Below are 121896 nucleotides of genomic sequence, written 5' to 3' on the forward strand. Positions count from 1 at the left end.
TGTCAAGAGTCTGGATAGTATGTGCAAGCACTGGGGTCCAGCTAGGAATGAATAGCCCTTCATCATAATGCAGTGTGTGGCACTCAGGACCCACATGCAAGGGCTTTGTTTGGGGCTGGTGTGTCAGGCCTTGCTGTTGAGACACTGGCTTTGCACATAGGGTGAGTTACCTCTGCCACAGTGATGCTAATGTAGACAATCCCCTGGCTGTTCTGAAGACGGGGCTGAGGGTATTCAGCAACGGGACATGAGTTTGTCTCAGTCTCAGAGAACTAAAGAGAACCTTCCAGACCAAGGGGCCCATTTGGGTCAGCTGCCTGAGGGAGGGCCAGCACCCATCTTCTAAGTCACCAAACCCAGTGCTGTTCCCCATGACAAAACGTTTCACTTCTGCTCCCCTTGTCATCCTCAGCCTCCAAAGTAGGTGGTAAAACAGGATTGCTCCCAGCCCTTTGTTCTTCCCTGAGATTTTTTATAGTCCCGGCGCCAAATATGGTCTCTCAGCTCACATGGCTTACACGCAAACCTCTTTAGCACATTTTGGAAGAGTCCAGGGTGCGAGCTCAGTGGTGTCAGCCATAGTACGGGTTTTCACCACCTCCCACACCTAGCTCGGCCCAGCCTGGCATGGAAGGCAATTTGTAGTGGGAAACTTACTTGTGCTGGCTGCTTCTGCCACCCCATCTAATAAACCAGACCTTCCAGTTGAGCACAGACAACACTCCTTCCCATCCCAGTCCCAGGTCACAAACGCCCTCTCCACAAACTTTCACCCTCAGGTACCAATTCTCTCCCTTGGATTTTCCCAATAGAGCCTGGTTTTTCCCCTTCTGAGGACTCCCCATGGAAGCTTGGGGTTAACCCAGCTCTGCAGTCGAGTCTTCAGTTTATTCACATTTCCTGCCCCAGCCTTTCAGATCATAATCCATGTCACCCTCTAAGACAGGCTGGATTTAGGGTATTCTAAGTACAAGGCCTGCCTTCCTTTAACACCACCTTGGTCCTTCCATTTTCCCTGTCACTTCTCTTCAGCATCTCCCCATCTCAGAACCTCCAAACACAACCTGAAGGCAGTCAGTCAGGCTCAGTTGGGCACAAATATATATTCAATATATTATAAAAGTGGATAAATCACAGCCATGCATTACCTCAAAGTGGCGTCTGTTTCATCTTCACGTTCTTCTCATGTCCCCAGCCTCCCCCAGCCTGTGCCCCAGCCCGCAATACCCAGCCCTCCTCAACACCCCAGCAGGACAGAGCATCTGCCAGAGTGGTGCTGGCCAGTGTGCATGCACCCTCCTCCCTGTCTGGTTCCTCTGTGTCTTATCATTGAATTGAGGCTAGGCTGCTCTCCAAGTCACCCTGACATTCAGAGAAGGGATCCTCCCCCTGCCTCCCACAGACTTCTCCCGGGATGCCTCTCCCCACTGACTCTCGGTCTCCTCCTCCATCTCCTAAACTCCATATTGTCTCCTGCAGACTTCTCTTATCTTTGGTCACTCTTGAGCATCCTGCAAATAGACACATCATTGGGCTTTCGGGTCCCAAGCTCTCAAAAATTCCTCCCCTTGTCTTCATCCCTGCCCCACGTTAGGGAGGGCCTTTGCCCGGGCTCATTATCGGGGTCTCAGCAAGTTTCCCCTCTGGAAAGGCGGAGTCTGGATAAGGGCAGCAAAGGCTGGATTTCAATCCTGACTTGTCCCCAGAGTAGGCTCCTTACCCTCCATGACTGTAAATAGCCACTCTGCCCAAGGCATACACTTAGACTATTAGACAAGGAAGAGACCATAAGAAGGGGAGTCCCTAGGAGCTTGAGTTACACTCCCAAAGTAACACGTCAGTTAGGAGCCAACTAGAACTACAGCCTATGTGTCCTGAGTCTCAGGCATGGGCTCCTTGCACTATTCCACAAATGCTGGCGATCACTGATCTTCCCTGACATCATTAGCACACTACACTCACAGCTAAACACAGAGGTTTCTGCCTCTGTGAGATTCAAGTACATGAGGCAGCACAAGATGAGGGGTGGAATTTCCAAGATTCCCATTCATGGATTACATCTACCGTAGTGCTGATTCCAGCTTACCTGAGCTGGAGCCCTGTGAAATACTTAAGGAGTGTTTATTATAGGGAGGAGGAGAGGTAAAAAGAAAGAAAAGAGGGAAAATAGAGAAGTTGAGAGGATTAGATGTTCACTTATCTTCCTTTTTGGGTCAATTGTGATGTAAATATAAAATGTCTTTTCATTTATTTTAAACCAATTAAGTATCTGTTTGCTGTGAGGACAATAAGTTTTTAAACTCCTCTTTTTTGCTTTCTTCCTAAGTCAAAACATCCGTCTTTGTTTTGGGGCCTGGGATTTTTTTTTTCTTGTCTTTCTTTCTTTCTTTCTTTCTTTCTTTCTTTCTTTCTTTCTTTCTTTCTTTCTTTCTTTCTTTCTTTCTTTCTTTCTTTCTTTTCTTCTTTCTTTCTTTTTTATAGTTCTCAAGACAGCCACTCCAGCGCCACGGTGTCATTAACTCAGTTACAGCTTTGAATCTTCTGGCTCTTGCCCATGGTTCCCACAGCTGTCACCAGCCCATTGTCCTACCCTGCAGAGAGGTCAGCAGAAGCGACCGCTCATGGGCTGTGGCATATGAAGAGATACCAGGGAGCCATCATCCAGGTTTTCAAAATAGGCAAGAGATCTAAATGCTGAGAACTTTGACGTGGCAAAGAATCAGGAAAGAACAAGTCTCCTGCTTTCCCTGCTGCTCTGCTTGAGGCACACCCTCGTCAATGGCCTGAGAGCACCGAGGAAGCCTCAGGTGTCTTGAGAGCTGGCATCAGCCTTAGCTTCTCCTAAAATGAGCCACAGGAGCACCTACTAGGTGCCTGGTACTGTGCTGGTTGCTCTATCCACATGATCTCTCATGATTTTCCTTCTGTTTTTTCCAATGAGGAAACTAAAGCTAACAGAAAGTGATGTCACATCACCAACCAGAGATAAGTTCACACCAGGCGAACTTGTTATAGGTAAATGAAGGCTAAAAAGGCCCAGGAAGCAGGATGAGGCCATTAGGAAATGAAAGGGGGGAGGGAAAAAAGAAAAATGACTGCACTCTCCATTAGGCCAGAATTGTGGTGCTGGGGCATCAGTCTTCTGAGAAGTTAAACTTGAATCCATCTCGTGACCTGGTGCTCAGATGATATTCAAACGTCCTAGGGCCCTGCTCCTAACCTAGGCCTGGGTGAGGCATCAAGCAGCTACCCTCAAACCCCCTGTAATCTGGTTTGCTCACATGTGCACACATGGCTTGCTCCTTAGAACCAAGAATGTTTCCATCTACCTTGACCAGTGGTGCACGGCGCCTCAACTCTTTTCTTCGTACTCCTGCGGGAGGAGATAAAACTTCCCATCCGGGGGCCATTGGCTTCTAGGCTGAAGGCTTTATCCCAAATGGATTTGCATCTGGATGACCACCCAGGACAGACAGATGATATCCATATTTTCAGTTCACTCAGACCATCTGCTTACGTTGCACTAACACTGTCCTCTAGTCTGTGCTAAGGGACCATTTAAGAAAATGCTGCTTTAGGAATTAAGCTCTTTGGTGGGAATTAAGATGGATCCTTATTACAATTAACTTGATCTGATAACCCATAAAACTATGGTGGGTTTCCAAGAGAGTCCTAATTCTCTCCATGAAATGGAGACAAGAAGGAATGAGAAAAGGGAAGCCTTTTTTATCTCCTAGATACCGACTAAGTCCCTGCCTCAGCCCATCATCAGAACAGCATTGTTGCCCACGTCACTGATTTCCCTTAGCATGTATTGACTGTCATGCACCAAACTCTCTGATGAAAACGCTGAGGGAGACAGCCTTGATAAGATGAACTGTAACCCTTAGAGGGAGTTCGAAAAAACACACGTGACCCTCATTAGGCTGACATGGTGGGTTTTATTTTGCTGACTCGACTTTTACTCTCACTGGAGAGTAGAGAGTGGGAAGAGGAAGTGGACTAACATGCTTCCTGATATGGACGTTTGATTGTCATGCTGTGGGATTTAGGATGGATTCTCACTTCCAATAAATACCTCACAAAACTTGCGAGAAGATCTACATTTTCATCAATGCTTACAGTTTGAGTTTTCTTTGTGGGAATACATGCATTGAAATGCCATGTTGGCAGAGACTTCTAAGGAGGACCCAGCTACATGGATATTACACAGAAGGAGATGGATGTGGTTCCTGCCCGCAACGAACTCATGATCTGGTAGGATTGATAAGACAATTAAGGAATACCAAGGACACTGGGAGGACCTTGGTCAGGACCCAAGTTCTGTGCAAAGTCAAAGTAATTCAGAGGAGAGCATTCTGTCATTTTGACTTTGCTGATTTTATACCATAAGCACTACCTCAGTACTGATTTTTATCGCCCCATCTGGTGAAGTGGAGGGTGGACAGAATAAGGAACAGGGGGAAGATGTCTGTTTACATCTTACTAGACATAACCTGAAAATGTATGGTTGTAAAAGTAAACTAAGACAACTCACATAAATAAGTTCTATCCATTGGGATGGAGAGATTTCTAAGCACTATACCAAAACCAGCAATAATAAAGGAAAAGATGGTGACTCGACGATGGTATCGCACATAAACATGCATATACACAAATGCTCAAGTTTAAAAAAAATGAATAAATATTTGCAACAGGGATCACACACTGTCATTTGCTTTTTTTAAATTGGTTTAAGTTCACCTTAATTTCGCACTTGGATTCTTACCAAGCGCTGCCCTGCATCAATATCACAATGGTTCATTCAAATCAATAATAAAAATATATGCACCAGAGAAACTTTCATTGACCTGAGAAGACAATGGAGAAATGAAAACTAAATGCAGTGTGGGATCCCAGACTGGATCCTGGAACAGAAGAAGGGCAAGTACCCCAATAAGAAAATGGACAAAGGATAGGAACAGATAATTCAAAAGAAGAAATAGCCGATGAAATAGGAAAAAATGTTCAACCTCACTAATAATCAAAGGAAAATTATTTAAGTTATACGTATAATCTGTATTATGTGTAATACATACCACACACACACATTAGATTGGCAAAGATGGAAAAAGATCAGCGACATCCACTCTGATACCGGTATTCATTGGTAAAATTATAAAATCATCCACTTCCCTATATTTCTGCCTTGATCGCCTTATTATTGTCTATAATTCAAACTAGTTTAAGCTAGTGTCACCTGTCACTTGGACAACTACAATAGTCTTGTAACACGTCAAAACTGTTCATTCTTGCTGTTTATCAGTTCTCCACTCAGCCAAAGTTCCTTTTTAAAACACAAATATGTTCTCTAAACTCTGCTTATATCCCCCGTTGCTGTTGGAATAACAACAAGATCCTTCACAAGACCTACAAATGCATCTGTGACCTGCTACCTTCCCACATCTCCAGCTTTGCCTTGCCCTGGGCTCCCCCTCACTTTCCACACCAGCAATGCACAACTTCTGCAAGCCCCCTGTGGCCACATTTGCACAGGCTGTGGCTGAAGAGCTCTTATGGTCCCAGCGAGTCTAGTTACCTCCCACTTAGGCTTTAGGCCTTATCTGAAATGTCTCTTCCTCCACGAAGCCCTCCTTGAACTCCCCAACTACACCAAATCCTCTCAACTGTCCTTTCTAACAGGACCATGTGTCTCTACTTAGTAACACTTACACCAGACTCTACAAGGGCAAGGACCACATCTGCCATTACTCGCCATTGTATCCCAAATACCCAGCACCCAGTACATATTCGGATCTCAATGACTATTGTTGAATGAATTATAAATTTTTCTAAAGATCAGTTTGGCAACATATGTCAAGATTTTAAATATGTGTATTCTTGACCCAGGGATCTGCTTCAGGAAATTTATCTTTCCTTTATTCTATCACACACACACACACACACACACACACACACACGGATATGGGAGTGAGTCTTGAGATTTCCCACTTTTTTAAGTATGTGCATATTACTTAGATAATCAGAAACAAACGATGAAGGTATCTTCATTCTTGAGGGGAAATGTAAGTTAATAGTGTCTTCTGTAGGTTGTATCAAAGTGTCCCCAGGTTAAAGCAGTTACATCAAAGGTAGGACATTAAAATATCACCGTCATCCCAGAGACGACCTCAGAATGCTGTAGCAAAAGTCATAACAGGTAGAGATTTTCAAGTAGAGATGGGGGGTGTTGAGGGTTCAAGGATGTCTTCAGAAGAGGTATGTGAGTCTGGTTATAAAGGAGAGTTATGACTCGCACAGAAGAAGAAGGGAGAGGTGGGGAAGAGTGCATGTCAGCAAGAGGTTCAGCACAAAGAGAGGTACGAAGATAGAACTGTGCAGGGCAGCAATGTGCTCCTTTAACTAAGTATAAGAAATGTAGACAGAGGCAAGACTGCAAGACAGAAAAGGCAGGCTGGGGCCAGATCACAAAACTTTCCAAACCTGATGGGAAACAATCAGGGTTAGAGGGTAAATATGGCAGGTTCCATGCTTTATTATTTCTTCGTTTCTTTTTTTTTTTTTTTGAGATGGTAAAATATGTTATTGCTTTTAGTGCTATAGTGAATATCCTTATACATTTCTTCAGGCACAAGCTGAAATAGAATTGTAGGAGACAATTTTAAACATGGAACTGGATGTGTGGAAGGGTATGCACATTTTAAATGTTGATAAATATTCTGAAATTGCTGTTTAGAGATTGCATCAATTTAAATACCTTAAAAATGTCTCTTTTCCTATATCCTTGTCAAAAACAAGTCAAAAATACATTTTAAGGAACTTTGGATATTAGCTGAAAAAAGCAGTTTTAGTTTACATTTGCTTATTGTGGAGGGACCTAGGTATCTGTTCAACTATCTTAGTACCATTTGTATTTCTTTTTGTGAGTTATTTGTTCATGCCCTTTGCCAATTTTTCTAGTAGAGTGTTGATCTTTTTCTTATTGATTTGTAGAGGTTCTTTATATTTTAACATATTTAGCCTTTTGTCTGACATGTTTGTTACAAATATTTTTCTTTGATTATGATTTGTCTTTTGACTTTATTTATAGTGTTTCTTACCATGCAGAAATCTTTGATTTTTAGAGCTAAATTTATCCATCTTTTCTTTTATGTCTCCTGAATTTTATCATGCTTAGAAAGTTCTTCTCCACTCTAAAATCATTAGAAAAATTTTTCCATTTTTTTCCTAGAACCTTGATAATTTAATTTTCATGTTGATAGTCCATCTGGCACTTATTTTGGCTTAAAGAGTTAGGAGAATACAACTTTATTATTTTCCAGATGGCTACCCAATTGTCCCAACACCATTTATTAAATTGTAAATTTTTCCCCACTAATTTAGATATGCATCCTTTATCAATTACTAACTTTTCATAAAAGTATTGGGATCGATTTCTGATTCTATCGATTGTTCCCATTATGTACAGTTAAGCTATATTAAATACTGTCACTTTAACAATTTTAGTTTATTTTAGGATTCATTCCCCCTTTTTATTTATCCCTTTCAGAATTTTCCTGCAATATTTTATCATACTTTTTTTTTCTATAAAAACTCTCAGATCAGCTTTTCTGGTTACAGAAAAATACAACTAATAAAAGCCCTCTTGGTATTTTTATTGAAGCCTTATTAAATTTATAGACTAATTTAGGAAGAATTGGCAGCTTTATAATAATTTGTGCTCCTGGTCTTTCCATTTATGAAGAATTTTTCTGTGTGTGTCCCTCATTAGCATTTTAAAGTTTTTCTCACATAGATCTTATGAGCACTACTCTCTGTGAAGACTGTCAGGTACTTAGGTAGTTAGCAAAGGAACGAAGCTGGAGGTGAGGTGGTCAGTGAAGAGAGAACTCCCCAGGCAAGACATAATGCATAACAAAGCTACATGAAGTCAGTTGAAATCAAAACAGCATTTTTTTTTTTTACTTATTGGAAACTAGTAGCAAGGGAGAAAAAAGAATCAAAGTCTTCTCTAGGGTTTTGAGCTTAAGGAATGCGGAATTGGGGAGGTAGTGTTATCAGAAAAAGAAAGCAAGGAGAAGAACCAGATTGTAAGCAAAAGGATTATATATTTGGGGCACCTGGGTGGCTCGGTTGGTTGAGCGACTGCCTTCGGCTCGGGTCATGATCCTGGAGTCCCGGGATCGAGTCCCGCATCGGGCTCCCTGCTCGGCAGGGAGTCTGCTTCTCCCTCTGACCCTCTTCCCTCTCGTGCTCTCTCTCTCTCATTCTCCCTCTCTCTCAAATAAATAAATAAAATCTTTAAAAAAAAAAGGATTATATATTTGATTTGGGAAATACTGGTGCTCAGGTTCCAGCAAGATGTCTGGGTGACAAAGTCCATCAAAAATGGAAATAAATGTCTGAAGGTATAGACACAGACTTGGAAAGGAAACCCATAGGGTGAAAATCAAAACTCTTCTGGAGGAAGGGAGTGAGCTAGAGACTGGAGGACAGGGGCAGGACCTTGGAGACAATCTTGTGTGAGGAGAAGGAAGAAGAGCCAACAAAAGAGTCGGGAAATGAGCAGCCAGAAAATAGTGGATGAAATAGTCCGGTGGAGGGTGAGGGAGAAGAGAAGGCAATAATGGTGAATGAAAACGCATCCTCACAAGCTTGCATTAGAGACTAGTCAGCCAATGTTCACATCGTGGCCCCATAACCGAAGAGTTATATGGCTCGAGGCAAGTCAGTTAAGTTCTCCAAGCTTCAATTTCCTCATCTGTAAAATGGAGATAATAATAGTACCTAGTTCATAGGGCCACTGTACTGACTAAAAGAGATACTTCTGCAATGATTGCAGGCACTCAAAAATACTAGCTCCCTCCTTCCCTCTATATCGTGAGGTTTGTAAAGGCTAAGCAGCATTCCCAAGCACACACAGCTAGTGAGTAGCAGAATTTGTACTACACTAGAATTACTTCATTCTGGAGGAGTGTGTGGTCAACAATAAGCAATGACATCCAGGATGTTGAGAGTTTGGCATTTAGGACATTCGTTATAGGTGAGGCAGTAGGGAAAATTTTCCTCAGAATGGTGGATACAAGAGCCAGATTCCAAGACAATAAGAAGTGAGTGGCAACTGGGTACATACCCAGAGGAAATGAAAACAGGATTTCAAACAGATATATGCATTCCTATGTTTACTGAAGCATTATTCACAATAGCCAAGTATGGAAACAACCTAAATGCCCATCAGTGGATGAATGGCTAAAAAAGATGTGATGTGTATGTATATATAGACAATGGAATATTATTCAACCACAAGAAAAGAGGATATTATGCCATTTGCAACAACATGGACGGACGTTGAGCACATTATGCTAAGTGAGATAACTCAGATAGAGAAAGACACTTATGTGTGGAATATGAAAAAGTCGAACTCCTAAAAAAATAGAGTAAAATGGTAGTTACCAGGGGATAGTGGGTGGGAGGATAAATTGATGTTATTTAAGGTTATGAACTTGCAATGAATAGTAAATAAGCCATAGAGATATAATGCACAGAAAAATGAATATAGGCAATATTGTACTATAATTTCATAATGTGATAATATCGATACAATGACAATCATATTACAATATCTAACTGTATCAAAGTAACACCTTGTATACCTTAAATTTATACAATGTTATATGTCAGATACATTCAATTAAAAAAAAAAAAAGAAGTGAATGGCTTATTCCCTCCTATGGTCTCTGTTCTTGCTCTCCCATCAGCCTATTTTCTCATGTATCCTTCTGAAGTTTCTTTATGTGTATACACATATTACATGGAGCAAAATGTAGTGCACTGCACACTGTGTTCTGTGCCTGACTTTTACTAACAAGTGTCCTGGAGCTTTTTCTATCTCTGGTTATAGAGACAACCTTCCTTCTTTGGTTGCATTCGAGTGTATGGATATATTATAATGTAGTTTGCTCTTCAATGATGAACATTTGGGTTGTTTCCAATCTCTTGCTTTCATAAATAATGCTGAAACAGTTAACTGTGTACACATGTTGCTTCACACAGCAGTTCTATCTCTGGAGAAATTCCCCAAAGTAAAGTTGCTACAGGACAAAATCTTAATCAGACTTACAAAGAGAGTCAACCTATAAATACAGAAACCATAATTCTTTTGTGAGGTGTCCAGTTTAGCACAGGAACAGATAACTAAAAATCCCTACAGGAAAAATATTTCTTACTTCCTCTCTTTGTAAAAACAGGAAACAAACCCAAATACCCATGAAGAATGTGCATTTTACTTCCCATTTAATGTGCTTTGCTCCAGATGTTATAGAAATCATTGAGTTTGATGTACTCTGCTATAATTTTTATTCACAATGCTGTTCAAAATCTTTTGAGTAACATTAGGGAGGTGGCAGAGTTTTGCAGGAATTAAAATACAGAAACCTGAGTTGGTTTCTTAGAGTGACAACTATAGAGCCCTTTTGTGATGGCATAACTTCAGCAATCATGTATTCCTAAATTGAGGTATTGGGTTAGTGGTTGGCAAGCATGCAAGTTTAAATTCATATTGTTCTCCCACTCCTTTCCCAGTGATTTCTAGCACATTGACCCCAGAAACAACTGTATAACCCTCAATGTTTAACAAGAAGCCTCTTCTTCCATGAGGCTTCAAACACTAAGCTGGCTATCATGTCCAAGGCCGCTGGGAGTAGACACTTGGCACTTCAAGTGTGTGGGACAGAAGAGCCAGCAGAGACTAAAGAGCCAAGAGGTAGCCTGCTTTCCTTATTCCTGACATCAATCATTTCCTTCTAGATGATTCTGACAGTAAAAGAGCTGAATTTTTCTGGAGGAGTTCCACCTCAGGTCATGTCCTCATAAATCAGAATGAGCTGCCTTCCCACAGTCTACTCCAAGGACTGGCTCTGCAGGCTAAGCCGAAGGCCAATCCAGGCACCCCAAAAAGAATGCCCTTAACCAAGAGGGATTTGAAAAAAAAAGAAAAACAGCTAAGCTGGCAAAAGTATAAAAATACTCAAGTCATGCGCTTTGTACCATTTTCTTACCAAATTAAAAAATAATTATAACCACAAAGAAGTTAGAAAACTCAGCCCTCAAGGAAGAAAGAATAAAGAGACCGACAAAGCTGGATGTAACCAGCAGCATAGTTCTGAAGATTCAGAGCAAGTGTAGGGTTAAAGAAAGGAGCTCAAGAAACTCCAGCGAGCTGGGAAAGCTGGGAGGAAAGGCATCAAAAATCAAAGTGCAGCTGCTCTTTTTGCTGTTTAAATCATTATATATTAGCTGAAATTTTAGTTTGTTGGCCATGCTCAAAAGTGACATATGGCCAATAAAAGGTTTGGTGGAGTTTTCCATCTGCTGTTCAACTTCACCGTGGCTTGCACATGTACAGCTTGGTGTCAAGCAGGCTGCACTTCAGCATCCTCCCATGAGCCACACGCAGCCTATTCACCCGGCATGATCCTACGCCAACTTATGCCACCAACCCTGCAGAACATTTGACAAGTTGATGTGCATGTTCCCTGGAATTTGTTCTATGCTCAGATCCAACCACCTTCCAGGACCTACAGGGCAAAAAGTGTCTGAGTGGACCAGCCCTCCAGAATGTCACAGGTGTGGATGCCATAGGTTCTACAGGTAGTGTTCTCCTGAGGCGTCATCTGGACACTCTACAGAAAGCTTGGGAGAAACAACTACACTCTGGGTGCTCATTAAAATCCACTCCAAATGCAAAGGAACTGGCAAGTGCCACTGGCTCAATTTTTAGGGGCCATATTTACTGGTATTAAAATGCAGAGAGAAGAGGTTTGTTTTCCTGGCTCTGGGTTGTTTATGTCACCCACCTCAGAAATAGAATTGCCTGCAATTGAGCAAACTGGCCCTCCGCCATCAATATGCAGGGGCACCTCAGTGGCCCTCTTGCACTTGCATCTGTGTAGCTGCCTGCAATGGGGGACATATTTTTAACCCAAACTCTGGAATGGGAAGTATCTAAGATACTCAAAATCATTCTAACCCTTTTCTCATTGTTGCGCTCTTCACAGTAGAACTGGGGGGGGGGGGGGGGGGGGGGGGCGGGGTGAATAATATCCACAGTGACTTCTTTGTTTAAGTAAAAGAACAAAAGTCGTCCCCAAAGGTGACTTCACTGTAACCCAAAGGGACACCAGCAGGAGAAATGATGGTGCACACTGCTATATTTGCTTGCATTTTGCATGATGCTGTCATTCCTCCTGCCTGCTCTGCACCTGTCAGAAATATCCTGCCAGAGGCCGAGTGAGATTCAGGGCTAGACAAAGAAAGCCCTGTCGTGGACTCCTGTTTTGAATCTGTTGGCAGAGACGATGGAAGGGCAGGAGGGAGACAGGGGAGGAAAAAAAGACTTGTTGAAATACTACATAGGAACTGATGTAAAAAATGAAAAGTCCCTGAGTCTATGAGGAGGTGGCACAAATTATAACGATGAATCATTTGCACAGAAATGGGCTCTCAGCTCTGACAGACAGCGAGGATTTAGGAAGACGGATCCCTCCCGGGTTCAGCAAGAAGCTAAGGCAAGGAAGCCAGTGGTGCTTGGGGTTTGGCAGAGAGTCACAAACTCTTTCTCCAGTGTGCTGACTTGGCAAAAACTCAGTCCTCAAGGAGTCAGGCACTCTAGAGACTATAATTTTTTTTTTTAACCCATGTGTATTTGAGGGAAAATTTAATCTCTCTGCCTCTGACTCATTTACACTTAACTCATCAAAAAGTTGTTTGTTTTGTGCTATTTGATGGCCAGTAAGTTAGGGTCTAATTTAGAAACAGCCTCTGGTCCTGGAAAAAGACCCAAACCCAGATGAGAGACTCAGATCCAGCTTCTGCTTTGATTACAAAGTGGGGGAGGTTATTTCTTTGGGGAACAACACTGCAGGGAAAGGGGTCACCATGTTTACACCCCCAGTTCCCATGCTCCCAACACCCAGTGCTCACACATACACACACTCAACTAAGAAACTGGGTCTGGAGGAGGTCAATGGAACAGGGGGGCTGAATGGATCTGTTCCCTAAAATTAAATCAGATCTTGGTAAATCTGCAAACAGCAATGATTAAAATGCGTCATCCTTAACCATTAACTTACAGGCACAGAATCTGGACTCAGATTGCCTTGGGTTCAAGTCCTGCCTCTGGCCTTTTTGTTATTATATTACTTTAGGCAGCTTACTGCATCCTTATGTGCTTCCGTTTCTTCATTTGTAAAATGTGGGCCATGTTAATAGTGCCTGAGTCACAATGGTGAGACTTAAGTGCATCGATTCACGGGTGCTTAGCATAGCCTCTGCACTGGGTGAATACTTATTTAGGGGCAGTTTAAAATCAGTGAACTGTACCCCTTCTTGCCAGGTCCAGCAGACACCACCAGACACCTGTATGTGTCACCTCGGGTCCTCTCAACCTGCCCCGACTTCTGCTGCTGCGGCCATCACAGCTGGAGCAGCTGCACAGGTACGGGACGGCCGCACCCACCGCGTGCCCATGCCACGCACCCCTCACCTCCCCGAGGACCTGTCTCCTGGCTTCGGTTAAGCTCTGAAACGCAGACTCTGAGATGAGAATTTAGGGTGGATCCTAGGGACGCTGATAAGGGATAGGAAGGAAGCCATGTCAGTGGGAGGTGTTGCCACGGGTACCTGGGCTTCCGGGCCCCTGGAAGCTGCTGGGAGAATGCACAGCACGGGCTTTACAGTGGCCACACCCAAGGGATGAAGACCCCAGAGGAGTGAACACCAACTCTCAGCTCCCAGGAATGTGAACTCCCTGGTAGGTGGGCCCGATGGGCTCCTGCAACCAGAGAGCGCCTCAAGCAGCGAGCAAAATCAGGGGAGCTGAGGGATGCTGGATAACAAAGTGGCCGCATCTATGACTAACAGCCCTGGGACTCCTTCGGGACTCTACTCGGGGCCTGCACATGTGGCCAGGACGCACAGGGAGAACTAAGAACCTGTGGATAAAAACCTTTCAGGGGATGGTGGGAAAGCAAGATCAATTCTGCCTCCTTTATTCCCTTAGGGCTGACTTCCTAAGCCCCAGTCTATACATCTTCTTGGAAAATGGTCTCATGAGATGGAGCAACCCATCTCACTGAGAGGAGGCTGGTTCTACAGCCCCTCTTCACTCCACCCCTCCTCCTTCCTGCCTCACTTCCCTCAGCCCTCACTTCTGCTCCCTGGAACTAAGCTGTTCCAGTAAGCCTTGGCCTTTCAGGAAGCCAGGCTAGGACAATGGGGTTACTTTCTCTCCCCTTTTATTATTATTTTTTTCTTAGAGAGGGGGAGAAAGAGAGAGAAGAGAGAGCGTGTGCAAGCGGGGTGGGAGGGGCAGAGGGAGAGGGAGAGAGAGAATCTGAAGCAGGCTCCAAGCCTAGTGCAGAGCCCAGTGCAGGGCTTGATCCCACGACCCTGAGATCATGACCTAAGACAAAATCAAGAGTCAGATGCTTAGCTGAGTAACCCCAGCGGGGTTACTTTCTAACTAATTCCAACCTCCACCACTGTACCAACCTCACAGAAACTAGATCTTAATGAAGGTGGTGAGAGGTATAATGTGGGCTAGCAAGTCACCTGTGACCTATTAAGAAGGTTTAAGACCTTCTAAGTCATCCAGGAGAAAAGAGTACATCCCGGTCTTTGTGTGTCCCTAGGAAGGGAGATACAGTTCTTGAAGAGAATGGGCCACAAAATGCAGGTCCCCCGCTTCCCCCAGTTTAGAAAAAGTAAAATTCCTGGAGCAACTGAGGAGGTGCATTTAGGGACTTCTAGGAATGGCTGCATGGTAGCCATTCAGTTTTGTCCACCACAAGCCCACAGCTAACCAGTGGAAAGCAGGACTGCATGATAGAAAACGGTCCTCAACAAAAGTACAATAAAGAAGCAGAAGCTGCTGTTAACTTCAAGGTAACTTCAAACATTTCAAGACTCGTTTCAGTTTTTGATATTTTAAACGTATGTTGAAGGAGAAATTGAGCCCCTTCTCTAACCGGGTGCAGGAAAGAGCCGTCGGGACACATCATTTTCCCATGTCTGTGGCACTGAGGCATCGATCCCTGCGGTCCTGCTCCCTGCACACTCCCAATCCCTGCCGCCTGCACACCAGAAAACCCTCTCCGCAAAATGAGTAACACATCGCTTTGTTTCTCCGAGGATGCCTGTCACTTTTTCACTTGCCGCGGTGCACGCGAATGTCCAGGGCGGACCGTGGCCTCCGCTGCCCGCCATGAAGGGGCAGGGGCAGCCGGGAGCCCTGCGCTGTGCAGAATGCTCCTCCTGCCGGGACTCCCCACACACAGGAAGACACCGGGAACGCGAGGGAAAGGAAATTGCCATTTATCGAGTGCCCTGCGCGACTTCTGTGCAGAGCCCCTGCATAGCTCAGCTCAGGGATGCGCCAACTTTCTCCCTAAGGCCCAGGCAGCGCAAGTTTTAGGCTGCCGTTTTAGCGGCATCAAAGCGGCCACAGACGGTCAATGCACAGCAGGGCGCAGCTGTGTTCCCACATAATTTTATTTACTAACAGGGGATTTGGCCCGCTGGCTGCAATTTGCTGACCCCTGGGCCAGCTGACGTCACCTCCATAAGCACTCATGCTGGTAAGCGCTGTCCTCCCAGGGGAGTTTCTCGTCAAGGGCCATCACTCTCGAGAGAACTCACTCAGCAAATCTCAAATGTCGAAGCATGATTTAATTCACCATCCCCGCTTCTAGAAACGAGAAGTGGAGGAAGGAGAAACAACTCTCCAGAATAAATGTGAGTATCTGGAAATGAAAAAGAAAGAGGAAGAAGAAAGGAGGTGACAAGCTGAGCTGGGGGCTGGGATTGGGCGTGCGTCTAGGCTGGGAAGGAGAAGGGCAGGTTTACGACACCTTGTCACAGGGTTATATCATCCCAACTTTTCCCAGGGCAACTGGAGGCAGTATCACACCATGGTTAAAAACAGGGTGTGGAAGTCAACAGCGTTCATATAACTGCCTGGTGGTGGGAACTTAGATAAATTGTGAGTCCCGGGCATCAGGTTTCTCATCTGTCAAGCACGAATTCCGAAGAGTGAAGTGAGGATTAAATTAGATCATGTATGGAAAGGGCTTGGCCATGTGCTTGGTGTGCTGTGAGCACCTAGTAAAAGCTGGGGGTGTTCTGACCATTTTTCCCTAGACTGAGCCCAAGGAAGGAAAGACTAACAGAACAAAAATGTCAGCTCTCAGTTCACAGATGCTCTTAGTGGGTGTTCTATAGCTCCTCCCTCCTTCTAAGTAAGAAACCTATCAGTGAGTCAGCTGTCCTGTCCGGACTACTAATAACCATAAACAGCGATAGGCCATTTAGACTGAAGTTCCTTCATAAGCTAAGATCCATCAAACTTTGCCCGGACGAAGTTTCCCTTCCCTGATTTTGTCCACTTAAACGTATTATGTCTTAGCAGTTGACCACTGATACTAGAGGGAGTGCTTCTGTTGATCCAACCTAAATACTGGGGCTTGTTTTTCCAGTCATTTATTTTAAGCATGCTTTCTGGAAGGCTTACTGGGGCTTGAGTAGAAATATAAGAAAGGGTACAAATTAGATAAAATATAGCATTTAGGGGACACAAGACTAATTGCTTTTTAATTCTATTTGCATGAATTCTGGCAAGACCCTGTTCGCAAGCTCTTGAACCTAAGAGCATTTAAGATCAAGTTTCTAAGCAAAAATGTAGCCACTACCAGAAAAACAGGAAAATGAGAATTGGAAATTGAATGTTTCCTGGGCTCAAAAAGTTCATTTATTGTGCGGCCCCACTGGCCTCATTAATCCCTCCTAGCCTTTGAGGACCCATGCATGGTCTGCCCTCTCTGGGAAGCTTGAATTCACAGCTCGAGTCTATACTGGTCGCTGGCTTCTCTCACTGCCTACAGGACAAATAACAGTTGCTCTCAATCCTGGGTGCACTCTAGAATAATCTAGGGAACTTTTAAAAATACTAATGCCCAGGCCCTCCTCCAAGAAACCTGACTTAGTTAGTCTAGGTAGGATTAGACATCAGAATAGCTTTTACCTTCTTATTGAAATAAAATATTACTTACAGAAAGTGCATATGAGTGTTTAGTTGGGTCAGTTTTCACCGTGAAACATGCCCGTGTAACCAGCACACAGATCAAGACACAGAACGTTATCAATTCCCCACAGTCCCCTCATGTACCCTTCCAGAAACCACTCCTCCCAGGGTAAACACTTTCCTGACTTCTAATGGCATAAGACAAATTTTGTCTGTCTTTGAATTTGACATAAATGGAACCATATAGTATGAATTTTTTTTATGTTGAAATAAGCTTTTAAATTTTAGAACGGTTTACTTTTACAGAAGAAGTGTAGGTGGTACAGAGAGTTCCTAGACACCTGTGCCAAGGTTCCTGAGTGGTGAACATCACACGTTACAATGGCATATTGAAGTGTGATATTTTTTTATCTGGTTTCTTTCACTCTGCATTATACAAAAGAGATTTATCCACATCGATATGTGTAGCTGTCATTCTTTCCGTCTCATTGCTGAATGGTACTCTATTACGCAAATAATCCATAATTATTTATCCAAATTCCTGTTGATGCGCATTTGGAGAGCTTCTACCTTGGAGCGCTTACAAGTAGTGCTACTACTAGGAACATGCCAGTAGGCATCTGCATTTTGTAAAAAGCTCTGCAGGGATTCTAATATGCATCCAGAACTGGAAACCACTGATATGATCTAGGCCAAACGGTTTATTGCCCCTTAGATGGTTGTTCTGTCATTTCTCTTCCCTTCCTTCCTCTTGCGTGGAGTGGGGCAAGGGGCATGGAGCATGGGGTTCTCGTCCTCCTCGCGGTACACAGGATAGTGCTGGAGACAAAGTGGGTCTTTGGTAAATACCTGTTTCTTGATCAATCAACTGACCATGCTTTCATATTTCCCATCACCCTTTGTTCTAGGTTGGAGGAAACCATCTCTGTGTAGCAACACCTGGCCTGCTGATGGGGGATGAGCAAGCAGCGCAGTGCCCCCTTTACTTCATCTGGTCCACTCTAGACCTTCTCTCTGGTACTCACAAGTTGGGTCCCGGATGTGCCTCTTCAGGATACACTTAAAAGAACACATTTTGAGTACAGATTTAAGGGGAGGGAGGATGCACAATGAGCCCAGGTCATCCTGGTGGTGATTCATCAGCTTCTTCCTTTGTATATTGATTATCCCTCAATTTTCCTCATTTTTCTAAAAGGCATTTATCTTTTCTTTCCTGATTTTTTTGTAACGGCTTCTCATATATGAGGAAATTAACCATAGTTTTCCTATCATATGTGTTCCACTTCTTTTCAATGTGTTTGCCTTTGGTCTTCGTAGGTAGTGTCCCCTGGAAACCCTGTATCTAAGCCTCTCTTTTCTTTCCACGGTCACCCCCAAAGCTCTGCCCATGTGCCTGGCATCGTGAATATCCCAACCAAGTCCCAGAGTGGGACATCAGACCCTAACTTCTACTGGGAAATGTGGCTGGGACACTGCTGAGTTTAGCTATACATTAGTTTTGGGGGGCTACTGTAACAAACAACCATAAATGTGTTCTCTCATAGCTCACGAGGGTAGAAGTCCAAAATCAAGTAATTAAAACAACAACCACCACAAAATCAAGGTATTGGCAGGATGGATTCCTTCTGGAAGCTCTGTAGGAGACACTAACCTAGACATCTGTCCTACCCTTTCATAGTTGCCAGCCATCCTTGGTGTTTCTTGGCTTGTAAGCACATCACTCCAATCTCTGCCTCCCTCTTTACAGCATCTTCATCCCTGTGTGCCTGAGTCTCTGTGAGAGTTAATTTTGTGTGTCAATTTGGATGGGCCGCGTTGCCCAGATATTTGGGCAAATGTTATTCTGAATGTTTCTGTGAGGATATTTTGGGGTAAAAGTAACATTTAAATTTGCAGATTTTGAGTAAAGCACATTGCCTCGGGAATGGGTTTGAGCTTGAAGGTTGAGCCTCCTTCCATCAGTTGAAGGCCTAAATACAACAAAAGATGGACCTCCTGTCCCCCAGCCTCCTCCCAAGAGGGAATTCCACCAGCAGGAGATCTTGAACTGCAATATCAGCTCTTCTTTGAGCCTCCAGCCGGATGGCCGTCTCTAAAGATTTGGGGCTTGCCTGTCTCCATAATCCATGAGCCAATTCCTTAAAATAAATCTCTCTCTTCAGCATGTCCTCATAAAATTCCTCCTGATCATTCCGTATTACCCACCCGTATTCATCATAAAAGAAACATTTGAACATGCTGCCATTGTCCACCATCGTCACACGCCTTGCTGAGTGGGGCTGAGTCACGCCAGCACAGATCTGAAGGCACGAGTTAGCGAGGCCACAGGGCTCCAGTATTGGAAATCATCATGGCCCTTGTCACTGCTGTTGTGCCCATATTACTGCACAAGAATGTTTCTATCCTTTTGGGGATATGGCAAATTTAGCTGTAAACTGACCTGCCCAATTGGAGAAATTAACTAAGTTCTTAACTGAGGGATCTAAAAAACATAAATAATTGAGACATGATGGCGAATCCCAAAATGTTTGAGTTCCACCCCCCAGACAGATGGCAATGCAACCAGGTAGTGTCCAGAGTCAGCCAAATAGCTAGATAAGTTTCTTAGAAAGCCCAAAATATAGGAAGAAAACTGGCATTAAAATTCCTTATGCCTCTGGTGAGAGATGATGAAGGATTTTCTTTTAAGGATATTCCTGGATTCTTGGCAGTGACATTTAGGACTGCTAGCCAGCAAGCATGATGGAAACAAGCAACTCTGACTTCTCTCAAAAGCTACCCTCTACACTATGACCAGAGATGTTATTCTAGACTCTGAGCACACCCCTGTACTGATTCCAATGGCCCAGCACTGCTCCCTATTTCATACAGGGCCAAGCATCATCCAGGCTCAAGCTTCCTCTAGAGCTGGGGTCATTCCATGTTCCTCACCCACACTGACCATGCTGCTCTACTGTCCAGCACACAGACACCCAGGGCTGTCCCTCCTCCAGGCCTTGGTCACACTATTCCTTTGTGTATATTTCCAACTTTTTTCATCCTGTTGGAAAATGCAACTCTCTAGATAGATAGATGATAGATAGATAGATAGATAGATAGATAGATATCCTTTATAAATACATATATATAATATATAAATATATCCCTTTATTTCCATATTTCCACTACACTATGTTGCAATGAATCATCAGAACTAGAAACCATGGTAAACTTTTTTGGGGGGTGGGAGGGTTGGGGGTGTAAGAACAGAACAGATGTTACAAAGATACTCATAGCCTGTGGGCATGGAAGAGCTTTGGTGAAGTCTGGAAGCACGTGCTACAACAGCCTCCTACTTTCCCCTGTTCACACTGCTTAAAGTGGGGTGGCAGCTAAATCCCACCGGTGAGAAAGGCTGGAACACGTAACAATGCTTTCAGTGCTTACTCACCATTAGGGCTTAGTCACGAGCTCCCGTTATATTACCTCAGACAACCAAATGTCCTAATCAGATTCCCAGCTCCTCTGAGGGCTGCCACTAAAGCTTTGCCTCACATACAACACAACCTCATGAAGCAGCCAATTTGAGTTGTAAAATTAGATTCAAGAAATGAGTCTGTACAGCCCACAGTTCTGATTCGTACGCTACCTCTCACCCTACCCAGCTTTAACTGCCCACCGTTCTCGCCTCTCCCCGAACTTCACCAAACCCCTAACTCTCACCTTCTCCCTCACCTCACCCTTAATGGGTGAGTATCAGAGCTGTGGTAAAGAAAGAACCAGCTACAAGGAAAGAGGTGAGGAGTGCAGTGATGCCTTGTGCAGGAGTGTTATTTGATAACTTCTTTCAAGGTGAAAGTTTGTTTTACAGTCCAGTCAAAATACTATCAAACTATCTGAATCAAGATGTCATGTGACACAAGGCAAGGAAACAGTAATTGCTGTGGCTAGGGAATGGGGTTACCGAGACTTTCACTTTTCAGTATATATTATTAACACCTTTTGCATTTTGTATTATGTGCATGCATTACCTTTACCAAAATATAAGTGAGTTTTCTTTAAGATTGTGTATGTCCTTAAGAGACCCCTTGCACTCGAGTCCTAGAGAATAATGCAAGACAACTCCAGGAGGGGGCCCGTTTAATTAAAATTCCTATTAATTCCAATGTATTTGGACCATCCCTTTGGTGGAGATGTAAATTTGAAGGGTCTCTTAGAAATGTTCTTTCTAAAACTGGAATTGGAGTCTAAAATTGGCTGTGAACTTGTAAATAGCAACTGAACATAGGATATAGGTTCAACATTACTCCTCCCACAGGAAGCTGAAGAGTTATACAAATATGTGTCTGAAAAGCAAAGTCCTATTTAGGGATGCAAGCTCATGTTTCCTGATTGAATAAATATTACAACCCTCTAACTCAACATAATCTTCAGTGGTAGAGTTTACTGGCTTATTTATTTTTCAGAAACGAAACCAGCAAAATACACCATGCTGCAAATAAGTTTCATTTGCTCTCCTCCGTCAACTCCAGATGAGTTATTAAGAGTGTTACTCTTTTACAGGTTATCGATAATTTTTTTCCATCATAAAGCTATTTTAATTCATTATTGATGCTTTTTAAAAATGCCACTGTCTAGCCACCACCCTATTGATGGCAGAGGATAAAAGAGAAAACATCTGAGGAAATGTGAAACATGAATACAACCATTGCTTTTGTTTTAATATGGTTCGTTAAATTATCTCTGCTGATGCAAGTAAACACAGTGACGTCTCCATAACCAACCGAAATGCTGGGAGCGCTAACAGATTCCCTATGCATGCCCTGTTCTGCTCTCCTGAAAGCAGACGGTCCGTGTGGCGGAAGAACTACACTTTGGGGCTCTGGAGCCAGACTTCAGTGCTTCACTAGCTACTAGCTAATAACCTTGGCTAATTGTCTTAACTCTTCTGCCTAAATTTCCCCATCTATAACATAGGGATAACAGTTGTATCGCCTGCATGGGGCCGCTACATGCAGTAAATAAGATTATGCATGTCAAGAGCTTGGCAGCAAGTGAGTGCTCAATAAATATTAGCTATTATGGTTATGTGATAATAGAACGGCCAGATTCGGTGCTATTAGATCTGGAAATTTTTCTATCCGGGTACTTCTCCATTTCACCATTGTCTCCTTGGTGATCCAAAACGTGTGTGGAGAGCACACTTCCATTTGTCACCATGTTCGCCACCTTTCATGACCTCATTCTGCCTCGGGCCTTTCCCTGGTTTGGTAGTCAGCAACCTGTAGCTGAGCAACCTGGAGACACTGCCTCTCTTCTACCCCCTTGTCTCGTCTGCTCTGACATGGTTCTCAAGCACAGGCCGGCTGGTGGGGCCAGTGCGGTATCATTCCAAGGGAGAAGGGAGCTCTAAACCTCCCCTTGGTCCCCAGGCCTCCCTGATGTGTGGAGAATGCCTCAACTCACACCACTGGCTCAGCTCAGTCTTCAGTTGAAAAGAATGGAAAGGAAAAAGGAAATGGAATTAAAACTCTCCTAAGAAGAAATGGAACACAATCTTCCCCTGATCCAATCTGCCTCAAACTCAGGTTTAAGATGTGATGGGAAAATATGGCGATTTGGGTTGTCTACAGGTTATCTTAAGAACCAAATCCAGAAACATAAATTACCTTTTGCCTTCTGCCCACCCAAATCCCCTGTATCATTCAGAACTATTCTACACATATTCCATCCAGGAATAAACTCTCCCTTTTTTAAATGCCCCAATACCTTGCAAGTTGATTCTAACCCTTATTAATACCTGACTTATTTTCAGGTTGTATGTTATAGGTGTTGGTGACAATGTTCTAACTTCTCCACTGAGCTGTCAGGAAGCTGAGGTCAGGGCTGCTACCTTTATTTCTCATCCACAGCTTGTAATCCAAGTTCATTTTCATGGTGTGTCATCCTGACTGCTCCAGCCTGCACTGATAGGCCCCATTTGATGCATAAGCGGCAACTATCAGAGCTCCAAACTTACAGGGATTTTATATCCGCACAGCCTCGGAAACCATGATAGAAACCAAAGAATAATCAATGGCGTGGTTTTAAATAGTGCAACTAAAAATGGATTACCTGCTCTGACATATAGAGAAACAATTACAGCTGGTGCTGCTACAGAGGGGCAGGATGAGGCTTACTAACATGATAGAGGAAATCTCACGAAGCTATAGAAATGGGTTGTCTCTGCTCAGCTCCAAGCTGGAAGTGACTTTTCCCGCACAGAGGGGTTGCAAACCCCGTTAATAACCACAGCCCTTAAAAATTCAGCTTCTGACCCCCAAATTACTAATCCTCGCAAAGAGAATGCAGTAGTCCAATTTCATTTTAGATCTACAAACCTCAGAAATGTTTATAACCACTGGCAACATGTTGGAGGAATATTGAAAGGAAACAAGGTCTTCTAAAAAAAAATGTATCCGATGGACTCAGAGCCAGTGACATCACAGCCAGAAACAGCATTTTCTTGTCATCCACATAAGTCTACCTCAAAGCTCACGTCATTCAGAGCTGGAGGTACATGGCCTCTCAGACTTTTATTCCAGCCTCTTTCCCCTCCACTATTTGAAAGATTTACCAACAAAACCTGAACTAGGGGCAGGTCCTCATTTCTCCCAACAGCTTCCTCTGACATGTTCAAAGTCTATGTCCACAGAGTCCCTTGAACTGTGCCTGCTCCAAAGCGGAGGGTCTCTGCCCATCTTGCTGGTGCTGCAGTGACCTTTACCCTCCAGAAGCCTTGCCCCTCCCAGAGCACTGCTGGGAGCAGGGTGTGGGTCCCGCCCAACCTAGAGACCCTTCTTAATACCTGGGACTCCCCTACTCTCATCTAGTCCTCAGAGGTGTTCGCTCCACACCGCTCTTCTCCAGAATACCCAATGCCATCTCCTACGAGCTCAGGACTTTATAACACACTTGAGGGCCTTTTGCCTTCACGCAGCTTCCCCTCACTGCCCTGCAAAAGTTTTCAGGGCAAAGAAACACAACAACCTTGTCTCCCATCTGAACCAAAAAAGGAGGAGGGAAAACCTGCACTAATCAATATCCCAATCCTTTGTTCTGCCATAAACAGAGTGTCTGTAATAAAGGCACAAGCGGGTTGCAGATACCCCAGGGCAGATAAGACCTTTTCAGATAAAAGCAACAGGAGACCTGCAGAAAAGAATCTAGTTTGGACCAGAGCTAATCTAGTGCAAGGTTATCTCCAAATTCTGCAAGGAGGAGGGCAAAGAGAAACGGGCAGGATCTGCTGTGTATCTTCCTTTGCAGCTTGAAGTAATACATAAGAACAGTGAATGGCATTTCAATTCATTTTCCATAACGTGCTTACGATCTTCATAAAACCCAAGGTACAGAATCCTTTCTAAAAGTTTTAGAAACAGACACATGATTCAGGTGATGCACACTTGAACACTAGAGTCACAACAGTGGGAAAAACCAAATTCACAGCTACCGCTATGAGGACTGGTTAAACCCAGAGAATTTCCATCTGTATGTGCAGAATATGAAAATCACGGTTTTTGAAAAAGAATCCAGGTGTCTGGGTGAGACTTCTGCACAGCACAGATGACTTGAAAAATAGCAGATGCTTTTATCCAATTTATTACACTGCTCAGTTACTAAGGAAATGGAAATTCTGGAAGTTTGCCAGCAATACTTAATCTAAAGATGTGTGCTTTCCAAAAAGGAATGGAGATAAGCCTAGGTTATCTTTCTCATCACAGACATGGCCTACACAAGGCAGAAGTTTTCCAAACATAATATATGGTCCCCAGACTTTTTTTTTCTTTTCATTTTCCTGAGTTGTTGGCCAAACAGTCCAGAATGGAATAACAGAAGAATCTTAAAAAGGTGTGGTGAACAGTCAACCAGCCAGTGTGCACACACATGGGGAAATTATATTGTGCAAGTCATAGAGTTATACATGTTTATTGTTAAACAAACAAAAAAAAACCCTAGAAATTATATAGATAAGCCAATAGTAGGAGTTGAGAATTACTTATTATCCTACTACCACTATTAACATCTTTGTATATATTTTTCTGGACTTTTTTTTACATACTGATAATTAGACTATACATCTAATTTTTACAAGATTAGAGTCATTGTACATATTACTTTGTAAACTATTTTTTCATTTAGGAATAAATTTCCATAAAAACAAATGAACTTCTGTTTAATCCTTTTAACATTGACAGATCTCTCCATTTTACCATAATTATTTTATTAGAAAATGTAGGTGATCTCCAGTTTTTCAACATCATAAAAAATGCTACTCTAGATGCATCTCTGGCCATTCCCTTAGGACAAATTCTTTTAAAAAGGAGTTTGAGGCCAATGTTGTGCAGATTTCATAGGTTGTTTTGATGCACATTGCCAAATTGCCCTTCAGAAATGCTGTTCCAATTTATACTCCTACCTGCATGGTGTGGGTGGGCATCCAAAGCATTAGTCTTCATGCTGTTCAGTAAACTCACTGACAGAAGCAACTTCTCGTGTCTGTAAGAATCCACTGCCCTTATGACACATTGTCCATCACTTGTACACGAGAACACCTAAGGAAAAAAAATAATGCATAATACATAAATAATACATACATGTGCAAACAAAACAAAAATCTTCAGGAACTTCTCATTTGGCAGTAACTCTTAAATCATATTCTATTTGTAAATAACTAGTTTAATCAAGTCACCATCTGGGCATCAGGTTCTTTATCCACTAGATGTTCCCAGAACCCACAGTTCCATTCCACAGAGGGAGAGAAAAAGGCCTGAGCCCCCTGGCTGGGAAGAGAAGGCCCTAAGTCTGGCCCAGCCAGCGCCCCCTCCCCCCGCCCACCGCCCCCGGCCATCCCTTCCCCAGTTTCCTGCAGAGGTATCTCATGCCCCAGTGCTGTTTCCTGAGCCAGCCAGGCCACTTCTGAATTCTGTCTTTGGACATGTTATCCCCTCTATCTTAGAACACTGCCCTTCATTCTTTCCTTCTCTGGCAAATTCTACTTCTCCACCAAGGTCCGCCCTCAAGAGCACCTTCCATGATGCTACTTTGAACAGTCACCTTTTGTGTTTCTGACATCACCCCGTGTGCACCTCTCTTATACCACTTGTAATACTGAATGCAGTGGTCTTGTTCACATCTGTCTGTCCCACGAGACTACCTTCCTGGATAAGAATTGGGCTGTGGATATTGAAGGTGCCTAATAAGTACGTGGAAAATGTGCACATGAGCAAATGAACAAACAGGTTAGAATTCTCCTGAGCTCTTCTGTGACCCCTCCAACAACTTCAGAGATTTACTCAAATCCACATCAACTCGAAGACTGTTATTTTGCATATTTAGAGGCCAGGTTTTCCTTGGGGGCTTATCCAAGCCCAGGCTCCCACCAATAGCATGCTCTCCCCTCCTTCTCATGAACAAGCACTACCACCAGTGCTCATTCCTACCCTGGGAAAGAAGGTGATTAAACCCAGTCCACACAGACAGTGCCATGGGACCAGCCAGGGACTGTCCATTCTCCGTACTGAAGGATCAGGGAGAGAAGGGGAGGTGACAGGAATTCTAGCAGAACAAAAGTGGGCTGGGAAGTGTATATGGGGCAGTCTTTGCATTCACTTCTAGCAACCACTATAGCATGACGGGGAAAACTAGTGAGAGGAGGTTAAAAGACATAGATGTGTTTCCATTCTATCAACTTGATGCTGTAGGACTCGGGTGCAGGACACAACAGGAATTACCCTCAAGCAATGTGAACATTTTGTGGGCACCTCATCAAGTAATGCTTTATAAGTGCCGACGCTATACAACACAGTTCCCAAAGACACTCCCCCTCTTAACTACTGTTACACAGCAAAACAGATCCCAGCTGGTTTTCAAATCTGTTTTTATCAGAGACATGTTTATCTTTTTGCCATGAGACTGCAGCCTAGCCACACTGTGCTGTGGCCAAAGCAGGACCACTGCCGAGCAGCGGAGAGCAGCGAGCCCTGACTTTGGAAGATGGAAGTCCAGGAGTTGAGATCCTACTTTCAAAACTGCCCTTGGGGCCTGTGGTAGAATTAGCCCAGAACTCTGTGCTTATGAAATGACTTTCTCACTGCATGCAGGTTTCTTCCCAAATGTCACCTCCGCAGAGAGGCCCTCCCAGACCACTCTTCGAAAATTGTTCCCCTGTCACTCTCCATCCCCTTGTGTAGGTTTACATTTCTCCCTACATTTATTACTCTTGGTATTCTGTTAGATTCTGTGTTTATTGTCCTCCATTGGTAAGGAAACACCATGAAAGCAAGGTCTTTGAATCACTCATGAGAAAAGGTGCCAGCACATATTAGGAACTCAACAAATACTTGCTGCACGCATGAATGGGAATCCTGATCATCCCTATCATCAGATTATGATGAAGATTAAATGAATAAGACACAAAAAATGTTTAGCATTTGCTTAGCACGTTAGAAGCACACAATGTATGACAGTGAATAGATCTAATAATACTAATAATAAACACTCCATTCCCAGAGTCATTTTTTTAAAATTTGATACTGAAAATATAACTTTATGTAGTCTGGTTTTACATTCTTTAATGAACAGCCTTGCTTCTCCCAAGAAAGGATTTGAGGTATCTTACAAAAATATGTAAACCTTGCTTTGTCAACATAACTTACACCGTTCTGGAATATTTTTACAGTTGTTGATAAAATATCAATGCATTTCATTTTCCTATGCATCTATTTCATGGCCAACACAATCAACAATCTCATTCTTCTCAAATACAACACTTAAAATGAGACCAATGACCAAACTTCACAGAAAGAAGCTTACAGTCGTCCCCAACCAAATTGCACATGGTGGTCGGGTCTTGGCCCCACTGGTTCAGGCACCATTGCTGAGTTGTACTTGTGCTTCACTCTCTGCCCTGTGGGTTCCACATTTCCATCTGCAGAAAGCAACTCTTGTAAAATATAGTAGGTGTCTCAGCTTGTGTTCTGGAATAAACTTCCCCATAATGACAGTATTTATGTACTCTCTCAATGTATTTAGTGACTCCAATATCATGTATTGCAAAGCTCACAGCTGTAACACGTTTCCTGTTTTTCATTTTCATTTTCTTTCATGTATAGATTTTTGTGCCCAGTATTCCTCTGTGGTTAGTCCTATAGAGTTTCCCATGTCCTCTCATTTCCAGTCATTCTTCTTATTCTGCAGTGGCCTTTGTTCATATTTGTCATCTTGATCTCTGTCTTATTATTGCATTTGCATTTCTAATAAGGCTCCCAAAGTCCTTAGTCATGACTTAGTTCTTTTCGCACTTCCTCAATTATTTGATTAAGCAAGCATATGCTCAAAAAATTCATAAGATTCTTTAATTAAATTAATAAAGCCTCAGATAGGAGCTTTTGATTTAATTGATAAATGCTCACAAATGTGTTTAGTTTTTGTAAGCAATTTTGTGCTTGTTATTAAGTCCAAAATAGGTGGCATGTTTAACAACCTATGTAGAAATTCCAAGCTTAACTCAAAAACATTGGCTCAATAAATTCTGAGAAACATGTATTGTTTGTAAGTGGTTATAAGCTAAATCTTCACTATTATGGGTTATGAAATAACAGTTTCGCTTTTAACCTGATCACCAGAAGCATGCACCAGTCGAAGTTGTCAAGATAAAATTCCATCCAGCTGAAACTTGGGGAAACACACTTTAGCTTTACGTATTCAAGAAATATTCTAGAATAGAAATGAAACATGAGAAGAAATCACCAAGTTGAGGAAATCAGGAAAAGATAACCAGATAAAGCAAAGGGTAAAATTATTCCTAAGAAATCGATACCGTATTTTTCTGCTAAGTTAAGCCTGAGCAACAAATCTGGCTGTAATGGGCAAAGTAAAAAGGAATACATATTTGCTTACAAGGCTCACAAAGGGTCAGTTCACTTAGGAGAGTCACAGGTCTTCCTAGCAATGAAATCTTAGAAAATTTTCCCTTGTGGGTCCTAACGAAGGGAATACTGTGCTAAGGAGTGAATTACTTCCTCAGAAAGCCCTATATTAAATACCAACGAAAATTAGACAGGAATGTTTCCATGGGAGCAGTAAATGTCATTTACTCACAGAAAGTGGTCCATGAGGAGTCAAGACAATGGTCCTAGGGTGCAGCTCTCATTTCGGGAATAACTTCTCGAATTTTTAAGAGAATGGACATCTTTGCCCATTCAGTAAATATTTATTGAGTATTTTATGGGTCAGATACCGTGCTGGGCATGAGGGAAGAAGCAGTGACAAGACAAATGTAGCTCCTTCCTTCAGAGAATAACATACTTGTTGGAAAGATAGACCAACAACCGCAAAACATAGAGATGTGTGAAAAATGAGATAACATCTAAACGCTGAATTTTCAGCTCCTTAACATTTTCATCTCCAGTTGCTTTTCCCTCCATCGTATTACAGCTGAGCTAGTCCTACTGTCACCCACTCCTGTGTTACTGCTGCCTCACACCACCTCCAATTCTGTTTCACCAAAACCAGTCTCTAACCCGTACCTCCTCCCCTAGCTCCCACTCACTGACACGATTCTTTAACCTCACTGCTATCTCCAAACCATCAGCCACATTCCCATTATCCATCAGTCATTCCCCTCTTTCTATCTTCCTTCTGAATCATTTAGATCACATGCTCTATAATTATTATCGCCTCCTTGAAAAATTTCCTCTCCTCCTTTACACCTCTCTCTCTTCTGTCACATTTGCCTGAAATAAAGCCAAGTCTGGTGGACTCCAGTTAATCCACACCTGTATTGAAAAAATAGAATATTCCTGGAAGGAAAACACACACATGAAATATAGCTAACCAGGTTCACTCTAAATTCATGACCAGAAACCTCAATAAAACACTCAACACTCCTCTTATGTTTCCTCAGTAAATTAGCTTTTCCAGTCTCGTCATGATTAGCTTATACCTTCTAGAGTCTCTTTCCTCAAACCCTCTTTAAATATGAATTAAACATGATTTTAAAAATTTTCTGATTAAAAGACAGACACCATCAGGTAAGAATTCGTACTCTTCCTCCCCACCAAATCTGTGAGTCTGCTTCATCTCTACCTGTCTTCTCCATTTCTCTTGTTTCAGTGGAGGAAGTAAAGCTTCTCCAACAATGGCCCATCTATCTCTGGAGCTCTGGGACCCTGATCCCCAGCACCTTCTCAAGGATTCCCTTGTCTTTGCTGCACTTTCAATCTCTTGCTTGTTATTGGATCATCCCCATCAATGCATAGACATGCTAAGAATTTCCCATGGTAAAAACAAACAAACAAACCAATAAACAAAAACCCAAATCCCTTACCCAATATTCTCCTCCAGCTGCTATTCAATTTGTTTCACATACATTAACAATAAATAAGTAAATAAGATTTAAAAAATAAACCCTACTTCTTTCCTTCTCAGGGTTTATTCCCATTTTACTTACCCACAGGACTCTAATGAAACTTCTCTGTTAAGGTCACCCATGATCTCTGCGCTGCCAAATACATTGGGCTGTTTTGTATTTCACCTTAACCTCTAACCACTCCCTCCTTGAAACCCACCCGTCTTCCACTCTAGCAATAGCACAACCCTCTGGCTTTCCTCCTACCTCAGTGACCCGCTTGCTGAAATTCCTTTGCTGGCTCCTCCTCTTCTATTAGGCTGCACCTCTGAGTTCATACTCCTGTATTCAACTGCCTACTTGACACACAAGGACAATGGGCTGTAGGGTGGCAAGGGAGATGACACCCCGTCAGGAGAATTCTGGGTAACAAATGATGGTAACAATGGATATGGAGGGAAGTGTGTTGACCCAAGAGGTGTTCAGGAGAAAGAAATAGCTGGACTCAGAGACTGAGAGATGTGGTAGGGCATGGGAAGAGGAGGACAAGTAGTCAAGGATGCCAACCAGGGTGATGTCATTCACTAAGACTGGGAACTTGGAAGGAAATGGGCTGCATATAATACATCCTTCAGAAATCTTCCAGAAACCTGGTTTCTCTCAGCTTAGCCTTTAAGAAAAAGTAGACAGCAAGCAGAGGGTTAGAGGTGGATTCCCCAGCCAAAAACTGTGATATGCAGGTATTTTCCCTGAAGAACCAGATGTTCTGACCATCTCTGACCTGCCAACAGTGCAGGGACCTCATCTGCTTTATCCAGCACTCAATCCCCCAGTGCTGGCATACTACAGGTGCTTAGTGAACAGTTATTGAGTAACTGGAAAGAAAACATAGTTATTAATAAAATAAGGAGATTACCTGTACCCCTCCCCCCCAAAAAATAGAAGAAGAAAGAAAAAAAGAAAACATAGCTAGCAACTCCTTATGAGCAATGAGGAACTGAACCAGAATGGATGGATGCCTTTTTCCTTTGCCTCTCTTTCCTCATGACAAAATGGAAATATTAGTAGCAACATTCTTTTAGAGTTATTGTAAGAATTAAATACAGTAATAACTAGAAAGGCTTAGAACAGTGCATGGATCATAATAGATGCTCAATAAAAGCTATTTTTTTTATTGATTTTTTTAACAGAACCTCTACTCAGCTGTGTGGAAGTGCCAAGTGACTTAGGATTTTTATTTTTTTTTTTGAAGAAAAGCATGAGTCTTAAAGAGAGAAAGAATCCTGAGACTTGGCTAGAACTTCTGAGCTCTGCTTTAGTCTCCCAGGCACAAAAAAGACCTGGACTCGGCCAGCTGAGAGACTCTACCTGCACGGCAGCCCTTTTTCTATTTCTCTCTGACCTTGCCTCAAAGGAAGCTAAGTCTCCTAAGGGGGTGCTGAGTGAATGTTAAGTGTTGCAGTGAAGTTCCTTGTGAAGGGAATCCAAGGCTGCTGATCTTTGGGGTTCTCCCCTGTCATACCCACCCGTGACATGAGTCCACATGCAGGACAAATCGATGGCTGCACAAGTCACATTCAAAAGGTTAAGCACACAAGGCACAGAAGGAGAGGCAGCCCTCCAAAAATCAGCTTCTCAGTCCCTTTGTACCTAGGAGGAAAGTCTGAAAATCTCCAGATTAGAGGGATCCTTCAGAGCCACAAAATAAGCACATGAGCAAAAGGAGAGCAGAAAGCAAGATAGGCAATAGAGACAGCGGCTGAAATTAAAATATCTTAACTTGATTAAAGCCATCTCTGCCATCATGGCCACTGCTCCCTCCTGTCTAAATCGCCTCCCAAAGTATCTGGGAACAACAGAGTTGGCCGAGGCCAGCCCAGTTGTTCAGTGGACTGCAACCTTGTGAAAGGGATAGCACTCATCCATCAAAAGAGCCACAACCATCAGGGTTTGTTTAGTGCTCTACAGTTTACAAAGCTCTGTAATAGAGATATAATGGGGAGGGTATTTTAGAAATAGTTTCCAACTCTTTTTTTTCCCATTTCCTCTTGCCCTGTGACTGACTACCCATGCATGGAATCAATGGCATTCATGGCTTCAAGGAAAGGGTAGACGCAGCCTAGAACAAAGGAGTCATTCCTCAACTTTGAGTTTCAAATTCAACCACCTGTTTTTTCTGTCCAGAGACAACATTTTTGAAAGCCAGAATATGTTGAAGGAAAAAAAGCATTTTCTAAAATCTAAAATTCACTGTTTATACACCCAGAATAAAGTCTGGAGTTCTGAATATAGAACTCTCCCAGATTATCAGGCAGTTTAGAGCCGATCACATGTTGGTTTTTCTGAAGCTGTCACTGAGATAGAGTTGGGGTATAAGATGTTTACTGGGGCTCAGCATCTGTGAGAGGAAAAGGAGGAAGTAGGATTTGGGAGTGGAAGAAGTTGAACTTGGGGGCAGATGAATGAAGCCATAGCCAAACCAGTGAGAAGCTCTGAAATGAGCAGTACCCATCTGAGTTGTCTATGTCAGGCCAAAATGTCTGGGCTTCTATAGCCCTCCCTTATTTAGATGTGGGCTGCCCTGGGAACAGCGTGATGTCCGGTGAGGCAGCTCTCTGCAGCTCAGGCTGCCCCTCAGGTGTCTGAGGGGTAGAGGCCATCCACTGACAGCACCCCCAGTGCTGGGGCAACAATTCTCCCTCAAAGGGGATCTGGGAGACACATGTTCATGTCTCCCACAGTGATCTTCCAGTTTGGAGAAGAACTGGGAAGAGAGACCGAGAAGAGCAAACAGGGAGAAATGTGTGTCCTTGGGTTCCAGAAAAAAGTAATAGTGTTCTAGTTCTTTGAGAATATCTAGCCAAAGACAAAGAAGTATGAGTAGCCAAGCGTTCTGGAAAGCAAGGGCCTTTTTCACAGAGACTTGTGCAGACCGTGCCTTCGAGAGATTGATTTACAAAGACTGACCAGGGTCACAGTCTCAACAGCAGTCCTGGACTGCGTGGGTAGGGTGTACTAAGCTGCTCTTATTACAATGGTCAATCTTTTTGGTTCACTTCCCTACTTCTCCTCTAGCTCCCATTACGCACTGCCCCCTCCACCAACACAGCAACTCCCTTCTCTGTTTGCTAAGCAAGGACTTCAAAGCACATAATATAATCTGTACAGCCAATCCCAGCACAGAGAGAATTACAGAGCACTTACTGGCTTTCTCTCTTCAGGACCAGATTCTCTTATATTCAGTCCTTATGAGCTCTAGGGCTTTTGAGTTCCAAGCCTAAGGGGGGCAGAAGTTCTAAGACCAGCAAATTTTGAAGAATCCCTGATAAATGCCTTCGCCCTGATTATTTATAGTAAAGGAGGCATCAATCTACTCACGTAGGGTTGGCAGCCTTCAGAGAGCAGACTAAGGAAAAATGATGATGCTAACTCAGACCCTAAGGGGGTTTATTATATTAAAGTGAAGAAAATAAATCTCCACATCTCAGCATATTTTAGTCAGGGCCCCTCCACTTCTTGTCTCACTTGCCACCCCTTCAGAGCACCTCAGTGAAATAGAGCTGGAGGAGAAAATGCAAAATCAAGCTAAGGCAGGCCCTTTTCTGGATCACTCATTCAACTACCAAGGTACTGAAACACTCAAGGAAGGCTTTTATTTGGACTCGGAGAACAAAGACAAAGAAAGGCTCCCACAAATTAAGTGACAGTAACAAGTATCAAAAAGCAGGCTAAAAGCAAAATTCCAATTTTTGTAAATATAGCTAATGAAAATCCCGTATCATTTTGTTCCCAGCTGATGGCCTGCCTGATGCATTCGATTTCATTGAGAGCTAAGCACTCTGCCAAGTTCTAATAACATAAAATGTGCTCTCATGGAGTTGTAGCACAGAGGGAAAGGGGACAAATACTTATATTCTAGGTCTATAATCACACAGCCTAAAAACATGTGGTATTATCCTCCACTTACTACATTTCAGAAATACTGAAGGAGGGGAGATTTAACTGAGGTTCAGTTAATTCTAAAATTATTTCTACTCCAAAATGTTGTTTTAAATGATCTTTGAGCTGAAAAACTTGAACTCCGCTTCAGTACTCAGAGGACTGGAATATGCCCTCCCATAAAAAGGGGGGAAAATAGAAACTCTGAGAATATGGTGGAGGCCTTCTAGGAATTGAAAATGTGTTTGAATCATTTTCATGGAGCTGGACCCACACAGCAGTGAATGAGACCAAACTGTCCCGGGTTGAAAATTGAACATATTCATTCATACCCTAAACCAGTGCTCAACATTGAAAGTTGAATATGTTCAATTGAACCAGTGCTCAACCTTAAATTTTGGCTGATAAACTCACGGAGGATGAGGGTGCGGGCAAGATGGCGGGCACCTTGCGAATATGCGAACCATCAAGTAGAATGCTACTCAGCTCACAGCTGTGGCTATGGCTCAAGCTGGCAGCTCTTGTGATGGTTGGAGACAAAATAGGAAGGTTCTTGGTAGACGGAGCTAAGAGCTCCTTGTCTTGAGGATTCCCAGGCTGCGCTCCCAAGCAAGCAGCCACTCATGGGACAGCAGCAACTGAGACACTGAAGACTCCTTGGAACAATGCACTCCCACACAGCACTCCCTTCCCAGGTTGGGCTGAACACACATGGTGACACTCCATCCCTCACCTTATTAAGGATGACCTATGGGGCTTGATTCTGCATGTCTAAACTGCAAAAGGCAATGGCAAAATACATGCACTTTTCTGTATATATATGTATATATATATATAATATACATATGTAATATGTGTATATATATTATGTAATATATAATAAAAGTTTAAAAATATAAGAGTTCTATCAACAAGCTGGAGTCAGGGGCACCTGGGTGACTCACTCAGTTAAGCATCTGCCTTCAGCTCAGGTTGATCTCAGGGTCCTGGGATGGAGCCCTGCATTGGGGTCCCCACTTTGTGGGGAGCCTGCTTCTCCCTCTCCCTCTGCCTGCCACTCCCCCTGTTGGTACTCTCTCTCTCTCTCTCTCTCTGCCAAATAAATAAAACAAAAAATCTTTCAATAAAAAAAAAAAAAGCAAGCTGGAGTCAGAGCACAGGGACAGCCTTAGCCATCTGCTTCTTTCTCCTCCTCTGTCCTCACAGGAATAGGGGCAGCCTGTGAAGGCTTTCATTTAAGGGTGCAGATACTAAAAGGCAGAGGGGCTAGCAAACATTCCTAGCTTTCATTCGATGGAGGAGAATCAAAGTATCTTTTCAAATGACTGATTTCACAGGGCTTCTAAGAGTAGATTTTTCCGTATTTCTTCCAATAGGAAGTTGGAGAGCCCAATCGTGTTTGAAGCATCAGCAGGTGGAGCTGGAGAGCTAATTGAGCTGCTCTGTTAGGGGACCCTTCAGACAACACAGCAAATGGCATTTTAATGGGAAAAAGACCCTGTGCATTCTTATGGGGTCCCAGGGATGTTGTCAAGGAAAAGTCACTGTGAAATTCCTTATGTACGTCATTCATTCACACCTTCTACGATATTTATTAGATACCCACCATGTGCCTGGCACTGTGTTGAACACAGGCAATGCAATAGGAAATTAGATAGGCATGGGTTTGCCCTCATGAAACTCACCTTCTGAGGACTGGGTCAACTTAGCAAGTGAGGATGCCATGTACTTTGGCATTAGACAGACCTTTGCCTACATCCTGGCTCCGCCACTTAGGTGGGAGCTATGTAGCCTTAGATCTTAGGCAATTGGTTCAATCTATCATCTATAAAGCAAGGATAGCAATATCCATCCCGGTAGTTCTCAACCCTCCTGGCATCAGCTGGGAAATTTTTTTTAAATATCTATGCTTGATCCATGCCCAGATATTTTGGTCCAATTGGTCTGGGTAAGTGCCAAATCATCAGTAATTTTAAAAGCCACCAGATACTTCGACTGAGAAACCAGTGAGAAGTCCTCTGCTATCCTATAGGGCTGGTAGGAGAATTGCACTTCGTGATGCACAAGAAGGTCTCAAGTTTAGTAAACACAGAACTGTTAGCTGTGATCCCCAAGCATAACTGGTGACGTCTTACTCAGCAGAGGTCCAGGTATGTCAAAGAAGACTGTTAAACTGAAGTTGGTGAGTGAGCAAGGAAGAGCTGAAGGTAATTCTGATAGTTTCACATCTTAAAAGAAAGGATGACTACCAATCTATAATTTAACCACAGTTCAATAACCACCACTGTACCAATTTGAATGGGTTACTTACTTGGCTATTTGAAGAGATGGCTTGTTCTGGAGATTCTCTATTTGTTTATTTATTTTAATTTCCATTTTGATACAAACCACCACTCTGAGTCTAATAATGTTGACTACTAGCAAATGCTAATAAGAAGAATTAAGAACATATCTAGCCCAGCCCTTTCCTTTTACAAATGGGCACGAGGAAGCCGTAGGAAGTAAAGTCATCGTCCCAAGATCAAACATCCAATAGGTTCACAGTTTTGTTTTATTTGTGCAGCATGAACCTCGGTAACAGTTTAGCTGTACGCAACTTTACATAATAGATGAGATTCCTACTGGTTGCATGTAAATAGAATCTTTGTCAAGTAAACCATATGTTCAATGGACTAAAAAAAAGCTCTGGTTAAAAAAATACAACTATAGATTCCTTTGGTCAAAGATGAAAAGGTTTTTCAAGATGGAGGCAGGAGTGGCATGGTTTCTCAATCTTTCCAAATCTCCACGTAGAAACAGACAAAGCAACTAGATAGCAAAGACCCATTAACAGCATTTAACAGAAAGTTGTTTGGAGCTATCACCACCAGCCCCAAATACAAATGAATGGGGACGAAGCACCCCCATGACACCAAATATACATGGTATCAGCTTCTATTCGGGAGAAAGTACAGGCAAGGCACAGGGAATCTGACCAACCTGAGAACAGGACACCCCAAAATAACAACAAAAATCTGATGAAATACGATAGGACTATTTGCAAACAGCAGTTAAAAACCAAAAAAAGGTTTGGCTCAGTCTAACAGTGGTTGAGTACAAGCGGTCACAATAGGGTCGGATACATACAAACTATGAAAACTAATCAAGCAGAGTCCCCTTCCAGGATAGGGCTGACACATAGAGATTTGAAACTACATATTGAAACTTCTAGTCATGGAATAAAAGCTAGCCAAGGTAACAACAATAGGGAAATAAGGAAAGAGGAGGTCCCAATAAAAGTAGGCATGGAGGACAGAGCCAGTAAATTTCAGAGAGCAAGCCATGATATTTTTGAACACTACAAGAAAACAATAGAAGAGCAATCAGTGCATACTGAGAGAAGCTACATTGAACAACACCTTCTTCTTAAAGTTCAGAAAAAATTAGTTTCACATAAATATGAGAAAAAGAAAGATGTGGAGGTCAAATCCCACACAGAGTTACCATAAGAATAAAAGAGGATAAGGGAAGAATAGCCTGCTTCAGACACGGGAAGCATGCTAGGAAGACATGTCCACACAACAGATCAAACTGTAACTAGAATCTAAAAGACATGGAGAAAATCATATAAGATAAGAAGAATTAGAAAGAAAAATCTCAGAAATGAGGTGGTAGCCATCAGGAAATATTACATATAAAAGAAAAATTTTTGAAAACCTGAGTGTAAAGTTAGAAAGAACACAGGAGCAATAAACACAACAGATATCTTAAATAGAAAGGAAAAAATGAAAAATTTTAAAATAAAAAAAAATAAAAAAGATTTATGACCAAGCAACAATATTGAAGATATCCAAAGATCTCCAACATAGAAATAGTGGAAGTCCCTGAAAGAATAAATCCAAAGAAAGGGAACAGAACAAAGACTGAAAACTGTAATTCAATAAAACTTCCCTAAAATAAAGAGATTTGAAACTACACATTGAAAGAGCACATTCTATCCCTAAGAATATTGACTTAAAATGACCAACACTATGATATACTCTAGTAAAATTACTGAACTTTAAGGAAACAGGAAAAAAAATCTTCTGGGTATCTAGGAAAAAAGGGCAAGGAATGTCTAAGGAGGGGAAAATTATATAATTATCAGCTTGTCAACAGCAATGCTTTATGCCATAAGAAAACAGCGAAACAGGGTGCCTGGGTGGCTCAGTTGTTTAAGCGACTGCCTTCGGCTCAGGTCATGATCCCGGAGTCCTGGGATCGAGTCCCACATCAGGCTCCTGGCTCAGCGGGGACCCTGCTTCTCCCTCTGACCCTCTCCCCTCTCATGCTGTCTCTCTCTCTCTCTCTCTCTCTCTAAGTAAATAAATAAATAATCCTTAAAAAAAAAAAGAAAACAGCGAAACATATTTAAGATACTCAAGGGAAAAAAATGTGAGCCAGTGATTTTATATCCAGCACAGTTGACTTTCAAGTATAAAGACCATTGAGAAATCATTTAAACACAGTTCCCGTGAGCTCTTCCAAGGGATCTACTAGAAAATATGTTTCAGGCATCAAAATGTCTAGAGACACACAACCTTAGAATGGTGACACACAACCTTAGAATGGTGACTAACATTAAAAATGTTGTTACTTGTACCAAGACTAAGTGAGGGTTAAAGGGAGACATTTAATGACCATATGCTCAGGCAATGCAGATAGGCTATGGCTCTTGGAATAGAAAGAGAATGGAAAGAGCACAAGCAAAAATTTTCACTTTTCTTAGTAATTATATCAGTGGTGGTAGAATCAATATCATCATTTTGAGACTCATAGATGTAATATAGGACAAGTAAATAAGTCATTATGAAATATTAGATATTCCAGTTCTATCATCCAGGACCCTTGAATGGGAAGTACGAGTATGAACTCATGAGGTATTTTATGAAGAGATATGGCTGGGGGGGGGGGGGGGGGGGGCAGGGGGGATTACAAATAATGAACAATCCAGTAGCAATGAGCATCCATAGCAACCCAGATTCTTAGATGATATGGATGTACTTTCCACTTAAATAAATAAAGAGACATTTTGGAGAAATGACTGGTTTTATGTGTAGGATGAGCCTGGAATATCTCTTTTATATCAGGTAATAAGAAAGCTATTAAAAACTATTAAGGTCATGTCAAAGGCTCTCAGAAGTCAACCTAAAGATAAGGCTCCCACCAGCTAAAGACATGATGATTTGAAATTCAAAAAGGATAATCATGGCAATTGGAAGCCATCAAATATATTTAAATACATTGATTCATAATCATTTTTAAAATCTAGTTGGTTATTTTTGGAAGAAAATTGAGAACCAATTACCTTGAGAACTGATCAGCAGAGGGAAAGGATCAAGCACGTATCTTATCTTTTCCATATAAACTGGGTACCCCTGGGTACCCAAAGAGTAGATGATAGAAATCATCTAACTGTAAAATGTTCCAAGGAGTAAGTGAAAGAGAAATCATAGAATTAGAACGTGGCCCTTTTGTGACCTCTAAAGAAGGAATGGCTGCTAATATCACAAAAGAAAAGACAAGCAGACCTCACGCGCTTTCTGAGGAAAGGTCACACCACCCACCCACTTTGGTCTTGCCAGTGGGAAAGAACCCAGTCTGATCAAGCCTCTGCATCCAGCTGCCAATTAACAAAAACAGAGGAAACGGAGGGACATGTCAAGCTATACCGTACGACACACTCAACAAAATCAGGACTGTGGGAAACTCTACAGATTGGAAATACGTGGGTTTGAATTTTTGTGCTATTTTGTTTTTTTATAATGTTTAGTTTTATTAATTGGTTGAACTACTGCATTTTGTAGAGGAAAGACCCAGGCGACACATCCACTCAGCACAAAAGTAAGTGGCCTCTATCCCTGGCCTCCACCATTGCTGGCACCGAGGCCACAGCCTTGCGGTCCAGGGCACCGCCTTCTGTGGGGGTCGGCAGCCCAGATGCTGCTTGCTAAGACTGCTCTGCTCTGGGCTACACTTTGGTGACTCATCATCCCAACCTCACAACCACACCACACATCTGGATAGACAGTTCCTAGAAATGACAGTTTCAGAGACGTTTATAATGGCTACCAATTCCCAGCAAGACAAAAGCATGTTTGAGAATTTTTACCAACCCAGGATCATAAACATCCAGAAGCAACTTACTCCTTTCCACCAGAAAAACCCAGTTTCTAAATCTAAAACTTGGCGAGCACATCAATATTTATGCTTTTTCTGCAAAGCCAAAGAACCACAAGAGTTACAAAACTTAAAGAAAAGAAATCTTTTGGCCAAGAAGCTTTTATCTTAATCCAGAGTAACACATCGATAATAATATAGACAGATGATAAACAGGTAACATTGACCACGTGGCAGAGGCTTCTCTAAGTGGATTACATGCATTCATTTATGTCATCCTCCACACAGAGGTCAGGTGGCACTAACCTTCCCTTTCTACAGATAGTAGAACTGAGGAGCAGAGAGGTTAAATATCGTGCCCAAGGACACGGAGCTAGGAAGTAGCAGAGCTAGGACTCAAACTATGTGGTCTGTGTTATTAGGTACATGTTACTTCATTGTCCCAAGCTCTTAATGCCTTGGCAAGTGCACTAAATGCTAGGGTAGGGAAGATAGTAGTCTGTGTCTGAAACCCTTGGCTTGTTGAATTTGCATTTCAAAACCTCTGGCAGAGAGCACAGCTAATCCATGATCGAATAGCATCCGCCATATCTCCATAATAGTTCTTGAAGCTGTCCGCTTCTCTCCACCCCCATTGCTACGGCTCTGGTTCAAGCCCCTGTCATTTCTCCACTAGTTCATTGCAACAGCCTCCCAAGTTAGCTTTCTGTCTCTAGCCCTAACTGGAGAGGAGGATAAGAGACCCAAAGAAATATAAAAACGTGCCTACCTAGTCAAAGAATTCACATACACCAGCCCTAGCAATTTCCAGGAGTGAGGGCTGGAGATGGAAGCAGTTGCAAACTCAGGTCACTCCAAATCTAGAGAAAGTCAAAATCAGAGCCACTGTGAAGACCAGTAAATCAAAAGTCCTTAGAGAGCAAGCCGCCCAGACCTGCCCTCAGGGACAGGAGTCATCTGCTCTCCTCCCCACCTCCTCCAGCCTCTCTGGAGCTTGGGGCTCCTGATCAGAGAAGCTTGTCTGGCTCCTTTCACCCTCCCTCCTGCACGGGCCTTGCTGAGATGTGTCCTGGGCAGGGCAGTGAGCAGGAAGGAGACTCCTCACATGATCCAGCTTATTCCTCCCTTTCCCCCTTCCCCAAGCAGCGCTCTGCAGTAAGAGCACAGCAGAAATGCAGACCGAAGGGGGACAACGGTGGGCAAGAAGGGCTCTGCTCCTCAGCATCCTCTGGACTACCGCACGCTTGCCTCCGCCAGGCACCTCCCTGCCCCAGCGTCTCCCAAGGGCCACAGGTAGGTGGACACGGGGGTCAGCCGCCCCTGCTGCTGATGCCACGTATGGATGAAGGGACAAAGGGAGGGGAAAATTCTCACTTGACTCACTTCGGCTTATGCTTCCTCCTCTGTTAGCATTTGGAAGAATATCAAACACTTTTGATCCCTCGAATAAGTTTTCAAAGATAGTTCAGAAAGAATTCACAGACTTCATGAAGCAGGCGAGTATCCAGTTTTTTATTGTTGGAGACTTATCATGAAAAAAAAATCTTCTTTCATCTTAGAAATTCTCTCTGCAACAGTGGAGGACTCTTCGCAGGCCTGTGGGCAGCTTGGGCTCTGAAATGGGAAAATGAAATTGGAATCTTTCTCATCAGAGATATTAGGAATCTTTCTCATCAAATTGTACAGATATTAGAAATCTTTCTCATCAGAGATACCTTTCTCTTTGAGACGGAAGAGGGGTTCAGAATTCCCTTTTAGAAATAAAGAAGACAAGGAAGAGTAATTTCATGATTTTTTTTTATTCCTTCACTATCATCAGCTTATTTCATTAAAGCTCCTCTTTCAGGCCCCAAAGATTTTTTTTTTAAAGCTCTACAAAGCTCTCCATCATATTCAAAAGTGCTTTATACGTCTTCACCAGGGTTCTTAAAATTCCACCCAGTTACTGCACACTTAAGAGTTTTCTTAAGGAATCTCTTTTTTTTGTGGGCTTGGAACCAGCAGACACCAGCATACTTCAGGTTTTCACTTTCTTTTCCTTACCAGGAAATAGCACCCAATGTGTTTCGTCTCCATCACTGGAATTTCCTGAAGGGTTTTTCACGAAACAGGAGCGCTGGGATGGAGGCATTGTTCTCTACTTCCTAATCATCCTTTACATGTTCATGGCCGTGACTACTGTCTGTGATGAGTACTTCCTACCCTCCCTGGAGATCATCAGTGAATGTAAGTGGCTGGAAATCTCCCCTTTAAGCTTCCGAAATAGTGGTGCCCCATGTATGTGGCTGTCTTTAAAACAGCTCAGCAAACAATTTTGTCCATCTCAACTGGTTGCCGAGCACAGACTTCTGTGTTGTGGGGCCCTACCTTAAGGAACTGGCCTGCGTGTGGTTTTTTTTTTGGTAGTTCATGGGCAGCAGGGCATCTTTAAATTAGTACCCAGCAATTATTATTACAAAGACTATCTCCAGAAACTCTCTGGCTACGATACGGCTGGCAGTTTGTTAGTAAACTGTTCCAAGTTTTCGCATATATGCACTTGGTGTGTACTCCTAAGACAAGGCACTCCTAATGCTTGCCACTTTATACTTTAAAAAAACTTTCAGCTTTCTTCTAAAATTGTTGTAATTTCTTTAAAGGTAGATGGATGGTAAACAAATGACATTAAGGACTATTCTCTTCCCCCCACCCTTCCTTTTTCAGCCTTATTCTAGTAAGGAAGCTAACTGATGTTTATGAACCAAAAAATAAATAATAAGTCCGGCATCCTATGTAAAGTGACCTCAGGCATCAGATAATTGTAAATTCAGTTATTAAACATTAAGCTCAGTTACTGATTTCTGAAAATAAGATCGGCCAGGCCAAGCCTCTCTCTTCCAACCCCTCACCCATGTATATCACCCAAAACCCTGAGCATAGACCTTTCATTAGTATCCCAGTCCCTTAAAGTCGGGATATCAATGATGATTCATGCCCTATACAACAAAAGTGCCCGCAGAAGTTCCCAGTCTGTCTCCAGTTTGGCTAGTTCAGTTGGTTGAACATGCTCACCTCAGAGAATGTCAAAGTTAAGGGTTAGGTTTCCAACTGCATGCTCACAGGATTGCGCAGAAACAGCATCCTCTCCCCCCACCACACCCACACCCACACCCACACACACTGCTAGCATTTCTTCCCAGAGAGAGAGAGCTAGAACGTTAACTCTCCCTTTGCCATGCAGCCCCCTGGCCCCGCTGAAATGCTCCTGATTTTCTCTCCTGTTCACTGCACCATCACAGTATCCTTAAGACCTACAGCAGGACCTGGCAAGAACACAGAGGTTCTCAGCATGTATTTGTTTAAAGAAAAAAAGTCATAGAACAGGACAGTGTAAATTTGTTATAATTATTATGATTTAACTCAAGTAGGTATAAACAGTCATTTTTATATTGGCATTCCATTTTACAATGGCTTTGATTTTTTTTAATACAGATTAAATTACTTTAACGTAGTATTTTTACCTAGATTGATAAAACGCAAGAAAAAAAAAGAAGAAAAAAGTAAAATCACCTACATTTTCATCACCCAGAGATCCCCACAGCATCTGGTTTATTTCCTTTCAGGATTTTAGGTCTTGCTATAGATACAGTTTGAGGTTTTTTTTCTTCTTCCTCATATAATATTTTATTCTGCATATTTTCCCATATTATTACTCTTCAAAAACATGATTTTTAATGGTAGCATGATTTTGTAAATGATGTAAGTACCTAACACTGTGTTTTATACATAGTAAATACCCAGTTGAAATGTATCATAGTTTTTTAAAATTATTAATCTCTTTGGACTTTTTTTTATTTTTTTACTCCAAGCAATGTTGTGCCCGTACTTGTATAAAACCTTTGCAAACTTCTCTGATCATTTTTTGATAAAGATGCACTTCACAAAGGGTGTGCCAACTTAAACCTCCAGAATGTGGGATAGCTTCCATTCCAGAAAACCATGAATAATAACATAATAAATATTTTTGCTAATTTCTTTAAAATGGAACTTCATTTTATAAAATTTGTATTTATCTTATTATTTGTGAGGTTGAACATTTCATGTTTATTGAAATTTGTGGTTTTGCTTTTGTGCTTTTTTTGCCCATGTTCTGACACAAGGGGATTTGTCTTTTTCTTATTGATTCCCAAGACCTCTTTTTTCTCATATAAGGATATTAACCCTTTTCCTAATATAATTTTTATAACATATGCTTTTTCATAATTTGCTGTTTGCTTTTGTATTTTGTGTGTTTATCACATTGAAGTTTACATATTTTTAAGCGAATTTATAAATATTTTCTTCTTTGATTCTCCTTTTGGTTTTATACTTAGAAAGACATTTATCCCCAGGTCAGAAAAATTGTCATATTTTCTTTTACTTGTAGTTTCTCTTTTTTTTTTTTTTAACGTTTCTTTCTTTCTTTCACTAAGAATTTCTTTTACTAAGGATACAATGCTCTTTTTTCAGAAAGTTGATCAATTTTCACATACTAAATTCTTACATCTATGTGTATGTACATCCGCTTCTATACTCTTTACTGTTGTAATAATTATTTGTTCACCCTAGTGCCAGGACTGAACCTTTAGTTAGAAAACCTGCGTAGATCATGTTAATTATATTAAACTAAGAAATTTTATTTTATTTTTATTTATCTTATTTTTTTAAGATTTTATTTATGTTAGAAAGAGGGAGAGGGAGAGAGAGAATCCCAAGCAGACCCCATGCTGAGCTCAGAGCCTGACTCAGAGCTCGATCTCATGACCCTGAGACCATGACCTGTGCCCCTGGGGTGCCTGGGTAGTTCAGTCAGTTAAGCAAGTGACTCTTGGTTTCAGCTTAGGTCATGGTCTCAGGGTCATGAGATCGAGCCCTGCAACAGGCTCCAAGCTCTGCATGGAGTCTGTTTAAGTTTCTCTTTCCCTCTCCCTCTGCCTCTCAACCCCACCCCCTGCCTCAGGCTCACACATTCTCTCTCTCTTTCTCTAAGATAAATAAATAAATAAATCTTTAAAAACAAAACAAAACAGAAACTAGGAAATTTTAAATTCAAGGTACTTTGTCCCACCTTGAAAATTTCTCTTCCTAGAAAATAGAAAGTCAAAAAATGTTTTTCTTTTTGTTTTCACATTTCCAAACAATGACTTGACTAAAAGAATAAATTCATCAAGAATCTTGTTTATAAAAAAAATTGTCTTGGGGGTAAAAAAATCACTTTTCTAGGCCTGCAGCAGAAACTGCATTAAAATTCAGATTGCTACTTCAAAATAATCTAATCAATGATTAGATTACTATTTTATTATAAAAGATATCACTCAGGAACAGCCAGATGGAAGAGATGCATGGGGCAAGGTACGAGGAAAGGGAGCAGAGCTTCCATGCCCTCTGCAGACACATCACTCTCCCAGCTCTCCAAATCCCATCTTTTTGTTTTTTGCTTAGGGAGGCTTCATCACCTAAGCATTATTGATTACGTCATTGACCACTGGCAACTGATTCAGCCTCCAGCCCTTCTTTCCCTTTCTCTGGAGGCAAAGGGGTGGGACTAAAAGTTCCCACCCTCTAATCACATGATTTGTTCCCTTGGCAACCAGCAGCCGTCCTCAGTTGGTGTCCAAAATGTAGGTCGTTAACATAACAAAAGGCACCTTTATCACTCCTATACTTAGGCATTTCCCAGGCTTTTGGGAGCTGTGAGCCAGAAACCATGGACGAAAACCAAATATATATTTTTTATAAACCACAATATCACAGCCCACTTCCTGGTCTTCATACACATATTCCCCCTTCTGGCAAAACAGTCATGGCAGTCCGAAGATACTGGCCTATTACTAGACTCTCATTCAGTCTTTGGTAACTACCCAGTCCACTGTGCTGGTCTAGATCGCAGGCTGCAGTACCAGCAAGAGCCTGTCCCTCAGCCCGTTCTAGATCACACAGTGAAGCCCACACTAGGTGCACAACTGTTTTTACCAGAAGCAATAGAGCTGAATTCACTATTAATCCCAACTTGACAGAGGGGGTGAAGGTACACCCTAACCCACCAGGCTCTCAGGAATTGTGGCAGAAAGGTTAAAGACATGGTCAGTTTCTGGCTTAGCCATTCTCCCTGCTTTCGGCCCTTGTAGCTGCAGCCCTGGTCCTGGGACCCCCGCATCTAGCAGGGGGTGCGAAACAAAACAGAAGTTGAGGCAATGTGAGGGAGAAAGAATACCAACAGCTTCCCCTCCCGCTCTTGCCCAGATCCACCAGAAAACAGGAAGCTACCGAGTGGGGCCACCCCTTCAGGACTCCGCATGTGGAGGGTGAGCAAACACTCATGATGGCTGGTGAGCCAGCTCTCCGTGCCTTTTTCTTCCCCCATTTTCAATAACCAGTGTTTCAGTCGCCCAGTCCAATTCTCTATCAAACTTATCTCTCTGCGCATGGGCTGCAAAATGTGCTCCCTCGTCTGAAGAAATGATGGTCAGTAATCTAAATCTGTGCAGTTATCTTCTGCAGCTATTCTTTTATAGTATTTTGAGCATTTGCATCTAATACCAGGGAAACAAAGCCCAGTCCAGAGGCAGTGAATACTCCTGTCAGGACCCATTTGTAGCCCCCGAAGGCTACCAGCATCAGTCTCACTTGCTAGCTATGTTCAGGACCTTCCCACCAGGGAATCTGCCACATAGCCTTCTGCAGTCTCCGTCTCTCTTGATGGCAGGTAGAACAGCTCTTATTGGCATTTTGTGCTTCAGAGGGTGCACGAAGAATGTGTCTGGATTCAGCCCATCTTTGCACTGCTGCAGACCCCCCATCTACTCATTTCACGGACCCAGGCTGCCATCTCAAGGGAGCACACCGGGATATCTACTCATTTCAATCACCTTCCAAAGTTGGAAGGGCATTCTTCTTATAGGCTTCTACTTTAACACACCTTTCAAATTTTCATAGTGATTTCCACAGGGTTATATCTTAAATGGGCACACCTTTAGTACCCAGGTTTCTATTGCCTTTCTAATCTGACCATATGGCCAGGCCATTGGCCACTGTCCTGGAAACTACTCTTCTCCACCCACTGCCCAATTTATCCACTCTTGCACATAAGATCCTCAGTGAGGGGTCGACCCAAGGGACCCTGTCCCCCCTGTCAACCTTAAATTTGATTCATCTGCCTAACCACTGCCCCAAGTGGTTGTTGGTCCATTTCCTCATAGAAATCTCTACCTTCCAGTCTTTAAAATTTCTCCAGACAGGTAAATAGAGAGGATGTGTTTGGGGTCCTTTAATGTTGGGTGACCAATAGTGGGTCCCACACATCCACCAACCTTAGATAACGCTGCATTGAAACGTTTAACTCCATCAATTTCTGCTTTATTCATCCCATTTCCTAATAACCATAAAGATTTCCACCCTACTGGGACAAATCCCACCATTTTCCCTTGATTCCTTTGTTTTTCCCCTTTCAATATTCGTTTGTAAATGTATTTCTTGATAATCTTCTAGAAATTTTCGTTCACCTTCTTGGAAACAGTCCCTTGACTCTCCCCTTGGCCTCTTCCCATTTTCTTATTAATTAACCTAATGTTTATATTAGCATATATAAGACCCAGGAGGGGAAGGAAGCTCAGCACATTTGATAAAGATTCCCTGTTTTTCCGTTTTGCAACAATAAGGTTATATGGGGTGGTCATGAGGGCCCCCTTAACCACAGCATTTATCATGACATGGGTAATGGACGTATTCAGTGGGTGAATATCCTGATCTTCATAAAGCCAATCCCACATGGCTTACATATAAAGCATTATCAATGGCTTCATCTGGGATGTTCCATTTGTTATTTATAGGGAAAACTGGGCATATAGCCATCTGTAGTTTTTCCATAGTGAGCTAGCTGTATGACCCATTATCAACCCAAACATGCTCTTTCACTCTGCAGCATTCAAAACGAGACACAGCCTCCAAATCACCCTCACGATCGATCCCCTCAGGAAAGGTTCCTCGGGAAGCTGCTGATACCAATCCACAGAATGAAACAGTTCCTTCACACTATACCCTCTGGTTTCAATGGTTTCTTGGTTTTGCTGTTCCTCCCTATTGACAACCTTCTTGGTAACCAAAGGTCTTAGAAGTACTTTGTTACCCCTGCGTAGTTCTCCTCCTGCTGGGCGGCACTGAGGCTAGGAGTCTATGCTCAGACTCACTGAAATCTGAGACGTCAAGTTCTGATCAGGCATCCTCATTTACTTTTAGTTTAGCTTTTACAGTTAACAATAATCAAGGGGTAGAAAATTTTGCCTTTTTCTTATACTTTGCATTTCCTTATGCATCAAATGAATCAACCACAGGACTTGGATCCATCTCTAAATTCCTGGTGGTAACTTTTACCTTTAGTAACTTTTACCTTTAGTAGCTGACCACAGCACAGCTGCTGCTCCATACCATGGGTGACCACATGGCCACCCAGAAATCAAAGGTTCCTCATCCCCTGTCCTTTCACCTTTTCTTTTCCCAAATCAAATGTTTCTGTGAGCCAGGGTCATTCTAGCAAATCCCACTTCACTGACACTAAACTAAGTAGGTTCTGAGCCCAATTCCAATGTATATGCATGGGGGGTCCAGGGAAGGGGGGGGTCCCACACCAGCAAAAGCAATGCTCAGACACTAGCAGGGTGTCCGAGGAATCAATTCAGTTCTGACAGTATTTACCTGGAAATATCATCAACTTTCACAGGTTAAGAGCACAGGCCTACAAGACTGCTCTCCCACGCTCCACTTCAGATGCCTGTTGCAAGCCTGTGCTTCTGAATAATTAGCTATAGATTGAGGGTTCCAATAGACCCCTCCCTGGGTTTCAGACACCAGTCATAAGCCCAGGTTGTTACCCTTACTTCTGGCCAACTGGCTGTCTATCAGAGGTTCCCACAACCTCCTCCTTGGGTTCAATTAATTTGCTATTTGCTAGAGTGGCTCACAGAACACAGAGAAACATTTTACTTACTAAATTACTGGTTTATGGGAAAAGATATATATATATTTATATGTAAAATATATATAAATATAAATTAGTATAAATATAAATAAATATATAAATACATATATAAATATATATTTATAAAATGACATAATAGCCTGATGGAAGAGATTCATGGGGCAAGGTATGAGGACAGGGCATGGAGCTTCCACTGTCCTTGTACCTCCATGTGTTCACCAACCTAGAAGCTCTCTAGAAGGGTCCTTTTGGGTTTGATGGAGGCTTCATTACATAGGCATGATTGAATAAATCATTGATCTCTGGCAATGGATTCAACCTTCAGTCCCTCTCTCCTTCCTAGAGGTCGGGGGTGGGACTGAAAGTTCTAACCCTCTAATTACAGGGTTGGTTCTTAGGTGGGGTCCAAAAATCACCTTGTTAACATAACAAAAGATGCCTTCATCACTCTCAAAACTTAGGAAATTACAAGGGTTTAGGAAGCCTAAGTCAGTAACTGCGGTTGAAGACCAAATATATATGAGAAATATATTTTGGTCACCTGAATGACCATATATATATATTTCTTATAAATCACAATATCACATGTGTGATTGATGGATGCCCACGCTGCTGCTAAATCTTCAGCTGCTAGGAATTGACCCTGGTCTTGAGTACTGAAAATAACTGGCAACAAAATGAGATAGAAATAGTGCTGGCTCAATTCATTTTTTAAGTGCCTATAAACTAATTCTGTCATTTCTCTGTTCAAGGTCTAGCATAGTCTCATCCAAATTAGGACATCAGCAATAAAAAACAATTTCCCTGGAATTTGTTTACAGCCACAGAAACTGGCTTCAGAGAAGTCTGCAAATGCTTTACATTTCCCCATAGTTCTTTGATGAGCACTGAGTTGTAATAATTCTCCCCATTTTGTCAACTAATAAGGATTAATATAATCTTGAAAACAGATTACTGAAGCATTCCACAATGTGCTGGAGTGTTATTATTTATTTATATATTTATTATCTATTTATCATAAAACAATTATAGAAGACCAAGCATGGTTCTAAATTAAACAGAGATAGTTTCATTTAGTCTTCACAAAAACCCTACCAAGTCAGGACTATAGATCGGCTTTACTGATGAGAAAACTAAAGCTCAGATGATAACTAATTATTTAAGATTACACAGCCTGGGGGCACCTGGGTGGCTCAGTTGGTTAAGCGTCTGACTCTTGGTTTCAGGTCAGGTCATGATCTCATGGATTGTGCGACTGAGCCCCGAGTCAGGCTCCTCAATTAGTAAGGGAGGTCTGCTTGAAGGATTCTCTCCCTCTACCCTTCCTCCCCCCACCCCCATCCCCACCTCCCACTTGTGCTGTCTCTCTAAATCTTTAAAAAAAAGACTACACAGCCTGGACCCTGCAGAGCCTGCTCTCTCTAATGCCAACATCCAAGAATGTTCTCAGTTGCTGTATGATATAATTTTACACGTCTTTTTGAGGTTAACTGCCATAATATGGTTGTTTCAGAAGAACCGTTCTATTTAAACAGCCTTGAGCGGTGCTTTCCGACCAAGGGCACTGGAATTTTGACCAAAAAAAAAAAAAAAACAAAAACAAAACACAAAAAACATCAAACACCCGTTGTTACTATGGAGGAAGTATGCTACAAAATAAACAGAATCTACTGAATTGCTTAAAAAAAAATCAGTTTAGACTTTCAGCAACCTATTGGAGGTTGTAAATTAATGTTATAAATACTTGCCCACAGTACAATAATGAGACTCTGAGGCCTAAGCATTTTGTCTAGGATGTCCATGAGCTCATAATATGGTAAGCCTAAGCATTTTGTCTAGGATGTCCATGAGCTCATAGTATGGTACTATAGGACCTAATCATCATGTATGATGCAATGATGCATGTAGGGTGCATGCTGAGTCCCAGCCTGGAACACGATGGGAGAATTGGCAGGACCCTGGCCCACCCCAGCCCCATCACCCCATTACCCCCTCCTCAAGTCACAACAGTGGTTCGTTTGGTCAGCAAAAGGGTCTTCAGCAAGATGAAGACTAGAAGGGGCTCAGGGCTGGAGTCTCCATGGAGAGGATGAGCAGGAGGTGGTAGAAGGTAGAGCCTCTTGCTGATAACCCTGGCTGGGCCCTTTTTCTGTCTATAACTATCTATGTTGATCTGGCAATTTCTTCTAGAGCCACCACCACCTGAGGCTTCTTCCAGCAAGGATCTCTGCTTTCTCCTTGACCTACTCATGATCACAGAAGTCACACGGACTCTCTCCCCACCCCACCATCAATACACACCTCTGTTGGACAACCTGAGACATTTTGCTGTCATCTTAACTGTGTAGCACTCATATGAGAAAATGCTGTTTCTATACCCTCTTCCTCTAATCCTATCTTCTTTCACATCCATTTAGGTTCTATAGGAAAGGAGGCTAATGATGATTCTTTGAACATAGAGGAATGTAGTGAAATTAATTCTACATCATAGAGGGAATAAAAATCACACTCTAGTTGTCCAGAGCATTTTACCTTTGGAGATAAGACCTAGTTTCTGAATTGGGAAATAGGATGAGGATTCAGGGGAAGGGGTTAGAAGGTGTCATCAGAGGTGGAATATTATGTGACATCAAAGGAGCTAGAGGTAATGGGGTAAAGAATAAACTTAAGGGACCTCCCTCATCCCCACCAGCTGTGCTCCTCTAGACCCTAGACCCATACTTGATGGACACACTGAGGGATGTGGGTGACAGAGAAACGGAGACGGAGACAGCTCATAGAGCTCTGTGCCACGTACAGGAGGAAATATAACTACACAGCTTACACAACAACCTAGAACAGAGTAAACATTCACTAAATATTCGTTATTACATAAGAATAGACTACAAAGACTATAATCCGTTACTCAGCAAAGATGGAAGTGCAGAAGGTGAGTGATCAAAGTCAATATGAATATGTTTGGGGCAAATACCAAATCTAGGGAGCATCTGCTAGAGCCTGAACACAAAGTTTAAGGCAAATAAAAGGAAGTACTACCTTCACAAGCTAGGAAGTAAGTTTATGAAACCCACTCTTTGATCTAATAATCCATGTGACAACTCTAAATGATACCTCTTTGGAATATTCTGTTTAGAGTTCCTTTTACTTCTTTTACATTAAAATCCATACCATTTTATTCTATCTTTAGCAATCTTTTCTGGTTTAAAAAAAATCTTTAAAGTATATTTCATTAAAATATAAATTAATATTTTATATTTATATAAATTAAAAATATAATACAAACCATACTAACTGATAGCCTAAATAGGACTATTACCTCACATCTCTATAAGCAGTCCAATTTTAGAAACAACACAAGTTCAGTATAAAGCCAAAATAAATCCTTTTTATGTATCCTTTTGATAGGTAATGGGGATCTCTTCATTATTTAACCACTGTTTAGAGCAGCTTTCTTTACCTTTTTCCAAGCTAACTACATAGAAAACTGAAGAACCCTTTAAGACTGGTCACTTGATACAGCCCAAAGTCTACCATAAGCTGGTTAAGACACATTTCTTTTTAAATGTTACACTAATATACTACTCAGAAACGCTAATCCCTCCATCATGCTGATCCTTTGAGGTATGTTGTGTCTTAAGTGAAAATGATCTTAATAACGTGTTGGGGAAACATCCTTAAATATTTAATTTTCGATTAAAAGTTTATTTTTAGTCACTCTGCTTTGAACTAATGTTTGCCCATGTTCAATTTCAATGTTATGTCTCAGAAATAGACAATAAGAAAGAAAGGAAAGTTTTAATTCCAGGTAGAATTGGTTCTAAATTGGTAAAATTGAAAGGGAGTTGAATAATTCCGTGAGCATGGCATTTGGATAGCCTACAGTTTCAGGGGATTGTTTGATTCTTAGTCCTCATGAAATTTACAGAGGCAAAGCCTTCCCAAAGAACAAAGAGTCTAGGAATAATGCTTCCTCCCTGACACAAAGGCGCTCATCCCCCTCTCAAGAGCATCTATATCCTCTTTGTTTTTCTTTTCCCTCTGATCTTAGTTGTGATTCCCTTGGATAGCATCTAAACCTACCCCAGCTGTATGGATCTAAATAAGTACCCAGTCATCTGGGTATTGCCTGGGTAGTCTGCAATTGCAGAAACAGGCAATAATAATAATAATAATGATGATGATAATAAAGTCATGCATTAATCTCTTCACTTTACCTACATGGATACCTGAAAGAGAGCTTTTTAGAGTAAAAAAGAGCTAGGTGCCATCCCATCTCTACAATTACTACCTATATGACCTTGGGCAAGTTATGGAGCCAAAACTGAGGTAATTGTGAGGTGTGGAGATAAAATGTCTTGTGCATGTGTTATATGATAAGCTTAGGGCAGTTGGAAATTCACTATAATAATATAGGCATTAGGCTGGGGGTTTGTGGGAGTCCTCTTAACTGGAATGACTTTAAAAGCATTATATTGTATTATATATTACATATATATTATATAGGGTTTCAGAATTTATTCCATCTTGGCTCAGACAAAATATGAGATGAGTAACTATAAAGAACTCAAAATGTTTGTATTTATGGTTAAAAACATCACAGAATATATATATCGTGCATTGAGAAGTTAGGCATTTATTCCAATAATGCTAAAGCTTTACTCAAAAAAATACATTTGAAATTAATGTCAGAACCAGTTTGCAAATCATAAAAAACATCAGTTTGCTGTCACACTTCCTATTGGACCCAAAATAAAACAAGGCAGGATGACTACCCTCCTAGTCACGAGATTGGGTGTGAATGACCTCTGATTGGTTCCAAAACTCTATTCTATTCACAAAACATGAAAATTTGCTATCACCTTCTAAAACTGTGCCAGAGGATGCCAAATCACATATATATAGTTTATGCTTATAACTCTATTAAAATATGCATCATGAAAACAGCTGGAAATACATTAAAATGATAGCAGTGGTTAAAACACAATGGTAAACATGTAAGTGACTCTTCCCCTTCTATATTTCCACTCTATCTCCTAAATTTTCAATAATGTAGGGGGTTTTAGTAAAATAAATTTATTTAACAATAAAAAATGGTATAGAGCCTAAAAGCATAGAATCCATATCCTACATTTTGATAAAAACTGATAAAATTAGAAGATACCTCAAAGATCGTGTCATCCAATGCTCCATCGTACAGATGGCAAAACACAAGGCTTGTCTGAATGACTTGTCTGAAGTCTCATATTAGGGCAGGGCCAGAATATAGGTCTCCATTTTAGTTTAAAACTCTTCCTACTATATTATATTCCCAGAAGAGAGTTTTCAAAAACTGTTATAAGCTTTTCAACATGACATCAGAGAAGAGAATATGTTTAAGAAAAAGTCTGATGAGTTTTGGTCTAAGTCGTGGTCCCCACAGCTCATTATCATAAAGTTGCACTTTATATAAACAACATAATGATACCTAAACCTATAAAGAAAATTCACCTCGAACAGTTCTCCTATATCCTGAAGGAAATGTGATTATTCTTTTAGAGAAATAAAGAGGAAAAAAGTAATAGCTCTGGGGGGAAAAAAACCAGAACAATTTATCTTTAATAATAAACTATAGCAGAGAGAAATGCTACTCAAAGGTCAGCGAAGACAAAGTCAGTCTATTCTAAAGTTCAAAGGTATAAACCATTTTACAAAATATTCTTAGAACCTTAAGATACAACTTGTTAAAATATCTTTGAAGTTTTATACATCCATCTTTACAGAATCTTTCCTTTCATAACTCAATTAGAGCCCAGTGAATAGCAACAAGCTTTATTGTTACTGCCTTTTGATAGTGGAAGTGTTCAGAAGGGCCACTTATTTTTCTACCTTGCAACAAACAGCTCGGTAGATCACATTTTCCCTCCTGAGACTGAACTTTTCTAATGAAGCTAGCATTAAGCAAAGATTGGTCATTCACTCTTCAGCTGCACCGAATTTGGACATTTAGTTCAAAATAAAGCATTTTGTTCTTTTCAACATCATCCACATATTATCAGGCCCTGATCTGATTAGAGAATTCATGATAACCAATATCCAATATCACTCAACTGATACATCCTCTGAAATATGCTGGAAAACTTCCTAAGTACCCCTGACACCTGGTAACTATTAGTTCCCTTAGGAAAGCCTAGAATGGAGGCAGTTATATGCCCATGCCAAAAAACAGGGAAGAAAATAACTCAGTTACCCATTATGTTATAATTGGCCTGCCTGAGTGCCATTTTTACATTGGGTTTCTGCAGTAAAATAGAAATAGCATTGGATTTAGAAACAATAGACTCAGGCTGTATGCCCTAACTCCTCACACCGAAGATCCTTACTATCCATGTACCTGAGTTACTTAACTCCCTGGACCTGTGTCTTCATCTGTAAAATGGAAATACCACCACTCATACCTGAGAATAATTGAGATGATTAAATTATGTACATGAAAGTGAATTGTATACCATGAATGTAAGATAAACTTATGTCATTCCCAAAATGAAAAATGTTAATCACAGAGAACTATGCCATCACAGGGATAGATGGATGGATGGATGGATGGATGGATAGATAGATAGATAGATAGATAGATAGATAGATAGATAGATAGGTAGATGATAGATTGATAGATAGATTCTCTAACCAGCAAAAGAAATGTTATGAAATATGTTCCATAAAACATTACTTCTCTCGCTTCATTCATCACTGCAACATGTTCACCAAGCAACATGACCAAAGGCAAATAGTGAGGAATCATTCGAACTCTCCTAAGAGGATTTTTCACAACAGAGACGTAACAGGTGGCAAAATGGCTCAGCCTACAGCTGGTCTCTGAGACCAAAAAACCCCATGATAAAAAAGATGACCAGGGCCGGTATCATTGACAGGCAGTATGTGGATGCCTTTCCAAGTATTTCCCATATCTTTCAAAATAAAGGCTAAAATCCTTGCTAGGATTCACAAGTCTTACACGATCTAGCCACCTATTACCTTATCCCCTACTGCCATCCCTTCACTCTTTATTCCAGACACACCAGCCTTTTCTTCTTTCTTGAACACATAGGCTAGCCTCCACCGTGGAATCTTGGCACTCACTCCTGCCTAGAGCACTCTTACCCCAGGTACAGGCACACCTCAGATGTTGCGGGTTTGGTTCCAGACCACCACAACAGAGCGAACACCACAATAAAGTGAGTGAAATCAATATTTTGGTTTCCCAGGGCATATAAAGGTTATGTTTACATTAGATGTGCAATAGCATTATGACTAAAAAAATGTTCATACCTTCATTTTAAAATATTTTGCTAAAAAAAATGCTAACCATCATCTGAGCTTTCAGTGCATCATCTTTTTGCTGGTATAGGGTCCTGCCTCAGCGTTGATGGCTGCTGATTGGGATGGTGGTTGCTGAAGGTTGGGGTGGCTATGGCAATTTCTTAAACTAAGACAACAGTGACCTTTGCCATAATGTTGGACTCTTCTTTTCATGACCAATTTCTCTGTAGCATGAGATGCTGTTTGATAGCAGTTTACCCATACTAGAACTTCTTTCAAAATTGGAGTCCATCCTCTCAAACCCTGCTGCTTCTTTATCAACTAAGTTTATGCAATACTCTAAATCCTCTGTTTTCATTCCAACAGTTTTCACAGCATCTTCACCAGGAGTAGATTCCATCTCAAGAAACCACTTTTGTTGCTCATCCATAAGAAGCAACTCCTATCATCCTTTAGTTTCATCCTGAGATTGTAGCAATTCAATCACGTCTTCAGGCTCCACTTCTCATTCTAGTTCTCTTGCTATTCCCACCACATCTGCAGTCACTGAAGAAGTCATCAAAGTCATCCAGGAGGGTTGGAATCAACTTCTTCCATACTCCTGTTCCGTCCTGTTGGTATTTTGATCTCTTCCCATGAATCATGAATGTTCTTAATGACATCTAGAATGGCGAATCCTTTCCAGAAGGTTTTCAATTAACTTTGCTGAAATCCGTCAGAGGAATCATTATCTATGGCAGCTATAGTATTACAAAATATATTTCTTAAATAATAAGACTTGAAAGTTGAAATTATTTCCTGATCCATGGGGCTAGAGAATGGATGCTGTGTTAGCATGAAAACAACAGTCATCTCGTATATCTCCATCAGAGCCCTTGGGTGACCAGGTGCATTGCCAATGAGCAGTGAGATTTTGAAAGGAATCTTTTTTCTGAGCAGCAGGTCTTAACAGTAGGCATAAAACGTACAGTAAACCATGTTGTAAATAAATGTGCTGCCATCTAGGATTGCTAAAGCACAGGCAGAGTAGATTTAGCATCATTCTTAAGGGCCCTAGGATTTTCAGAATGGTCAATGAGCATTTTCAACTTCAAGCCACTAGCTGCATGAGCTCCTAACAAGAGAGTCAACCTGTCTTTGAAGTGTTGAGGCCAGGCTTTGACTTCTCTCTAGTTATGAAAGTCCTAGATGGCATCTTCCTCCAATAGAACACTGTTTTCTCTGCACGGAAAATCTGTTGTTTAGTGGAGCCACCTTCATTAATGACCTTAGCTAAATCTTCTGGATAACTTGCTGCAGCTTCTACATTAGCACTTGCAGCTTCACCTCGCTCTTTTAGGTCATGGAGATGGCTTCTTTCCTTAAATCACATGAACCACCTCTGTTAGTCTCAAACTTTTCTTCTGCAGCTTCCTCACCTCTCCCGGCCTTCACAGAATTAAAGAGTTAGGGCTTTGTGGATTACACTTTGGCTTAAAGGAATGTTGTGTCTGGCTCGATCTTCCATTCAGACCACTGAAATTTCCTCCATCTCAGCAATAAGGTTTTTCTCACTTCCTTACCTTCTGTGTGTTCACTCGAGTAGCACTTCTAATTTCCTTCAAGAACTTTTCCTTTGCATTTACAACTTGGCTAGCTGTTTGACATAAGAGGCCTACCTTTTGGCACATCTCTGCTTTCAACATGCCTTCCTCACTAAGCTTAATCATTTCCAGCTTTTGATTTAAAGTGAGAAATGTGCAACTCTTCCTATCACTTGAACATTTAGATGCCATGGTAGGGTTATTCATTGGCCTAATTTCAGGGAATAAGGAGGCCTGAGGAGAGGGAGAGAAACAGCAGAATAACCAGTTGGTGGAGTGGTCACAACACAGAGTATTTATCAGTTAAATTCACTGTCTTGTATAAGTGTGGTTCATGGCAACCCCAAACAATTCCAATAGTAACATCAAAAATCTAACACAACATATATTTTGCTAATCTTGTTTCTTTTCATTAAAGTTCCAGAAGAGCAGAAACATTTGTTTTTCCTGCCATATTCCTAGCACTTAAAAAAGCATCTGGCATAGTAGGTACTCAGAAAGTGTAACAAATTCAGTGAATAGACAGGTGTTCAGTTATCAATAGCTGCTTAACCAATCACCCCAAAACTAGTGGCTTAAAACAATCACATTACCTCTCACAGCTTTGAGGGTTTACTGGACTCAGCTGGTAGCTCGGCTTGAGGTCTCTCATGCAGTGATAGTAAGAAGGCTGGATTTATCTGACACTTTCCTCCCTTTCACACGTCTGGTGCCTGGGACGGGGAAATTCAAAATTCAGGGGGCTGAAATAGTAAGGGTGCATCAGTCATCTCTATTTCTGTATGGGCTCTTCATGAGGTATCTCCAGGACAGCAGTTCAATGGAAGTTGGAGTTTTATGTGGTGGCTTAGGGCCCTAAAGCAAAGGTCCCTAGAGAGAGAACCATGAGGAAGGTTTGTCACCTTTTATGTCACAGCCTCAGAAATATTCTGGCTCCGCCATATTCTGTTAGTCAAAGCAGTCACAGGAGGACACATAAACTTTTTGGGGGGTGGGAGGAGACAGGAAATGGAAAGGTTCTGGAAAATCACACGGATGCAAATATCGTAGCCATCTTTGTAAAATACAATCTGCCACACCAAGAATAAAAAAGCATGCTACTTTTTAGTGTACCAGTAAAGACTGGTTGGGGATTTCTGATGCAACCTGTCTTGGCCTCCCCAAAGCAAGGTTTCAACATGGCTTTCTCTTTTCCTTTCCATAGTAGATGCCTTAGCTCTAAAATTGAAAGAGCCAAAAGTTTCTTAAGATTCTCATCCCAGCAATCACTGAAGATAATGGATTTGCATGCTTGTAAGTCTGGGGGATATACACAATTTGAATAGTAGTATTTTCTTCTATTTCCTACTCTAGAGTAAAGTCTTAATGGTTTTATGTTTTATTTTTATTTTTTTTTTTTAAAGATTTTATTTATTTATTTGAGAGAGCGAGAATGAGAGAGAGAGAGCACATGAGAGGGGGGAGGGTCAGAGGGAGAAGCAGACTCCCTGATGAGCAGGGAGCCCGATGCGGGACTCGATCCCGGGACTCCAGGATCATGACCTGAGCCGAAGGCAGTCGCCCAACCAACTGAGCCACCCAGGCGCCCTGGTTTTATGTTTTAAATCAATAGATTTTAATTATACAATAGTAAATCTTTTTGGTTCCTCGTTAAACAATTTCCTCTCATTTGTTTTGACAAGGTTGACATTGCTAATTTGTGAGTAAGCTCCTTAATTCAGGTTCACTTACAGGTGTTAAAAACTACCAATATTCACTTTTTCCTCCTCTTTCAAATTGGATTAGGACTCCTGAAAGACTTCACTTTCTCAACTATTGAAGCACTGTTAACAGTGTCATTTTAGAGAATTTATGCTGTCACTATACACCCACAAGCCATACAGCTAGAAAGGAATCTTTTCTGGGTCCTACAAAATCCCGTATCTTGGCATTCACAATACCGAGTCACAGCATAGTTCCAATAGTCCCTGGCCTTCTCTCCCTTTCTACCGAAACATTAAGTAATGAATTCATAGAGAAAGCAAGGCATTGGATTCCTCTAATTTTTTTAACCTGCATGTTTTATTTTTCCAGTTTAAGTCACCGTCACTGCTTTTCTGTGAAGCTGTAGATTTGAATATTCAGGTATAGAGACATACCCTTTCATCTGCCACTTTAACAGAATTTCATTTGTCTTCAGCCCTTGGATTGTCTCAGGATGTTGCAGGTGCAACTTTTATGGCAGCCGGTAGTTCAGCTCCTGAGTTAGTTACTGCTTTCCTGGGTAAATATTGCTCCTTATATTTTCTGCTTACTCAATGTGACTTTCTCTTCTGTTCTTCAAGTCTAGTAACACTAACTTAGCACTTACCTTGCTCATAGGTGTATTCATCACAAAGGGAGATATTGGCATTAGCACCATCCTTGGATCTGCAATGTATAACCTGTTTGGCATCTGTGCAGCTTGTGGCTTGCTATCTAATGTGGTATGTAAGAAAACTTCATTCAACACATTTGTTTTGACAAACTATAAAAACTGTTTATAGTCTAGAACAAACAAGGCACTAGTAATGTGTTCAATCAAATTTATTAATCAGTAGAAAAACATGTATTCCATTTAAAGTTAACCCACAAATAGCTCTTGGTCAAATTTATGAAAACCTAATAGGCTTTGAAACACAATTTTTCTTAAAATTCCTGTCTCTAAGCAAAATGCAAAAGGTAACAATATTTAGCTACAAACATACAATTTTCAGTATTACGCTAAGCATGTACTCGAAGTTACAGTGAATGGAAACAGTAAATTATCATTTTACAGGTCTCAACGCTATCATGTTGGCCCCTATTCAGAGACTGTGCAGCATATGCAATTAGTGTAGCTGCAGTTCTTGGCATAATATTCGACAACCAAGTTTACTGGTAAGCTTGAAATAATCATTACTCTTATGTAAAACACAATTAGAGAGAGCATTTTATGAAATTCCAATGGTTTAGCAATGTGTCTTTTTCAGAAATGTTATTTCAGTCACTGAGTTCTCAATTACCTGCTACTTCTGCACCATTTCCCCATATGCCTCTGAGCTAACTTCCTCATCACAGCTGCTGGTAGGACTTTCCCTTCTTTGAAAGTTCTATAGTCATGTCAGTCTCCTTGTCTCACTAATCACTGGATATTACCAACCTTCCTTCACCCCACTGCCTGTTCAGAAAGTCTCCCCTTCTGTTGTCCATTAAAAACCCAACAGTTGGGTCTTTCATTTATTGGGTTGTTTACCTTGCCTTGATTAGAAGTGGTCATGGTCACAAGACTGAAGAGAAATGATGGAGGAAGTAAATTTTAAAATCTTCAGATTCTTGAATGGAGCACTGGGTGTTATATGCAAACAATGAATCACGGAACACTACATCAAAAACTAATGATGTAATGTATGGTGATTAACATAATAAAAAATAAAATAAAATCTTCAGATTCTTCTTTCTCTCTGATGTTCATTTAGCAAGAGGAATTACAGCTTTCTTCCTCTAAGGATCAACAATATTTAGGTATTAACAATTGTTTGCTTTCTTTGTAACCTCCCAGTATCTTGCTGTTGCACGAAAATGAAAGAGGGTGACTCAGTGGACAGCAAATAACTTTTCCAACTAATAAGAACCAGGTATTCACTATGCTAGGAATCATAAGGGATGGAGAGGAATGTACAATGCACAGCCACAGAGGTTGTGCACGGCACTATGCCAGAGGATACCAGAAAAATAGAAAACAATATAAATGGCACCTTTCCGGAGTACAACTTAGCAACCCTGCAAAATATCTGCTAACAAGGAACAAAATCTAGCAGGGAGAAAAATTTCTAAATGAATCTTCCTAAAATCTGGTCTATTTCCCAAAATTCACTGGCTATAAAATAAAAGGTAAATGACAGGTTCAAATTAATGATACTAGCTAATCATAACTCTTTAGGAAACCAAAGCATAGGGCAACAGTTCTCAGTGCCTAAGGTATAATTTGATTTTTAAGACTATCCTCATTTTCTTGCAAATACAAGTCATATTCAGTTACATCAAAATTAAAAAAAAAAAATCTCTGTAAACTGAAAAGTCCCAAAGTCTCATATATTCTGAATATTTTACACAAAATTCTTATACCAGATTTGAATAGACACAGTTGAAATGAACTAACAGATACTATGTTCTTTTATAATTACTATACATTTTGGGGAATGGATACTGACAATGTACTGAGATGGAAAATGCCCATCACTATTCGTTAACTTTTACTCTGAAAAATCTACAATTATTTTCAAAGCACTGTTTATGCCTACCGTTTATAAAGAATCTGTAAATGAAGACAATGAGTTTATAATTCTTAGTTTTATTTGAAATATAGAAAGGACTGTTAAGCTTTTATCAATAAATTTATAGTTAATGCTGTAACCAAGTTAGGACACATCTATAAAACCAAAATATACCTAGAAATGTTCTTTGCTTGTTCTATTGCTATGCTGGAAAATTATTAAGCAGATACTGCCCAAAAGCTATTAACCCTAAAAAAAAACTTTTGTTTTTAATTTTTTAAAACACACAAATTTCTTTTAATTTATAGGTATGAAGGAATTTTGCTGCTTTTGATATATGGATTATATGTTTTGGTGCTGTGTTTTGACATTAAAATTAACCAATATATTATAAAGAAATTCAGTCCTTGCTGCACCTGTCTTGCTGAAGCTATGGAGGAGAGAAGTGAACAACAGCCACTGATGGGGTGGGAAGATGAGGGTCAACCATTCATCCATCGGCAATCAAGAACTGACAGTGGGATATTTCATGAAGAGTCTGGCTACTCTCAGCTTCCTTTAAGTTTACACGATCTAAGCCACGTTTCTGAAGGTAAGAAGCACATCATGCCCACTATTCAGTCCATTCACTAGAAAAACTTAAGAATCTCATTGCAATTCAGCAATTACTATATACACTTATGTAAAAGATACTGGGGAGAGTCAGAAATGATGAAGAGGTAGGTGGTCCCTATCCTTAAGAAGCTTCCAATGCTGTATGGAAAAAAAGAAAATAGCTAAAATACGAAGGTTTAAATACTATAAAGAGAAAAGTGTAACTGTAGTTCCTGGTTTCTAACCACACCAGATTGTATAAAATTTGATGGCTACATAGAAAAGATTATCACAGAGAAGGGAGCATTTACACTCAGCCTTATAGAATTAATCAGATTTTAGCTGATGACCTGATTTATGACCAGTAACAGCTACAGAAGTCTATTATGTAAATGATGTAGAAGTAAGAGTAAAGTATACTCTATAAATTGATGCCAAGTAATTAATATGAGCAAAAGGCCTATTCAAGTACTAGCATACCTGGAGCACAGAATGTACACAGTAAGGAAGCAGAGAAAAGGTAGATAGAAAGAAAGAATAAGATAGGAAGAGTCTTAAATGCTAGCATACAAGTCTCTGCAGGTTTATGAAGCAGGGAAATTAGAGGATAAAAGAAATGGAGGTCTGTCAGAGGCTACTAAAACAGCTGATGTGTTTAGTAGATGCCTAGACAGAGTGAAGAAAAGTAGGAATAAAAGACAATGTAGAGGAAGCATCACCAAGACGAGGCAACAGAAGGACTATATGGGGCCAGAAAAGGGAGCAGAGAAAATTCTGAGGCTTTGTTCGTGATTGATTGAGAAAATGGGAACACCACTTACAAAACGTTGGAATTTAGGAAAAAGGGCTGGTGTGGGAAAAAAGAAAAGCTGAGTTTTAAACATGTCATCTGAAGCAATAGCAAAACATTTAGATATTTAGTAGAAACCAAATTCATCTATGGCCAGAAATAAAAATTTATGTGTTAGTTTTTTACAAAGTGGTTGTATGAAACAGATTCTAAATTTATCTAAGTACATTAGGAAGGAAAGTTATTCTTTTACTACCTAAAAAAAAAATTAAAACAAGACTTTTTCCCTTCCTACAAAAATTACAGTTTTTTTTAGCCTTTCAAGTGCAAGTGGTATATATTGCCAAGTTAAATTTTATAACAAGAAATTCAAAAGAACCACTCTAAATTTTTTCATTACACTGAGATCATATCTAAAATTTACTTAGTGGCCCATTGGCTGAGGCTTGGCAAATTTCTTTCATGAGTTATTTTACTAGCATTAGTTGTAATTTGATCCAATATATGGGTACATTCTTTTGTAAATGCCATGCAAATTTTGAATAATTTTAAAGTGAATGCTTATTTTTATCCAATGTATCACTGTCTTCCATTAATTTAATAAAACAAATGTATAAAGGAACATATTCAAGTTTTGTAAGTTACATTGTAGATTCCACGCTAGTTCCTATTTTCTTAAAGGTTCTTCCTAAGAACTGTAGTGAATTCCAAATCTGGGAAACTAATGTAAGAAAAATGAAGCAAGCCTCCAAAATTCACTTACAATGAGAATTAGAATGGAATATTCAACTTCATAAAAAGATTATGCTGTAATTATTTTATACTTCCTAAGTATGCATTATCTGACACACAGGGCAAGCTAGAGACATCATCAATACTGGGGAACAGAGACAACTATAATAGCTATAAACAGGTAGAAGCCAGGTTAATCCCATAAGCAAAAAAAAGTTCCTAAACACCATCCACATTGTAGAAAACAAAGAGAAGTCCAACTGACACTTCATAAACATTTCATCTAATATATTTAGTGAATGAGCCAAGATATTTTGATGGATTTAAGGCCCCAAATCAAGAAACGCTGAGTATCACATTTTATACTGTCTGCCCTAAAGTCTCAATTAGTTTCTTTTTGCCAGCAATATCAGTAATGAGGTATTCAAATGTTTTAAATAGCCTCTTAAAAACTGATACAGCTAATTTATTTCAATATAGCTTTCTAAATGGACATTTCCAACTTAATTGGCCATTTGAGAAAACTCAAAATCATTTATTTTTTTCCTCAACAGATCCACCAAGTGTTTTCAACATGCCTGAAGCAGACTTAAAAAGAATTTTTTGGGTACTGTCCCTTCCTATTATTACCTTACTTTTTCTAACCACACCAGATTGTAGAAGAAAGTTTTGGAAAAATTATTTTGTGATAACATTTTTCATGTCAGCACTATGGATATCTGCATTTACATATATCCTGGTTTGGATGGTCACAATAACTGGTATGTATCTTTAGTATAAAAGCACAATTTAAAAAGAAAATAATCAGTTTTATTGAAGAACAAACTGCATATATTCACTAAAAGTAGTCTAGCTACGGAGGAAATTTCTCTTTCAGCAAAGACCAAAGAGAAGTGCTACTTACAAAAAGATTAAATATTAATATACCAACAAGATCATTCAGGGTTTGTAAGTTGCATATTACATATCAACTATATTCTCAATATTATACAGCCCAGTTACAAGTCATGGGATCTTCTTATAAACGAAATCAAATACACAGGATTTCTTCCTATTGCGCTAATAATTAAATCACCATCATATGGGGTCCACAATATAATTCTTATATTGAAATCCATTCCATAATGAAAAATATAGCAAGAGGCCAACATTTTGAGAAAACATATATGCTCACTGTTTAACTGGATTGCATTTCATTTTGCTTTTTAAGATGGACATATAAACAAACTATGAAATGGGTGAAAAGGGCATAAAATAAAATTTCAATTTAGGTATCTACTACCTTCATGATTAAAATTTAAATATTACTGCTTGGCCATAATCAGTTCTAGTCCCACAGGACTCCAGAAGGAAAAACTGAATACAAACGCAGAAAAAAAAAAAAAAATCAAGAATTTCTCTCAAAAAGGTTAACCTGAATGGACACATCAGAGGTGATCAGAAGTGAGCGAACTATGGCCTGTGTGACCAAACGACCAGGTCTCCTGTTTTCGCTAATGAAGTTTTACTGAACATAATCATGCCCGTTCATGTAATTCATTTATATGTATGGATGCTTTCACACTACAGTGGCCGAGGTATGTGCAACAGAAACCATATAGCCTGCACAGCCTAAAGTAATTACTACTTGGCCCTTTACAAAAAAAGGTTGCTGATCCCTGACTTTTCACAAATTAATATATGACTTAGAATAGCATGCTAGCAAGAAAGCAGAATATTTCTTTTTTTAATGAGAAAGATGAAAAAGTCCAATTAGCTTGCATATTAAATCTCTCTAAATTTTCTCAGCCAAAATGTATTTCACAATAGAAAATCAGGAAAAGAACAAAATCAAGTAATAGATCATAGAACAGCCCCCAAGATGATAAACACTACTGGTGTTATTTATGTACACATGACCTCTGGCAAACCAGTAACAAAAATTAACAACCAATTACAATTCCAATATCAATATATAAAGCATGCAATAAACAGCTAAAGTTCTTTTAACTGATATCTTAAGAAAAAAAAAGAAGAGTCTAAAGTAAATTTTCAATCACAACATTAAAAGAGCAGTTACATGTATTTTTTTTAACTTCCCTCTGATTGTTTCCAGAATGAACATATTTCTGAAAAATGTTGAACTGATAACCAAATTTAACAGAACAGGACCATAATGTTAGGAAGACTCAAGTAGAACCCTATTTTTGTTTTCCTGTGTTTAAGGTAGATCATCAAAGTACGACTTAAAAAATGTGTACCTGTTAACACATTTACAGGTTAAAAATAGCTATAAACAATTTGCTTAATTCTGACTTTAAGAAAATAGTTTGAAAAGCAGAAAATGACCAATCTCAGCATATATTAAGCAACAGTCTTGAAGATAACAGTGAACATCTAAACCTTCTGTAAGCATACCAGGTAGGGGAATTACTCCTTAGTAGAATTCTATTAAATATCTTTAGATATCTGTCATTAAAAATTTGTGCTACCTGGGCTAACCAATTTACCAATCTTACTCAAATATTTTGCTAGGTAAAATCTAAGTACATATTGGTTGTAAAATCTAAATGTGCCTATTTTCTTTTTGTTCAGGAAGGAAATATCTGAAGTAACTGCAGAGAATGGTCATTGAATCTGTAAGATTTGCAACTTGCAGTATTTCTGTTTATTACAGGGGAAACATTAGAAATTCCAGATACAGTAATGGGCCTTACTTTATTAGCAGCAGGAACAAGTCTGCCAGACACGATTGCAAGTGTATTGGTTGCAAGAAAAGGTAAGAGCTAGGTCCCTCAAGCTGCAATGCCCATTCTTCAAGCCTGGCTGAAATACACTGAGCAAAGGTACCTTTAAAAATATTTATTTCCTCAGTTAACATAGTTTGAAGAAAAAAAAGAGTGACTCAAAAAGAAGGATTTACTTTTAATAGCAGAGTAATTTCACTAAATCTAATCCCCCAAATAATATTTATCTAAAATGTGCATCAAATTTTAATTAACCGTATTAAATTAGAATGAAAAGCAACAAGTAATCTACAGACCTTATTGAAAAATGGTTTAATAAATAAATTATTAAATAAATGTTAAGACTTTAAATACTAACCCCCCAAATTAAAAAATACAAATTCAGTAAGACTTTTGCCCTAATATAACAATTTTCCAAAACCAACAAACAAAAAAAATTTCCAGTGTTTTTTTTTTATGAAGCTTATTAATAAAATACAGTATTGGTGTGCAAATTTTAACAACATGCTTTTCTTGCAGGCAAAGGAGATATGGCTATGTCTAACATCGTGGGATCCAATGTGTTTGATATGCTGTGCCTAGGTGTTCCATGGTTTATTAAAACTGCATTTATAAATGCATCAGCTCCTATAGAAGTGAACAGCAGAGGACTAACTTACATAACCATCGCTCTCAACATTTCGATTATTTTTCTTTTTTCAGCAGTTCACTTCAATGGCTGGAAACTAGACAGAAAGCTGGGAGTAGTCTGCCTGTTATTATACTTGGGGATTGCCACATTATCAGTTCTATATGAACTTGGAATCATTGGAAATAATAAAATAAGGGGCTGTGGAGGTTAATATTAATAGTGTTATGTGGAAAATGTGAATGATGGGAAGGGAAGAGAAGGAAAACTCCATTTCTTCATTTAAGTGAAATAAAAAATACCCTGAACTTTAGAATCTAAAACTTACTTACAATAATTCTTTATCACCAAAGAAAAGTAATTTAAAACCAGCCAAAATCACATCCTAATTTATCTGAGCCCTTTCTTTTCAAGGACAATTACATATATAAAATGTAAGTTTTGAAAAAATCATCTATGTTTTACCTTACAGTAAGCTGATAAAAGCTGAGGAAACTTGAACAAATCCCACTATGTAGTACTGAAAGTAACAAGAAAATGGCTTATTTCATTAAAAACAGTATAACCATTCATTTAAACTGAATGACCGACTTGCTGTCTTTAAAAACCCAAACTTGAGATTAACAAAAATCACAGTATATTTAACACTATACTGTTAAAAGCTGGTGGGAGTTTTAAAAGTTCATTTTTACAGCTTTTGTAAGCATACAGTATTACTAAAAAAATGACTTTTTACTAGGAGATTCAGCAAAACAGATGTAAGAATGTTCCAACCGTGGTTTGAAATTATGCATTACGATCCAAGCGAACATCGATTTCTCTGCCACTGATTTTTATGCCATTCATTATTCTGCAGGCTTTTTCAGCTGATTCTGGGGAGTCAAATCTGACCGTTCCACAGCCTTTTGACTTTCCATTCTCCATTTTTATTTCGGCAAACATTACATGACCTGTAAAAGAAAAATTATAGAATTACTAGTCAGTTTAAATGAGCTTCATTTCACTGCACAGGTCTGAAATTCCTCATAGCCAATGAAATGATAAATAACTGGCTAAAAATATTAATGATTTAAAAATAACACATCATATAAACATTATTCTCATGATTTTATATTCTGACTATAATGCATTTCATATAAAGTAACAAATATATATATGTCAAAATACACAAAATAGGAATCAAACTTGCTTAGGATTTAATATTTTATCAAAATAGAAAAAAAATTTATTCCTTATGTTATATTCTTAGTTTCTGGGGCCACCTGGGTGGCTCAGCTAGTTAAGCATCTGCCTTCGGCTCAGGTCATGATCCCGGAGGTCCTGGGATCAAGCCCCGTGTCAGGCTCCCTGCTCAGGTTCCCTTCTTCTCCCTCTCCTTCTGCCCCTCCCCCAGCTTGTGAGCACACACACCCACTCTCTCTCAAATGAATAAAGACTTTAAAAAAAATTCTTAGTTTCTGAAGTGAATTTTATAGCAATATGGCAAACTAGCACAAAATGCCACCAAGTCACCATGCCCAAATAACAAACTTTTAAATTTAAACAAAATCAGTTGTCACTTTCTGCCCAGTCTCCCTAATCTCTCTTCTTTCCCTTTTATCCTCCTTCTCATTCCTTCATGACTGCAAATAATAGCAACTGTCCAGAATTTTAATTTTTACCAGGCCACAAAGGACCCCACTAATTCTGCTTATGAAGCACAGTTCCAAAGTCATTTATTTATTCAACATCACAATTTGAACTCCACTGTAAGAGTGGCACCAAATGGGTTATAGAAATAGGCATGAAAGAGATATAGATTTAAATCAATAAAAGTAAAAACAGTGATGGTAAGAACACAAAGAACCTCAGAGAAGCTTCGAAGAAGAGGAAGAAAACCAGACAACTGTTACATATACAGTTAATATTGCTGACTCTAGAGACTGGTATCTGAGTAAATCAGTATCATTTATCAAATTATAAAATGTCCATAAAAATCCACCATCCAAACTAGAACACTTTAGATAGTTAAATGGAGAGTTATTAGTAATCACACACAAATAACAGATGCAAAGGGAGACTATCCCCAGGCAAACTGGGATGTATTATCACCTGATCCACAACAGGTGAGTTGTGTGCCTAGTTACCACAATATTTCCTTTCCTTGAAAATTATCTAGTTGCCAAATCACCATGGGCTAGTTTTAGCCTAGCAACAAACTTAGAAAGCCAAACATATTTAGTTCTATAAAGGGACTAAAAAGGAAGAGATGGACAATAAAAGCAAAGGGCTTATCAAAAAAATCGCATAAGCCCTTTTCCAGGTGATAGGATCAATTTTAATCTCAATTTATGATTAGAAAAATGTGTTTACTGTTTGAATCTTGATCTGAAATCTTTCTTATCTACAACATCCTGGACTAGTTTTCTACTTTTGTTTTTTCATCCATTTCCCATCCCACCATTACTGCATTTTTTTTAAACCAACTGCTGGTCAACTGCTCACCCACTCAATAGTAATTAAATGGTCCAAGTTAATAAATGTCATAGTGAGCCAAAACCATGATCTTGTAACCCAGGCTAGGCAGCCTTTAACTGTTTCTAAAAGTTATAAAACAGACTAATCCCCAGAAAAAATATTATCATGATTAAAATAGATACAAACAATATATAACCTACAACTGTTAAAAGAAAACAAAAAACACAAATCACATTTTCTAATAAACAACATAAAATGAAACTTTAAAAAGCTTTAAAGATAGATGTAGAGCAATTTCCAGAGTCCTCTTAATATCCTGAATGCTGGGACCTGAAAAAAAGAAGTTTAATTAAAGAAGCATACCTTGGTAAATGGCAGCACTGTATAGTGATTCCAAAGGAGACTATGGAGAATTTTCAAGGGCTTTTAAGGTTAGAGGTTCTTCCTTATTCTACTTTTACCTTTTATAAAAACTTAGGGCTTTTCTTAACATGAGCATCCCGTCATAGGTTTATAAGCAATAATACTAAGGTTCATTAAGCAAGAAACCTTCAAAACTTCAAAGGAAAATATGTAATTATCTCATGCAAAATCTGTCTCAATCTTTCAAGACAAGTTTCTCTCTTTTTTTCTTCTCTTAAATTGTCTCAATTTAGGAATCAACACTCAGACTCCCAAATTCCTAGACTCACGATGATCTCATGGCATTTCAATTTGACAAGGTCTCTCAGCCAGGATGCTTCAACATGCTTACAGTTTGGACACTCAGGCTACAGAAAATGGCCTATATGTGTTTCATGGTTAGACTGTCCAAAAATCCCCACTAGGCACAGAACCAGAAAGAGTCGTATGCTTTCTAAGTTTCTTCTAAATCCCATTAAAAACAGCAATTAAGATAATTAATTTTTCTAAAGATAATTGAGGAGAAAAAAATTTAGTTTCAAAAAATTAAAATCAGACCTCCTTAGCTATTTTTACATGCTCTTGAGAACTTTCTTAAATGACTTAAATATCTACTGATCTTGTATGATTCCATGAAAAACAAAACTAGAACTGCTATTTTAACAACAGTTATAGGACAAAATAGTATGCAATGAGAAATCAGTACCACAGAATAATCAAACATATTGCTGTTACCAATATACTAGTTATAAAAATGACTTATCCTTCAGTGAAAGAGAACTTTTCACTTTATTTAATCCAGCCTATTAACATCCTGTGGTATGCTTTGAGAAATGATGATATAAAAACATATCTAAAAAGACACCAAATTAAAAGCACAAATAAATGGTTCAATAAAAATCTACTACCAAAGTGAAGCTGTAACATAGAAACAAGAGGAAAAAGCAAAATCAGATATTCTACAAGAAGTCATAATTATGATACAAGGGACAAAAAACAAAGCTTTAGTGTTTCTGAATGCTCTTTGTATATTATTTTTACTGTTACTGCATTATTTTTACTATTAAATTATTCCAGAGTTAAGGTCCACTAGTCATGCTTGAAGCAGCATGTGCTTTAGTAAAGAAAATCTACCACAAGTCTCTACTTTCTATCTGTTAACAAGCATACTGATCTAGAAAAACTCCATAATGGAAATGTGTGAAACAAAGTTGTATTTGTTTACATGGTTTATAGAAGAATAATTAAACGGGCTTTCCTTCCACTGCAGTTCTAAAATGTTATGGTCCTGCATCATACTGAGCCAGAAGGTCAAAATACAGCTAAAGTGGACAGTAAATATGGGAGCAAGTTTGAAAGACTATGTCTATTTGACCCCATTAGCACAACTTAAACTAATGTAGTGTCCAATTCTGAATGAGTCAGTTTATTTATACTCCGCTTCCTTAAAAATGCATGTCACTGAGGAATTACATAGGGTAGGATAAAAATAGATCTATTTTTACTACAGTCACTTATTTCTCATCTTGTTACATATTTGGGGATATTTGAACACATTTTCCCCTAAATTATAAAGGCTGAGGAAATGTACTGAAGGTAGTATAACCTAAAATACATTTTCTAGGGCCTTTGTATTTGCCCTATCAAAGACAGTTAGCCCCTATAGATGGTCCCAACTTACAATGGTTTGACTTACAATTTTTTTGACATCATGATTGTGCGAAAGTGATACACAGTAGAAACTGTACTTTGAATTTTGATCTTCCCCCAAGCTAGTGATATGTGATATGATACTTACGACACTGGGCAGAAGACACTGAACAACAGCTCCCAGTAAGCCAGGCAATCACAGGGATAAACAATCCATACATTTATAACCATTCTGTACCCACGTAACCCCTCTTTCACTTTCAGTATAGTATTTAATCAATTACGTGAGATACTCAATACCTTATTATAAAATAAGTTTCGTGTTAGAGGATTTTGCCCAACTGTAGTCTAATGTTAAGTGTTCTGCGCATGTTTAAGATAGGCTAAGCAAGGCTATGATGCTCAGTAGGTTAAGCACAGCCCCATCGTAAGTTGAGGAAGATGTGTATAGACATTTAATAAGCAGACGGCTTGCTGGTGAGCCACTTACAGGCAGATATTGACCAGGGAAGATGCCTGGAGTACCACTAGTCTCTTACTAAGAAGGAACCAAGCGTATATAATGAATAAGATCTGCTCAGAGTGCTTAACTCACTCATAAACACTTAACAAACTCTTACTGTATGTATCAAGGCAATGAAAAATGTTAGAAGAAAGATGACAGTTCTTGCATCAAGAGCCTCCATCTAGGAGGGAAGAAAACATGTGAGCAGATTATCACAGAGTTGGGTATAAAGTACCCTGAGAACATAGATGATAGCCATGTGATCACTTTGATCACAAGTAATCACTACCACTTTATGGTAGTAGCCAAAGGCTACTTTTGTGGGAGAATACTGAAGTTATTCACCTAATGATCTCAAAAAATTAAAAGATATATTCTAAATACTCCTAAGTTTCCATCAACTCTCAGAAACTGAATGTCCCTTTTCATCACTATATGGCACCTCTATAGCTTACCATTGTGATTATAGTTTCTGGGATACCATGCAATAGCAGAAAAGTACTGGCAGGAAATCTGTTATGTTGTTCCACTCACACTAATTCTCTCATTAAGAAAAAGGCCCTCTTTTAAAGTAATAAAACCATCTAATCTTCTACAGACTTAATGAACACAGTAAGGTTGTAGAGACAGCATCATCACAGCCAAGAATAGTTTATAAAAGGGCTAGAAGGGCCACCAGAATGTATCTAAGGAATTCCAGGCAGTGGACTCTATGCTACCAGCTAAGTTTCCTGTGTTGTGCAGGCAACAGAGTGTGCAGAATGGGTCTCGTCTATTAATTCCACATCATTTGGATGTCAGCATTTTGGGGTCATGTTGACAAGGCACTGCACTACACTACAAGCAAAGAAATAAATATACCCTTCATTAATATTTCCCACAGAAGAAAAAGTCTTTTTAAACGCAAGCAATGATGATATATTAACCTTTTAAGAATCAGGTAATAAAACAAGCCCTTTCTTTATCCACAGAAGACAATGATAGGCTCTACTCTGAATCTTGTTATTTAGTAGTAATTTGTACTGCTCTATATCAGAAGACAGCAGAGTAATTTACTTGAAGTGGAATTAGACCTGTCGTACTATCCAGGAACAAACATCTGGACAGGTAAGGTCTAAACACAGTGTTTAAAAGTTTAAAATCATTTGTTCCTCCATAATCAATATTAACATGTCTGCAGTCATTAGCATACTTACCACACTGACTGAATTTCTCTTTTAGTTTCTGCCAAGTCAAGTCAAAAGGCAGCTAGAATGAAAAAAGGTATTAGTAACAGATATACAAAGAAAAAAAAAAATTAAGTATCCTTTACATTTAGTTGCTTACATTTCTGACAAATATCTGGTTGCCTTTGGAGCCTATTCTGTCTCTTATTCCGCTTCCCATGGGACCAGATAGAAATCCTCGATCCATATCGATGCTCCTTTCCAGGATAGCTCCTATACCTGGTCCCATTCTATCAAAGCTGGAGCTCATCCGGTCCAATCCCATCCCCATTCCTCCAGTCACATTGTTCATGCCACCCATGCCACCACCTGGATTTCAAGAAGGGAAGGGGGGTTTTGGGAATTTGGGTGTTTTTGTTTTAAAAATGGAAGAAAAAGGAGAAAGAAGAGGAAAAAGAGGAGGGAGAGAATCATTTTCGAGAAAGAAAGGGAGAGAAAAATTAATTCATTTATATAATTGGATCATATATAAACATAAAACCATTTTCATATACACAATAGAACAATCTTCTAAGAAACAGAATTTAATTTGTATACATTCAGTTGGTTGAATGTTAATGGCTAACTGACTCTGCTCATTCTAGCCACTACATAAATACGTCATACATATATACTTCTATAAAATTATATTCTGATCATAAAATACATCATATAAGTTATATAAACTCTCCACCAGTTATTGGATCCATTCATGTTATAGTAGCTTTTATCATTTTTCTTTAATAATACCATGTTTAATAAATGCTAGAACAAAGATATATGAAGTGAATTCAAATTATTACAACTCCAACACGTTAACTATTGATCTCATCATACTCTCCCACATTAATATTCTTTCACCTCAGTATCTTCTGTTTTTCATGCAATTTCTCTTTCATATCAATTCAATTTTCAATAACCACAGAAAAACCGAACTTTTAATCTCAATATTATATAGAACTTAAGGAGATAACAAAAAATGGAATCATACACCTTTGGCTAGAGCCTGAGAATTTAACTCACAGCTCATACCCAATTCATTGTTATGCACTGAGTCCCCTTTAATTAACTCCAGTCCTATTCATTCTCAAAATATCCTTTTTTCTTGTACTTAATATCCCCATATATAGAAATTCTAAAATTAACATCACCTTCAAATTGACTTTCCATGCATAACAAATATAAAGGTAGGAAAACAGAAGTATAAACACTGAGGTGAAAAAGGAAAGTAGAGAAGTTAGGATTAATGGAAAATGACCAAGGCTAAAAAAATGATGAAAGGGAATGAGAAGCAAGGTACAATGGAAGTAAATATCTTTAGCTGACAGGATTTTAGAAAAGTTCAAGTAGGCTGTATTTCCTATTTGTGAGATTTCAATCAATTAAAAGTCAGTAAAGTATGGAGAGCTCATAGAGACATGGCTCAGTAAGCAACAGAGATCAAAAACTGAGCCATGTCTTAAGACTTAATATAAGGCTTCAAATGTGGTAGTGGAAACAGATGGAAGACATGGGGCAACTACTCTTGATTCTGTCACAGGAAAAGTTTAAGAGGAAAGCATCTCTTTCAACCTTAGCCCTCAACCTCAGGGGTCTCTAGAGGTATTATAACTGGGGTGATTCACCTGCATCTACCAAAAGACATAAGATGTTCACAGATGAAATAAGCCAGTCACCAAGAGCAGCTGTAGACAACAGGCAAGGGAACAAAGCTGGTGCTAAGGCAAAAGTTGCTCCTGACATGAGATCACAGAAATCCCCCGATTCCTTAGTTGGAATGGAGCTTCTTGGATTAGGTGACAGTTAACACATACTCTGGTGTTAGTTTAGAAATGTCAAAGAAGTAAAATTCAAAGTTAGTTTAGAAATTTCAAACAGTGATCAAACAGAAAAGCTAAGTATCAGAATTTCTCTAAATTATGACAAGACATATTAACACATAAGAACAAAGTATTACTACACTACAATAACTATTCTTGCAAAGTCTTTTGCAAGCACTCAAATATTACTAAATAAATTCTAGTAAAATTTAAACCTACTTATTCCAGATCCTACTGGACCCATGTTAGAAGCTCCTATTCTTCCTGCAATCATTGCACTGCCTAAACAAGGATGGAAAGATAATATACTAATTAATTTGAATAATCATATTTTAAAATCCCCAAGGTACTATGCTCTCAGATGTACAGTAACCAAAAAATATTTCTAGAAATAGGGTTCAAATATATAATATACTGAAAAAGTGAGCGAGTACATTAAAATTCCTAAAGTGTTTTTCATCAAGTAATAAATTATGTGAAACATTATTAACTTCCAATTGTTCTCAAAAAAAAGGAAACAGACTCTGAACAATACGACCTGCAAAAAGAAAAGGAGAAATATGCAGCCAGCCCTACCAAGTCTACCAAAGGAATCTCCAAAGCTTCGATTTATTCCAATATCACCACGTCCAAAATCTCTCTCCATGCTACTAGTCATCGCACCACGGTACAGCTCTGAAAAGATTATGCAACAAATTAACCCTTTTTCAAGCGCATCAGAGTACATGGTAATCCATTTAGGAAAATTTTGAAACTAAACTGAAAAGACAGCAAAAGTCACAGATACAAAAAGGTCCGTGATTTACCAACTTACCTCACAATGCCATATAATATCCCCAGTCCCATCATGCCTGTCCCTATTCCCGATGCCCATATGCCCTCCGAAGACATCTACAGGACCCATTCCTACATTTACCTACCTCCCATTCGGCCAACTCCTCCAAATCCTCCCATGCTATTCATTGCTTCCAGACCACCAAACCCAATTCCTATGGAATAAAGATTAATTCTGAGATTTGACTGTTATATAGCCGAAAGGTACATTTTGTAAATGTTAAGTCTCATCAGTAAGCTCTTCATCCACCCTACCTTGTCCAGGGCCTCCTAAACACATCAATTTCCATATCCCTTAAGTATGTACCAGGCTCAATTTCTGCTAGCAGCCTTTAGGTGTGAGCCAACAATAAACCATGATGTTTTTTTCCTTGGAATTCTCAACACAGCTTCTAATTTACTAAAAATCGTGATGGGTACATACAAAAAACAAATGCTTATACATACCTCCTCCAATTCTATTCATTCCTCCAAAACCTGGACCATCCATTCCCATACCTCAAATAAAATACACAGTATGTACGTTCAGTCAATCTTATTTTTATGACTAAAGAATGACATAACGCAATAAAACAAAAGATACCACTGGTCTAGTCATGATGGAACGCTAGAGAAGCAGCAGGGCACAGGTGGCTTGTAGTGCTATGCCACATCAGCTGTCTAAGCTGATGAGTCTTCAAAGAGGCTTCTATGAATATTTATTGAATGAGAAAACAAAAGTCACTGGTCACACTCACATTCAAGCAGAGAATATCTACGACTAGGTAATCGTTCCCTCTTCTTTTTTTTTTCAACACACCACGCAAACACAAATATCACCACAGCAGATTGAGAGATCAAGTCAGAAAGTAAGGACTCCTTACATGGCAGCTAAGGGACAGTAAAAAACTAAAAATAAAAAAGCATGTGTTTAGGAGAGTGGAGGGCCTAAGACTAAGGGACAAAGTTTCTATCTGTTTGGGTCAGAATGATTACAGTATAGCTACCCTCATAATTTACAAGTTTAGCTATAGCATCTCAGCAGAAACAGGAATCTGACAGCATTTATTAGTCCATCAATTAAGACACAGTTCTCGAAGTATGGTCTGGGGTCCAATAAGTCAAAACTATTTCATTCATCACATAATATTAGGATATCTGACTGTTTTACTCTCATTCTCTCATGAATATAAGGTGTAATTTTCCAGAAAGTACATGTTGTCTGATACTGTAACAAACTAAATGCAAAAGCAGATACAAGAGCATGGCTGTCTTGCATTAAACCAAACATTAAAGAGATGTACAAAAAAGGTAAAACAATGCCACTCTTCTCACTAATTTTTTTGTATTGGAAAATACAACTTAGTTTCTTAAAAATTTTATTTATGTTAACACGAGTTTATTACTGTTATCTTAAATAAATACGTAAGTAGTTTTAAATTTCTAAGTTTTAATTTCTAACACAGTCAACATTGACAAACGTAACTACATAAATGAAAGCACTTTGGGATCCTCAATGAAATTTAAGAGAGTAAAGGGGTTCTGAAACCAAAAAGTTTAAAAAACTAATCTTCAAAGACAAACTGTAAATTAGCCCAGGTAAAGAGCCAAACAGCTCTCTGGAAAGCTACCTTCCCAGCTATACATATAAATTTAACCTGCTTATGATAGGGTAGCATTTTAGTCAAATACAAATACTGTATATCCATAACACACAAGGCACTACATTGAAACATTTGCCTTCTGCCTTACGGACATTTTAAAATCCAAATTGCTAAAAGACTAGCTACAACACAACAGGCCTCAGAGGAACCTGACTGACCTTTGCTCACCCTCTTTCATGTTCTCTGGTCTTGAGGTTTCATTCTTTTTTCAGACTGAATGACATCCTAAATGCTCAACTATAAAGAGAGTCCTTTGGACATTATTACAAACTAGTAAATGTAAGCTTTGTAATCTAGCAAATGTACCATTTAAAAAGAAATAAGAATGTGAGAATACTCACCACTTGGACCTAAATTTCCCATTACACCACCTATGTTCAACTGGCTGGCACTAATAGGCTGTCCGCCTGGACCAAGTCCCATTCCAATGCCTCCAAGACCACCTAAAGCATAAATAAGAATATTACTAACCCATATATAATTAACTAACTGGCACTAAATAAATTTTTTAAAGCTAGATGCCTGCAGTAAAATTTCCAAAATTTTGCAAATTTGCAAATAAGAGCACTGGTTCTTGCTTTCATCAGAATGCAGCACACTGAAGTCTCACTAAAATACCATTTATTAATAAGAAGTGTTTTATGAAGCAGGCCCATCTTATATCCTAGGTTCAAGGCATACTGAAAAGGATTAATGAAATACAAAGAGGATTTTGAATATTATATACCTTATAAATGATATACATATCTGAAAATGAGAACCTTGCTCAAATTTTAGAACCACTTAAAATAGAAGAATTACTTTTAAGATGCTTTAAGTCAAACTAAAAAATCAACAACAATGACAACATAATATTGAATAAAACAAATATTACCTGGTTTTGTCCATGACATATTTATTGACATTTATATGGCACCTTAAGTGTTTTCACATCTATTTTCCATAGAGGAGGAAATTTTTGAGACCTTAAGTTACTTGTATAATGCTATTTAGCTATGTGATTAAGCTAGGACTAGAATTTAAGTTTTCTGTCTCTAAACCCAGTATTCTTTTTACTAACTCTCTTAAAATAAACTAATTAAATTTGTTGAAAATAGACTTTAAGAAGTTGATTTCATGAACTTAAAGACAACATCTGAGTGGGAACTATTTTATTCTACTAAATCTGAGTATGGCTTTAAAGTTCTTGCTAGTCAATGTAGCAATTAAGTGGTAGGGCTGAGAAAATGATATGCCATATATATTTTTTAAAAGATAAAGTACAGAAGCATGTTGTGTTAAGTTGGAAAGATTAATGTGATCTGGTAAATGAAATACCTTTTTTCAGCTCAGTTCCTAAAAATGGTCTAACTGAAAGCAATAGCACATTTGACTAACAGCAATGCTCATGTCTACACCTAAAACTCGTATTTTCATCTCTGATATCATTCGTCATTAAAAAGAACCAGGACTCCTCGAAATTAGGCCAATCCCATGTCTCTGGGACCAAAAAAAAAAAAATCTTCCCAGATCTGGAAAATCAAGTTTTACCAAAAGTAAAAGCGTCAGCAGCATAGGAAATGAGAAGGCTCCCACTTAACAAGTTACAATAATCTGAGCAAAATAAGAGAAGGGAAAAATGAGGACATTAATAATGATTAACTAGAACAACAAACGGATTCTGTCAAAGTCTATGAATTCATATTATATCTCAATAGAGAAGAATATGTAAAAACATGAATCTCAAAAGAAGAGATCTAGAAGAAGTCTCAATACAACAGAGGATATTTTTTTATCTAAATAAAAAGAAGGGTACTAATAGTGCAAAAGTAAACCAGAAGCCCCTGCAGAAAGCCAGGCAGGATCTTGAAAGATGATAAATAATAATTGATAAGGTAAATTTGGTTGAGGGAGAAAAAGACTGCCCTGTAAAGAAATAAAAGGCAATATTCAAAGACACATGAGCTGAGAATTTTCCAGAATTTACTTTAAAAAAACTGAATCCTCATATTGTGAAAGCTCAGTAAAAAGTAATTCATACCCACACTGTAGAAAACTGCATACCAAAGACAAGTATCTTAAAATCAGCTACATGAAGAACAAAGATTACCTATAAAGAAAGGACATTTCAGCTGATAGTTGACTTAATATAGCAACAATGGAAGCCAGAAGACTGGGATATTTTCAAAGTGCTGAGACAAAATAACTACCAATCTTAAACTGCAAACCAGCAAAACTATCTTTGAAGATATTTAGAGACTATCCAAAATTGAGAAAATTTACTAACAAAAGATCCTCATCACAAGAACTTTTAAAATATATCCTTCAGGGAAAACAAAATTAGTGCCAGGCTCTGTGAAAGCAGAGAAAGGTAAGATAAAAAAAAAAATGGTAAATAATAGTAATGTCAAATTTGGGGGACTAAAAAAAAGCAATACAGAACTAAGACAATGAGCAATAATAGCTCCTAATTCAGTAGAAAAGTGATCAGAACTAAAACATTCAAAGATCACTCTATTATTGAATAAAAGCATAATTACATTAACTCCAGACTTCATATCACTATATTAAAAATCCAGGATAACCACTAAATGAGAAAGCAAGATAGGAGAAAAATATTTGTAAAAAAAAAAAAAAAAACCAGAAAAATATAATACAAAATAAGGTAATGGGCATTAATGCAAATAAATCAATAAATGTGAATAAACAAAACAAAGCTGTTGTATCTACATTAATATTAGACAAAAGACTTAGTTACTAAAGATAAAATCATTTTAAAAAGATAAAATTTTGATTCATTGGGAAAATATGTCAGTTCTAAACTTGGATGTACCTACTAAGTTAGTTTCAAAATACTTAAAGTAAAAACAAGAAAAAATAAGACAAATCCAACATTCTAGTGGGAAATTTTACCATATACATCCCTCAGTAATTGACAGCACAAGCAGACACGATTATTAATAGAGACATAAGAAAATGTAAATGATTAACAAATTTAATTTAATGGACATATATAGAACACTGCACTCACCAAGCACACCTGGAATATATATTAAAATAGTGCCATATTTTAGGCCATAATGCAAAGTCCAAATTAATTCCAAGAATCACAATCATATCTTCTCTGGCCACACTGTTTAGTTAAAAATTAGTAAGAAAAAGCCCCATACAGTTAGAAACTCAACAATGTATGACTTAAGAAATCATAATAGTAATTTAATAAAAACTAAATCACAATAAATACTGCATACCAAAACCTGTGTACAATGGCTAAATTTAATAGTTATAACTACTTTTACTAGAAAAGAGAGGCTGCAAAATGAGTGAAGTAAACATTCAGCTTAAGGAATCTGGACAAAAATAAGAAACTAAACCCAAAGAAATAGAGAGAAGAAAGTATTAAAGCAAAGACCAGAAATTAAGATACAAAAATGAAATTCATGTCTTTGAAAGCACTAATTAAACTGAAAAATCTAAGCAAAACTGACCAAGAAAAAAGAGAAATTGCAAACCTTTGGAATTTATCAGAGGGAAGAACTATAGATGTAGCAGAAATTTAAAAGACTATTTTATGCCAATAAATTTGAAAATGAACAAAAATGGTAAAAATCTTAGAAAAATAGAAATAACCAATACTGATTCAAGAAGCAATAGGAAATATGAACAATCATTAGTTCAAGTCTTCCCCCAAATAATACAGGAAGGCCAGACAGTATTACAAGCAATTTCTCATGAACACTGAGAGAACAGATTATTCTAACAGAAAAAGAATAAATACTCCCCAACTTAGTACTGTTTCTAATGGCCAAAAGCTAGAATAACCTAAAAAACAAAAATATATATATAATGTGGTATTAAGCAAGTTAAAATGAAGGAACTACAGCTACATCTATCAATATAAATGCATCTCAAAAACGGTATTAAACCAAAAACAGCAAGCTGCAGAATAATATATACAATATGATGTCACTCACCCCAAATTTTATATCCAACAAAACAATTTCATGTAGTATTTATGGATGTATAAATGCGTAGACAAATGACTAAAGCCTAAGTGATAAACACTATATTCCTTAAGTTGTTTCCTCTTGGTATGGTGTATCTGGTGGTCAGGAGAGAGGGGGAGTCTCAACTTTATCTGTAAAATTTTACTTAAAGAAAACTCATCTAAAACAAATATGGCCTGTGATAACTACAGGAGTAATTTTATTTTTGTCTGTATATTTAAAATATTCTACGATTAAAAAACTTTAATAAAAACCAGAGATGGTACAGTAAAATAGGAAGAACAAGAGCTAGTATTTTTGAGTATGTACATTATACCAGAACTCTTCTAAGGGCTTTACATATATTAACTCATGCAACACTCATGCCGGACCCATGATAAAAGTGCTATTATCATCCTCATTTTGCAGATGGAGCATTGAGACAGAGATGTTAAGTACATTACACTGTGTTATAATCATTTGGAAAACAATTTGATAATACTGACCAATGAGCATACCTGAGAACCTGTATATCTACTTGAAGGAAATAAAAAACATACCAAATATTTGTATGCAAAGACATGAATTACTCTGTTGATAATTAAAGAGAAAAAGTTAAAACAAATATACCAAACATAACTGCAAAATAATTATGGAGCATCTATACGTAGACTATTAAACATCGAAATAATTATGGAGCATCTATACGATAGACTATTATACACCTAATAAAAATACTTGGAAAGAATTTTCAACATGGAATATAGCTTATTAATGTTAAACACACACAAAAAAATACAAAATTATTTATATGGTAGTACTCAACTATGTAAAAAAATACACATATAAAGAAAGGCTAGGAAAGATACACAAAAATGTTATAATGGAGTCTACTTGTGGTAAAATTAAAAGGACTCCTTTTCCCTTCATGTATATGAACTTACCAATTTTTTTTAGTATGTATGGCTAGTATAACCAGGAAGAACCACCAAAAAAAAATGGTACATACTTATCTTTTCACTCTTCCTCATCATGACAACCTACCGCCATAACTCCTAAAACTAACCCACCCTAAACTGAGGGCAATTTGCGATATACGCACAAAAATAAAGAGTTTTGCTTAGCATGTAATAAAATTGAAAAACAAGTAGTCTGCACTGTTTCTAATAATAACTTTTACTTACGTGGTAACTGTGGTGTTTTACTATCATGTGAACGGTAGTCTTCATGAGGGACAGACTTGTCATCCTAATTGCAAAAAAAGTTTATTATATGGTTAATTCATAACTGAAAGGATCTATAATGCAGAGGAGAGCAGATAAAAGATTTGAAGAGGATTGAAGTGATATATAGGAACTCACCATTTTCACATGCATAGGTCTATCAAACAAAAACTGCCCATTGAACATAGCTGTTGGTTCAGTCAAGGAAACTCAGTTAAGACTATAAAATTATACTTGAACACACATTTTGAATAATCTTAGACTACCTCCATAATTTTAACATCTTTACTATTGTACTTATTTGTATTAGTCTCTTCCATATACTCAAAGAAAAATCTTGAATTCTTTGCTTTACGTTTTACTTTATAAATAAAATATAATCTAATTCAACCACTGAAAAAAGAAAATTAACAAGGCTTCGTTTAAAGCAACTGCATTAATGTACAATGGATTACATTAACTGTCAACAGCAGATATACATACAATTAGTTGTGGTAGGAAGAGAAAGTAAAAAGAAGTTCATACCAGGCTTATACATAGCTAATTCAAGTTTTAAGAGTGACTTTAGTACTTGGACATAGTAAAGGTTTTATGTGCTGGAGACTTAAGTCTAATACACATTTCTAAGCCAGGCAACCTTAAATTCCATGATCCCCACAAAATGGTATCAAGCTTCTTCAACCTTATTAAATAATGCTAAAGTGTAAATCAGGATACAAATTGCTTGAACTGCTTCAATTGCTTGTTCAAAAGTGACTGTGCCCATTCCTCTGCTCTTGCCATCTTTGTCTTCTTTAATATCTGCCCGCTTTACAGTTCCAGCTATGCTGAACACCTCCTTTAGCTTCTTCCAACCAACTTTGAAGTCAAGCTTAACATAAAATTATATAAAGTTACATACCTAATAAACCCTTCTTCCCATTTATAAATAATACAAACAAATCTTTTCTAAACTGTCAAAACTATAAAGTATACTTCTTGTTAGACGGTACATTAAGAATATTCAAGTAAAAACATCTTCAGTTGTTTAAAATCAATTAAGCTACATCCACACTGTTCCTTCTTAATTTTTTAATTCCTGAAATAGTCTCTCAACTGCCCAATCCTGTTTTATACATTTGAAACTTGCACATCTATTTTTACTGAGAGAAATTCAGATTTTGGAAAGTATTGTTGATATCACTGACTTTCAAAAGCTTTGAACAAATGACAAACCAACTACAACGTGCACATTCACAAATATCAAATAACAAAGCTAAAGAAAGAAATCCATTTCCCAATATGAACAAAAATCACATATAATGCAAGTAAATATTTTCAAGAACTGCTTAGGTATTTATAAATTCCACAGTTCTCTTTTAAAGAATCCTACTCATATTTACACCCTAATCTTACATATATAGACTTAAATTGGGTTCGAGTTTATAATAATTACTGTTTCGCTTACTGTAGTTAAAAATAAGCAAAATGTTCTATAAACCTACAGCCCGTTCGTTCATCTAATTTAATAATCTCATGATTAGAATTAAATACTGAATGACAAAATTTTAGACTAAAGCTTAAACTTACATTAGCAACAAAAATTGTGGAACCAAGTCTACCAGCCTGCAAATTACTGATAACCTCAGGAGGAATGTTTGGATTATTGAGAATGGAAGGTGGTAAATTCATCAACCCCGATCCCATATCGGGTACATGTCCTCCTGGAAATGATCCTCCTGTTCGTTGCAATGCCCTACGAGCATTTTCTCCATCAGGATCCTATAACACACATTGAACGTTAAATACCACTAGATACATCAGTAAATCTGTATCATTAAAATAACAACTTCAAATTCTACAGTAGCTATCCCAACTGGCTCAAATTATTGGCTCTCTTGAAGAGTGAGCTTTTTTTCTTATCCAGGGAATTCAGTCCCATAAAAACCTGTGGACAGACAAAAGATTTCAGTCTCCAGGGGTGTCAATTAAATACCTCTTTCCAATCACTAAAGTCACTTAAGAACTTGAAATTAGTTTAATTTTGCCCTCATACTAGTGTACAAATATATGACCCAACACATAAATATACATAATTCAAGAGGAACAAAATACTTACTGTTGACTCTTCTTTCCGAAATGCAGTAATGGTGAATTCTCACCACTGGATGCCCAAGGCAATGCCAAATCAGACTAATTCAAAGCTTTGCAACAGTGGAACAGACTGTTATAAAACCCAGGAATATTGGGGTAAAGGGAAACTTTTATAATGTGTAAATTTCATTCCTAAACAAAATATAATTACCCACTTTCCAACCTTTTTCCTTCCTCAACAATGATTATAATCTGACAATTGATTATTACCAGAGATGAAGAAGTGGAGGAATGATAAAGGCTAAGTGTGCAAGTGAAGAATAATAAACATTGCTTTTTATTAAGTTCATTAACTTTATAACAGAAAATTCTACCTTTAAACAAAACTAAAAAAGCAAATTTAAACGTACTTCTCACTCATCTCACTAGGTGGAATGCAAAAAACAAACAAAAAAAAACACATAAACACATTGATAGACTATAATACCAAATGATAATGATAAATGTAACCATCAGTGCTATTCTGCTGGTCTCAGTCTAGGGATACTAATAAAAAGAAAGTTCGATAACCTTAAGAAATTCTCTAGGAAGGCTGGGAGGATAGAAGGTGAAAAAGTAAATGCAAGAATAAAGGTATACCAGCTTCCAAAGTATTTCTTCACCATGAAAAAATAAAAAGAAATACAGAAGTAAAGAAATAAGTGTTTTGAAAAATGCTATAAAACTTTTAAGTTAATAAATAATAAATGCTTCAGGTCTAACTAAAGCTTCAAAAACTTGTACAAATGCAAAATTTAGGATAGTGGTTACCTAGGGAAGAGGAGGAGGGATAGGAGAGGTGCTTCATAAACTATTAAGATAGGCTGATTGTCCTTAACATCTTAACATTAATAAAGCATCTTCCTATATTTGTCTTTTTATATTTGACATATATATAAATATGTGTACACACAAAAATATATACCTACACATATAAAACACATAAAACATATATAAAATACAATTTATCTAAAACAAATTAACCACTGTATAACACGATTTTTATTCCTCTTTTCCCCTTGGATGACAGCCTGCCAGTCACCAACAGCTACTGCTATTAGAGGGCCCTATAAGCTTTTAACTGCTACTAACCTCATTTAATATAATGAAAAAATTCAATTCTAATATCTGGTAAGGAATACTGGAAATATATTTTCCTTAGTATGTTCTCACTAGTAGTTTTAGCCCTGAGCTCAGCTACCCCTCTGTAAATTAGATATTCCCAGAAAAGGGACCTTTATGATATTAATCCAAAAAAGCTAACTGAATAAAGAATACCTCTTCATTTAGCTAGGCCAAACTCGGTTATTTTTCTCTCTTAAAAAAAGTTTAAAATGGAAGTATCCTACATCAATTTGGATCACATAACTCTATACTAGGGTCTCTGAAATATTACACATAATAGCACATCTATGATGTGCTAAAACTTAAAATAACAAACAACACGGGCTTGACCTTTAGCATAAAAACCACCACATAAACGGCTGGCATAGACTACAACAGTCTAAACTTTCTCTACTAATTCTCCACTTCCCAGTCAAAATATTAAAAAAGAAAAATAACGAATGAAAGAACCCCCAGACTCAAACAGAATTAGAGGAATTCAGAAGCTGACTCCAATAAAGGGATTTGGGATACTTGTATTTGTTGGTGGCATGGCCTTTAATTTTAAGCTATTATCACCTCATACTCAGGATCAAGAGACCAACAACCAGTAACATTCCCACCTTGGACACGAATAACAACAATCAATTATTATTACAGCTAATATTTATTGTGTAGTTATTTAATATTTTGAGCACTGTGCTAAGTACTTTATATAATAACATCACATAGTAGCTAACATTTATCAAATGCTTTATATATATTAACTCTGAGTCCTTATAAAACTATCAGATAGCTTCTAATATTATTCCCATTTCAGCGATAAGGAAACGAAATAGAGAGTAATTAGAGTTAGGCAATTTGTTAAGTAGTTAAAGGTAAGTAATTTGCCGAGTCACAGATTATCTGATACCAGAGCCTGAATTCTTTACCATGTTATCTCATTTAATCCTCATAAAAACCCTATTAGGTGAATCCTATCAGAGTACTATTATAATTACTGAGGTTTAGAGAATAAGTAACATGCCTAGTCACAGAGTTAGAAAGTGATAGAGGTGGGACTCAAATCATTACTATACCAAATTAAACTGTGACCCACAGTAGTGCTCTACTACCACTGACTTGCAACCTTGCTGGTGGAGACTCTTCGGGGTCCTAACATACAATCTCAATCATTTGTAATACAGACTTTAGCAAAAATATATACGTAACTGGTCTGTGATCCAACTATTCAGATAAGAGTAACAATATGAACTAAAGGTAGACATGAGAATGACTTCTGTTCAAGCTAATCATTACCAAGGTCAATTACACTTAAGTATAAATAGTTTTTTATCTATCTTCTGATCATTCTTTTTTCAACGGATTTATACTGCTACAGTTCCACACAAAGGGAATACCTCCACTTTAGAGGTTTTCAAGTTCCAATTACAAATTTCACTAACTGATTCATAAGTTTTCTTAAATTTTAATCTGGCACAGTTTCAAGGTGATTTTAATTAAAAGTGAGTATCAATCTTATTCAAAGCCATAAGGTATTTGCATTATTAAGCAACCTTTTATTATCAACTACAAGAATATCTATTATATTTCTCAAATTAAGCAACACAATCTAAAAATTGAAAATGTCTATACCAAATGAAGTCAGCACCTAAAGTTTGCCATCTTCAAATATCTGAAATTTTTTTAATCATGTACCTCTGCTTATAATAACTTACAACAAATCAAATATATAAAACTGCTTAAAGGCAAATAGGAAACCATGTACAAGCAAAACTATGATCAATTATATAAAGCTTTGATAAGCATCTATGTTAAAAAAAAAAAAAAAGCTGTAGTCAGAGAAATACACCCCCAAAGATGAAAATCAAAGAAAACATGTCCTTATATTCAAAAGTTTAAATTATTCCAAATATAAGAAATCTTACCTCTTTAATATTCAGGGGTCTTCCACTAAGATCATATTTGTTCATAGTTTCTAGTGCTTTCTTTACAAACTCTTCATCTTTGAATTCAACCACACTTAATGGGGAAAAAATTTATAGGAAATGTTTATTTACTAAGTTTTCTTTTTCCCAGTTAGAAGTTTAAATTTGACTTAAGATACTTTAAAAAAAAATTCTTACCCACAACCCTATATCCAGGTAGATTTGTCAATATATGCAAAAGAAAAAAAGTTTTAGATCAGTAGATGAAGTTAATGGCCGACTGTGATATTAAAGTCATTAAAAGCAATCAATAATACAATTACATTTTGTCTTTTACACTTCCAGAACATAATAGGCAAATGACCACAAATTTTCTGTCAATGTTTAAATCTATCTATTTAAGACAGTAAAATCTAGCATTTAACAATCTTGGAGCAAATATTTACTCCTCTAATATTTACTCTTAGAGGACTCTTCTTTAAATTAAAACTGAGTAGCGTCATTGCACAAATTCAATCAAAAGCAACTCAAGGAAATAATTGAAGGTTTCAACATACCTATTCTTATATTACTACGAATATTTCCAAAAGATGTATGATGCACAAGTTTTACGTTTATCTTTCAATTTTATTAAAATCAAAATAGGAAATAACCTCATTTTTAACTAAGTTCTCTATTAGAGAAAACTGGCTGCACACAATTTAACAGCATCCAGTTTAAGTATGTAAAAAAATCACCTATGCTAAAGAAATTCATAAAATCATTTTAAAATAATTGTCATTATTACTGTTTGAAGTGCCATTTGAATGTGATGACAAAGCTTTCCTCATGCACCCAACTGGTTTTTGCAATATAATTTAACACTTTTAAAAGCTTTCCATTGTATTCTTCAGTGTATTGCTTTCTTGTTGCTAAAAATCAAAATCTACTTATCAACCAATTCCTTCTATGTCAATTTAATCATCAATGTCATTCATACCAATTGGTCAGAGCCCTGCCTCTTATGTAGTCTTGCAGGCTACCAAATTAAGTTCTTCAATATAAGTTTCAAACATACATTCTGAATTAACACCTTTAAGCTATGGGCTTCTCACAGAACTCTTAAGGGAATATTATCAATTCAGTAACTTTTAAAATATCCTTGAAGACATCAAAACACAACAAAAAAAAATCCCGTATTAAAATCTATTGGCTAAGAAGAAGCATTACCCTAGAGCATTAGAAAAGTGAATGCCCTTTATGAAACCCATCCCTTCCAGGCAGCTAGTTTGGTTTGGATAAGTGTCAGACTTGCTAGTATAAAGCCTCAAATCTTGCATTATAAAGTAAAACAAAATGAAACTTAAGTTTCCAAAAACTGGTACAAATATTATACAAAAAAGTAAACTGCTGAGGAACTTTTAAACCTCAAGCAGATATTGCCCACAGCACTTACCCTTGATTTTCCTTCCGCATCCTTAAAGAGCTCCACGTATGTAACCTCACCAACTACATAAGACATACAAAAGGAAGATACCAAGAAACAATACATTTAAACACCAATATCTTGCTTTACTGCACACCTGTGCACAACTCTACAGAAAAGCACCTATTATTCACCAACAATCAAAACCAGACCAACATACCTCCTATCAATGGCTATGTAAATTTAACTAATTTTCTGAAATGTACATCATCCACGTTCTCTAAAAAAAGCTAACAACCATATTAACCTAATTCATACTACAGATCATATTTTGGCCAGCATGATATAGTTGGTGAACAAATGCACATATACATACAAATGGTCCCTTAGCCTATCATATTAAAAACATCAACATTAACACTTTTCAAATAACTTTGGTCGCCTACACACAACAGCTGTTTTAAGGTGACTTTCTACCTGAATGTCTTCAATCATATTTGCCATCAGTAAACTAAATTTACAAGTCATGCTTCACAGCAAGCCACACACTTTCTAAATAAAGTCAATGAATAAAACCAATCAAATAGTTGTCACCTTACAACAGATACACCAATGCAAATTTTTTTTTTATTTATTAGAAGAGATCAGCCTCAAAGCCAAGTACATAGTTTGCAGGACGGTTGAAACTCAATTTTTCAAGAGATAACAAAACTAACTTTTACAAGATCAAATATTAAAATTATTTTTCCCCAAAACCAACCATGTATATAAAATGAAGGTTTTCAGGTTATTCTAAAAACAAAACTGCAACAGCAGTAACGCAATTTTAATATAGAACTGCAGAGACAGCATCATGGCATTCATGACAATGCAAACAAAATGAACTCCACAGCCAGATTCCAGACTCCACCAAGATAATAACAAAACAGCTTTTGGAAAAAAATAATCAGACCTTATTATTCATACTTTAACACGCTAAATGTATTGCTTAACTAATGCAATAGTCCTTTAAAAATCTATAAAAACTTCAACTAGACAAAGCAATCACTTTAACAAAGTTCTTGGTGGCATGCATATGCTGGCTCACTACTATACCACTAAAATGGGAAAAAAAAACTTCATTTATCCATATGACTTTGTAATGAAATTGTGTCAAGTGAAAGAGAAGGAAAAGATTAATTCATGTCAAGAAATAAACAAAAATCAATTTTTTGAGTCTGTGTGGCTCAAGGGAATAAAAAACTTTTACTTAGGTCCCTCCCCCTTCTATATGAAGATTATCCAACAGTGGGTTTATCAGGGATGGTTACCTTTTTCTCTCATTAGATCTTTAATAGCTTGCCATTTCATGTCATATGGGATGTTGCTAATGAAAACTCTGTTTCGATTTGGACCCTTCTTTTCTCCAGTGCCTGAATTCTTGTCTTTTGAGTAAGGATGAAATCTATTGGCCTTCTTATTTCCTGAAGATTTTTCTTTTAATTCAGATTTATCTTCTTTGACTGATTCATCATTCTCCCTATGAATTAAAAACAAGAAGAAAACCTCAGTCATGTTTCTAATAATAGAAGCCTACATTACATAAATATTTTATATTTATCACTTCACAAAACTCTCCATTAAGTTACACCTTAGCAAAGCAGCTGGAGAGTCAGCTTGCTTGCTTTGAAATTACCCAGTACTATTTCAAAGCAAGGATTTGGGCATTTTACCAAACTTCTCATTTAACAATCCTCCTTTTTTTCCATATTAAATAGCTGCAGCATCCAGTCTCCCAGCTTCTCCCATCATACTACTTAATAAATATTATTAGAACCTAGCAAGAGGGGAAAACGGGTGATTTTATTCCTATAATAGATATAACTGCCTTCTTTAAAGAAGCGTTAACTTCCTGAGCTTCAATCAGAACTCTATAAAGAATTAATTTGCAAAAGGATACCCTGAAAAAAGTTCCATCTCTTTAAGGTTAATAGTTTCTTCACATAACTTTTCTCCTCCTTGCTTAAAAACATAACTAAAATACATAGTTATATTATCTATATATGCATACATTCCCGTATGACTTGTAAATTTTTTCTATTCCCAATTTTGATCGATGCAATTAATTGGTAAGGTATACTAATATTTTCATACTCAATATTTTCTGTGTATTAACTTATAAACTAGGTTAGGGTACTTCATAGAATCATACAATTTTTACTGGTAGTTATTACCTAGAAGGTGGGATGGAGTGGGAGTGGAGATGGGAAGCAGTACATAAAGGCAACACAAATCAGAATTTTATAAATCTACTTTTTAATAAGACCCTAACTAGAAAAATATTTAATTTATAAGACTGCAATCATAATGCAACTATATGATGCTACCCACCAACCATCCATAACATGTAAATATATGCTTAAAGTAAATCTTATAGATAAAAATCTGGGTACATATTGTAAAAATGTAATTTACTTTTCAAAAGTAATCTTTTTTTACAGAAGAAATAACAATAGGTTTCTTTTAAATCACTAATTACTCTAGTGAATCTAAAACTATTTAATTAAAACTTCAATTTAAAGTAATTTTCCAAGCGGTGCCCGGGTGGCTCAGCTGGTTAAGCCTCCGACTCTTGATTTCCGCTCAGGTCATGATCTCAGAGCCCTGCATCTGGCTCCGCATTGGGTGTGGGGCCCTTAGGAATCCTTCTTTCCCTCTCCCTCTGCCCCTCCCCATATGCGCTGCCCCTCCCCCCAGGCTCTCTCTCTCTCCCGCTCTCTAAAAATATAAATAAATAAATAAATAAATAAATTTTCCATAAACATATACAAATAAAAATCTCTGGGAATGACATTCAGAAATCCAAATCTTTTAAAGCTTCTGGCGTATTCTAACAACAAAACAGGCTTCATAATCCACGCTCTAATTTTCTTCTAAGCCAAGCAACTGTGGGAATCTATACACTGTAGTGCTCCACACACACTTATTGTGGTCATCTGTTCCATGATATACTGAACTTTCTAGGCACTACTTTTCTGAACAGGTTACAACACAGCCATAAACATACTATGTAAAATTCTGTAAGAACAAAAACGATCTGCTTTGCTATGAGCAGCATCTAGCATTGTGATGCACATACCATGTCACTCAATAAATATTAATTTTTGAATGCATGAACAGTCAATTAAGAACCCATCCTAATCTGAGCACAGATGGTGCTGCTGTCTGCCAGAAAAACTGCTAAAATCAAGGAAGAGACACTAAGGGCCAAACTTGCTCTGCCACCTTTTCAGACCTCGACAGGGGCACCTTTCCTGTCAAACATCTTCTCTCACCAGAAATGGCACGGCCTAGAAGCGGTCTTCACAGCTGTCCAACTCCACCAAGCACCTACCTGTCTGAATAGTGTGCCTCTTCTGAAAATGGCAGGAAGCAGCCAAAAGGTACAGAGGCATGAATACAGTAGATACAGGAACTCTTCTTTTTAACCCCCCAAAGAGCTCATTTACATAGTAGACTGAATTCAAAGAATGTCTTTTTAAAGTAACTAAGTCTCTGTTCAGGTAAGCAGACGTCTATATAGTCTCTAGCTCAATGCGCCTTCTCCTGCCTATTTTCTTCCTGGATGAAACTAATTATGAAAACAACACAAGGTTCTGAAATGCTATGTTCTTCTATTCTTATATGAATGTTGTGTTTGCTTACAACAATCTCATAATTCCATAAATAATAAAGCGATATTATGTAGGGTAGGATACCCTCTCTAAAATGTTTATTCCAACAATGATCAGAGAGCGAATTACTTCAAGTTTTCCCCAATTAGTGGCATATTAAAGATACTGCTACACTGCTCATCTACAATGCATAAATTATCTGTGGAAGGCAGATCAGTTTAGTAGCTAGAGGTATGGTCTAATTATTAAGAAACTAAGCTATAATTATTCAATTCCTCATCTCTTTTTATGCCATAAATACACGATGGGATAGACAAGACACATGTGAAAACTCTTAGAGAAACGATGCTATATAATATCAAATATTGGCACTATATCCAGAATTCCATGTAATAATGCCCAAACTATTCATTTAAACAAACCCCCTTCTTAATGTACTGGAAATAAAGACTGTGACTATTTTAAGTGATAAAAATGTTATCTACTCTTAAGATGGAATTATGCCTACCCAAATTATAAACTTCTGAAAAATCAATATTCAACATCAAATAAGGAAACAGTTTTAATATGATTTTAAAAACAGTGCTATAGTATGAGATCTAAAATTAAGCACAGTTCCCTTCTTTACTCCCAATATGATAAAAAAAAAAAATACTACTCTACTTCAAACACTTCACCTTGCTTCAGTGCTTAATATTTTACACAATATTTTATACCCTAATGTAACTCTCAATCTCTATATACGGTGTTACTTAATCACACAGAACTAATAAAGAGTTGTAACAATACTGCTATTTTTCCTCCTAGTCACTTAAGAAAAGGAGAACTGGTATACAAACATTTTGGCATAAACAAAAAGACTAAACCTAGGAAAACACCTTTAATTTCTTGTCAAAAGATGTGAACATGCCCACAAAATCCTCTGCGCCTAAGTTTCATGATCACAAAAGTTCACATCTGCATTTCTTAAACAAATTTACTGGGCCTTTTAAAGTAAAGGCCTTGAGGATACAAAGATGAATAAGACATGGTGGTCTCCATCCTCAATGACCATGGATTAACCTCAGAAAAGTCATTTCAATCTTTGTAAGCGGCACTCTGTTCACTTCTAAGTAAGGCAATATTTGGTAATTTTTATAATCTCTGTGAATTCTTTTTTTTTTTTTTTTTGTGCCTGGTTGTCTCCTTTGGTGGAGCACAGCACTTTTTTTTTTTTTTTAGATTATATTTATTTATTTGACAGAGATAGAGACAGCGAGAGAGGGAACACAAGCAGGGGGAGTGGAGAGGGAGAAGTAGGCTTCCCGCCGAGCAGGGAGCCTGATGCCGGGCTTGATCCCAGGATACTGGGATCATGACCTGAGCTGAAGGCAGACGCTTAACGACTGAGCCACCCAGGCACCCCAATCTCTGTGAATTCCTATCCTTAAAAATGTATGGTAATCAACTCAAGGGTTATGTGTTGGATTGTTAAGTACACGTATGGTAATCAATTTAAGGGTTATGTGTTGGATTATTAACTACTCCTGTTGGTTCTTAGAGTCAAAAAAAGGTTGTTAGGTTGATGCAGGTAAATGTCCCTAGTTATTCAGTATGAGTGACCCATGCTGGACCACTATATATTATGGTTCTTATGGAATTGACAGTACAAGAAACCCTTAAGAGTAAATCTGCATCTTTACTCAACTTTTGAGAAAAGAGGAAGGGCAAGAGATGAATTATAAGCAATACAAAAGAATCTTCATTTGTATTTACTAATAACATTTCTTAATTTCTTCACTTTGTATTCTCTTCATCTTCAGTTAGAAGTGAAAGAGATTCTTTTCCTACCTCTGTCCTCTCCTGTCCAGGTAAACCAAAATGAGACTTTAAAAGGGATTAGAGACTTTTAGTTCTGGGAGGTTTAGATGCCAGCTTCATCTGTACTGCCACTATTATACTAATCATACTCAAGTATAGTAGGGCTTCTCTCTGTAATTCAAGGCTGTACTTTTTGTTCAGGAGAAAAGGGTGACAAGCCCATTTCAGATATAAACAAAAGGCACATATTTTAAGTTTAGCATTTCAATGCTTTTTATTCGAATTTACGACGCCAAATCCCAGACAGCCAACATTTTCGCAGGCATGATAGAAAGTGGTCACTTTCCAGCAGCTCAGTTACTGAGGTGCACCACTTTGCATCTAAGAACAAATTCCACTGAGGCTGAATCTCTTATACCTGCACCTCTATTCTGCCTAGATGCAACTTATGCTATTCAAACCCAACTGAGAACAAGAGTGTCATAACTGAGCTGGGAGAGCTACCTTATCTGCACTCAACCCCTACACAAACTAGTCCAGGTCTTACCCTACTGCTTTAAACATTTTATACAAAAGAACATTTCTCTTTCCTATTTTAGTGTGACCATATGTTCACTGCTTTCTACTTTGAAGCATAACTGAGAGAAGGAAAAGGATGTTTTGGCTAAATTATTAACATACTTTCAACTTCAAGTTTAAAGAGCTGGGCACATGCAAAAGAAAGCCTGATTCATATCCCCTACATAACAAGAACAATGGGGAGCATAATATTTTCTTATAACTAGAAATTATGGATTCAAGTCAACTAAATCCTTTATAAGCACTGATGACTGGGGCAATCTTAAAAGTAGCGGGCTTTCTTCAATTAAAAAAAATCTTATTTTACCAATTTACCAAAATTAAGAACAAACCATCACACGATGAGTTCTTAAAAAATAACCTGCATGACTTACAAACATTTGAGGGGGCGGGAGTGGGGCGGAGCAAGACACCACGCACATTTCCCTTTCAGAATAACCTCTTACCAATTCAAGAATAACACAATGGATTCAGGCGAACAGCACATTATTAAACTTCCTCTCGGTATATATCAGTTCAGAAATTAATATATACTTTGGAAAGCAACAATAAACACTGAACTTATAAAGCTCAGAATGAGGCTTGGGAGAAGGGGGAATATTCCTTTTAAATACGTTCTCGGTAGTTAAGAGGAAATGTCCGATGATGTCATCCCTAGTTACTCCCTAGTGATGAACACTAACTACAGTACTGGGCTTTAAAAGAGGGACCATTTTCCTGCAGACCAAGGCGGCCGCGGGGCTTTGCTCAAAGGTTCTCCAGCTGAAGTCTGGGAAGAAGGGGTGACCCGCAGTCTCGGGCTGGAAACAGGGGAGGGGCGTCGGCACCGGGCTCACAGCCCAGCTCCCCCGGCATGGGGCGGGAGGGTAAGGCCTGGGAGCGGCCCAGCTTGCACCTGCTCCTCCCGCCGCCCACGGCCCGGGGGCGGTTATCCCTCACCGAGGCCCAGGACAGCTTCGACCCCCCACAGGCCGACTCCCCCCGCCCACCTCGCCCCGGTCCCCGGAGAAAAAGACAATACATTTTAACGCCATTGGAGCTGCTGCTGTGCTGCGGCGGCTGCTTCTCCGGCTCCGGCGGGTGCGGTTCTCGCCGCGGCTCGCCCGGCTGCTCCACGGGCTGCTGATGCGGACTGTCGTCGCCAGCGGCCCCGAGCACCTCGGGCTTGTCGGCGTCCGCCATCCCGCTACCGCTGCCTCCGCCTCCGCCGCCTGCGCTAAGGGGCTCCGAGCGCTACAATGGCGGCGGCCGGGAAAGCGGTAACGGATCCCGATTTGAAAAGGCCCCGAGCGCTCAGTTGCCCGGATCTCGCGAGAACCGGTCGGAGCTGGGAGACTGGGAGAGGGTGTGAGCCTGTTGTGGGGGGTGGGAGTGGAGGGGTAGGAGGGGAGAGATGGGGTGGCGGCGGGTCAGGGCAGCCATTGCCGCAGTCCGCCCTACTTGAGCCCGAGGAGGGCTTGACTTGTCCAGAAGACCCCAGTGGGGCCATGCTCTGACCACCAGCCCCCTGTCGCTTGGCACCCAATGGTGTCTTCGCTTACAAAAGTCGGCTATGAGTGCTAGAAATCCCTAGGGCTCTGAAACCCAGGCTATTCAATTCATTCCTGGTAGGGGCAGTTTAAATTAAAAGAAGCACATACCACTTTGCATCTTTAAAGACGTCTGCAAATCTTCAGACTCCTCTTAGAAATCCTTTGAATAATGCAAATAAATCACTTGCCACTTCAATGCCTAGGCACCCTGTGGACATTCAATAAATAGTTATTGATGACAGGTTGCAATTCACCAAAATGAATAGCTTTGAATTTCTTTGAATTCTGGTTGTTCTTAAGAAGGAGGCTTTCCTTTAGAACGCAGCTATCAGCTTACAAAAAGAAGACTGAAGTATTTGAATTCTCTGGGCAGCAACCAATGAGGAGACTCTATAATTTTAATAAGAAATCTTCTACTAGACTGGCTGATAATGGACATTTTGGTTTGGAGTTGTGTTTATTTTATGTTGATGAAAATTATATTTGAAGCAGTTAATAGGCTTTCAAACAAATTTTAAAGTTTAAAGTTTTAAAATATAGATTTTTCCCCTAAATATGAAATATGAAAAAGTAACCCATTAAACTTAATCAACTCCTAACTCCTGAATACTGTAATAATATTTCACATTTAAATAACCTTTGTCAGCTGGAAAGTTTAAAGACCTTCCCAACTGCTTCTTTTAATAAAGAAGCAAACACATATGGTTTACATGCTTTGCAGAATATCACACACACATTAGTGGTAAAGTGGTAGTTAGAAATTAATACTCAAGTAATACATAATTTCCTCATTTTTCCCCCAGTTCTTTGACATTTTAATTATGTAGATTTCTTCCCTCAACAACAACAAAAAAAACCTTGGAACAGAAGAGTTGAGCGACTTCAGCAAACATACACACATAAAAATTAGAAAACTTTTAGTCTTGAGGAATACACTTGCTAACATACTGCTGTGTTGGGTGCTACTGACTTTATTTCATAAACGCAACACATGCTGTTGTAGTTGCCGCATGAGTTACTTCTCGGTCAATCCCAAGACTTAGCATTTGGAATAGCAGAAAGGCATTGGATTTTGACACAGAAAACCTGGGTCAGAACCCCAGCTCTGCCACTTCTGCCTGTAACTCCTTGGGCAAGTCACTTAACTTCTCAATCTTTCTGTAATAAATAAGGATGGTAATACCTACTTTCAGGGTTAAGGTGAAAATTAAAAGAAAGCACTTTATGTAGGGCAAAGTGCTATATGACTATAAAGTAGTAGTAACTTCCCTATCTCTCCAGGCTGAGCAGGGTTTTGGTCAAAAAGAAGTCAAGTGATTTTCCCATAGAACTGAATTATAAGTACTTTCAAAACATTCATCTCCTTCTATTATCCTTTTGCTATAGTTGAATTTAATGATGAAAACGTAATCCTGCTATCCCTGATACAGTATATTCTTGCAAAATCTTTCAATAGATAGAATTTAATATGTTTTAAGAGATCTTTATGCTTAAAAGAGTAGTAGGCACATGAGGAATATGAAAATGCATATAACACTGTTGGGAGAGAACATTTATAAAAAGTACTATTTGAGTGCTATAGCAGAGATAAATGTGAAGCATAATTAAAAATTTATTTACAAAAAATTTTACTTACCAAGAGACTGATCTGCTTGCTGTAGTGTGCTAATTAAAATACTCTATTAAAATATTTTTCTTGATTGCTGAGCTTTTTGCCACCCCTTAAAATGTTGTGCCTAAGACAAATACTTCCCGTACTATAACTTAGTCCTGGCCCTAATAAATGCAGCGAATGGCAGAGGTTAATTACTGCAGAGGGATCGGTGAGCATTTCATGGAGAGCTGGATCTTTAAAAGAGGGGAGAATTGGCACAGCTTCTAAAGAGAAAATGATTAATACTACTCCATCAGATTGCTCTGTAAATGTTTCCTTCCTCTCTTGCTATCAATATTATACTTACCTTAGCTAAATCTGCAAAAAATAAAAAATTGATATTAACATTCTATTGCTACATTCTATTTCTGTATTGTCCTTCCTTTCTCCTTCCTTCTTTCCTTCTGCTGCTTTTTTTTAAGTCTATTTATACATACTGAAAAATCTTGAGTAATGCTTTAGTTTTTATCTTCTCACAATTCCCACTGCAAATGTTATTATTTACAACTGCCCAAAACGTATAACTGGTACAACTTCACATAACCACTTAGTTTTCTTTCCCACAAATTGGGGGGGGGCGGGGGGAGAGGTGTGTGTGAAGGGAGGGGTGGATTGAAAGAGGCTATTATACATATCTGGAAATTTAACCCTAAAATTCCAAAATATTTTCAATAAATACTTTAATATGTGTATTATTGAGGAATTGTGTTCACCTGCTAGTAATAAAAACTAGAAATAATAGTGTCTTTTTTTTAAAGATATTATTTATTTATTTGACAGAGACATAGAGAGAACAAGTAGGAAGAGGGAGAAGCAGGCTCCCCGCTGAGCAGGGAGCCCAATGCGGGGCTCTATCCCAGGACCCTGGGATCGTGACCTGAGCCGAAGGCAGCCGCTTAACCAAGTGAGCCACCCAGGCGCCCCTAGAAATAATAGTGTCTTAAACAAAATAGAAGTTACTACTTCATTAAAATCGGTGCAGAAGTAGGCATCATAGAGCAGATATGGTCATCATTGGCTCAGGTTCCTTCTAAATCTTTCACCAACCTTGTGTGTGGCTTCCAATTCTTAGGGTTGCCCTATGGCCCAAAATGGCTACTGGAAATCTAGGCATCTCGTCCTCATTGGAGGCCAGAAGCAGTCCAGAAAAGAGGGATCCTATCCAGAAGTCTCAAACAACACTCCCATCATGGGTCAAAACTTAGTAATAGGACACACTCAGCTATAGGGAAGGTGGGCAAATAATTTCTCAGCTGGGCTCACTGCCCAGGGTTCTGTTACCAAAGAAGAGAATGGAATGTCAACTTAGGTATGATTATCCTTTTAATTTTTTTTAAGAATTGAAGGCAAATACCAACAATACAAAGTCAAACAGAAAGTATAGTATGATTTTTAAGTCAATTTGCTTGGCTTTATGAAATTAAATGGCTGGATTTGGGGGCACTAATTTTCCACAATTTAAAGAATTGAAACCCAAAAAGGAATTTATAACTTTAAGAAATATGATGGGTCATATCTGAGATCCATATATAGTTCCTTTTTTCATCATGGAAGTTCATTCTATGATGAAAAAGTGGATGTCAGTTATTGTCATTAGAAAAAGGGTGGGGTAAAAGTATGGATTTATTCTGACAATGAACTACTTATATTTCTCTCTCTCTCTCTCCCCTCCCCTCTCTCTCATTGTTTCTCTCTCTCTCCTCTCACCCTCCCTCATTCTATTGCTCTGCTTAATTTAGAAGTCTAATTTTTCACATTTAGCATTCTAAAAATACATCCTAAGGAAAGGTCTCTACCAACAAAATGAATCTTGGAATTAAGGCAATTATCTGAATAATCCAGGCAGAAATCCCACTTTCACCTCAATTATTCAAATAATTCAGATAATGCAAAGGGTTTTGCTTGAATTCCTTAGATAACTGTTTCATTTTTCAACTTTACTATGCCAGGGTCATCACCCAATAACAGATTTAATTTTGATTTTTGTAAGCAATATTTGGACATTTTTTTCTCTGAAGACTAAAGACTCCTAAAATTCCTAGACATTTACTTTGTCTCAATTTTTGTCCACTTTCTAATTTCTTAAATCACCCTGCTTTTTCCTCAATCTCACCCCAGTAACTCCACTAAAAGGTGGATCAGAAGAGCCAATTTCCAAGGTCTCTGCCCTGCTTTCCTGCCTATAGGCATAGTTGCTCCCTATTCTTTAATAATCGCATGAACTGGGCTTCCTCTGTTCAAGGCAATGAGTATTGTATGGTAGTATTTTTCATTATTCTAGGTTTAGTCCTAAAGAGTATTAATGAAAATGATTATAACAAATATTGTTTTTCATTTAAATAATTACCTTTTTTAGAACTATTATTCTCAATTTTCAACTACAGCATTTGGAAGAGAAAATAGATTTCTTACAGTGATGAATAATAAGATTCAATCCTCATGCTGTCCTCTATATTTGAAGATAATCCTATAAATCCTGATGATAAAGATAACAACTAACATAATCCATATTCCTCTTCTTGTTTGATAAAAGAAATTTAACTAAATTTATTTATAAAAGCCCCTATCCCCTAGCCTCACTTGCAACTCTGCATGACCAGTGACTATGCTCTGACCAGGAAAATATAAGGAGAAATGTTGTGAAGACCAAATAGGAGGTTCCTTAGAAAGAAATGACTTAACTGGAAGAATGGCCCTTTTGTGCTCCCTTGCCTTCTTCTGTGGCCTGACTTGAAATGAAGAAATGATGTCTGTAGCAATAGCAACTATGTTTGACCATGAAGTAACCTTGTGATTGGAAACTAAGTACTGGGGATGATGGAACAGGAAAATAGACTAATAGATTAATAAGCCCATCATTAGACAGCCACAGTAACAACCCTCACATTCCCACCCAAAGCTTTTTTCGAGAGGAGGAAATAAATTTCTATCCTGATTAAATTGTTACTATTTGGAGTCTTTCTCTTATATACAGCTGAACTTAATCCTGATGATCAGTATTTTTATTGAAATGACTGAGTTGCTTCAATAGTTTCTTCTACACTGTGGTCACACAACACTACTTTTAAAATGGTTTTTTTCTGAAGACATCATTTACATTGGTTTTTGTTTGCTCCTTTGCTTTAAGGTTTAGAACACTACAAATTTCCTATCTGGTATTCATTCTCCCTTTTTTCCTTACTGACAGAACCACACTTTTGTTTAGAGTAGCAATGTGCCCAGCTAAAATACTGGGAGTGGCCTTGGAACACAACTCTAAGAAGCTGTAAGGAGAAATACACTAGGGATTCCAGAGGGTCTTTCTTAACAAGTTCTTTGCCTTCTTTCTTTCCTGTGAGGCTAGAGGGTGGAGTATCCCTTTGGAAACCATGAGAGAATACGAATGAGGATAAAAGCCACAGCTAAGGATGACAGATCAGAAAAATAGGAGACTGAAACACTTATGACCTTACAGAGCCATTGTAAAACTCCCAGACTGCCTACACCCAAACTTCTTATTTGGGGAGAAAAATAACTTCCTTTGCCTTAGGCATTGTCATTGGATTTCTGTTACCTCAGTTTCATGAAACTGAACATAATTCAAAAATTCTACCCTTTTGCGACCGTTTTTAACAAGGGACACATCATTCCTGATGGCTGCTTATGAGCCTAGTTTGTTGGAAGTAATGGTTTTTCAGTAGTATACAAATGTGGTACATTTTTTCATAGTGTATTACAGAATGGTAAGCTAGAGTGATTTCATGTCATTACATTTCCATTCACAAACTAAACATGCTAAAAATATTAGCCAATATCCAACCAGACACGGTAGATATTTCATGTAAGATTTAATGCACAAAGACTTAGATGTTTACACTATAATTAGGGTTGGGGGGAAAAAGGTCTAGGAGCTATTGCTAGGGTTTGAAAAATCAGAAAGAGCAGGAATCATGGAGAATCTATCGCCAATGATCTTTGTGCCTGTAGCAGCAAAGTAAGTCTCAGAGCTTCCTAACACCCCAAAACTGCTGGTATAACACCTCATCTGCCACTCGCTGGTAACTATAAGTTTAGTGAGATTAGTGATTTTTTTTCTTTTCCTCCTCTTAAACTTTACACCAGGGCCTCTCATTGGTAGAATTTAGGTTGGAATACTGCTGGCCACAGAATCTGAGAAATATCTCCTACAGGGAGAAGGGTAAAGATGGTGCTGGGTATCAACTGATAATATTTGACACAGTGTCTAAGCCATTTAGCATACATTCTGAGGTTCCCCAAAACAAAAGAGGGAATTACTATATCCATTTTTTTATTCATCTATTCATTCACTATATCTGTTAAATTTAGGAATGTCTGTGCCTCTAAATAAGGTTAAATATGTAAAAATAGTTATACTGATGTTATTCTTTTGACCTCATCAACAAATCTCAGTTGTGAGTGCCTTGAGCTACCCTTCAGATTATTAAGGAAACTGCATGGTAGTTTTTGTTCTGATAGTCCTAAAGTCATCGAGGAAAGGTAGGTTTACATAAGTAATCAACCTAGATTTCCACTTCTAGACTCCTAATATTTCTGGAAACCAGTGTCAAAAATATTTCTGAAAAATCAGACCTTATTCTTCCCAACTGTTTATTGCTTGAGCATCATCTAAGAACAGTCAAATAAGAGCTACTATATAGAAAAAGATTATGTAAAAATTACTAAAATTAATCAGTCCTCAAAACACTAGGTTTATGCTTTCTCCTTAAAATTTTCATACTTTCAAGTATTCTTTTATGCACTAGTCACTAACTTCAACTTATTTTACTGATTTTTTAGGTAGTATTGAAAGATAAGGCCCATATGTAGGCCTTTCTAGTTATCTTCTATAGTTGCCTAAAGTGACTAAACACTCATGCAGTTTAGTTTTACTTAGAATATGAGAAGTGTGAGTTTTATTTGGCTAGCTTAGTTGTAGAAATCTGATATCAAGTATGCAAGTGTTTCTTTAACAATGCACACATTTCTGGGGGGAAAAAACAAACCTTGTTCTACAAAATTATCCCCTGAAAATAACTAGCCACTCAAAAAAGTAAAAAGACAAACTGGGCTAAAATCTTTGCAAAACACATATCTGATAAAGGACATATATCCAAAATATATAAAACCCAATGATAAGGAAGCAAACAACCCAATGAAAAAGTGAAAACACCTCTGAACAGACACCTCACCAAAGAAGATACAAAGATGGAAAATAAGCATTAGATGTTCCATGTCTTATATCATTAGAGAATTGAAAATTAAAACAATGAGATACCATGATATAGCCATAAAATGGCTAGAATCCAAACATTGACAATACCAAATGCTGATAAAAAACATGAAGCAACAGGAACTCTCATTCATTGCTGGTAGGAATGTAAAATGATATAGTCACTTTGAAGGGCAGTGTGGTGGTTTCTTACAAAGCTAAATGTAATCTTACTATTCAACCCAGCAATCAAACTCTTAGGTATTTACCAAAATGAGTTGGAAATTTATGTTCACACAAAAACCAGTACATGAATGTTTATAGCATTTTTATTCATAATTTTCAAAAATTGGAAGCAACCAAGATGTTTTTCAATTAAGTGAATGGGTAAACATGCAGTGAAATGTTGTTAGGCAATAAAAAAAAATGAGGGCACCTGGGTGGTTCAGTTGGTTAAGTGTCTGTCTTGGGCTCAGGTCATGATCCCAGGGTCTGGGGACCGAGTCTGACATTAAGCTCCTTGCTCAGCGGGAGGTCTGCTTCTCCCTCTCCTTCTGCTTCTCTTCTGTCTTGTGCTCTTTCTTGCTCTCTCTCTCTCTCTCTCTCTCTCTCGCTCTCAAAGAAAGAAAGAAAGAAAGAAAGAAAGAAAGAAAGAAAGAAAGAAAGAAATGAGCTATCAAGTCATGAAAAGTCACAGGTAACCTTAAATGCATATTGTTAAGTGAAAAAAGCTAGTCTGAAAAAGTAACAGAGTCTATATGACTCCATACATACAATTCTAGAAAAGACAAAGCTATAGAAACAGTAAAAAGATCAATGGTTTCTAGAGGTTCATGTTGCAGGTGGGTGGAAAGGGAGGGGAGGGAATAAGTAAGTGGAGCACCAGATATTTAAAGAAGTAAAACTATTATAATACTATAATGGTGGATGGATGACATTAAGCATTTGTCAAAACCCATAGAACTGAACAACACAAAGATGAACTCTAAACTATGGACTTTAGTTAATAATAATGTATCGATATTGGTTTACCAGTTGTAACAAATGCACCATACTAATGCAATATGTTAATAATAGATGAAACTGTGGGGCAAGGGGAGAGGAGGTATATGGGACCTTTCTGTACATCCTGATCCATTTTTCTGTAATACTAAAACTGCTCTAAAAAATAAAGTGCACTTGGGGTGTCTGGGGGGCTCAGTCGGTTAAGCATCAGACTCTTGATTTTGGCTCAGATCATGATCTCAGGGTCATGAGATGGAGCCCTATACTGGGTGTGGAGCCTGCTTAAGATTCTCTCTCTCTCTCTGTCCCCCCAAAAAATAAAAAGTAAAGCCTACTCAATTAAAAAAAATAACTGAAAATATTTAGGAGAAAAAAGTCATGTTGGGGAAAAAATGTAAAACCCATTCATCTTCACAACAAGAACACCACAAAAACATTTATAAAAAATGAAAATCTAGCGCAGTTAAAAATACAAGTTAAAAATATACATTGCATTATATCTAGAACCTCACAAGAAAATTTTTAGTTAGAAAAGAATGATAGAAAAAGTGTAAAGGAAGTTTGAATTATGAAAATAGGGACAAATGCACAAAGATCAGGAAGAACAAATAAGTATGCCTTTTCAAGACAGAGCACATGGGGCGCCTGGGTGGCTCAGTTGGTTAAGCAACTGCTTTTGGCTCAGGTCATGATCCTGGAGTGCCAGTATCGAGTCCCGCCTCGGGCTCCCTGCCGCTCAGCGGGGAGTCTGCTTCTCCCTCTGACCCTCCCCCCTCTCATGTGCGCTCTCGCTCTCTCTCTCTCTCTCTCTCTCTCATTCTCGCTCTTTCAAATAAATAAATAAATAAAATCTTTAAAAAAAAAAAAGAGCACGTGGCCAAACAGAGCCAAGAGTAAAAAGGAGTGAATGGGCATGTGTATAAGACTGTTTCCTCCACAATTTACTATATTCAGCTGTGTTAGTGTGGACTTGGGGTTAAGCTGTTTTCACTTGGTAGTCAAACCCTAAGGTATGGAGGAAAACTTTATATAAACCAATTGATTTCCACGTTCTATTGACATACTTATTTGCCAATTATGTATTAACTGACTCATATTACAGAAACATATGCTGGAGCAAAATACACTCCTTTTGTTTCTTTGTTTCTTTAACCCAATAAAATAAACGAATTACATATATTATACCATGGTTATTGCTCACACATTTGTGGAGATTGTGCCCAACGTATCCTATCATACTCAATAGATTCAACAGTAAATATAGTAGAGGGCTTGAAGTACACTTTAAATGAAACAATTTAAGGTTTATGGGCTGTAAATTAAAGCCAATTAAATGAAACTTCATTCAAATAGATTACTCTGAACTGAAGCATTTAGCACATTTTTTCTTTGCAGGGAAGTTTACCAGCAAAACATAACATCTCATTTTCAATGGTACTCATTAAACAGACCAACATTACATCATTATCTACATGGAAGTGTCATCATGCTCAATTCACTTATGAGTCCACTTACCTTAGATAATTTCTTCACTGTTGACAAAAATCTCACATTTTCTAACCAAATCTAATCAACCTATTACTGTACTCTCTAATCTTATATCAGCATATTCAGCATTGGCTACTCTCTAGAGATCAGATGGTAAAATGACCTAGAGGAAGAATTCCAAGGAAAGAAAATAGAAAACTAATAGGGTGGTTAAAAAAAAATACAAGACTTTAAGCCAGTCAATACTTAGTTGTAAAACTGAGAACAAGACAATGGACCATTCATTTTTGCTGAAATTTTTAGATCGTTCCCTGGATTACTTTGGGACTATAGAAATGGATTTCCAAGGGCTCATGAATGCTCTGAGTTGTGAGCAGAATTTCCTGCATATTTTTTTAGGTAGAGGGCATATATTTCTTATTGTATTTTCAATCAATTTTAACACTCCAAAAAAATTAAAACCACTCATGTGAGAAAAGGGCATGGGTAACTAAAAATGACACTCAGAATAAAAATGCATCTTTTAAAGATAAACAGGTGATGTTTTGGATATAGCTAATTATCTCATATCATCTAAAGCCAAATAAGCATTGGATTAATTTTTTGATGTTTCTAACAAAAATAATTTATATTTGTCTTTAATACATTTTTGAGAGTTCAATATTTTAGTAAATAGCAACATTTCAAATAAAAAGACCCAGCTACATTTAAGACATTTTAGTTTAGAAAGAATAATCAAACTTCAGCCAGACAAGATGTAGATGTCCATGAAAAGCTGAAGGTAACATGTTGGCCTAATAAGTTCAAGAGATGATCCCACCATAGAAAGCTTGAGAGCAAGAAGTCAGCCAGAGCCAGGGTGGCAAGAATTCACAGCAAGCAAAATTTTCCTCTGAAAAGAATCCTGAGCCAGCTTGTTAGAAATTCTTGCTTTTAGTCCCTTTGTGACACTCTTACTCTAAAGTATGTTCATAAGAGTGGGGCTGTCATGTTCTTTAAATTTCTATAGTTGCCACATCTTCTAGCAAGTTAGATAATCAACACTTCTGCTCTCTGACATAAAAAAAGCACTACTCATATAAAGGACACTATTTAGGATATAGAAAGAGAAACAGAGAAACAAAATGTTTTGAAATAAAGCTTATCTGTAGTCATATAAGTTAAAAATTTCTTCTGCTAGCTTAAGATTTATGTAGTCATAATAAATTATAATCTTCATAGCTAACTATGTGATTGTTTTCTCTATATTTTAGTATCTTGTTAAAAACAAACTTATGGAACAACTAACCTATACCCACACAATAGTCAACATTTTTGGCCAAAAAGTAGAAAAATAAATGCATTTTTACTTACTTTCAATTTCTTTACTTCTTTTCTGATTTTGTGAGGACATTTATATAGGACACACATTAAAACAGACAATGAGAGCACCTGGGTGGTTGGTTCAGTTGGCTAAGCAACTGCCTTCAGCTCAGGTCATGATCCTGGAGTCCCAGGATCGAGTCCTGCATCAGGCTCCCTGCTCAAAAGGGAGGGTCAGAGGGAGTCTCCCTCTGATCCTCCCCCTTCTCATGTTCTCTCTCTCATTCTCTCTCTCAAATAAATAAATAAATAAATCTTAAAAAAAACAGATAATGAAAAGAGAATAATATACCAATATACCAATACCTGAGAAAACAAAATTGTGTAGTCAAGGCAATAGAGAAAAAACACAAATATAAAGGCCTTAATATTTTACACAGTTACTAATTTTTAGCTGTTAATTTAACCTGGACATCCCTAGTAACTAAGAGAAAAGGCAAATGGGATCAATTACATGATGTGCATTGTGTATAAGAGAACACACCACTTAGCTGGTTGTTTAAGTGAGGAAGAGGAGTATGAGATTTCAATTCATGAAACTGGCAATGAAAGAAATGTTTTTAAAGAGATCTCATATAAGGAATAATAAGTGATGTGTTGGGCAAGTTCAAGTCTTTAGTAGCAACCCTATAGTACACATAGAGCAGGGCATGTGAACTGTGGATTGTTTTATACAGAATATTTGCATATAAGCTGAAAGTATAATGTTGAAGCATAGGAAAGGCAATTCTGTTTGGGGAAGGTCTAAACAATGCACCCACATATTTACCTTTCCAATAATTTGGATTGCTCTGAAAATAAATCATAGACTATCGAGAAGTATGGATTAACCACATGTGCTTTAGAAAAGCATTCATAGCTTTCAACAATTTTTTAAAATAAAAATTGAGCAGCAGGCATTGACAAGGACCTGAAATGCAGGTATTCTGGGTTTTGTCTATTTTGCTATTCTCCATCACTTCTTTGGCAATGGAAAATAAAATATAAGTTATTAATCTCTGTGCTTCTATACAACTTAGTATACTTGCCATGTTGTTTTGCAATGTATCTCATCACGGTCAGAGACCAAAGATCGTTTACCTTTGTATCCCAGCAAGTAGCAAAGGAAGTGGAACATGATGGATTTTTAATTCATTACGTTTTCCTGAATGAGCCACTTTGCAGACTTTCCAGAGCATCATCACTTTTCATATAGCTTGAAAAAGGTCAAGATCATGCACTAACTAACACCAAGGAACCTAATATATAGTCAAAACTTACCTTTGGCATCAATTCAAAAGCATTGACTAAAAACACTGTAACAACTGATATATGCATGGATTTAAAAGAAGAAGAAGAAGAAGAAAACACCCAGAAGAACCTTCAAAATCTAACTATACATGTGTTATGTCAGTGACATGACAGATCAGCATTTACTCAAATGATCTATGAAAAAATGGCCCTATCTCACTTTCTAAACTGGGTGAGAATTAGATCTGTAACATTCAGATTTGTAAAATCAGTATAATAAGTATTTAGTATGAAGCCATACTTAAAGTCATAAATTGACAAGTCAAAATCTCCAATCATGACAACAAATCCTTGGCGTGGGGCCAATACATGAGCAGTAAAATCATGCAACTTAGTTTTTTTTCCTTGATTTTGGATTGCAAAGAGAATGGGTGATTGCAGGTTATAGTATGAAAATATAGAGTGATATAAACTGTAGAATGTGTTCAGACAATGTCAAAATCAAAACCAAATGATCAAATTTATAAGCAGTTTGAGTTATAAACAATTTATTAATATTGTGCGAATAAAATGGTTAACTTCTGAACTTATTTGAATAAAACATTCTTGCAACAGTCTAGAAACATACATAGAATAATAGATGGAAGAAAACGACCTCCTTTCCCATACTCTATGAGTGACTGCATTGCCAGAATACAGTATTTCTAGAACCTTGCTGCTTGAAATGTTGTCCTGAACTAGCAACCTCTGGCATCACCTGGGACATTGTTAGAAATGCAGAATCTGAGACTCAAACTCACTCTTACTCAATTAAAACCTGCATTTTTTTAAGATCCTGAGGGGATTCATATGCATATTAGATTTCAGGAGGCATTGCTCTAGCACATACTACCAAAATAGGATGGAGCCCTTAGCAAGCCTAAAAAAAGAGTCAATAAAGCCATGGCTAGGAACATGTTACTGGAAGAAGAATTTCTTCCACTTTCTTCATTGGTGGGCAGTTCACCTATGTTATAGGGTGTTTAATAGTTTTGTTTTGTTTAAAATTTATTTATTTATTTGAGGGGGGAAGGGAAAGTGAGAGAATCTTAAGCAGGCTACAGGGTAAGGGCTGAGCCCACTGTGGGGCTCAATCTTACGACCCTGATATCATGAGCTAAGCAGAAATCAAGAGTTGGGTGCTTAAACGACTGAGCCACCCAGGTGCCCCAGGGTGTTTAATAGTTTTTAATTAAAAAGAATATTTTTGAGTATAGTCTTATATGAACTCCCATTTATACATCGCCCATTTCTTATCAGACAATGAAATTTCCTAAATTAGTAAATACTCTAAATGACCATACACATTGTCTTCACTGTATTATTGAATTCTAACACATCTTTACAATCATGTGCTTTCAGCATTTTTTATATTAACAATGACCCAATTCGGCATCTACATTTTCCCCAGTCGCTGACAATTTAATAATTTACAGGATCAATAATTAAGTTTTTAGAGAATCTACAGGTGTTTGCAGTTTGAAGGTTCTGGATATAGTACCCAAACACGAATAGAATTGGACGCTTGTAATTGAGTGTACAACAAAACCCCTAAGTAAGGATGAGGGGAAGAGGTTTTGTGGTTGTTGTTGTTTTCTCTTGTTTTGTTTTGCTTTGCTTTCGATGCCGTTTAAGTTTAGAGTCTATGTGCTGAATATTGTTTAGAAAACGTGCCTTGCAACTACATATGGGCTTTTTTTTTAAGATTTTATTTATTTATTTGAGAGAGAGAATGAGAGAGAGAGAGGGCACATGAGAGGGGGGAGGGGCAGAGGGAGAAGCAGACTCCCTGCTGAGCAGGGAGCCCGATGCGGGACTCGATCCTGGGACTCCAGGATCATGACCTGAGCCGAAGGCAGTCGCTTAACCAACTGAGCCACCCAGGCGCCCACATATGGGCTTTTATGGAGCATTCCCGTCTTGGTGTATTCTGGCTCATATGTAGATCTTACTACGCAATTTTCAGCACTACGGTCAGCGCCTAGACGCCAATCCCTAAAAAGTGGGGTGGGGGGAGCAGGGGTGAGGGCCGGATCCAGTTGAGTTTCCGTAGAAAAGAAAAGGTGAAGAATAGGAGAACATAACTCCAAATGACGCATGCGGTCCCCAATTAAACCAATATACTTTCACTCTCGTCTTTCTCTTATTGGATGAGAAGGAAGCCCTATTTAGCGTCTACTCCTCGGCTGAGACTGCGGTCAGGGAGCACAACAAAATGCCCGCGGCACAGTTACTGATGCAGAGGAGAGGAAAACAAGGATTTTAATAATAAATTAATTAAACCCCCACTGCCTTAGGAAGAAAAATGGGTGATGAACTCCGATTGCTAACCTGCAGTGTGATATGAATGAAAATGAGCACCTATTTTTTTTCTTTTTAGCAAAACTGAAGAATAGATAGAGCCTGTTGCTGCGGTGGCCCATTCCCTTCCCCCTCTCATTTCCCAACTCTTCTCTGTCTCACAAACAGACGCCTTCACATACACGCGCGCGCGCAAATATTTACTCTCTGCCACATCGAATAAATCCAGGCACATTTTCCTGCAAATACTCTAGCGCGCGCACACGTACTTAGCTGGCGGCCACGTCCTCTGTCTCTCACTGACAGATACAGACATTTACCCACGTAGGCCAGGAGAGCGCTAACCACGGTCCTGTGACTCCACGCAGGTTCCTGGGACACGCCTTTTACATTGTTACTGAACCGATCAGCGAACACGGACAAACCTGCCAACACTTAAGTCTACTCGCTGGATTTCATCTCCATGGCAACAAGCATGGAAGGTGAGACATCGCTGCCTGCGAAGTAACTTTCTCCCCCTGCCCTCCGCATTAACTGACAGGGTTCCAGTGAAGATCCGGATGAGAAGCCAGTCTTCATTCTCTTGTATTTCTGAAGCTAGGAAGCGGGAAAAGGGAGGGGGTGGGGGATGCAGCCTGCAGGTCTGGTCAGTTCAGATTCTAAAGGAGAAAAGAGCCCTGATGTTTCCCGCTGCTGCTGCTGCTGCTGCTGCTGGTGCCAAAAAAAGAAAAAAAAAATATGTGTTTTGTGTTTGCAGTTAGCTTTCTGATGCTTCTCCCGTAATGTTTTGTAGGTTTCTATGCTTCCTTAGTTTAATATGTCCAAAGAGAACTGGAGACAAACAAGGCAGAACGATAATGACAGTCCAGGTTTCTCTAGTGAGATATTTTGAAAATTTTCAGTCCAGATATCCAGTGCTTTGAAAAAATCCAATGTCAGAGTCCTTGGGGAGCCATATGAAGATTCTCTTAGGGTTGAAATTTGAAAGGTTGGAGGCGAGGGGGGTGGGGATTCTGGCAGATCCCAGGGTTTTGGATCTCTGGGAAGGCCTGAAATTTATGCACTTCATCATGATGAAGACGTCTGGGTTTGTAATTTAAGGTTTTCCTTTAATTCCAACACATCCCATTCCTAATGATTAACTAGCTCTGTGCAAAAGTGGCCTGAATAATGCTTCTTTTCCCTGTTTACTTTGAATGGGATTTAATAACCTTGATATTTGGTGGGGGATGTGTATATGTGTGTATGGGAGGATTCCTTATTTTTTAAGCCTGGGTTTTCTTACATGTCTCATTTCATGAAATCATGAGTATTCATTATTATTAGCATTAAAGATTACTGTATCTGATATCCAGCATCAAAATACTTTTCACAGAGATTACCATATTCCGCTATAATAGTGTTATTTCAGATACACTGTTTGAACTATCATTAGTAGATAAATAAACCAGAGGAAAAAAACCTGTTGATTTTAAAATAAAATACAGGAGGTTCTTTTTTTATGGGCATATTCTTTTCAATATTGGTTTCTGTAATTGCTCATTGTGGCATGCAAACTAACTATAGGTTTCTGAAAAGTGAAATTTTATATTTCTAATCAGTAAACTTATTCACAGAAGGAAAAAATCACATACAACATTCGTGTGTATGAAAGGATATATATATATCAATACATAACAGTATAACAGGATATATATAACAGTATAAAAATACTGTTATCTTCACTTGAATACTCACAATGGTATGATTTGTATGACTGATCATAGAAAGACTTTGTTTATTGGTTATTAACTACAAAGCTATTGAGTGAGATTTTGGCCTTTTGGTCTACAGGTATACCACTGGCCCAATCCTATGACTCATCAGGACTTAAAAAATCCCAGTTCCTGACAATTGCCATGAAGGAAATGATGTACTTTCAACTCAATTGCTCATTTCTAAAGTACCTAAATGTTGATCTTCTTATCCATTTTTTGTGGTATAGCATATTTAAAATAACTTCTACCACACAATTTTACATCTACTCTTTTTTTTGAAAATTCATTTCTTTTTTCTCAACAGGGTTTATTTATCCTGGTTTTGTAACTTCACGGTCTAAATGTCTCTCATTTTTCTATTTCCCAGTAAACAAGATATTAAGATGATGTTTTCCTTCTGAGGTAGGCATTAAAATGTCTGTTTTACAGAACCTAATGATTTGTTTTGCTTTTCCATCTCTGTCACAGATTAGAGAAAGTGAAAATGTATCTTTTATCCACATTCATTGAGTAATTCCAGATATCTTATTAATTATGAAGAAGTCAGTATTGTAATTAGAGAGTTCCCTTTATTTTTAACAGTATTTTGTTACTAGCAATACTTTTTTTTACCAAATTATGCTCTATATCAGTAGAAAGGTACAAAGTTCATTTCACTAAACAATATATTCTCAAAAACTTTATTTTATTTTATTACGTTATGTTAATCGCCATACATTACATCATTAGTTTTTGATGTTATAACTTTAGACTTGCTGTTGAAATGAGACAAGTTGTTCATTTCACACAGCGAGTAAAATGGGAAGTTTAGGCAATGTTTGAAAAAATTAGGCCTGAAAATACCAAGAGCATCTATTTGCTGACATATTGTTAGGCAATTGCTTAACTTTTTATTTATTTGCTTGTGTAGACACAGCTTGCAGCAATGGCCAGACTTTTTTTCAACGTTTAAATACTACCCCTTTAGTTGTTTACCTTGACTTGTATTTTGTTTTCATCTTTAGCATAAGGTAGAATTTAAAATGAATATACAAATCCAAGTTCTTCCTTTTGAGATATTAATAAAACCCCTGTTCTTTATCACCCCAAGTTTTGGTTACAAATGGAAATTTCCTAGTTCTTTGAACCCCAACTGAGTTTACTTGGCTCTACTTTTAAAAGTTGAATATAGACTCATATCTTTATTATTGGAAATAATTGGTCTTTAGATCTAAACTTTTGCACGTAAATTTTTGTGCAAGTAAAAACACTTTTTTGTCAAGTTTCTTTTATCATTTGGCTTCATTTATTCATTACCCATCACTCCAAAACCCTCTTCAATTTAGTGTCCCTCATGGACATTCAACCGAAATTTTTAAAATGATGAAAAAATTCTGAATGCCAAACCCGAGACCCTGTTTTTCAGCACTTAGTTTCCATCACCACTGCAGAATTTGACACTGTTTACCAACACCTTGAGAAACTCTAGCTTCTTGGGGCGCCTGGGTGGTTCAGATGGTCAAGCGTCTGCCTTCCAGGGTCCTGGGATCGAGTCCCGCATCAGGCTCCCTGCTAGGCGCAGAGCCTGCTTCTCCCTCTTCCTCTGCCTCTCTCTCTCTCTCTCTCTCTCTGACTCTCATGAATAAATAAATAAAACATTTTTAAAAAAAGAGAAGAAACTCTAGCTTCCTTTGTTCCAAGTGAACTTCCTACCACAGATTCCCTTATGACTCTGATCATTTCTTATACAACTTCACTAGCAGATCCTGTGTTCTTCTTGTAAGAGAGGGATTCTCTGAGGCTCATGGCTAGGCTTCTTTCATCTTCAATCCTTTTTAGTGACTGCAAATAGAACCTTAATGGTTTTACACCAAAATTGCTTTCTGGATCAATCCAGAGCAAGTAGATCTGGCTCCTACAGTAACACTTGAAATATTTGAATGCAGCTAGCATCCTCCTTGCTCTTCCCTTTTCTGCAAAACTCAGCAATTCTTTCCTTCTCTTAAGTTTTGATCTACAAATGCTTCTATGTATTAAACTCTCTTCATCCCGGAGGCATTCTTCCACACAAGTTTTATTTGTCAATAATATCCTTAAGATATTCTCCCCACCAGCAATTTTATGCTGGACAACATGATCTGGGTTAATTTGTTTAAAACTGCTTATTGAATGTCTACTATGTGCCAGGTATGGACACTGTAAGTTCACTAAGACCAGAACTAAACTCTTAATTTACTTTCTAAATTTACACTTTGCTCATATTTTCTTTATTTTGGTTAATGAAATCACTATCTTTACACTTGTCCAGGCTTAATGGAGTGGAGTCATCTTTGATACCTCTCTCTCTCCATGGTCTGCTACCTTCCATCATTTGCCAAAACAATCCCCAATATCTTTATAAATATCTTTCAAACCCATTTCCTCTCCCACACTTCTACTTTGTTAGTCCACGCCCGAATTGCTTCTCAGCTGGACCATTTCTTTCCCATGATGCTCCCTCCCTGAAATCTTTGTCTATTTCATCCTCATCACCAAGCAACTCAGCCTTTAGGCAAATAAATTGCAAAGTCTTAGCCTGACAGTCAAGAGATTTCACATTTTGGCTCAACCGACCTTTCCAATGTTTTGTTTCCCATACTCCCCTTTACTTGTGCCAAATTGTTCTGAACAAATTGCTCCTCTGAACAAATTCAGCACTTTTCTACCCTCATATTTATTGTCATGCTGTTTCTTTCCTCACATATCTAAATCTTCTGTCTTTCAAGACTCAGCTCAAATACAATCTCTTACAAGAAAAACTTTCCTGATCCCTAAATGAGTGAAATCTCTATTCCCTCCAAATTTGTTAACCTCTGCATCTCTTTTGTCATCAAGATGTTAAAGATAATAATACTAACCCTGTAAGGTTATTATGGGGGTTAAATAAAATAACAGATGTGAAGCAATGTTTGGGATACGGTATATGTTAAATACAAGTTTATTCCCTCATCCATCCCTTCTATTGCCTTTGTAGAAACCTATGCTGTTTTCTTCCTATTTGTGCAAAGACCTTTCCCTTACAGGTTAGAATCACTTAGAGTACAAATCATGTGAATCTTTCTGGAAATGCTATTATTAATCAATCTGATAAAAATGAACAAGAAACACAGAACTCTGAGCTGCTGAATTTTGATATTTATCTTCAAGGCCAATTTTTTTTTTAAATCAAACAAAAGTTTTCTTATTCATTTCAACTAAATGTTAAATGTTTTTTGACATGTTTTCTGGATGCCTAAAAATCAGATTTTCAGAAACCAGAACTTTATTCATCAAAAATTATATTTTTCAATAAATTTACTTTGATTCAGTTCAAATATTTTTTGGGATACCTATGATATGCTGGGAACTATAATCAGTAGTTGAGAACTAGTTATTTTTCCATTTAAAAGGAAAGTAATTCACAGATTGTCTGAGACTCTCAGAACAAGGCATTATCTGGTGTGTTAGATAATTTAATAAGGGATTTTTTATCTCAAATTTGAAGATACTGTGTTTTCATTTTAATAGTGATAAATGAGTTGAGCGTTATGTTGCTACAGCTAGGAAATGCCTTTTTTTTTTTTTTTGTCTGCTTGGTTAGTTGTCTGCTTGGTTAGTTAATAAGAATAACAGGGATATCTGGGTGGCTCAGTCATTAAGTGTCTGCCTTCGGCTCAGGTCATGATCTCAGGGTCCTGGAATCAAGCCCGGCATCAGGCTTCCTGCTCTGCGGGAAGCCTGCTTCTCTCTCTCCCACTCCCCCTGCCTGTGTTCCCTCTCTCACTGTGTCTCTCTCTGTCAAATAAATAAAATCTTTAAAAAAACATAATAATACGAATAACAGAGATTAGTGGATTAATCATTAAGAGCTAACTGACTTAACTCTTCTAATGATCAGCTATGACCCTGTGTCTCTGTCTGCATTATGATTTTTTAAAACACATAAATAAATTGAACTAATACCATAATTATACACAGTTTAGGTTGTTTCTACATAATGGCAAAATGAACTAGCTGAAAAATGTACAGATTCTTAAAACTGCCCAGATGTTTTAACTTTTGTGCTACCAATTGTTGCAAGTTTGGTTCCTCCGAAACCAGACTCTGAGGCAGAGTTTAGTGCAAGAATGTTTATTAGGTAGTACCCTTGGGCTCAACACTTGTGGAAGAGTGGGGAAGTAGGCAGGAGTGGGCAAAAGTTGAGCTGTAATGTGGAAGCAGTGACTGTCTTGGTTTACCCCATGTACAACTCTAGATCTGGAATGGTCTTTCAGAGTTGTGCTCCTTTGAGTCAAGATGACCAGGCCTTTTACTCTTGCATCAATCAGTCATTAAAAATGGTCTGCCCTAGGAACAGAAGTGACCTTGCATGAGGCAGGCAGCTCCCCACGAAAGGGGCTACAGCTGAAGACTATCTGGCGGCAGCACTCCCAGTGGCTGGGTAACAAGTCCTCCATTGAAAGGAGCCTAGACACCCCACACCACAGTGTCCACCAATAAACCAGGTTGATTGCCTCCTCGTACCCACATGTCCTCTGAAATATTCAAGTGATATAACCTAGCAAAGTCATGACTCTAGTGAAAAAATACTTCAAACTAGCTATTTGGCTGAATCAGTCAGTTACACAACAAAGGTTTGGTTCAACATCTCCATGTAGAAACATCCTGCTTTGCAGCTTCTCCACTTGTTAAGCAAATGAACCAGAGAATAAATGGATCTCAACAAAAGACCTTTAGCTGAAAAAAGCAATAAAAGTAGAGATTTCATCAGGAAAAAAGTCCTTGTTAAGTCCCAAGGTCATTAGATACTCAGTCCAGTCTCATGTCTTCCACAGGATAAATAGTACAAGAGATTAATCAGAAAAATCACCCTGAGCCACCTAAGTGATACTAAATTAAAAAAAAATTAGAGTATAATCACTATATACATATTAGGACAGAAAAAATGATTTGATGGAAAGAAGTTTAACAGAGAAGTTGGAAACAATATTTTTCCTTTTATTAAAAAACAAGTCAAATAACAGCATACCACAGAATGTATTAAATATTCCTGACACTTAAGGTTTGAAGATAAAGCTGTTTTGTAATCCAAACTATTACAAAATAAGATATTGGTTAATATTTTTTTTAAAGATTTTATTTATTCATCTGAGACACAGAGATACAGAGAGAGAGAGAGAGAGCATGAGCAGGGAGAGAGGCAGAGGGAGAGGGAGAAGCAGGCTCCTTGCTGAGCCAGGAGCCCGATGTGGGACTCAGTTGCAGGACTCTGGGATCATGACCTGAGCCGAAGGCAGACGCTTAACCGACTGAGCCACCCAGGTGTCCCAGATATTGGTTAATATTAACTGGCTTATTCATTGGTGAATAACTTTGAAAGCTACAAGTTTGTTCTTATTAATTACTTCCTTTTACTCCTTACAACCCGTACCTCTTCTACATCAGTTGTTTTCTGAAAATTGAATCAAAAAAAAAAATCTGAAGGGTCAGCCATTTTAATAAGTAATTCTCAAGGATTGTTAGAAAAAGCAATAATAAAAATGCAAACACAAAAAATCTATTATTCTCTGTTTTTGGATGACAAGCTATTTGGTAAAAGTCCCCTCAAGAAGGGTGGCTATGGGTTAGTAACTACTTGATTTAATTAACTAATCTTAATTTTTATTAATTAATTTAATTAACATTAAGACATCAAATGGGAAAATCTATTTTGCTTCAATCCAACACATATTTTCTGAACACTTCTGCTGTAGTTTTAGAATCTCAGTACAGAAGGAGCTTAGGACTGGGAATCTGCTCGGGAAGAGAACTGGGGAGCTCATCTTGAAGCTGAATGTTTATAGAAAATATGCTGTTTAACTTGGGTTTTATGTTTATTTAGGGTGCTGAAAGCTAATGCGGATGGTGGGGAGATGGTTAATGATCCATAGCTACTGCTGCTTACTATTTGCAGGATGCTATGTTGGGTACAGGTCTTATTAAAATAATCTTAAAAACACAATTTATCTCTTTAAGAAATTAAAATTTAGCATATGGAGTAGTAGTGGGAAAGAAAACACAAGTACATAAGTCTAAAAGCTAAGAGAATGAAAAAGAAAGAAGACATTACAACTATTTAAAAGGATTGGAATCTGTATCAGACAAAATGGCACTGGAGATAGACCTTAAAACATGGACCTTAGAGAGCTTGACCAGCTCACACCCTATGATTATTTATGGTGTTATCTACACACGCAAAAATGAAGTAAAAATTCAGGTCAAGGAAGCAGTGACTTAATCATCTCACAATGAATCAAAAGCTTCTAGGATTAATTATTTGAATGTTCACTTTCATACCTGATTTTATATTTAGTATATATAGATAGTTTCAGGTATCCACAAAGGCAATTCTGTAATTACTACAACAGAAGTAGCATCTCCAATGCCAATTTGATCCTGATCCATTTCTGATGTTTTCACACACCTTCTGTGAGTTAAGTCAAGAGGGTTTGAAAACTGTCAGATTTTAGAAAACAATTACCTGCTCAATACCATACATGAATAACACTAAACTGAGTCCAATTTTGTATCTAGGCCAAGAGGTGACTCCAGCAGGAATTCTGAAGAGCCATAATGATGTGACAGTGAATAATGAGTAGTACCTACTGTGGCAACTCTTCAGCTAAGATGAGTGTCAACGAAGTATCAGCTTTTTCATTGACTCTGGAGCAAAAAACTGGCTTTGCTTTTGTTGGGATTTTGTGTATCTTCTTGGGGCTTCTTATTATCAGATGCTTCAAAATCCTGTTAGACCCGTATAGTAGCATGCCCTCCTCTACATGGGAAGATGAAGTTGAAGAGTTTGATAAAGGGACATTTGAATATGCACTTGCGTGAGAATTCTACCTTTAGGGTTTTTAGGGTTATGCCACTGGGACACATGGAATATACAACTGTAATTTCCTTGAACATACTGGAAAAGGCTCATTTCATTCAGTAAATTCAATAAACATGTGTAGTTGGACAAGTCATCTAATCTGTATGGACTTCAGTGAGGAGGTTAATCAGAGAATTTTTAATGTCCCTTTCAATTCTAGTGCCCTATGAACTCTGTGAACGTATCTGGAAATCCAGAGATCTGAGATGAATGAAGATTTGAGATGTCATTAGAAGTTTTTCAGTTAGGAGTCTAAAGTCTTGTGATTTGAATTCTAATGTTGACTTAGTCAAGAATTAGCTTTATGACCTAGAAAGCTAGCTAAGGAGCACCTTTCCACATTTGCAAAACAAGTATAAAGAAACCTATCCTGCGTATCCTACAGGGATGTTGAGAGGACCAAGTGATGTATAATGAATGTGAAAGCAATTTGAAAACCATAAAACACTGTTGAAACATACCTTGCAATCATTATTTATTACCCTCATTGGCAATAGAAATAGAGATCCTCAAACCTCAAGAAGCAATGGCTTAGTGTAAGTTATTCCCTCTTCAATCTTCATTCTCTTCATTTGATATATGAAAGGATAGAATTATATTATTCTAAAATTCTTTCCAACTACAAAATTCTGACTCTTTATGATTACCAAATGGAGGAATATAGTAGGAGATAAATAAATACAAAAATATTTGTGTCACCAGAACACAAAACTGCCAAACATACCAAAAAAAAGAATGACTAATATTTACTAAGGGTTAGCCCTAAATTGAGTGCTTTCCACTTATTATGTGATTTGATACCCTTATGAATCCTTTGAGTTCAACATTACTATTTCCATTCTATTATCTTAATGTCACAGATGAGGAACTGAAGCTGACAGAGATTAAATAACCTCCCAAGGTTATCAAGCTAGAGAGTGGTTGTGTTAGGAATTGAACGTGGGCAGTCTAATGTCAGAGACATTGTTTGTAAACATCATGCT

The 121896-nt window shown here is 38.3% G+C and overlaps 3 protein-coding genes across 9 annotated transcripts; 2 read left to right on the forward strand and 1 right to left on the reverse strand.

Moving 5' to 3' along the window:
• Window positions 1-41695: 41695 nt before the first annotated feature.
• On the forward strand, window positions 41696-68352 carry SLC24A5 (solute carrier family 24 member 5). Its single transcript, XM_025884210.2, has 9 exons — window positions 41696-41816; window positions 42570-42749; window positions 60574-60657; window positions 60756-60859; window positions 61192-61292; window positions 62977-63260; window positions 65339-65545; window positions 67441-67542; window positions 68030-68352. The coding sequence occupies exons 1-9, from the start codon at window positions 41696-41698 to the stop codon at window positions 68350-68352; spliced, it is 1506 nt and encodes a 501-aa protein (XP_025739995.1).
• On the reverse strand, window positions 65573-97720 carry MYEF2 (myelin expression factor 2). Of its 2 annotated transcripts, XM_025884202.2 has the most exons (17): window positions 97445-97720; window positions 91702-91910; window positions 90422-90474; window positions 89185-89192; window positions 88987-89080; window positions 85412-85603; window positions 84560-84713; window positions 83981-84030; window positions 83804-83867; window positions 78996-79097; window positions 77459-77509; window positions 77098-77166; window positions 76754-76852; window positions 76397-76459; window positions 74479-74687; window positions 74349-74400; window positions 65573-69088 (listed from the first exon to the last, which is right to left on the reverse strand). In XM_025884202.2, the coding sequence occupies exons 1-17, from the start codon at window positions 97603-97605 to the stop codon at window positions 68925-68927; spliced, it is 1794 nt and encodes a 597-aa protein (XP_025739987.1). In that variant the 5' UTR covers window positions 97606-97720; the 3' UTR covers window positions 65573-68924. The 2 variants fall into 2 exon arrangements, with proteins under 2 accessions (XP_025739987.1, XP_025739990.1); XM_025884205.2 differs by lacking the exon at window positions 76397-76459.
• Window positions 97721-112516: 14796 nt separating this feature from the next.
• On the forward strand, window positions 112517-121230 carry CTXN2 (cortexin 2). Of its 6 annotated transcripts, none has more exons than XM_025884640.2 (3): window positions 112517-112725; window positions 114368-114402; window positions 120571-121230. In XM_025884640.2, exon 3 carries the CDS (start codon window positions 120628-120630, stop codon window positions 120871-120873), a length of 246 nt encoding a protein of 81 aa, XP_025740425.1. In that variant the 5' UTR covers window positions 112517-112725; window positions 114368-114402; window positions 120571-120627; the 3' UTR covers window positions 120874-121230. The 6 variants fall into 6 exon arrangements, with proteins under 6 accessions (XP_025740425.1, XP_025740426.1, XP_073733057.1 ...); XM_073876956.1 differs by lacking the exon at window positions 112517-112725 and adding an exon at window positions 112732-112747; XM_073876955.1 differs by lacking the exon at window positions 112517-112725 and adding an exon at window positions 112748-112828.
• Window positions 121231-121896: the final 666 nt, after the last annotated feature.

The sequence above is a fragment of the Callorhinus ursinus genome, unplaced genomic scaffold (assembly GCF_003265705.2).
Source record: "Callorhinus ursinus isolate GAN/ISIS: 27379988/994484 unplaced genomic scaffold, GSC_fseal_2.0 scaffold25, whole genome shotgun sequence".
NCBI classification, from domain to species: Eukaryota; Metazoa; Chordata; class Mammalia; order Carnivora; family Otariidae; genus Callorhinus; species Callorhinus ursinus.

What these genes read in the sequence shown, in the direction of transcription:
- CTXN2 (XM_025884640.2), top strand. Translation starts at nt 120,628, where the DNA reads ATGAGTAGTACCTACTGTGGCAACTCTTCAGCTAAGATGAGTGTCAAC.
- MYEF2 (XM_025884202.2), bottom strand. Translation starts at nt 97,605, where the DNA reads ATGGCGGACGCCGACAAGCCCGAGGTGCTCGGGGCCGCTGGCGACGAC. An exon ending in AGCTCCAATGGCGTTAAAAT is followed by an intron (nt 91,911 to 97,444) that starts GTATTGTCTTTT and finishes TTTAATTCATAG; the next exon opens with GGAGAATGATGAATCAGTCA. An exon ending in TGAAGCAGTTCAAGCAATTT is followed by an intron (nt 84,031 to 84,559) that starts GTATCCTGATTT and finishes CTGAACCAACAG; the next exon opens with CTATGTTCAATGGGCAGTTT.
- SLC24A5 (XM_025884210.2), top strand. Translation starts at nt 41,696, where the DNA reads ATGCAGACCGAAGGGGGACAACGGTGGGCAAGAAGGGCTCTGCTCCTC. An exon ending in GCGTCTCCCAAGGGCCACAG is followed by an intron (nt 41,817 to 42,569) that starts GTAGGTGGACAC and finishes TTTCCTTACCAG; the next exon opens with GAAATAGCACCCAATGTGTT. An exon ending in TTGGATGGTCACAATAACTG is followed by an intron (nt 65,546 to 67,440) that starts GTATGTATCTTT and finishes TGTTTATTACAG; the next exon opens with GGGAAACATTAGAAATTCCA.